This window comes from Ictalurus punctatus, chromosome 8 (genome assembly GCF_001660625.3).
Source record: "Ictalurus punctatus breed USDA103 chromosome 8, Coco_2.0, whole genome shotgun sequence".
NCBI lineage: Eukaryota > Metazoa > Chordata > Actinopteri > Siluriformes > Ictaluridae > Ictalurus > Ictalurus punctatus.
In genome coordinates, this window is record NC_030423.2 from 20,247,515 (window position 1) to 20,391,693 (window position 144,179).

General features: G+C 38.6%; 5 protein-coding genes, 2 long non-coding RNA genes and 2 other non-coding genes across 25 annotated transcripts in view; 3 read left to right on the forward strand and 6 right to left on the reverse strand.

The window, feature by feature from the left end:
- The first annotated feature begins 3,968 nt into the window (after positions 1–3,968).
- Positions 3,969–11,191, forward strand: olfml1 (olfactomedin-like 1). Its single transcript, XM_017475128.3, has 3 exons — positions 3,969–4,237; positions 6,323–6,608; positions 7,141–11,191. Exons 1-3 carry the CDS (start codon positions 4,121–4,123, stop codon positions 7,926–7,928), a joined length of 1,191 nt encoding a protein of 396 aa, XP_017330617.1. The 5' UTR covers positions 3,969–4,120; the 3' UTR covers positions 7,929–11,191.
- A 2,217-nt stretch (positions 11,192–13,408) lies between these two features.
- On the forward strand, positions 13,409–91,009 carry ppfibp2b (PPFIA binding protein 2b). Of its 13 annotated transcripts, XM_053682014.1 has the most exons (27): positions 13,409–13,540; positions 31,619–31,726; positions 41,317–41,519; positions 53,859–53,945; positions 56,953–57,066; positions 63,176–63,313; positions 67,287–67,508; positions 69,704–69,799; positions 73,677–73,788; positions 75,375–75,407; positions 76,669–76,730; positions 76,818–76,893; positions 78,464–78,576; positions 79,892–79,962; positions 80,201–80,254; positions 80,742–80,802; positions 82,679–82,714; positions 82,899–83,040; positions 84,989–85,124; positions 85,837–85,956; positions 86,305–86,458; positions 88,419–88,530; positions 89,179–89,267; positions 89,368–89,490; positions 89,639–89,770; positions 89,920–90,108; positions 90,269–91,009. In XM_053682014.1, exons 2-27 carry the CDS (start codon positions 31,663–31,665, stop codon positions 90,461–90,463), a joined length of 2,934 nt encoding a protein of 977 aa, XP_053537989.1. In that variant the 5' UTR covers positions 13,409–13,540; positions 31,619–31,662; the 3' UTR covers positions 90,464–91,009. The 13 variants fall into 13 exon arrangements, with proteins under 13 accessions (XP_053537989.1, XP_017329937.1, XP_053537985.1 ...); XM_017474448.3 differs by lacking the exons at positions 13,409–13,540; positions 31,619–31,726; positions 41,317–41,519 and adding an exon at positions 42,753–43,040; XM_053682010.1 differs by lacking the exons at positions 13,409–13,540; positions 31,619–31,726; positions 41,317–41,519 and adding an exon at positions 42,753–43,040 and having other exon boundaries at positions 69,707–69,799.
- Positions 81,327–82,266, reverse strand: LOC108268993 (uncharacterized). 2 transcript variants are annotated; one of them, XR_006982957.2, is made up of 3 exons: positions 82,178–82,266; positions 81,570–81,627; positions 81,327–81,484 (listed from the first exon to the last, which is right to left on the reverse strand). It is a non-coding gene; the product is annotated as an uncharacterized LOC108268993 (long non-coding RNA). The 2 variants fall into 2 exon arrangements; XR_008396830.1 differs by lacking the exon at positions 82,178–82,266 and adding an exon at positions 82,044–82,127.
- A 9,720-nt stretch (positions 91,010–100,729) lies between the features above and the next one.
- On the reverse strand, positions 100,730–104,701 carry LOC108268994 (uncharacterized). The gene is made up of 2 exons (XR_001813396.3): positions 102,190–104,701; positions 100,730–101,446 (listed from the first exon to the last, which is right to left on the reverse strand). It is a non-coding gene; the product is annotated as an uncharacterized LOC108268994 (long non-coding RNA).
- Positions 104,702–107,421: 2,720 nt separating this feature from the next.
- Positions 107,422–123,992, reverse strand: LOC108268479 (uncharacterized). 3 transcript variants are annotated; one of them, XM_053682023.1, is made up of 20 exons: positions 123,518–123,992; positions 123,239–123,318; positions 121,246–121,360; positions 120,521–120,640; positions 120,033–120,108; positions 119,700–119,871; positions 118,554–118,848; positions 117,836–117,955; positions 117,348–117,423; positions 117,029–117,200; positions 115,905–116,163; positions 115,180–115,299; positions 114,692–114,767; positions 114,372–114,543; positions 112,147–112,237; positions 111,422–111,541; positions 110,934–111,009; positions 110,618–110,789; positions 110,290–110,356; positions 107,422–109,865 (listed from the first exon to the last, which is right to left on the reverse strand). In XM_053682023.1, the coding sequence occupies exons 2-19, from the start codon at positions 123,239–123,241 to the stop codon at positions 110,294–110,296; spliced, it is 2,298 nt and encodes a 765-aa protein (XP_053537998.1). In that variant the 5' UTR covers positions 123,242–123,318; positions 123,518–123,992; the 3' UTR covers positions 107,422–109,865; positions 110,290–110,293. The 3 variants fall into 3 exon arrangements, with proteins under 3 accessions (XP_053537998.1, XP_053537997.1, XP_053537996.1); XM_053682022.1 differs by having other exon boundaries at positions 123,239–123,992; XM_053682021.1 differs by lacking the exons at positions 123,239–123,318; positions 123,518–123,992 and adding an exon at positions 121,808–122,257.
- A 2,354-nt stretch (positions 123,993–126,346) lies between these two features.
- rep15 (RAB15 effector protein) lies at positions 126,347–132,140 on the forward strand. The gene is given in 3 exon segments (XM_053682375.1): positions 126,347–126,537; positions 129,462–129,480; positions 130,279–132,140. Coding segments are annotated over 3 exon segments (903 nt in total). The 3' UTR covers positions 130,972–132,140.
- On the reverse strand, positions 126,382–126,545 carry LOC124628455 (U1 spliceosomal RNA). Its single transcript, XR_006982992.1, has one exon. It is a non-coding gene; the product is annotated as a U1 spliceosomal RNA (small nuclear RNA).
- On the reverse strand, positions 127,768–127,958 carry LOC124628459 (U2 spliceosomal RNA). The gene has a single exon (XR_006982994.1). It is a non-coding gene; the product is annotated as a U2 spliceosomal RNA (small nuclear RNA).
- A 3,351-nt stretch (positions 132,141–135,491) lies between the features above and the next one.
- LOC108269377 (NADH-cytochrome b5 reductase 2) overlaps positions 135,492–144,179 on the reverse strand; it is a 9,066-nt gene continuing 378 nt past the window's right edge. The window contains exons 2-9 of one of the 2 annotated variants that reach the window (XM_017475221.3): positions 143,119–143,277; positions 139,970–140,042; positions 139,780–139,886; positions 138,595–138,724; positions 137,855–137,938; positions 137,667–137,752; positions 136,439–136,538; positions 135,492–135,779 (exon numbers count right to left, since the gene is read on the reverse strand). In XM_017475221.3, the coding sequence (XP_017330710.1) occupies positions 135,607–135,779; positions 136,439–136,538; positions 137,667–137,752; positions 137,855–137,938; positions 138,595–138,724; positions 139,780–139,886; positions 139,970–140,042; positions 143,119–143,277 (912 nt within the window). In that variant the 3' untranslated portion in view covers positions 135,492–135,606. The remainder of the gene's footprint in view (positions 135,780–136,438; positions 136,539–137,666; positions 137,753–137,854; positions 137,939–138,594; positions 138,725–139,779; positions 139,887–139,969; positions 140,043–143,118; positions 143,278–144,179) is intronic. The other variant, XM_017475222.3, reaches the window with a different exon arrangement.

Below are 144,179 nucleotides of genomic sequence, written 5' to 3' on the forward strand. Positions count from 1 at the left end.
GTAAACTCCTCCTTTCAGAGAGCATACTCTGCTCTGATAGGTCAGATGTCCCAGTCTGTTGTGATTGGTCTACCGCTGTTAGCGTGTGTCTAAAATGAAACGGCCACTATCATAACGTGTTTCAGCTCTGTTTGTAGGGGCTTTTTGTTAAGAACCTACGTAGGTTAGTACAGGAAGTAAGTCTGAAATTACTAATGACTCGTTTCAGCTGCTCCTTTTTTGGGGAGTTAATAGCTCTGTTTGTCATGTGCTTTGATTTTTGAAACTTTGCAGACGTTTTTACATTCACAAACAGCTCTTTAACACACTACATGAAAGGTGATATTTGAAAAACCATAATAAGTGCACTTTAAATGCATGCTGTATCCAAATGTTCAGGCAGAGTCATCAAGAAAATGGCAGTGTTGTCGCTCAGGTGTTAAAGATGGTGAACCTAGAAGGGAAGAGAAACAATGGCTTCAATTTTCAACCACAATGCACCATTTGTAGGCTCACTGGTTCACACACAAAAATCTAGTAGTTTAGTAAATGGCAAAAATTCTTACATATCCTGGAGTTTGATATTGAGAAATATTGAGATCTTCATTGGGATTTGTACCTTTAACTTGGACAACAGAAGCTTGTGGCTTCTTGTGCTTAAAGGCACAGTGCTGTTTTTGGCAACCACGTGTCTGGTTTTCCCAGTAGTATGGGATTTCTCTACAAAGTTTCAATGTGAAACAGTAAAGTGTGTTGTTAGTGATATAATACATGACTCCTTGAAAGATCGAAGTCACTTTTGGAAAATGTTAAGTGCATTATTTGTGCAATCCTTGTTACTGGAGTGGTACCATCAATGATCTTTTGTATCTTTGACCTAGCAAAGTGTAGTGTAGAGCACTACTGCATATCCACACGAAGGATAGAGTAATGAGAGAGTAATGATTTATAATCCCTCTATCCGGTCTCACCCTGCAGAGAATGGGTTGCCTTTTGAGTCTGGTTCCTCTCAAGGTTTCTTCTTCATATTGTTTCAGCGAGTTTTTCCTTGCCACTGTCTAAAAATACATCTAAACCTACATCAGGATTTCAGTAAAGCTGCTTTGTGACAATGTCTATTGGAAATTTTGACTACAGCCCTAGCTGATGCTCGGAAAGTGGCTTTGAGACAATGTAATTCAGTATAATGCTGTCTGAAATATATCTTGAACCAATAGAAATAGACACTTTTTAAAACTTCACACATAAAGCCCTTTGTGTAAGTAGGACCAGAATTACAAACTCTAATCTCTGTAAATTAATTGTTACCGATACTTGCTAGGACTGGTAGGAGGGGTGTTGTAGTAGTTCATATTGAACTTCATATTGAACCTCCTCCACCCCCAACCCCCCGATTTCAGCACAGAAACTTTTCCGGTCAGTGCTTTTTCTGTTAAAAAGAAGGCAGGGATTGCTTTTGGATTAAATGACATGTCTAGGTCATTTAAATGACATCTGTCCCTTAACTTATTTTGTATCCACTGTATATATGTGAATTCATTTGTATTTCCTCATGGCAATGCACCACTGTTATGCTGTTCCACCTCTAAATCGAAGTTTGTGGTAATTGTGTGACAGGAGTGCTGAATTAAGCCCTGGATTTCCTGCACTATTAACAGCTGAGCTGTCGCTTCCTGTCAGCACTGTACTGTGTGTGGAGTGAGCTGTATAAACTCCTCGTCAACTGATCTCTTCAGCCTTGAGTATGAAGCACTTCATTTTCATGCAGCATTTCGGTCGTTGTCTAAACAATCAGTGTTTCAGTAAAGAAAAAACTTTTAAGAACTCCATTCAAGAAACTACCTGATTTTAAAACCAGTGCATTGCAGTTACCCGAATGATCATTTGATTGAGCATAATACATATCAGTACGTAATTTATGTGTGCTGTAAAAATACAGCTGAATCATTTTGTGTTTTTTGAACCACTTTGTAGACTGATAGTCGCCAGAGAACAATGCTAACAGTAGACTGCATCTTTTGGCTCCAGTTCATAGCATACATGGATTTCTTTACTTCAAGTTTTTGTTTTTGCAATATGCTGCCCTCTATGGATGAGAATCTCTAAAATAAATATTCACGTCACCAACTTTATAGAGAATAAACTTCTTGTTGGAAGATTTAAAGATTAAAATCTAAAACATAGTGCTTTAAATTATATATCCCCTCAGGCAAGTATTATCTGATATACAAACTTAATAACTTCAAACTAGTGTGTGTGTGTGTGTGTGTGTGTGTGTGTGTGTGTGTGTGTGCGCGCGCCTGCCAAAGCCAGGGCCGCAGATTGGACCAATTCTCAGGCAGCGTCTGTGTCTGTGCTCATTGCCAGACAAAATTCCTCCTCCTCCTTTGACTTCCTTTCTTCATGTGTTAAAGGAGTTGTTCAGTAAAATCCACCAAATTAAGCTCTGGCATGTTTGGACTCTTTAGTGAAATTTTATTTGTTAGTTTTTCACTTGTTAAACAAATCCACTTAAACTAACATGCAATGGGCAAAAATGTCAACTTTCTCTGTGTAAAACTTCTTCCACTTAAAAGAATTCGTGATGTAGTTTAGGACACAGTGTGACACTGTAATCTATAAACGTGATCAACCTTGTGTCATTATGGTGGAGGCCATCTTGGGTGGCCAAAAATGTTTTACCTTTTCTTCAATTTGGTGTCATTCCTCCTCACAAAGTTTAAAGGCAGAACTTTTACACAATTCCCCTGCTTTATTACACCACGGTTTGTTTAATAATAATAATAATAAGAAGAAGAAGAAGAAGAAGAAGAAGAAGAAGAAGAAAATAAAAAAGATTACAGTGCTTTTAATATAAGACAAACTTTTATTAATCCCTCATGGAGAAATTAAAGCTTAAAGTAAATATGTCAAGTTATGGCGGCTGAGACGGAAGCAAGTAGAGGTATGGCAGTTTAATCAAACAACAAGAAGTCCAAAGGATCAGGCAGAAATCAATGCACATAGGCAGGCAAGGGTCAAACGATCAGGCGAACAGGCTAAACTAGGCATGGCAGAGAATCAAGGTCAACAGAGTAAACAAATTCAAGAACCAGAAAAGCAAACACGATACAAAGCAGCTGAGCTTAATACTTCACAAAGACTGTGTTTGAACAGTCCCTTATATGTGTGATTTGACTATGAGTGTAAATTGGATGCAGGAGTGCGTGATTAGAATGAAGGTGTGTTCTGGGAATTGCAGTCCATGACGATCATGTTTGTAGGCTGCAGTGCAGGATGGGAATTGTAGTCACTGGTTTGATATGATATGACAAAGTATATGAAGATTTGGGGGAATTTATATATAGTGTTGCTGCCTCACAGCTCTATAGAGTCCCCAGTTTCATCCTGAGCTCGGGTTATTGTCTGTGTGGATATTCACATGTTCTCTCCGTGTAAGTTTCCTCCTGGGTCTCTGGTTTCCTCCCACTTCCCAAAATAACATGGTGAATTGCCTTCACCCTAGACATGAATGAGTGTGTGAATGTGTGTGTACGTGTTTGGTGCTTTGTGATGAACTGCTATTTCATCCAGAGTGCATTCCTGCCTCACTCCCAGTTTTCCCAGGATAGATTCCAGATTCACTGTAACCCTGACCAGTTCATACTCCCACTACTTGTTAGCTTCATAGCTGCAGTGCAAAATTTAAAAAAAAAAAAAAAAAAAAAAAAAAATTAGCTGGATACCAATCTCATCAGTTATATTCAGGGTAAGATTGAAATGATGGTAAATGTGAGATAACACTGAATTTTTCTCCTTTGAAATGCACGTCCATGAAATGCCACAAAGTATTCAGGTTTTATAAGACAGCAGATGTGTGATCCTGATGGTATTTACACTAAGCGTTTTTGATCTATTACTGTGTGGGGACGTGTCAGGACATCTGGAGATCATTAAGCCTCCAAATACACTAACAGCCTGTAAGGACCTGCCTTTCCTGACGAATGTTCAAACTGAATCCCAGAATCGCGTGGGATAGCAACCAACAACAGATATTTCAGCCAGACGCCATTTTCACGAGACTGTATTTGGGCAGCAGAGAACTTTTTTTCCCTATTGGCTTACAGAAATTAGTGAGTAAAAGTACAGCTAACAGTGCAGGATGTTTTTGAAACTCTTAGTAATGCTCTTCATGTCCTTGTGTGCTATAAAAGCTCAAAGATCGACTCAGGATGTATTTATGATGGAATATTTTCAGAGGAGAATCCTGGAGATGGAGGTAAGAGTTTTCCACTAACAGAGCACACAGTCTTAAAAAGATTTCTTGGTAAACTTTATAATAATCACAACTTATTTCAAACGACATTATTTAACACTTTAGTTAATATGAACAAATTTCAGCCATAAGCAACACTTGAGTAACTTGACTTGAGTAATTGATGCATTTTGAAATAATAAAACAAATAAGCTATTAATCAGAAAAAAGTAGGTCCACAATGTTGAACCTGAACAATACCTTAATGAGCATTTGTGGTTAACTGTCAAAATTCAGGCTGAGACTGAAAAACAAGTTTTAATATTTACACCTGGAGACCAGAGTTCAGGAAATGATCAACATTTAGGAATATGCTATCATTTAATTTCTGCTAATTTATGTGGATATTTTTAGTCATGGATTGAATAACTATTAGTCAATGCATGTTCTGTGTATTTCATTAACATAAAAAATAGAATTTATGCAGGTGTTACTTTGTTAATGTTACTTATGATTTATGATTCAGTAATGCTGAAGTTTGATAATGTTAATTAATGCAGTAAATAATGATAGTTAATAGCAATAATGCACAATAATACACAATAATCACATAAAAATACAGTGCGCAATCATGAGGAACAGATCGCCTCAAAATGTAGCAGAATATCAAAAAGGAGCCTTAGAAGAAGGGCATTGGTGTGCTTCTGCATCAATAGGCTCTATACAGTAAAATTAATTCCGACTTCAACTTTTACATTGAAATATATCATCTTCACAAAGTACATGTTTTGCTACAGAGTTCGAAGCATGTTGAGAAAAAAAAACAGCCTGGTGAAATTACACAATTACTCCAAACCAGTCTACCAGCCAAGACATGGTTTTGTTGTTCGATGTTTGCACTGGAGATACAAGAGTAATGTAGGTACCAAAATATTTCTTTCCATAAAAAGGAATATTTGCATGCCAAAATCTTCATGTACTTACTTCAAAATACATTGGCTATGTTTGCATACACATTAATATTCTAATTAGAACTGAGTCATGTAAACACTGCCATCCGATTGCCTGATTCAGATTAATATACAGTAGTAATATTCAACAATATTCTGATTCGCCAAATTCCAATTCCCACGTCTGGAATGTTGTTCTTCTGGAATGAGAGTCCCATCGTCACAGTGGATCACTGTTCTGCATAATTGATTTGGCACAGTTTTTACGCTGGATGCCCTTCCATTTGATTCAGGCTTGGGACTGGCATTAAGTGCAACCCCCAGTGGCCGGTGTTCCTTGCGCAGGATACTGAGCCCCAAACCACCTTCCCATCTCTGGAATGTGCCTCTTTTAATCGGAAATTTGTTGCATGTATACATTTTATTCAGAAAATCCACTGAAAGGAGATATATATGTGTGCTCAGTCTGAAAGGAATTGTGGGTATGACAACTCAGGCATACTTACAACAACCAGGTACAGTATACAGAAATATTCCGATGCATGTGCGCTTATAAACATCGTATTTGGAATATGGCTGCAACCCAAATTTAGACCTTAAAAGAAATTTGATGTGCATGTAATCGTAGTAATTGTGAAGTTGTACAATAAATTTTTATTATTCAAAAAGTGGGGTTTATAATGAAGAATGGATAGTATGTATTTACAAACTAAATTTCAAAGTGGAACTAAAGTATCCTCCACATCACTTCTAACTCTATGTAAGTATTTCATGCAATGCGACGTGGGACGTACCGAGCAGTGCTAAGAACAAAAATTATTCTTGTTGTCCAAGATGGCAGCTCTAATAAGATTAGTGTTTTGATTCACAGTAATGTTGTGCTTATATTTATACATTACAGTCTCACTGTGTCCTAAACCACTTCAACAACTCTAACTGACATAACTATAGAACTGGATGTGGTTTGAGGCAGATATTGACAAAAAAAAAAAAAGATACAAATAAATGACTTCCATTATTTGCTTGCATTATTACATTAACCTTGTTTGAGACCTAAAACTAAGGAAGCAAACAGAAGATACAAATTATGTCCTTGGGGTACATTTTTCCCCATCAAATTCTTTTTTTTACATACTGTTTGCATTTTATCTTCACACAGGAACGTCTTATAAGTTGTAATCAAGACCTCCAGAGCATGAACCAGAGGATGTACGACATGTCCGCAGAGATGCGTGGTCAGGTTCGAAGTGTGAATGTGCTAAAGTCAGAGATTGAAGGCTATGTGGACAGCCTAGCCACACGGGTGGACCGAGTGGAAAGAGATGTTGAGTACCTGCACACTAAACTTCCCGACACATCTAGCGTAGAGATCTCAGACTCTCTTCTAGATCAACAAGTGAAAGAAGCCCAAAGCAAAAGGAAAGCTGTAATCATACAGGGAAAAGGTAAACGAAGTTAGACTAATATCCTGCTCTGAGTTGATGCCTTTGGCTCTTCCTGCAAATTTGATGAGGGAGTTTACTGCTGTAATACACAGATCATTCAAAACACCATAAATCAAGAGTAATGTATGTCTGAGAGATGTTTTAGGAGGTTTAACAGTCATAATGTTCTAGTTAACACTACTGAAGGCTTCTGTGGGAATATAGATGACTAGAAAAGTGACTGAACATGATATCAATGTGTTAGATTTGTTTAGAACACAGCACTTTTTAATTCTCAATTCGGATTGGTCAGAAGGATGCTCCACAAAAACATTTTATAGAAGGAGTCTCCTTTGTCAATGCTTTGTAACACACCACACCATTGTTGATTATATTCCTATAATAGCATAATAGCAAGTGTTGTACTCCCTACTTACAGCTTGATATCAGAATTGCATTTAAATTTAAAAAAAAAAAAAAAAGTGCAATACAACAAAATAAATGCCAGTGTTCCATTTTTTAATTAGGCTCTCCTGTTTTCAACTTCATTCAGAGTGTAGCACCAGATTCTCTGGCATCAAATCACAGAAAATAGTCAAGAAAGCAGGCGATGTAGTAGGCTCATGGCTAAAAGACCCAACCGTAGACTCCTCTAAGATCTACTTCTTTAGCGGCTCCAGGAACAACACTCTGCTTCAGTTTGGTTCGCTGAAAAGCTTCACAGACTCCAATTCAACCACCAAACACAAGGTCATCCAACTCCCTCGGCCATGGCAGGGAACAGGCCATGCTGTCTATGATGGTTTTGTCTACTATCACAATGCTGACACTCGAAACGAAGTGCTGAAGGTTAGCCTTGTCAACCGCACCGTGGCCGACCGCATGCTTTTGCCCGCTGCTGGACGCATACCCACCTATGGGCTCGCCCCTCACACTTTCTTGGATTTCGCTGTAGACGAGCTGGGATTATGGGTCATCCATGCAGATCCGGACTTTGGAGGAAATCTTGTGATCACTAAGCTGGACTCCAGAAGTCTGTCGGTGGAGCACACATGGGATACGACCTGCAAGAGCCACAATGCAGAAGGCGCCTTCATAGTCTGCGGCACCATGTATGTCGTCTACAACTCGCACTCTGGAGGGCGCTCCAGCATACAGTGCCTGTTTGATATCCATGACAGCGTCTGGACCGAGGAATTGCCTGTGATGTACTTCCCCAAGCGCTACTCCAGTCACTCGAGCATGCACTATCACCCGCAAGACAAGCAGATCTATGCCTGGGATGATGGGTACCAAACCATGTACCAGTTGGATGTAAAGAAGAAGTTACAGGTCACCTAATTTACAACAACACTGATTAACTCTACCTAGTCAATATGTCTCAATTTAATCATCACATGCTCAGAAAAATGATACTGTACTAAACCTGAGTGATACCATCAAGGAGTGTTCATGTGTACCTTTAGTACGTACGTTTCACCTGGGAAAGTGAATGTTGCGTACCATTATAACCTGTTTAAAGTATATAATATTACATTAATGGCCACAGTTGTTGAAATTAGTTCTAAAGATGCACTATATTCACCTTCCTTTATCTTCCTTTCACTTTCCTCTGAAATATACATACTAAAGGTACAAAAGATGCCCCCTTGATGGTACAATCCCACTGACAACCAATGGTACAATTCAGTGCCTTGTTTTCTAAGACTGCATGGGCTCACAGAAAGTCTACATTTTTGCTTTCTCACACTTTGCCAACACCAATCCTCCAGTAGTATGCAATGAACTGAGAGAGAGCAAAAAATGTGGAGTTTCTGGTACTCCCCAAAGATTGGATTTGGAAACAATATCTAAGTGATATTTGTAACACATAGCCACAATGCAAAACACAAGTTTTTCTGGGGCCCACTAGACAGTATGATGTACCATTCCAGCAATTCTGAATGGAAATTATTAAGGCTATATCAGATGTGTCAAGTGTTCCATGAGTAGAAGTAAATAACGATGGGTTAAATCAGGGGTGTCTAATCTTCTCTGCAAAGGGTCAATGTGTCTAAGGGTTTTCATTCTAACCAAGCAAGATTACACTGAATACAACTCATCAGGCAACTAAACACCAAGACCAGCTGATTGAATAAGTGCAATCAGGTGTGCTCCTGCTTGATTGGACTGAAGACCTGTAGATTGGACTGTAACTCCTGAGTTGTATCACTGTCGGAGATCTACCTACATTTAAGACTTCTTTCTTTGTCATTCTGGGGAATCACTTAAAGGTTATAAGTAGAATGTCCAAGTAGAATATGGGTTTAGCACCCTACTATGTAGCATAGCCACCCATTTAGCCACCCCACGTCACCAATTCCATATGATGATGAACAGAATTATTGGTAAATCTTTGTCACAGGGTAGTTTGAATAATAATAATAGAACTCCCACTTCAATGTCTTTGGGGAATTTGAAAGTTCATTTCATTAACGAAGAGGATTGGCAGTGGAGTGCAGGAAAAATCAAGTTTAGCTAGCGAACACAGAAGCATATTATTCCCTTGCACCACTGACCTTAACAAACAAACAGGTGACCATACATTTTCGAGAGCTCCCTGCCTAAATATCACAAACTCAGCCAGGCATTTTCAGCAGTAGTATCGCTAAATAATGATGAACTTTCCTGTGGTCATTTGGTTTCCTCAACCTCAGGACTCCAACTCCACAGTCACAATCAAAATCTCAAAGCAACAAACATTCACTTCGAGGCGAGTTCAGAGTTGGATGATGACGTCAGCACCGCAGTCCACAACATGATTGGACAATAATTTAACACATGTTGTGTCGGTCACTCGTGTGATTTTTTCTTCTTCTTTTTTCAAATTTTTTTTTTTACCACATTTATTGGATAATTTAACACAACATGTATTGAAATACTAATAACACAAAACGTGTGTAGGATATTAACACATCATTTCTGAGAGTGTAAGAGCCCTTAATTGTCCACTGAACACTTAAATAACATTCAAGGAACCCTTTTTTCTAAGAGCATGCCAAGGGATTTTTACTAAGGGTTGGAACAGTATTGAGCAACATTCACAGTATGATAATTGTTGTGGCTAATTTACATTAACGGGTTTTTCTCTGAGCTTGTTCCTTGTTTTTGTTTCTCATTTGGCAGAGGATTTTATCCAAAGTGGCTTGCATAAAACACAGAATACAATCCAAACATTTGAGCTGAGCAGATGAGGCTTAAGAACTGTGCTCAATGCCCACACAATGAATCTGTGACAGGTTTGGGATTTAAACTCATAATCTGTCCAGCACTAGTGCAGAAATTTAACAGCCGAGCAATCACCGCCCCCGTATATGCCAAAAAGCGCCATATTTAAGCATCATCATACAAGCAAGAGTGCGGTTATACCGAATATCAGCATGGCTGTGCTTCGGCCGTTTGCATGAGGTTGCGGGTAATTACAGATGCGCCGATATTCAGTATAACAGCACGATAGTGCATTACTTTTATACAACAGTTTTATAATTAATTAAATTAATATTGAGTAACCGGCATTTCAGACACAATTTGGCCAAATTTTGTTTATTCTTGCTCTGTGAATGAAAATAAATTCCAAAGAAGCCACACTCAGTGATAGCCCATTGGCTAGCTGGCTAGCTAGCTCACAATGATTTGTAGATTCCTGTTAAAAGTGTGTCTAGTGTAACTTGCTTCGCTTCTTCCTTTTTCTTCATATGACAAGCTTTCATATTTTAATTAAGAAGTTATCATGACAAACGTATAGTTTTCCAAGTCTGATGATGACTCTAGTACTGTAACTGTTTCAATGGGTCTGTTGCTAGAATTGGAATTTTACATAGTGAACACAGACAGTGTTAATACAACATTAAATAAAAAACTTTTTAAAAACACATTAATACAAACAGTGAAACCTGCCAAATATAAACACTATGTGAACGCCACTTATCCAATCAAATTAGTGGACCAGAAATAACTGTTGTTTAAGTAGAGTTTATTGTATTTGCTGCAAATGGAAATGATACCTAATGTCTACTAAAGAAATTTATTTGATGAATCAGTTGAAGCAGATTAGGTCAGGAGAAAGTTCAGAAAATTAGAGCCACATGAGCAGAGTTTGTGACCAGTGGACTCAATAAATGGCTGATAAGGTTGCACTAGGTGTGCCAATGCAAATAAAGCCTATTTAGTCCTCCAGGACTGGATTTCAATACAGGGGACTATACTCTATCTACATTTTAACCTGTTAGAGTGGAGTGGAGATTTTCCTTTACCAAACAATTATTCAGAGCCTGTACTGCCCTCTTCTGTGTAGTCATAGTCATTACAAAAGAGGAAAAATTCCAGACATTAAAGAAACTTTAACTATGTTAAGGCAGCAGTATCATTTGTATTATTTCATATATAGAAAGGGCTCTGATAGTGTGATTATATTGAGACACTAGATTATATAGTATGAATAAACAGCATTTTGAAAAAAAAAAATATATATATATATTGGTTGTTATTATTTGTCTACTGTGATTATTGATGTCATTCTCTCTCATTACTAAACCCATGCTTGAATAAATCTAGCATAAATCAGATATCAGTAGACAAAGGAAATCATTGTTTTCAATATACAGGTTTATCAGATTTGTAAGTAATAAGTAGCTATATGCATTTGTTTTTTATTCTAAATGATGTCCTGATCTTATTAATTACTCCACAGTTACGTCTTTCCTATTTGCTACTACATTGATAGGGTTGAGTCTGAAGGTCTGATCACTGAGTTAATTCAACAACTGTTAACCACTGTGCACAAAACAGGCTAGACAGAATAAACCAGTCTTAGACACAGCGTCTGTGAAACGCCTCTTTAAGCACAACAGGTGCCTGTGGGAAGCCAAAAGGCCCAAAACATATAATGAATGTGCATAAATGGAAAAGTTCTGAGACAGAAGATCTTCTCAATCTGAGGGAACACCCAAAAATCACTATAAAGTGAGGTGTATTCAAGTTTTGCCTTGTCTGTTGGCAGGAGGAAACGTTTGCAGTTGAGGGAGATGTTAAAAAGACAGCAATCGTTGCACAGTGGTGTGTTGCTACCGGCTGCAAATCTGAGGCATACCAGATCTCGTGGAGAGTCATATTTTGTGCCAGTGTGTATGGAGATTAATTCCTAAATAGGTGTGATCTTGGAATAAACAATGGAAAGAATATCAATTGAACAGTCCACCTTTTAATTAATAAGTGTTTTCTTTTACAAGAATAACCTAAAAAGTTTAAAAGCCATCTTTAATGACCATTGTCATATATGATGTGTAATGGTAATAATCACAAATACTACAACTTTGAATAGGTACATTTTAATAATGTAATAATAATAATAATAATAATAATAATAATAATAAGAAGAAGAAGAAGAAGAAGAAGAAGAAGCAGAAGAAGAAGAAGAAGGATCATTGCTGTCATCAACTGAAGACATTGTCCTGGTGAAGCAGTAAGGTATAGTTATTAAAAGTGCTTGAAGTGGGCTTGAAGTGTACTCAATGCTCACAGGTATATACGGGAATGATTCTGCTCTCTTCCGTCCCTGTTCAACAGACACTGAACTTCTTTCTCGTGCTGCTTTAATCACGACACATTTATGATATTGCGGTCCATCGCGATTTATTTATATTTATTATTTATTTATCTATCACAAATTTTTGTACCGGCATTACAAAAAATCATTACATGACAGACAGTGAAATGAAACAATAATAATAATAATAAACCACCTCCATTTTATAGTCCTGATTTTGGAAGGCTTGGGAGTTGGAATCCTCTTATGGCTGTTTTTCAAAGCATTTTCTTTGTATCCCCCTTACAGTTGTTTTGTAATATCCTTCATTCATTTTACAATTGAGGAATTTTCACCACATTGCCTTTATGGGTTTATCTTTTCCCCCCAACTGATTAACAAGTAATCGGTAGTTAAATGTTCACACTGAGATACTGTTAAAAGTTACAAATAAGTATTAAAAATCTGTATTGAAATGAAACGCTTATGCTTCTCCTTAATTGCTGTCAATTGTCATTTAATTACATTTGCACTGTTGTTACATTTAAACAGTTACAAACTATTTCAAAATTTATATTGAGCAGTAATCTTGATGTAATCTGTGAAAAGGATATGATTCTTTGTGCTATATTGTGATGTATCGTAATCTCTAGGGTATATGAGGTAGTCAACAATACCCAGCTGTAATATATATTCTATACATTGCCAGCATCCAAACAAGTGGAGTACTGGCACTTATATTTTTTCCAACTTCAAGCACTGGCAGAGATGAAAAAATGACAAATTGTATCATAAATGATTTTTAAGACATTAGTGATGCATTGTCTTAGTCAGGCTAATGATACTAAATAGACCAAGCAAACACAATGACTTATCTTCTATCATATTTTGGCAGCTTATTTTGGAAAGCTTCTTTAATAAGCTCGAAAAAGGCTTCAGACTGTATTCTTTGTCATACACGCATAATTATGAAGGTAAGACAATAATAGAAATGAACACCCAGGCTAATGTTCACCCAAACAGATGATTGCAAAAAAGATTGCTGTAGTTAACGAAGTGTCTTGCTGTCTTGCTGAATGTGTCAACAGTGCTACCGGAAATGCCAGAACCTCATTATGTTAAGTGCAAGTAGCTCATTCAGAGTGGATAATTACCAGGCAGAAATGCAGAGGAAGAAGAAAATAACTGAACTCTGGATGTTAAATTAAGTATGTTGTGAGCCCTATGGCTTTCCACAGTCGCTCAGCGCGTGTGCTGCGTCCCCGGGTTAAATGCAGGGCGGTGCAGAGATGCGATCCATAAGCGGGGAAGTGCAATAATATCACAAACTCAAAACTCTTTCGAGCTGTCGTTTTTGCACAGGTGGCAAAGTGGAGCTCTGTTCCTGCAGGTAAGATGTTTTATTACTGTTATTATTATTATTTTGCGCAACTTAAACCTATTGGGCGTTTAGTTTAGACGTGCAAAAGAGCATAAAGATGCATACATATGCACAACGAAGTTTATTTATATGTAGATCAACATTAACTAGTGCTTTTTATGCCATTATTTCCTTGTCCTGATTGCTGATTTGGAGATTAATAAACAGGACATTCTTCTTCTAAGTCGTGTATCTGCTCCCCTAACACATTTAAAAAACAACAAAAAAAAAACAACAACAACTGTTGTATGGATCATTTCTCTTCTGCATGTGTGAAGTCATTTCTGAACTTGTAACAGCGTTCCTGCTTCTTTCATTCAAACCCATGACTAAGCCGGCTTTCTCGAAGAGAGGATTAAATCATTAAAATGATGTCCAAGCCTTAATACACTATGATCAAAGAGGGATGATGAGTAAGAGAGGGAAATTAAGCTGTTTGACCCTAAACACTGTAGATTAACATGCCACAATACATGATCTCTAACAGCTTGATAGCATTTCCTACCAATATATTCAGCAATTTGATATGCACTGTGTACAGACAGACATTCTTACTTAAATATGTTGGAAATTAAAGCTGCTGTAAGCAATTTTTTTTTCAACGACATTTCATTTAAGCCGTCTTTAATGTTTCAGCATGATCTGACTTCTTTACTATCAATTATTTTGCACACGTACGGGCAGCCCACAGTGAATAAGTAGTGTTTTAATTCAAAGTCAGTGGAAGTGTTGTTAAATTTCTTTATCTGAGCTGATATCAGTTGTGTAGGAGCTTTCATAAAAGTATGTCCTACATAAGCGCTTTCTTGATGAATCATCGGCATAATGTTGAAAATTACCCTTGGGTGCTAAAAAGGCTGATGCTGATACTGATAATGCTGCATCATGGGACTATTGTACGTGTTTTTGGATGGAAGGATTTTGGAGAAGCATGGGACTGAGGCCAGGATGAAGACTCCTTTGGTGGCTAGATATGGTGGAGATTAGTCAAATTGCTTATAGTGGCTTTAAAGAAAAAAAACACTCTAATGTCAGAGTCGACCTGGGGATTTCATAACGTAACGATATTTCATAACGTAAGATATGATGTGATTTATGATTTTGAAAAGTCAGGTTTTTGGAGGTGTGACTGTTTTTTGCGGACATTTTAAAGCAATGGAAATCCTGGTGTAGGGGGCCAAGAATTTGTAGTGATAATCTTGGATGCAACCCTCAGAGGTTAATTTTTGTCCATTTTTCCTACCCACAGGTTTAATCGTCAATACAAAACTAATAGATATGCAGTGCTTTACATCATTTTGTTGGCACAAATAGTTTTACGGCACACATAAACCTGATTACCAAAGACTGAATAACAAAACATACAGTATGATTGTTCAAACAGTCTGGTTGAAAAAACTGTGGGCCTGCTGTTTATAGTACGAGCACTATAAGAACTAGTTTCACATCAAGCTCTCATGTGTTGATATCCTCTAATACCTCGTACAGGTACGTAAAATGGTTTACGCTTAAATCCATTGATGTTCACACACATTTATCTCTTCTGGGATTTAATAGCATTGGATAATTTGCACAAATAGCCTCCGTGACATTGGTGTAGTCATTTCAAATCACACAATTTCCTTTTTAAAAGCTGGCAAGCACCATGTGACATACTTAACAACTTTGTTGCTTTGTTGCTTAACCAGACTGGAGAACATCATGTGACATGTTTAACTAAACAGTAAACAGCAGCAGCCTTTTCGGACAATACATAGAATTGAAAGTAATGTTAATCACAATATATACAGTAATAAATATTATAAGTGTAAGAGATAATCAAATATAAAATATATTTATATATTAAATACTACTACTACTACTACTACTAATAATAATAATAATTATTATTATTATTATTATAATAAATGCCATACCTTACACTCATAATTCCCAGAAAACTCCAATTTACCTGTATTCAAAAGACAATCGACACACATCAATGGTTAAACATGGTCTAGCCTCAAAAACATCTCAACCATGGTTTGTATACTATAGCAATAAAAACAGCTATGTCCGTGCATAACACCAGGCTATCCGTCATTAATCACTGACTGCTGTTTACAGTACAACTTACTTAGTTCCAGTAGAGTTTTAACTAGGGCTACAACTAGCGAATATTTTCATAGTCGATTAGTTGGCCGATTTGTATTTTTATTTTATTTTATTTTCAATTGCTCGATTAATCGGGGGGGGGGTTTACCATTTTATTGTTTCTTTTTTTACAAAAATTCCACAAACTGATTGTTACAAATATACACTTCAAAGTTAAACTTTACACAACTGTTTGTCCAATTATATGAGACTGAAAAGAACCCAACACACACACACACACACACACACACACACACCTGAATATATATTATTAATTTAGGACTGTAGTTTAATTCAGTGCTTTTTGTGGATCCATAAAAAGAATGCATAAATGCTTATATATATATATATATATATATATATATATATATATATATATATAAAGTAATATATAAGTTAATATTATATAATAGTATTATGCGTTACTTTTTATAAAAGGTAACATTAATATAAAGAAAGTCATTGTCGGTGACTGTGTATCTGCTAAAGCTAGCGGCGTCACATTACGTGCGTATGACGTCATGCTCCATCGACTAGGAAGCCGCTTATACTTCCAGTTAGTGTTCTATTTGAGATGATATTACCTTTCTAAAATTCACACACTAGACGTTAGAGTACATGCTGCATAGTGTAAGTGTACAGTGCATCATTTGGGATGTAATTTTAGTATTTACTCTCTGATGCGTGTTTTCGGAACGTAGTTAGTAAACGTACCCCATGCTGTGCAGACCAACTAATCGATAATGAGGTCCGTTGACAATGATTTTCATAATCGATTATTATCGATTAGTTGTTGCAGCTCTAGTTTTAATGAACTTTGCGAGTGCTGGTTTATAATGTGAACAAAACAACAACAAAAAGTGTTTCTACTGCTTAAGTGTGAAGGGTGGATGAGTGGATTTGTGATCATGATCCCCCCCCACCCCCCCGTTAAGATACAGATTTCTGCATGATGATGCAATTTAAAATAAGTCTCTATGCCAAATAATTCAAGTTCTGAAATCTGAATGATGTAATGTCATAGTGCAGTCATTATTTCAGATGTTTAAGGGTTAACTTTGTCTAAATGATCACAACAAAACTTATTTGTTTGTTACAGTGTTAGTTGCAGTATGTTACAGTTAGTGTGTTATTTGTTAATAAGTGAATAACATGCCTATTGTAGTGTGTTAGAGTAGTAGAATGTATTAGGTACGGTGAGTTACATGTAGTGTGTTATATATTTTGTGTTTTTGTGTTACAGTGAGTAAGATACAGTTCGTGTGTTAGTTACAATGTGTTACAGTTTGCTTGTTAGATATTTAGTTTTACGGTATTACAGGGAGTAAGATACAGTTACTTTGTTAGTTTGTGAGGGGATTTCTTTTTTATTTTTTAATTTTTTTACAAAGTTAGTTAGTTTGTGTTATTTTGTGGGAGTTTTTTGTTGCAAGGAGTAAGATATAGATTGTTTGTTAGTTACTTTGTGTTTGTTAGTGTAACAGTTACAGGGTTGCAGTTAGTGTGTTATATATTTTGTGCTATTATGTGTTACAGTTAGTTTGTGTTTGTCACACTCTATTAGTTTCTGTATGTTACAGTTAGTGTGTTAGTTTTGTTGTTGTTGTGGTTTTATTGTGTTACGGGGGTATGATACAGTTAGTGTGTAAATTTGTGTTTATTACAGTGTAAAAGTTAGTGGTTTGTCACAATGTGCAAGCTACAGAGTTACAGTTAGTGTGTTAGTTATTTTGTGTTATTGTGTTACAGGGGGTATGATACAGTTTGTGTGTTAGTGTTTGTTACAGTGTAACAGTTAATGATTAGTCACTATGTGCCAGCTACAGAGTTACAGTTAATGTGTTAGTTATTTTGTGTTATTGTGTTACAGGGAGTATGATACAGTTCGTGTGTTAATTTGTTTGAATTTGTTGCAAAGTTACACTTAATTTGTGATGCTACTGTTTGATAGAGTTAGTGTAAGAAAGGCCATTCAAGACCCACAGTATGGTCAGGTTAAATTCCTTCTTTGCTATGTCACACTGGATGAAAAATGTTTTCCTTGTTGATAACTTTTAATGTACAATACAATGATTTCTGTAGGATGATTATGATTTAATAATGATTGTAATATTGAGCTACACATAGCAGAGATTTAATCAGTGATGAGGCAACAAGGCCGTCTTTGAAGATCATGCGCCGGGTCGAATGGATAAAGCCGTTTTTATTCATCTTGCTCTGTGCTTTGTGCTGGACGGTGCCTCTGGCCTGACATGTCACCTAGAAAGCCGAGCCAAATTCAAAAGCACACTGCGCTCATTTAACAACTTCTATTTAAACTGGAGGTGAAGGAAGACTCTCATAACTCTAAAGCAACTCTTACGATCACGAGTGATTACATACCCAATTTTATTTCAGGTATCATCTGAATTGAAACTATATCAAAGCTCGGAATATCGGCGGACACCTGCTACCGATCTAATTCTGACATTCTTACAATAACTAAACTCACTCTCTGCAATCTTCTGTTATTATGAATGATGAATTATGTAGAGCACATAAGAGGTACAGTGGCTTTAAGGCAATTGGTGTCTTGCTCCAATGTTCAACATTTGTGTCCTGTGAACAGTACAAACAATTATGCTATAAAATGCATCCTTAGATCACATCGAAAATCTGATACTGATCCAGTGTTTTATCGTTGTAGCCATAGCTTTTAAAAATGAACCATAATTTTATATCTTTATCATGGCAGTGAACAAAATGCAGTTCTGTATTAAAAAACATCAGATCAGACGGCGTTTACTGTCATGCGGGTGCATTCATTTATATTCAGTAACTGCTCTATTCCGGTAAGGGTCACAGTGGTTAAATGACTAATTTATTTGTAGTTTGAGAAATAGAGCCAAATAAGATTAATAAGATTGTACAAAAATATCGCAGGTAGGCGCAAACAGGATCAGGATTGGGACTTAAAAACAGTCCTGTGCATGCCTCTTGCCCAAAGATTTTCTTTAGTTTTAGATATGCCATGCATTAAAGGAATGTATAGATTTTGGCTAAAGCTACATTTTTGATACACCTTTTGAGAGAAACACAACTGTTGTGTCTCCATACAAGAAGTCGTACTTAATATGAATCAAAAAAGGGTTTATATTTAAGGAACAACTAGGAACAACTTAAAATAGACCAATAACATAAAAATACTGTTTTTTTGTATTGGAAAAATGTATGTTTCGCTCAATAATCAGCATCCACAACATGGATGATGTGTCTGGTACTCACGAGGATACTGCTAACACGTAAGGCAAGCTTCTGTCTACCAGTTTAGCATTGTGCAAACTGTATTTCATTTTCTGTTTCTTAAACAAAGGCACTCCTTCATAGACGTCTTATATTTAAAGATGGCACAGCGAGTTACCGAAACTTGGTGACTCTCCAGACAAATAGAGTAGAAGGAATGATCATTGTTTTAATGTAACACGGTAACATGAGCACAGCCTGTCACTGCTCATCAGGCAAAACCCCTTATAACACGGTACCTTATAATCAAGAAAGCATTTCCCTTCGGCTGTGTGTCCCACTTAGTTGTGTGTGTGTGTGTGTGTGTGTGTGTGTGTGTTCATGGCCTGACCGACAAGCTCTTAACCCGCTCTCGTTTGCCCAGCAGTGAAAAAGGCTCAGAACAGTGTGTTTAAAGTTGAGACTCAGCTCTGAGTAAAATACAGTTTCTAGAGCACTCTGAGATTTTAGCTATTTGAGACAGCTGTCCCAGCTTAACGTATACACTGTTAACAGTAGTACTGCACTCTTTCATGTCATTTATTGCGGTTTAGGTTAACTGTATGGAGCTGGTGTGAAGTCTCACTCGCATGTTCAGCCTGTGCGTCGGGGGATTCCTATAAGTACAAGACATGTGCTGTAGGTTGATTGGCATTTCCAAATTGTCCACAGTGTGTGAATGTGTGTGTGATTGAATGTGTGAAAAATCTTTGTTGAATATAGGTGTGCAACAATTATTGGCATCCCTATGAATTAATGTGAGAAAAATATATTTGAAGTATATTCCCACTGATATTTTACATTTTTTAGTACACCTGGGTGACTAGGAACAGGAAATTGTTCAAACATGATATCCTGTTTCACAGAGGTATAAATATGAGGTAACACATAGGCCAAATGCCTTTAGTCATTCAAAACAATGGGTAAGACCAAGGAATATAGCTGTGATGTGCGGCAAAAGGTTGTTGAGCTTCACAAATGGGACGTGGCTATAAGAAAATAGCACAAGCATTGAAAATGCCCATTTCCACCATCAGGGCAATAATTAAGAAGTTCCAGTAAACTGGACATGTTATGAATCAACATGGAATTGGACGTGTGTCTATATTGTCTCAACGCACTGTGAAGAGGGTGGTTCGAGTGGCCAAAAAATCTCCAAGGATCAAAGCTGGAGAATTGCAGAAGTTAGTTGCATCGTGGGGTCAGAAAGTCTCCAAAACTACAATCTGAAGTCACCTACATCACCACAAGTTGTTTGGAAGGGTTTAAAAAAAAGCCTCTACTCTCATCCAAAAACAATCTCAAGCGTCTTTCTTCAATTTGCAAGACACTACTGGTGTCGAACACAGTCGAACCCACTCTGGGTCTCACCCTGCTTTTAGCACTAGTCTTAGGAAATACCATGCTGTCTGGCCTGTGATGTTGCGACACTTGGATGGTCAGGAGGCCTGTCTGGCAGTGATTTTTTTAAAGACAGTGATACAAATGCTTTCAGTGTGATCTGCACAACATTCCTAGAATGTTTTAATGGTGGTGATTGCTTTACAATATAAGGCAGTGCTGAAACCTATGGTTAATGCTTTGCCTGCATTATTTGGACCAAAATGATTTGCATTTGTTGGATCATGTGAATGCACTGATTCATCCAAACACAAAGCAAGCCTCTTCTGGAGAGTTGTAGATCATCCAGGGTGATCACACACACAATGACACATTTAGGAATTGCTTAGAAAGTTTAGAGAGGCCATTGTATTTTGCAGCCTTCTTCAGTGTATCAACACCAAAGGTCAATGTGATAACATTTCATAAATAATATATTCTGCTGGCCTAAGTGTGGTGCAATTTTACGTTGTATTTTGAACTAAAGCTTAATTTCATCATAGCCAAGGCTGTGCAATGTATCATTTGCTGGAACTTTTTTTTTTTCAAATTGTATAATAGTTGAAGTGTGGCAGATACTAGTAGTGTGTATCTTTTCTTTCATGATCTCAACATGTAATAGGCGTGTATAAAGCACACCCCCTTCACTATGACTGACAGACACGGACCTACTGAAGGCACAAAGGCAGTGCCTTCTTCATTAGGACTGCAGATACAGAGTCCATGTCACCTTCAAGGGGACTAACATAAAACAATGCCTCTTTTACTGGTACAGAGGGCAGCTCCTTCTTTAGGACTGACTGGAATAGAGGCCATGCCTTTCACTGGGCCTGGCAGGCTTCACTGGGAATGACAGGCACAGAGGTCACACCTTCTTCACTGGTATTGCCAAGCACAGAGGCCACGGCTTCTTCATTGGGAACGACAAACACAGAGGCCACGGCTTCTTCACTGGGGCTAACAGGCACAGAGGCCACGGCTTCTTCACTGGGACTGATAGGCACAAGGGCCATGGCCTTTTTCACTGGGACTGACAGGCACAGAGACCATGGCTTCTTCACTGGGATTGATAGGCACAGAGGCTGTGCCTTCTTCACTGGGACAGTTAGGCACAGAGGCCATGGCTTCTTCACTGGGACTGGCAGGCACAGAGGCAATGGCTTCTCCACTGGGACTGACAGGCACAGACGCCGTGCCTTCTTCACTGGTGAATGATAGGCACACAGGCCATAGCTTTTTTCACTGTAACTGATAGGCACATAGGCTGTGCCTTCTTCACTGGGACTGACAGGCACAGAGGCTATGGCTTCTTCACTGGCACACACAGGCATTTAGGCCACACCTTTTTCACTGGGAACGACAGGCACAGAGGCCACGCCTCTATGACTGGTCCTAAGAGGCCACACTGGACATATGGTGTTTTTTATAATACCCTGAACAATTAATATTTGATTGGATGTCAAACAGATTTTCAAAGTAAATTACCTCAAGCAAGTCTGAAATTCCTAAACCATAGTGTAAATTCCTAGAAATTAGTCTCTAACATATATAATGTGTTTTAACTGTCACTTCTCTTTTGGTGAATTTTATGCTAGCTTTAAGATAAAGTGGTTTTGGGAAGCTAATGATGTGTGCTTCATGTTCTTTCAAGGAGAAAGTAGTGTGTGTTTCCATTCCCTCAATTGACAGTCAAGTACACGGCACGGCACAGTGCCCACTAGTAGCGTCATGAGGCCTCAGCTGCCAGTAACTGTAACCCAACCCTCCTGTCATTTGAGCTGGGTTTTATATGGTTGACAGGGTTTTCAGGTGAAGGGGCTGATAGAAAGGTTTTACTCACTAGCGCTGTAGTGCAGTTCAAGTCGATGGAGAACATTGTACATATACATTATGTTACATCCTAGATCGAACCCAAGTTGTAACATGTAACTTGTAGCCAAATTATTAGACAATGTGTCCCTGTGTCGGCACAAGACAAAGATGTATCTGATCCGTGTTATGCAATATGTAGATTTTCTATCCTCTTTTCTTCAAATGCTCCTGCATAAAACTGCTTTAGTCTTTTCAGCAATGAGCTTCTCACTATCATGAAGGAGAAAATACTGCGCATCAGCCCTGCACATACGTGCTTCCTCTAACACTCCTTTGTCAAATTCCCCTCATGACTTGGAAGTGAGTACCGCCCCCTGGCACAATACACAGTATGATTGAAATGACCGCATTGTCAATTTTCATATTGTCTGTCATTTATTTAACAAAGTCAAGCAGTGCTATCTTGAGTGCTATCAGTGCAGCTGACTGCAGCCTCACAGACTTGATGTAAAGCCACATGATAGGTGAACGTCAGTTGCTTTGTGTGTGATAAAATGTGTGTATATAAGTGCTACATACACAGAAAATGTACATAAATAAATAAAAATACAGGACAGTATACCTTCTTTTATATTATTTTTTTCCCCAAGTATTCACCTCAGATTAATTTGAGCTACTTCACAAACAGTTCACCTTGAAATTTCGTGTAGTTTATTTTTGCTTTAAAAAATCTTACATTAATGTTAGCCACATCACCAAATTTATTTTGAAATGTCATGCAATTTCTTTTCACCTTCACTTCATGTCACATTACTTTTAGATACTTTATCAAACATTTAGCTTGATAGCTAACTTACATAACTTTAGCTAGCTAACCAACACTAACTGAAATACCAACTTATATAATATATATCTATTTGATTTCAAATTGACTTCTTAAAAAATATGTAATTTATCTAATCAACAAACATTTAAACTTGTTGATGCAAATATTGATTATCACTGCAGGATTTTCATACTTTTGCATTTTGTATTTTTTTCACATTCCCTCGGACCTGCAGTTAGATGTCTCCTGAGTGAAGTAATAAAATGATCTAAAATTATATTAAATTGTATTTTGTCATAATTTCCCCTTGAGACAGTGCTGCAGCTTGCAGCATACTCGGAAAGCCGGAGTGTGCACATGTGCACGAGCCAGGTGCGCGAGCGCTCAGCGAACGCACGCTTTTCGATTGTTGATGACTTTGACTTTGTTTACTATGGACACGTGTCCATAGTAAACAAAGTCAAAGTCATCAACAATCGTTTTGATTATGTTTTGTCTCCTCCCCATTTAGTCATTGGTTGTTGTTCGAAAGTGTGTCTACATTGGTTTCAGCTGTCCATATTTACCCATGATTAGGTTTGTGATATAAACCCCTCGTTCTCTGTGCCCTTTGCGCAGTATTGAGTATAGCTCTTTACCTAGCTCTCGTTTCTCATTTCATGGTTCATGTTTATGACTCTGTTTCTCATTTTGATTCCCGCCTAGCCCAGTTAATGCCTGTTTGCCAATCGCCCGACCCATTGCCTGTTTTTGACTATGTCTCTGTATCATGATTTGGATTTGTCTGCCTGCCTCCTTAAAAAAACATCTTTATCTGCATTGCATCCATCCTAATCTCCATTACGTGAGTAATGTTACATAGTTACATTTAATATTGTTGAACAGCTGCATGACAAGTTATCACTTGCATTATACCAGCTATAAATAGCTGTTCCCTCATTTTAAGTTAATAAGATAAAAACACAGCTTGTCATGTTGCTGAGAAAACATAAAGCACAAGGTCTTCTGATTTTCCCATGGTTGAAAACTTAAATAAACAACTTTACCTTTGACGAACTTTACCTTTTAACTTTGACCTGTTTACGATAGCGCTGACACTGGAGACTCCTTCCATTAAACAGCATGACGTTTTTATCTGTTTATTATTAGGTTTAGATTTTGTGGACCATCCACCATAATAGTCCCTGTGAATTAGCAGTTACTATAGAACCGATAATGTTTTAGAACGTGTGCATTATTATGAACCTGTGATTTGCCTTGCAGTTAGAACAATTATATGGTGTTTTTAAAAGATAATTGTGTCAAATCACAACAATCCCTCCAACACAAGTCATTCCATTCACATCTACTTGATCCTTCAGGTTTTTCGAACACTCATCTAATGAACTTTCATTTGATCCGATGACTTATTGGAACGGACTTTAAGATTGCATACAAGATTCTTCCAAGAGGAAACAGTGAGGCCTACTTGATGCAGAAGGGTTAAAACAGGATTGGAACATAGGACGAGAGAACGATATGCCATACAGATTTTCCTCGGGCAGTGTGATTGCACATACTTTGCAGGATGATGTGGTGTGGGGCGGAAGGTTTTAAGCTGCTCGGAAGGCACTTGTCATTTGGCGATTTCCATATTAAGCTGTGATGACATGCTGGCATTATTAGTCTGACACCTCATGCTGCGCGCTTTCTGTTCCTGCTCAGCCTCAGACCTGCAATCAGGTCTCTTACAAATGCTTATTAATGAGTGCTTTAAATAACCTTGATATGCTGTGTATATGTTATTATTCACAAAAGATTTCTCCAGCTCATTTTTAGCAATTTTTTTTAGCAAAAAACAAACAAACAGAAATTCGGTGTAATTAACAGTAGTTGTTATAGGAGGGGCAGTGGTGGCTTGGTGGTTAAGGTTCTGGGTTTCTGATCAGAAGGCTGGGGGTTTAAGACCCAACAATGCCAAGCTGCCACTGTTGGGCCACTGTTGCTTCAGGTGCACTGTATCATGGCTGACTCTGCTCTCTGACCCCAGCTTCCTAACATGCTGAGGTATGCAAAGAAAAGAATTTCTCTGTAATGTATATGTGATTAATAAAGACTTGTTATCACTATTATGGTTATTATGACAAAATATCATATCACAATACCTGAAGACATTTCCAATAAATTGCCAGAAAAAACATTATTGTTGCATAGAAAAATACTTTTTCAAGTTTAAGAATACTTTCATGTCTACAGAAATAAAGTGACACTGAAATGTTAATCAGCATGTAAGTCTTATTAATAAAATACACAATTTAATCACAGTATCAAAATTATATTGTTGTATTTGCCGAGCTCTAACTGCTAAATGATATGAACATCTACACCATCTCTGCCCAGGGTCTAAACACACCTAAGGTATCTAGGGCTTTAATTAACATTTGTAAAAACCTTTTACAGAAATAACAAAGCACAATATTGAGAGACTTATGGAAGTAGGAAGTACACTCGTTTCTCTGTTTAGTGTGTGTCCTGTGTCCACCTTTGGCATGATGGCTGTTGTGAGTAGATCAACGCCATGTAATCAGCATTGGCAGCATCATTCCACTTCACATGAGTGAAGCTGACGTTTTGGATGACAGACTCAGTGAAGGACCTTCACACAGGATTAAGCAGTAGAGCAGATCAGGTTTCCCACGTTGTGGAGCGTTTAGTCATTCGAAAGCTCATTAATGATTACTCATACCCTGTACAGTAATGATTATACAGGCGTTGTTTGGAGGGAGATGTTTGGGATTAAAAGCTTCAGTGTCAGTTTTGGGAAGTACAGTATATTATTAAAGTGTTGTGCAATATCTAATAAATATATTAGTAAATATACTGAACTGAGTGGCGGGAGATGCAACATTCACCTCAGTTATTTCATATGAGTTAAAATCTCACTATCCAAATACTACTATGCGGTTGTTTATTTTGTGAAAGACAGTAGATTTTTTAATAATGAACTTGTGCTTTGATGTGTATCTGGCATTTAGCTAGGGGCCCAAGGATGTCTGTTTCATTTTACCAGATTTTATTTTTACCATGTTTTCCCAGCGTCTTCTAATTCTAATTTTTTGCATTTATATTGTAAGAAAGAATTAATTCAAAGAATGCTTTGGTGCTGACAATGGCAATGAAACTATTGAGCTGAGGTGACAAAACTTTGATGCTAATTGAACAAGCTGATGTAAAGTAGGCTATGATTTTAACTAAATAAGCTGAGATAACAAAGGCTATGGTGATAATTGAGTAAGCTGAGGTAATGAAGACTATGACACTGACTGAATGAGCTGAGGTAACGGAAGCTTTGATGCTAACTGAATGAGCTGAGGTAACGGAAGGTTTGATGCTAACTGAATGAACTGAGGTAACGGAGGCTTTGATGCTAACTGAACGAGTGGAAGTATTGAAGATTATAATGCTAACTGAATGCTGAGGTAACTAATCTTATTCAAAGTGTTGACCCACCAAGATAATGAAGGCTATAAAAATATTTGGGATTTTGTTGTGCCATGATTTTTTATTTATTTTATTTTTCTTTAGTGGTTTGGACTTGTTGGTGTACAGTACCTAATGATAATCACTTATTATCGCTCATTATTAATTTTAGTTCCATACAGCTAGTCAACCACATGATTCAACTGACATGCTAGAAACTGTACACACACTCTGGCAGAAAGAGGTGTTGGTAAAAAAATGTTGGTAAAAGCACAAATAGCTCAAAAATATTTAATTTGTTTAGAAATTGTAGAATAATCTCCTAATTCTTTGTACAGGTTTCTCTTTCTTAACGAGTTGGGTCAGAGACATACTGGTATATAAATATTTAATTTTTTTAATTTTATTTTTTATCATTATCTTTTATTGTTTTTAATGTGGTGACTGTTTTCCGTTTCCCTGGTAGACAAGCTTTTCTTGTTCACTTTCCAGCTGCTTAGACTTGCCTGTCGTGTGTAAGGAATAAACCACACAGAGGCCTGTAACTGTATCTTCAGCCGGTCTGTGGTGTGCCAGGGTTCAGGATAAAGAGGCCGTCTCTCAAACTGTTGGCACACTGGCAATGGAAGTCTGAAGTTATTATTGGAGGATTGTGAGAATTAGCTTTTTATGGTGCGTCTATCTTTGGGGGGAAAAGGCATGCTGGTATTTATTTATTTATTTAAAAAATCTTTTAAAAAAAATATGTGGAGCAGATACAGTATGTGAGTATTTCCACCTTATAGACTGAGGAGAAACTCTGTAAAAGCTTGGTCTTATTGTGTGGGAAGTAAATTATGAAAGGAGTTCCTCAGGGGTGAATGAAATAAATAGGAATCATAGTGGTTGTGCTGTTAGTAAAAATTCAATAAAATTTTTTTTTTTTTACCCACAACCACCTATGCTGCTTTTCGGGGGACAGTACAGACTTTGTTGGCATTATATTAAAGAACAGTTTTTTCTTTTTTTTCTTTTCTTTTTTTTAAAGCCATTCCTACAAGCGGGAGAGAAAAAAAAGATTTCTTTTTAAATTCAAGAATAAAAAAAGAGAAAAGTGACAAATTTGTACAGGTGCACTCTTTAAGAGTGGAAAATAAAATAAAAGAAAAACAATGGAGAAATAGTCAAAGAAATAAGTAATGGAAAAATTAAAAAGAAAAGCAGAAGAAAACATGTTTAAATCTAAAAGTGGAGCAAAAGGAGAAAAATATATATTTATATTAATATTATATTATGTACATTTCAATCATTTAAACAAAGTTATACATAGGGATTTCACTGTTATTATTTTATTAGAATTTTTTTTTGCAGACAGAGACACAGTCATTGACTCGACACATCATGTGGTCTGTAAAGCTGACAGCAGTTCAAGATAATGTTTTGATTATTTGTTCGGGACTTTGTTTTGGGATTGAAGTTAGTTTAACCTGACATCTTGAGGACAGAGGCTTAGCGTTTGGTTCGGCTCAATCAGTCTTATGTGTGTCCTGAAGATACTGGGCAATTTTGCACGGGCCGCTTCACCTCCTGACTGCCTCCTTTGAGAAGATGAAGTTTGCTATCTGGAGTGTTTTTTTCTTCTGACCTTTAAAAACGCTCTGGATGTTGGAACAGTGAATGATCTATGGGTACGACCCAGCTACTTATCTCTGAGATTTGTCCTCGGTATTGTGTGTTTATTTACACTGCTTATGCTTACGATGATTTAAGTCCATGTCCTTACTGCTAAAGTGGAAAATACCAGACACGGGTGCTGCAGTCGAAGAGGGAATATTCCACCAAAGCGAAATATAAGCCGACCCACAAAAGAGCTTTGCGGGAAATAGTATGGAAAGCGTTTTTCCCAGACCGGAAAGCTATGAAATTAAAATGACTGAGGTCTGTTTAACTGTCATGGCAAATATTATTGTGGGATCAAACACTCTCAGTGTGTATACACCAGTCAGATAAGACGACTTTTTTTTGGTGGAGGGTTGGGAGTGTAGCAGGAAGTGTTTAGTGGGCCCTATTTCATTGTTGACAGCATTTACACTGTCATTTATTTAGTTGCCAAGCAGCTCTAAGGTGATCCTTCTCTTTCGTTTTTCAAGCAGCGATTGCACAAATAACACAAAAAGAGGTGGCCAAACTTGTTTAGTTAGCTCTGAGTGGGAACTTAGACACAAGCCGTGTCTCTTTCCCACGGTATGGCGAAAATGACAATGAAACAGTTAAAATGACAAGTTCAAACCTGTCCAGAATGATTCATTTACAAGACAAAAAAAGGTCAAAAAGACTGAGTCTACTAGCAAAACTGTTTTGATTTCAACAACCACAACAGTATTTAACTATACAGTCATTAAAACGGAGACAAATCCAGTTTAGCTGTTTGGGAAAGCTGTATGGTAGTACTGGCTCAATGAATTTATTAAACCACATAATTATTGACGGCTTCATGAAAATAAGCAACACATAAAACAAGTAGCTTATGCAATTAAATAGTCTGTACATATGAAGAGACTGTATGGACTTACTTGAACACTATTGATCACAAATGTGTATAGCATTTATTTTTTTTTATAGAAAGTAAATACACTGTATGGCTAAACGTATGGAGACATCAAGCCATCACACCCATATGTGGTTCTTCCCCAAACTGTTGCTACAAAGTTGGAAGCACACAATTGTATAGAACATCTTTGTGTGTTGTATAGCGTAACAGTTTTCCCTTCACTGCAACTAAGAAGCCCAAACCTGTTCCAGCATGACAGTGTCCCTGTGCACAAACGAGCTCCATGAACATATGGTTTGCCGAGGTTGGAGTGGAAGAACTCGAATGTCCTGAACATCTTTGGGATGAACTGGAACGCTGACTGCACGCCAGGCCTCCTCAATACTAACGTCAGTACCTGACCTCACTAATGCTCTTGTGGTTGAATGAACACAATTCCCCACAGCCACGCTCCTAAATCTAGTGGAAAGCCTTCCCAGAAGAGTGGAGGTTAATAATAAATCTGGAGTGAGATTTTCAGCAAGCACACATGGGTGTGATGGTCAGGGGTACACAAACTTTTGGCCACAAGTAGAGCCCTTTTGGTAATGTCTCTGGTAATATTTTTGGACTAGAGCTGGGTGATATGATGAAAAAATCATTTTGTGATTCTCAAAGCCATTTCTACAATACATGATATGTTTATGTTTATAGTGCCTCCACTAATATTGGCACCCTTGGTAAATATGAGCAAAGAAGGCTATGAAAAATTGTTTTTATTGTTTAAACTTTTGAAATTTTGTTTAAAAAAAAATTCAAAAAAATACTCTGCTCTCATCGATATCAAACAGCTGCAAACACAACAAACAACAGGGAATTGTGTTTTTTGCATTATCATTATTAATTATAAGTTTTGAAGATTAGTAAATTACATTTTTTTAAAAATCAAATCAGCTGCTTCTGGTCTGTTTGGTCAAAATAAATTATTATTAAAATATTCATGTACTAGGCAAAATTCATCAGCCCCTGGATCACAAGCCACTAAAACATAAATAATCCATGACATAGTGGATTTTGCAATTCTCATTATCGCTAACCATGTCAATGGTGTTCAACACCAAAAATGTATGATTATGGTTAACTTTAGCAAGGCCCTTAACCCTATTAGCTCCAGGGGTACCATATGATGACTAACCCTGCTCTCGGACCCCAGCTCCTTAATAAGCTTGGGATATGCGAAGGAAAGAATGTTGCTGTAATGTATAGGTGACAAATAAAGGTTTCTCCTACTTGGGGAAGTTCTTCCAAACAGCTTGTTACTATAGAGGTTAAGTGTAACTGTTTTCATCTTTGGGAGTCGAATAACTTCATATTTGTGGTTTTTGTGTTCAGATTCTGTTTTTGATCAAAGCATGACGCAAAGTCTACACACGTATTCTTCAGTGTTGTGTGTGTTCATACTGAATAACCTGCTGTCATTGTGGCGTTAACAAACATGTTAAGAGTCTGTTAATGAAGCATGCCATGCTGTACCCATCTCTGGTGCCTTTTATGTTGGTCTTTCAGTTAATAATCCGGCCGGATTATTAACTGAAAGAGCTCTGAGCCTCTTCTTTAAACTCCACACTCATGTGCTGCATCGAATTATGTTCAGGATGTGTAGTGTATTTGATCTGCAGCAGTTCCAAATACATTGTGTCCTCTTTCTCTACAAATCCGTCTACACATCCACCACCACATCATAGGAATAAACACTGCCTGTAGAAAGTGTGTGTGTGTGTGTGTGTGTGTGTGTGTGTGTGTGTGTGTGTGTGTGTGTGTGTGTGTGTGTGTGTGTGTGTGTGTGTGTGTGTGTGTGTGTGTGTGTGTGAGAGAGAGAGAGAGAGACCCATGTGCCATGAGGCAGGATGACAAAGGCTTGAAACTCGACCCTGACAGGCCTAATTAATCTCAGGTTCCTGCACTGCTGAGAGGTATGCAAAGTGAGGGAGAGATGGAGGGATGGAGATGGAGGACACAGAAAGAGACAGAAACATTATGTAGTTAAAAAACGGTTAAATCTTGAGGAAAAGCAGCCTTTAGGAGTTTGTTTGCTCAGATGGGCAGGATATACTCTGCAGGGTTGCTCAATATGGTGATAAGTTAGTTTGACAATACACAACTTGCATGATATGTAGGAAATAAAACAAAAATGATAACAAAAATATGACAGTATTTTTATATAAAGTTATGACGTTTATTTTTATATATAGATATGTGTAACAATGTTCTAAATTATATGCCAACTGCTAAAGGGAACCTGGACCCTATCCCAGGGAATTCGGGACACAAGGTGGGGGACACCCTGGATGGGGTGCCAACCCATCACTGGGCACAATCACACTCACATTCACACACTACAGACAATTTGGAAATGACAATTAGCCTACAACACATGTCTTTGGACTGGGGGAGGAAACTGGAAGCACGGGGAGAACATACAAACTCCATGCACACAGGGCGGAAGCGGGATTCGAGCCCCCAACCCTAGAGGTGCGAGGCAAACGTGCTAACCATGTCAGTTATGTTGAATTAAGTGAGGAAGTTAAACATTATGATTACTTGTAAAATCGTACTGTGTTTAGATTTGAGAAATATGTCTAGTTTTGTTTCTGTTTTCTGTTCTCAGGCTTCAGCTGAACAGCACGGCCCATGCGGTAGATATTGAGCAGCATGGCGTCTGATGCGAGTCACATGTTGGAGGCTGCTTTGGAGCAAATGGACGACATCATTGCAGGTGAGAGTTAGCACACGGAAGTGCCTTATAACCTACGTAGCCCACATGAGGACTGATTTCCGGTGGAGTATGAGCAGGGAATAAAGTTCTGGTAGCTAAAGAGCCACTGCAGAGACCTTGAGCAAGATTTGTACCCCTACTGTGCTTGGGTTGGATTCTGCCTGAATGAATAAATGCAAATGAAAGCTGTCTAGCCTGAGGGTTGTTAATGGGTGAATTGCTTTTTTGGTGTATATAATTCTATTCTGTATAAGACAGTGTGAGATTGTTTTGTTTACATTTTGGTTTTATATTTCTGACAGTATGTATTCTCTTAACCCATGCGATTCTCTCTTAAAGAAATCAGATACATGCTAAGGTCTAATACAAGTATCCATAACTGGAGTGCTAGGTTTTTGTTAGTTTTTTAAAGATGGACCTAGAATACTTTTTGTGCCTCCTTTGCTCATAATTATAGATGACAGTATAGATCCAGAGTCAGAAACCACACAAGCAAGTCTTTTTGAGGATTTTCTTACATCATTTTAATATTTTAAAAACTTAAAAAGCTATCACGATACCAACGATATCACTGAAAACTTTATCGTGACATAATGTATCACGATACCGATATTATATCGTCATATCGTCTAGCTCTGTGTCTGACCCATGACCCTTCCTCTATATTTGTTTGTTTTGCCATCACCCAGTTTCAGTCTATAACAAACAATACTAAACAAAGTGAATTCAAATTCAAATACCTGATACAGAAAACAGCATTAGTAATAAGTTCTGCCATGTTAGGATTGTGGAGATGACATGACAATCACATTAGCATTTTTGAAAAACTGCATTTTCCCATTCCCACACTTTGGACAGCAGATTGGAAAAGATGAGTTTCAGTGATTGAAAGTGGCATTTTAGATTGTGTTTTAAAATTGGCCTGTGTTTGTGTGGACTAGACCTTAAAGTAGTCTCAGCATTTGACTATCCACGCACGGCTCATGGAGAATCTGATGTCTATTTTTTTGTACACCTTTCCTGGACAGAAGTTTCAGAAGCCTGAAGTTTACACTTAGGGATGAGAAGTAGGACAATAATAATGATATTGTGATAAACGATGTCACAATATGCTTTTTTTCTGAGATATAATGTATATCATGATATCTTCTTATGTTTCTTTTCTAATTTTAATTGCAAATTGACTGGAAGCAACTAATTGTGTTGATGTCGAAATTTTGGTATTTCATCTTTAAAATTATAAGGTGTTTACATTTTTACAGATTTTCATCTCCTCTTTAGAGTTAAATATTTGTTTTTTTTGTATGAACATATATATTTTTATATATTTTTGTAGAGGGGCTTAGTGGTTAGCACGTAGCTCTGTGTGTTTGCGGAGTTTGCATGTTCTCCCCGTGCTGCAGGGGTTTCCTCCGGGTTCAACGGTTTCCTCCCCCAGTCCAAAGACATGCATGATAGGCTGATTAGCATGTCCAAAATGTCCATAGTGTATGAATGGGTGTGTGAATGTGTATGTGATTGTGCCCTGTGATGAATTGGCACCCTGTCCAGGGTGTACCCTGCCTTGTGCCTGATGCTCCTTGGGATAGGCTCCAGGTTCCCTGTGACCCTGAAGGATAAGTGGTATAGAATATGGATGAATGGATGGATATTTTTTAGATTCCCTGGGATAGGCTCGAGGATCCCCTGTGGCCCTCTGAAGGATAAGCGGTACAGAAAATTAATGGATGGATGAATGGATGGATGGATATTTTTGTAGACATCAAACTACTGTTTTGCTGTCTATATATCGTGATCATGAGAATCACCGTGTGCTATTTTTGTCATATTGCCCACCCCTAGTTGCAATTTTGTTGTTTCTCAGCACTTTTCCGTTTTGAACATTATGACACGATAAGCTTTCCGAATATTATGTTTATTAAAGAAACATACCAGGCCCTGTTGAAAAAGATAGAGGTCTGGCTCATAAGGCTAGAGATGCCTTCACTTATTGTGATTTGAGGCAAGTGTGTGCTGATTTTTAAAATTTTTTAATCTTTATGAATGTTTTCTCAGAACACCTATACAATTTGACACATTGAACTTTCAGTGCAAATGCAAAAAAACTAACTTCAGTTGCAAAATATTACCCAATTCACTGTGTAAAATTCATTTTGGCTGAAAAGTTTGCCTCGGAAACTAGGGATAAGGCCTGTGAATTAGTGATAAAGCTTTGGGAAATCCTAGTAGATGCCCTTATAGAGTCGACGAGAAAGACGAGACAAGGGTGTGTTCCCTTTTTTCCCCCCTTTTTTCCCTTGCGCTTATCTAACAATAAGGCACACTAATCAGATTCCTTCTCATTTTGAATGGGTTGTACACAGAGTCAAACGATGTGTAGTAAAAACAAAAAAATCACTGTAGAGGTTACAAATGAGCAGAATAAAAGACTTGAGTTGAGGTTTCATGCTAAAGGAAGGAGGTTAATTGGCTGTTGTTTTGGGGGAGGGGGAATGTGCAGCCTGTTTGTGTGTGTGTGTGTGTGTATCCTCTAGCAAACTCAGCAGTTGTCGGCATGATTGAACTAATAGAGGACGAATGTTTAACAAAGGCAGTTGACAAGTGAGGACCGGAAGAGAGAAAGAGAAAGAGAAAGACGAGTGGATGTTACTGTCCATACACACAGAAAGGACACTGGAATCAGCAAGTTTGGAAAGTGTGTGCGAGTGTGCAAATGTGTGTATGGAAGAAATGAAAGCGTATGTAACATGTGCACGAGTTATGTAATTCAAGGTCACCCCACAGCTGTTGTCATGACAAAAGACTGTGTCTGTTTGCTTGTTGTTAAATGTCAAAAGGCATGACTGTGGAACAGCGGACCTGCTGCTGAACACATGACTTAAGACAGGAACACAGCATGGATTTAATGTGAATATACAGTAACCTACGTGCAAGAAGACATCATGTAGGTTATTTATGCAAAATTTAAAGCAAATTAAGAGTTACATGATCATATTGTTATAGTCATATGAGAAAAATATATTTGAAGTATATTCCCATTGATAGTTTACATTTTTTAGTACACCTGGGTGACAAGGAACAGGAAATTGTTCAACCATGCCTTCCTGTTTCACAGGGGTATAAATATGAGGTAACATAGAAGCCAAATTCCCTTACTCATTCATCACAATGGGTAAGACCGAGGAATATAGCTGTGACGTGCGGCAAAAGGTTGTTGAGCTTCACAAAATGGGAAGTGGCAATAATAAAATAGCACAAGTATTGAAAATGCCCATTTCCACCATCAGGGCAATAATTAAGAAGTTCCAGTCAACTGGAAATGTTATGAATCAATCTGGAATTGGACGTGTGTCTATATTGTCTCAACGCACTGTGAAGAGGATGGTTTGAGTGGCCAAAAAATCTCCAAGGATCACAGCTGTAGAATTGCAGAAGTTAGTTGCGTCTTGGGGTCAGAAAGTCTCCAAAACTACAATCTGAAGTCACCTACATCACCACAAGTTGTTTGGAAGGGTTTCAAGAAAAAAGCCTCTACTCTCATCCAAAAACAAACTCAAGTGTCTTCAGTTTGCCAGACCCTACTGGAACTTAAAATGGGATCGGGTTCTATGGTCAGATGAAACCAAAATAGAGTTTTTGGCACTAAACACCAGAGGTGGTTTTGGCGCACACAGAGAGGTAGCCATATGGAAAAGTACCTCATGCCCACGGATAATTATGGTGGTGGCTCTTTAATGTTTATTGGCTGTTTATCTGCCAGAGGACCTGGACATTTTGTTAGGATACCTGTCATCATGGACTCTATCAAATATCAACAGATATTAAATGAAAACCTGACTGCCTCTGCCAGAAAGCTTAAAATATCCCAGCAGGACAATGATCCAAAACATACACAAACTCAACACAAAAATGGCTTACTGACCACAAAATCAAGGTCCTGCCATGGCCATCCCAGTCCCCTGACTTGAATCCCATAGAAAACCTGTATGGGAACTGAAGAGGAGAGTCCACCAGTGTGGACCTCAAAATTTGAAGGATCTGGAGAGATTCTGTATGAAGGAATGGTCTTAGATCCCTTGCCATGTATTCTCCAAGGATTATAGGAGAAGACTCAGAGAAATCATTATAGGAGAAGACTCAGAGCTTTATCTTGGCAAAGGGAGGTAGCACAATGTATTGAATAAAAGGGTGCCAATAATTGTTGCACACCTATATTTAACAAAGATATATTTTTTTGGATAAACCTATGTTTTGTTTGCAATTGTTGATATCCATGAGAGCAGAGTATTTTTGTGAATCTTTTGAACAAAAGATCAATAAAGAACAACGAAGACAATTTTTCACAGCCTACTTTGCTCATATTTACCAAGGGTGCCAATATTAGTGGAGAACACTGTATATAAAAAAAAAAATTCCTTGTAGCGTTTGTACCTGGCCATACCAAGTTCACATTAATACCTAATTTGCACTTTACTGTATTGGTTTCGTACCACCACCTTTATTTAGTATGTTGAATAATTTTTAAATAATATTTACTATTTTCTCTATTCCATGTTGCTATCTTGCACAATGTTGTTATTTTATTTATTATTTACACCCTTATATTTTATTTTATTTTTTTACTGCAACATCCATGAGAACGTGCAAACTAAGAATTTAATTGTACAAGGAAAGCTTATAACAATAAAATTCTTGAATCTTTATCCTTGAAGCACATTTTCATGTCCGTGTTCTAGCCGTCAGTTCAACCCAGGAAAAATGTGAGTTTCTGGGATTTAGAGAAATATTCCTACAACACCAAATATCCCGTTTAGTGTCTCTCTAGTTATGGGACAGTTCATTTTCTTGCATGTTGGTTATAATCTCTGGTTTCGCCCCCAAATATATCAGTGATCTTCTTCAGCCTTACTCCCCCTCAAGAACACTACCCCACAAGTCTGATCAACTTATTTTGAGAGTTACTCGTGCTCGCTTTAAAACCAAAGGTGATTGTGCCCTTTCTGTGGTAGGTGCTATATTCTGGAACAATCTCCATTTCCATGTGAGGTCAGCTTCTTCAAGAACCACTTTTAAATCTTCATTGAAAACATATTTTTATTCGCTACCTTTTGAATAGGTCTTTTAATAGATTGGAATATGTAAATAATTTATGCTGTATTTAAAGGTATCTGTTAATTAATTAATTAATTAATTAATTAATTAATTAATTAATTAATTATTATTTTCACATAACTCTATTATGGCTTATTTTGTTGATTGATTTGTAAAGCTCTTTGGGTCAATTTCTGTTGTTTTACATGTGCTCTAAAAATAAAGGTTGCCTTGACTTCACTTAGAAGTGGCAGTGACATGATCATTAATAGCTTTAATAGCTTTGTTATTTTCAAGTCATCAAATTCCAACACAGTTTAAGGTCCTTGTTCTACTCGCACGGTCGACCTGGGATACATCTGAGTTTCAGGAATTTAAATAATAATAATAATAATAATAATAATTGATTTGGGGCAGTTCTCAATGATTTTGAAATACCACCACCTGGTGGTAGTAGACGAAAATGCGACAATATTGCAGCAATATTATGGTATATTATCACATCATTTCATTTGAGATAATTTCATGACCTAATTTTTATACAATTTTAAAAACAGAGCTGTTGAATTCTCAGTTCTGATTGGTCCGAAGATTTTCGTTCATTTTTCTATAACAACAGCTCTGAAAGTAGTTCCGGCTGTGAATCGAATCACAGGTTCAGCACATATTCATGCACTCATTTTATAATGTTAAAATTTCTACAGTAACAACTTACTCAAGGACTTGACAGACTATGTATAACAAATGCTCCACATAAACAGATTAATGTTTTCTCCCCTTGTTTTTGCAAGCAAAATATTATTTAACAATAAAAAACATATAGGTGTTGCTCTGGTGAAGCTTTCTGTATCGAGACATTTATTTTACATTTATGAAATAAGACACAGCCAACGTCAGTGCTTTGTAAAAGTCAAAGATAAAGCTGTTCTTTTAGGTTTCTTCATGTGGAGAGAGTCTTCAGGCCAGAGGATTTTGGTTTCTTATTTATGTGACAAGCTGGGTTGTTTTCTTTAATCTTATTTTTAACTTTGAGAGAGAGAGAAAGGGAGAGGCTAGGCGACTGTTTATAGCTACTATAACATAAATGTTAACAGGAACTTACTTGTTTTGTGGGCATTCTATAACGTTAAATGCAACTACAAATGGATAAAACATATGGTAAATAAACAATTGTTGGCAAATTACTGTGCTAAAAGGATAATAAAGCACTTTGGGATGTTTTCATGTAGGAAAATGCACATTGCTTTTCGTTAGGTTGCATTAAATGTCTTTGTCATTGATTATTTTCCCGAAAAAGCTCTCCCCAAGTGTTATATTCTTTAAATAGTAATTGTTCTCAGCACTTAAACCTTATAAACTTTTAACATAAGAGTAACCACCTGTGTATTTATATGACTGTATGACTCATATTAATCACTCTAATTTGTTGAGATATTATACTTTATTCTCTGTTTGTCTTACGTCTGTTCCTGAGCACAAGCACTCAATGAAAAGGTTTTTTTTTTTTTAAACGAAGACAAAATGAAATTTTACTGTGAATTTAATTCAATCAGAAATAAAGAGGAACACAAACATGAACCAGACCAGCTAAAAAGTTCATCAGCTCCTTTAACAGCGCTGTGCTTGGACTGTGGATTGTGTTCTCACATAATAATAATAATGATAATAATAATAATAATAATAATAATAATAATAATAATAGTGATTGTGCCCTGCGATGGATTGGCACTCTGTCCAGGGTGTACCCTGCCTTGTGCCCGATGCTCCCTGGGATAGGCTCCAGGTTCCCCCGTGACCCTGAAGGAAGTATAAGCGGTATAGAAAATGGATGGATGGATGGGTAAAAATAATAATAATAATAATTTAAAGTGCAGTTCAGAGTACCCAAGGACAGATGGACAGATGTGTCACAAATAATTAAAAAAGTGTGACTTAATATAAAGAAAAAGAACAACAAATATTTTCCAAAACATGTCCATTTTTTATAATTATGAGATTATAAACCTATAAGAAAACTAAAACATAAAGAGCACAGTAAGTCTAGTCTTTGCACATGGTGTACTGAATTAGCAGCAAACCCACACTGATAACGCACACCGCTTTTTTTCCAACAATGTCTTGCTGTCTTCCTGTTTACGTTTACATAAACTAAACTCTATTCAGCGTAGCCACTGATACGAGGAGATCCGAGAGGCCTCACAGCTCTCATTGTGCTATTGTCTCTGGCTCCTGTAAAGGGAACAATTGAGTCGTGATGACTCTCCTTGCTGTGTTACTGTAGTTTTATGGCGTCCAGATGTTTTAGCGCTGCACTAGCTTCACTCTATAGGATCCAGATGGAGGCAGTTGGAGATGAGGAAAGTGTTCAGGGATGGAGATGAAACGTGGCTGTGTGTGGTGGAGGGGTGATGGATAATACAGTGTAAAGTCAGTAATGTTGGTTGTTAGGAATTATTTTACACCTTATAAACCCATTTTATCATGTGAAAATACCATACTGGTAATTTTATAGGTGGACAATTAGCCCATCAGTTGCTATGTAGAATTTGTGAGTGGTTTTAGGTCTCTCAATAACATTGCTACATAAAACTGACATGGAAAAAGGGACATTAGAGGACAGTCAACAAATAATGTGTGCATAATGTGCTAATAAAGCACTTTTTATTCATCTTCAGTAAGTGCTTTATCCTGGTCAGGTTCACGGTGGATCTGGAGTCTATCCCAGGAACACTGGATGTGAGGCAAGAATCCAACTTAGATGATTCGTTGTTTTCTTTCTTTTTACTATTTCTGTCCTCTCTCTTGCTCTTTCTCTTCTTTTTGCTTTGCTCATTCCTGTCACTTTTATTCTAATGTTCTTCTTACTCACTCTTTCTCATTATTTCAATTTAAATTCTAATGCAAACGCTGTTTATTAGCACTATAAATTAGTAAGTAAATCTTTATTTATATAATACTTTTTAAACATTGTAAATAATGAGTACGTTTACATGGACAACAATAATCCGATATTAACATGATTAAGACAATACTTTGATTAAGAAACTACCATGTAAACAGCAGTTATTGATTACCTTAATCTGACTAAAGTCATACTGGAAGTAAACACAAATCGAATTAAGACATGTGGAGTATTCCTATTTTAGTCGCATTATCGACGTGCAGTACAGACATGTAAACACCTTAAATCACACTATTAACATCCTGTGGGAGTTTTCACTGCATTTTGCGACAGGACACGTACACACACAGCAGTGCTCAACCGTTTGACGGCAAACATGAGAGCACGGCTGCGTCCGAAACTGCATAGTTACCTACTATATTGTAGGTGAATACATGTATCTCGACTACTACATAGTAGGTAAGTACGCGGTTTGGGACGCAGCCCACGGCTTCAAGCAGTCATCTATTAGCACATATAGCATGACAAATAATTAACTGCACTTGAAGCCTTCGTAAAATTAAAAATGAAACACCCAAAACTGTATACGGTTCCATAACGAAGACGAACTGTATGTTAATACGTGAAATTCTGGAGGGAACTTTGGACGGTGTGACGCGGTGACGTAATGATGTGTGCCGTTAATCGAACTATGTTCTATAACATGTAAAACAGGAACATGAAAGGAATATTCTAAAAGCAACTCATGTAAACACCTTAATCACAATATTATCTTAGCTTATTCAGAATAAGGTCAATAATTAGATTATTGCTGTAAATGTAATCAGTGTTTACAAAGTTCTTTACAGAAGACATATACAGTAGATACAAGAAAATTAAATCAGTAGTAAGAATAGATAAGACATAAAAGACAATAAGCAAAAAGAATTAGAAATAAAAAATAATATAGCAATAAAATGATTCAAATAAAATCAAGTTTGGAAATTGAATGGTTTGAGGAATTATAAATATTACCAATTGTATTTCTCAAGTGAAAAAATGTTTTTTTTTATCCCCTTCAGATTCTTGTTGTTGCCTGTCTGGAGTGGAACTCGATGTGGTCTTGTGCTGTTTTAGCCTATCCCCCTAAATGTTTTGACATGTTGTTTGAGATGCTTTCCTGCTTACAACGTTTGTAAAGAATGCTCTTTTGAGTTACTACAGACTTCCTGTCAACTCAAACCACTCTGGCCATTCTCCTTTGATTTCTCTCAACAATGAGGTGTTTATACCTGAGAACTGTGTCTCACTGGTGTTTTTTGTGCCATTCTGTTGTAAACTGTAGACACTGTTGTGTTTGTGAAAATCCCAGGAGCTCCACAGGTTCTGCAATCTTCAAACCAGCTCAAAATCACATGTTTTCCTCAGTCTAGTTTTTGATGTGAACATTAACTAAAGCTCTTGACCTGTATGTGCATGATGTTATGAACATGAGTGGCTGATTATATAAATGATGGACTGAAGCAATGAAATGTTTGAAATAGTATATAAGAATGAATGTATATGTTATCTATCTGACTCTTTCTTTCTTTCTTTCTTTCTTTCTTTCTTTCTGTAGGCTCTAAGGTGATGGTGGAGTTCACTAACGGTATGCCGGATATGGGTTCTCCGGTCAGTGTGGGTCCACTGCAGGTGTTACAGTTAGCAGAGGAGCTACGTTTGGCTCTGGAGCTTCAGGGTGGAGAAGGTCGAGACACTCTGCGCTCACAGATGCCCTGTTCCACCGCACAGACCCTGCTGGAGTGGCTGGACAAAGGCATGGTGAGTCCAAGCTTCCACGTCAGGCTCAGCTTCACACAGGAGGAAATACAGATACAGATAGTTTTAGAGATGCATCAATATCATTTTGTATGAGCACATGTTTGTTTGATACCGAAATAAATAACCTGTTTAGTATTACTCGATCAGGCGTGTAATGGAACATTTTTAGCTTTGTTTATGTTTGTTTTTCCCGTGTGCCGCCAGCAAGGAAATCCTCGTGCTGAGTTTTATGTTTAAGACAGTAGGTTTTTTTTGTCAGGTTTTTGTCAAACAGGTTGAAAACATCGGGCACAAGCAGAGTCGAAAAACAGGCTAGGTTCAGGCACTCAGCATACAGAGTGGGATAGGCAGAACTAGAATGACAAAACTGGAAGACCAGATCAAAGTATAGCAGCAACAATGAAAGGCTTGGCACGTTAGGAGAAAGGTTCATTGGATGATGCTGCTCGGTTCGTTTGGAGTCTGGTTTTATACAGTGGGTGGTGATTGGAGTCAGTTGTGTTCAATCAGAATTCAAGGGGAAGCGTGACAACCAGGAGCTGTACTCCGGAGCGGCCATGTTTCTAAATTGCAGTATGGGAAGTGGCGTCTGTTGCCGATTCCGGTATCAGTTTAATAGACTGCTGAGTATTATGCGCATTAAAAATGCACACAGGGTGGCGTATAGTACCTTGAGATACCTCACCAGAAAAGTGTAGGCGCTGCCAAGTGATGGAAGGAAGCTCACTCTTGCTTCACTGCTCCAGTCTCGCGATTACCTTTCACGAGAACCTTGACTCATTTTAATGACCATGCTCACTGAGACTGCTCTGTGAGCTCTATATTAATTATAGTGTTTAAATGCTGTAGGATGTTTTATCAGGTTACATGTATTGTTGTAAGATGCTGGTGTTCCTCCTGTTGATATTTTCACAGAGCACACTTTGCAGTCTGCTTTGATTCCCATCATTAATCATGAAATATGCCCAGATTGCTGTCATTTCATGTCGTGTGTTCATTAGTGCGACAGCATACAGGCTTATGTCACATCACATCATGTGACATCAGATGTTGGTAATGGAACATTTCTACAAGTATAAATAATTAAGTGTGGTATCAGCCCCCTCTTCTATACTGGTATTTATATAGAAGCATCTCTAGAATTTTTATATTAGAAGAAATTTTGTGGAAAAATATCCTTCGCAGATGGAATACACTTTTTGCTTTTTTTGTTTGTGCTTCATAACAGTGTGGAGAATTGTGCGAGACATGAGCTGTGATAGTAGGATCCTGTGTTTGTTCTTCTCTGGATCGCAGGCTGTTTTTCTGCTGTGTGTATGTTTAATCTGGACGTCTTTAAAAGAGTTTGGATGCTCCTCAGAGATTCGGATAGGGGCTGTGCTTAACTTCCTGCCTCCTTCTTTCTCCTTTTCTCTTCTCGTCTCCTTTCACATTTTTCGCCCCTTAAGTTCTCTGTCATTCTCTCTCCCTCGTGTTCTGTCCTCACTCAGCACCGTCCCCAAGGATTACCAGGTCTCATGGGTAAGTCCATGGATGACATCCTGACTCAGGTTTGCGTACTGTAGAACTGAGGATTCCTCTGGATGAGTTTGCTGTCTGTTTTTTTTTACAGTGTCGTTGTTCCTGTCTTTTTTGCGCCTTCTTATATAGTAAATGGAGGATTTTAGTTGTGGAATTTGGTGTTACTTAGATTTTGAACCCAGCTGTCTATGTTTATGTCTGTAGATTGGCTGTATGGTGGGCGGGGCTAACACAAACCAGTGAGTGGAACCAATGGCCCAATTAGAAAGCCACATTTCTGACAGAGCCAAAAAAGTTTTTTTTACTTACATCAAATATACAGTAATTATACAGCAGTTAGGACATGCTTCTGATGTCTGATGTTTGCTTCTTTAGTTTCATCCAGAGTAAGTTATATTTTGGCTTTGATCGGACATAGCTGTACGTGTTTTTTTGTTTTATAGAGAGGTACTGTGGTGGGCGGGGCTAAGATAATCAACGTGTCAGTGAAAGCAGTGGACCAATAAGTAAGCCTCAGAAGTGCTTTTTTTGGGTGAAAAATCACATTTTTGTGGTTTCCCACTCATGGCGAATATACAGAAACTTGCTCCATCCATCCATCCATCCATCCATCCATCCAACTCCATCCATCACTGATGCAGTTTAGGACAAAATGCTGAATGCTATAACATAATGAGGCAGCCATCTTGGACAATTGGAATTACTTTTGAAAACTGCCACTGCCAAAGCTGTCGTGCCAATTTTGAACCATCATTGATTATTTTCAAATAACAGCATTCCCCCAGTGGTTTATTCCTTACTTAGCTTATTATTGAATTCAGCTTGCAGTACTGTATATAGTCCAGAGTTAAAATAAATGTTGTATGTGTTTATGTTTTTGTTAAAAAACACTAAATTGCCATTGCCATTTGGTGCAATTAATATACTGTCCAAAATTACGTAAACACTTAGTTGTACTTATATTTGTTAGGTAATGAGAGTATAACATCCTCTCTGAAAATTAATCCTCGCTACAACCCTCAACTTAAAGACTGAATTGGTTGATGAGAAAATGATAAGCACAATCACAATGGTGAGATATAACAGTGTTTGAGAGCAACTCTAGATATAAAAGGCAGGAACAGCTGTCCTCTTGATGCTAACACTCCGATACCCACACACTGACACTCACACAGATGCTCACACACACACTCAGTGTCCCCTCACCCAAACAGGAAATGACCCGAGTCAGGGGAGATGAGAGAGGAGAGGAAGACAAGAATAGACCTCAGACTGGCACTCAACCTGATCTCATCTCTTCTCTTCTCTTTTCTTCAGTGATACACTCTTTGGAAATATAGAACCCAAGAGGTTCTCTACAGAAAAAAACAAAAAATTTTCTCCATTGGTGACCCTAATTATCCAATGGGCAAGTAAGAACCTGAAAAAAAGAAAACCCTGCTAAATCTGTTTGTCCCAGTTGCTCGTCCTCCTGATTTCGATTGATCCACCCTTGAAGTATATAAAGTGTTCATCAGTTTAATAAACCATAATCTCCTACCCTAAATATAGCTGTGGTTTTATGGTAGAAGAGTTCATGGGTGAGAAATAAAACCGTTGACTGTTTTTTCTGTATTTATTTTGTAGGATATTTTGTGATAGTGTGGTTTGGGTGTGAAACACAGGAATGGGTATAATTTCTGTTTGTTGATGCAGAGATTGCAAGGCGGGGAGTCTTCCCCAGGAAACAAGAGCTTCACCATAATCACTTCCAGTCTGTAGAGACAGTGGCGCAATGGAGACTTTTAGCATGTTTGTGTGTGTATGAATGTGTTTGTGTGTGTTTTTCTATCTTGTCCTGGAATAAATCCATCGGTCTGTTTCGGTTCAGAATTGCATTGTGATTTTAACATAATTAGTACTGCCTTATGATAATGAGAGGAAACCCGGCGCGGTCAGAGCGAGAGCGTAAAACTATGCAAGCATGAAACTATAAACTCTGTTTTTACAGCTGTAAGAAAGTGTTTTTGCTTGTTAAAACCAGGGACAGTGAGAGACCCAGTGAGCATGTTAGTGTTGTAGCTAACATACACACACACACACACACACACACACACACACACACACACACACACACACACACACAGCAGTATTGCGTGACTGGATTAACAGCAGATGCGGGGTCCAGGGTAGGCAGTGGTCGCTGTAGCGTATCAGGAGCTCAAGGCTCCAGCGGCTGGAATGAAGAGGAGGAGGAGGAGGAGGAGGAAGAAGGGAGGAGGATATGGAGAGGAGGAGGAGAGGGAGGGGTGTGGGGCTCCATAAAGCAGGCAACCATCAGCACTGTGAAGCCCCGTAGTGAGCCCTCCGACCCCAGCCTGCTGCTTCTCCTCTCTCCCACACACACATGTACATACACACAGATGAGCAGACATGGGCCTTCAGCATGGAGCAGGATCTTGACTTCTACAAACATTTCTCATGGCTTAAAAAGGTAAGAGTTTTCTCTTGTGCACTTTCTATTTTTCATTTGAATAATGGACCGGTCACTGTTACATTGGCGTTTAAACATTATTAACGGTTGACTGTAAAAAAGTAACTGGTCGTTCTTGTACGACTGCATGCTTCACGAGATGAAGGAACTCCTTGCTAGTGTCGCTCCAGACATTGTGATCCGGATTAACACTCGGCGTCAAGACTTTGCACACCAGACTTGTTTCCTAGAGGCTCAACCAGGCTCCAAACAGCTGTGATGAAAGGCAACATCTGAAACCTAATTATAGTTCAGTGTGCCGTGTTAGGTGCTGCACTGTTGTGACCTGCGCCTTGCAGTCTTGTGATTATTCCCAAAAACAGTTCTTCGTATCCTAAACATTAATCTAATACTGATTTTATTTAATTTAGCTGAAAATGTAAAGGTACACAACACTCCCATTATCACAGATATACAGTAAGTGATCAACATTTGCTTCTTAAAGTAAAAATTATCATAATTAAAATGTGATTTTCAATTCCATTCAGTATTTAATTTGTTCATTAAGTTCGTTGAGTTTAAAAAAAAAAAATTATTGACATTGATCTATTTTTTTCCTACATTGCTCACAATGGCATTCGACTACCTGTTGCAGTGAGATTTATCCCTCGCCTCAACTCTACCTAAAGAGAATGATGCAGCGGCGCTTTATAACTTTAGCTTGTCCAGCTCTCTCACATCTTCGTCCGTACACACTGCTAAAACAGATCAGCTTCCAAAGCTTCAACTCTCATGCTAATAGCACCATCAACGCCATCATGATTTTGACCTCTCATGTATTCTTGAAATTTGAGCCCAATGTTTACTGTCTCCTATGCTTTCTCATGTCCAGCGACATTAATACATTGATTTGAATGCCTCTGGAGAAGGTTGAGTGAGAATACAAGCTCTTGGTCTTTTTTATTTTTATTTAACAGTGAAACCTGAGCATTATCCCTTATGTATGAGACAAACATTAAAAGATTTCTCATATTAAACATCGTTGTAACTGCGGTAGTAATGTCATCCTGTGTAATGGGCATGGCACACAACCACTAGCTTCTCATTACAAAATAAGGAAAAAGGAGCACCAACTAATACATTTGCACTACAATCACTAAAAACATTGTGCATGAGGAGGAGGTGGAGTTTTATGTTTAAGTTTTCTAGTAGACCAACAAGGCAAATGTATCACAAATGTGTGACTTTTTTGCTACCAGTTTGACACCTAAATAAAATTCAATTCTCACCTGAGATGACTTAGCTTGGCGACATATAACACTATATGGCCAAATGTTTGTAGACACCTGACCATGTCATGCATACTGTATATGGTTCTTTCCCAAACTTTTGCTAAAAAAGTTGGAAGCGCATAATTGTATAGAACGTCTTTGTGTGCTGAAGAATTACCATTTCCTGTCATTGGAACTAAGAGGCCTGAACCTGTTCCAGTATGACAATGCTCCTGTGCATAAAGTCAGCTCCATGAACACATGGTTTACCAAGGTTGGAGTGGAAGAACTTGAGTGACTTGCACAGAACCCTGACATCAGCTGCACTGAACAACTTTGGGATGAACTGGAACACCAACTTCACGTTTTGCCTGAATGAGCACAAATCCCTACAGCCACGCCCCAAAATCTAGTGGAAAGCCTTCTGAGAAGAAAGGAGGTTATAAGGTGGAACAACTCAATATTACTGCCATTTGGGGAAACCACTGGAAGCATTCGTTGTGCTGAACTATTTCAATTGCTTTTGTTTGATTTGTCCATTGCAAACCATTGCTCTCTCTATCTATCTATCTATCTATCTATCTATCTATATATATATATATATATATATATATATATATATATATATATATATATATATATATATATAGATAGGTGTGTGATAGGTGTGGTGTGAGGCAAACGTGCTAACCACTAAGCCACCATGTGCGCAATGTATGTATACATACATATATATACATACATATATACACATACATATATACACATACATATATACACATACATATATACACATACATATATACACATACATATATATACATACATTGCGCACATGGTGGCTTAGTGGTTCGCACGTTTGCCTCACACCACCAGGGTCAGGGGTTTGATCCCCACACTGGCCCTGTGTGCGGAGTTTGCATGTTCTCCCCATGCCGCGGGGGTTTCCTCCGGGTACTCTGGTTTCCTCCCCCAGTCCAGAGACATGCATGGTGGGCTGATTGGCATGTCCAAAGTGTGTGTATGTGATTGTGTCCTGCGATGGATTGGAACCTTGTCCAGGGTGTTGCGCCTTGTGCCCGATGTTCCCTGGGATAGGCTCCAGGTTCTCCCGTGACCCTGATGGAAGGATAAGCGGTATAGAGGATGGATGGATATATATATATTTATATATGTAGGAAATATAGGGTTCTAACACGCATCAAACCAAAATGGCACTGCAACTCAGCTCAGTCCTTTTTACCCATTTCTATATATAATATCAATCCACATAAACATGTCTGATTGAACTTGTCACAACTTGGGATATTAATTTTGCATATGAGCTTCCCTTACTTGCTGCCAAAATTACCCTCATAGCTTCAGGGCTAAACTAAAGCAGCAGACACCCAACTGTTCTAACTGACTGACTGCACATGGGGTAAGAGGAAGCATTGTGAAGATTTAGTTGTTTGCTGAAGAGCTCTGTTTAAAATCACTCTAAATGAAAAATTTTACGAAATGATTACTTAAAAACTTCTAAAGCTTTTTTGAATTTAATCGGAGCTAGCCATTATTTTTGTTTATGTGCACAGAGGAGGAGGTTAAAACCGCTCTGAAACACATTTGAATGTGGCATGCAAATAGGAATATGGTTCCTATTTTATGCGCTCAGGTCGCCTGGTCGTACTTTGTCTGCTGTAAACAGTACTGACAGAGTAAGTCATCTGGACCACTGACCTGAGAGATCATTTCCTGTTGAGTCGCCTCCAGAGAGCAGAAATTGGAGTAAGAGTAGACTTAATTCTGGTTTATTATACTACAGAGAATGTGTGCTTTTATGAGTGCTTTTACATCAGCCAAGACATGTTTGGTGCCCGATATTAGCTTTTTTAATTTTGTATGAGAGAGAGTCTCATGCAAAATTGTCCTGTACATGCTTCAAACATCAGCATCATGCTATACCATCTTATGTAAGGAATAAAACACTTGGTGCCATGCTGTTATATGAAAATATTCAATGATGGGGTGGTATAATGCACCGAGACGCAAAGCAGATATAGAATTACTACACCAAAGTGGATTGTTTTCCCATAACAGCATATCCTTAAGGGTTTTAATCCCTTTATACCACAGCATTTTACCAACAGTTACGTTAATCTATTAATGAATAACATTTCATACTTTTTATCCATTTATAGTTACTTTTAAAGTTGCGGAATGTCCGTAAAACATGTTAGCTCCTGTTATCAGCTTTAAAATAATTGTTCTTTTATCTCTCTCTTTAAGTAAATAAGACAAAAAAGACAACTTGCAGACACCTTCCATGAATATTAAATAAACTTCTCCTTTAAAAAAATCTATCCATGGCAACAGTTTTTTCATTGTTTAATAACATGTTTTCTAATCCATTTCTTGTTAAACTCAGATTATATGGAGCCAGACATGTTCCTGTGAATGAGCTGTTAGTATAGAAACAAAGATGTATTAGAACAAGCACATTAATGTGTTTATGTTACAGATGGATTATGATAATTCAGAGTGAAAATTCTGCTTTTGGGTGCCATTGCACCTTCAAACTTTGCGTGCCGTGGCCTATAAGAAAAAGAGTTATTCCAGTTGTTCAAGATGGCCACAAGTTTTGTTCATGTGTATAGATTACACTTAGTCATACTGTTTTATAGTCCACATCGACATGTCTGTGTGACATGGTGCGTGGTTGCTTAGTGGTTAGCACATTTGCCTCGCACCTCCAGGGTTGGGGGTTTGATTCCCGCCTCTGTTTGCATGTTCTCCCTGTGCTTTGGGGATTTCCTCTGGGTACTCCACTTTCCTCTCCGAGTAATGCGTTGTAGGACATGCATTGTAGGCTGATTGGCATTTCCAAATTGTCCGTAGTGTGTGTGTAAATGTGTGTACGATTGTACCCCTGTGTAGGCTAAGCGGTACATAAAATGGATGGATAGTCTTCCATTACTTGATAGCCATGTTAAAATCCAGTGTAACTCCAGTGCAAAACTAAAGTGCTCCTGTGTGTCAACAAACAGAGCTTTGTTTTGGGAAGCTTTCACATTCTTCGTTATGGTTGATTAAATTTATGAGGTCTTGTGGTTCGAAGGAACAGGGGATCTAATGAGATCTGGCAACAGAGTGCACTGTTACACCCACATGAGCACAACACATAGAACCTAAGCATTACGTTCTTGTGGAAATAGTCAATAATTATATATTGAATTACAGTCACCAGGCTGTAAACCCTGGCTTGTGAGTGGTGTGTAAAGGAGCTACATGGCTGTCATAACAGGGAGGTGTTCATTACAACATACACCATCGGCTCTGTCATGCATTCTTGGACAGTGCCATAATAATAATGTCCTGAATTGGGGTTTTTGGGGGAAATTCCAGGGCCTTTGAGTGATGCTCCCTCAAAGGAAATGTCTTTCCCTCTTATACCCCCACACCCACAATCTCTCCCTCTCTCTTTCTTCCTAAACAAGAAACTATATTCTAACTCTAGTTCTGACTTTGTGCAAGCAACAGTTTCTTCGGTCAAATGTCGACACGGTTTATTATGTCTTAATCGTTCACAAATCTGCATAAAGTATGAAAAACTGAGTTTATATCTCAACTATGTAGCATGTCACATGTTGGGTAAGAAGACTTAAAGGCAATATGTTTTTTTTCCCTATCCTCTGCTACCTCAAAGCACTTTGTGAAACTCACACACTGGTAATATTTTAATTAAGGTTTCTTTAATGAACATTATTTATAGCATGTCACGCCTGGTCCACGAACCAACATAAACTCCATTTCTCAGACTCCTTAGTCAAACATTGAACAACAAACCCAGTCACATGACCTGTCACATGATCAGATAGCTTATTATAGTTGACCCGGACTTCCAGTGACAACCACATGTTCCCAATTAGCACATACCTCATAAATAACCCAGGGTATGTCTCAATCAGCTCCCTAGCTCCATAGGTGGTGAATCAGTATTATTGTGTACAGTTGGGGCACTGGTAAGGACCTTGGCTCCCTACACATTGGGACACTGATAACTGAATTTCTGGCCACATGACTACATACTCGCGTTGTAAAACATCACCATTAATGAAAAACTTTCAAACGTTTACGTTTTATATGCCATATAAAAATTTCTTAGCTTAATCACACGTTTTATGTGATTTCTATTATAATATGTCAAGCAGGATCATAGGCAAGCTAGTGGATTTTTTGTTTAAAAATCATTAAACACTTAGAAGTCTTTAGACTCAAACAAATCATATACAGAACGTTAATTAAAAGTAATAATCGCAAATGTAATTAATCATTTGAAAACTACAGCAACAATAACAAGCTACTTACATTTGTAGGACGTTGGCTGAGAGTTCGTCCCCCTTTTTTTCAAGTTGAGAGGCTTCAGAAAACATGATGTCATTTCCAGTAAGGGAAGATAGTGAGCATCGGTGCTCCTTGGTTTTTGCGGTGCATTGTGGGATTTCTTAGGGAGCAAACGTTCCAATGCACTGGAAGGATTTTGCGATTGAGACAGCCCTTAAAATGTCCGACTCCCTGATCAGTGCCCTGACAGCTGAACTAAGGAGACCCCCAGACTCTCAGCATCTATTTGTCTGCTTCATTAAAAAAAAATGAATAAAAACCATAAGCAGTCTTGAACTTATGATGACTCTTAAACTTAATTAATGCTTGTATTCTTTGTGAGGGTTTTTTGTTTGTTTTGTTTTGGGTTTTTTTGTTAAAGCAAATTAGCCAAATAATTATCACCTGCATTATTATTCCATTCATGAAGAAAAATTTATCCATGACCAATATGTTTAATTTTTAATTATTTAATTATTTAATTATTTAATTATTTAATAATCTTTAATTATTTGCAGTCATTAACTGGTAATAACTATAGCTGAACTTTGGATTTCAATATTTGCAGTTGATACCATAAGTTCAGTTGATAATCAACATTATACCAAAGGTTTATATTAATGCACTCATTCTTATAAGTTATTGTTTCTATAGTCACTACTGAAACAGGCCCTTTCTATGGATTTACCTTTTTTTTTAGTAGCCACCTATTCGGCCATAGACAGTGGCTTTTTAAGCACTGGCTGCATTATGTATATTCCCAAAATATATCAAGTTAGCTACCTATTGTAGATAACATTAGCGGAACACCTGAATGCAAATACTTTATATTTACGACTTCACATAAGAGAAGTAGTAGCATCCAGTGAGTGATTGAAGGAATTATTAGGCTGGGGGTGCATAACGTGTAGTTTGTTAATCATTATCCTAACAAATATATTTACTTTGCGATACTGATATCATTAAGGCTACTAAAGGAGGCGTCTGACCGATTTCAGATGCTCCAGTATTAGATGAATTTAGAAGAAAGACTTTGTCACATATACAGTACTGTACAGTGAAATTCTTTTTCTTTACATATCCCAGCATGTTAGGAAGGTGTCGTCAGAGCACAGGGTTAACCATTATTCAGCCCCCTTTGAGCAGAAAGAGACCCAGCAGTGGCAGCACTTGGACTTGAACCTCCAACCTGCTGATCAGTAACCCAGAGCCTTAACCACTGATTCACCACTGCCCAAGAATCATGTTCAGTGTCTGGGAATTGAACCTGGGCGGTGGCGGATAGAGCACTGAATCCTCACCACTACAGCACCAGGGAGAATAAATCTTGGCATTCACGTGTTTGATAAAGTACAAATCATTTTGCAGACCAGTCTCTAACCATCAAGGCTTTCTCAGTGGAGTTGAATGTGTTCAAATACAATGCAGTCAAAATGAAGAGGAGCATTGTGCAAGCCAAGCTAAGACCAAAGCTGTTGAGTCCAAAATCAGACAGCAGTTCTGCACGAGAATGGAGGTCTGCATTGTAGGCTGAGAGAGACACAGTTAAACCTGGTAAAATCTCTCCCAGCAAAGGTCTAAGTGCTTCTCTTATTCATGCTATTGCAGCAGCAGAAATATAAGGCTTTTCATTTTTAGTGGAGGATGGCAGCCCTAAACTCAAAAGTGCTTAGGATATGTTTTTATAAAGTGTTTTAAATACCCTTTGGGCAAATATATCCGACATCCCTTATGGGGGATTTTGGATTTTTTTTACTTCTGTTCAAGACAGCTGACAGGCCCCAAGGTCAGCAGCATTTTTATAGAGATTATATGTGAATCAAGTGCTAGCTCTGCTCTCATGGTGCTAGCTCTGCTAGCGTAGCGCTGACAGTCACTGATGGTTTGCTAATCTCCTACAACAGCAGCAGTATTTACTGACTAAGCTAATAGGCGTTACAATATGGATGTAACTGTTGACTCAAAAAGTTGCTAATAAGCCATGGTTAGAGCTGGTAAAAGCGAAAGACCTGAAGAAAGCTTTATACTTAACAGCGGTCGATTAGGAGCTATGTTTAAATCAGGTCTTTTTAACCGTATAGTATGTACGAGGGGAAAAAAATCCTTATAAATGGCCAATTCATGTGATAGAAGTTTATAAGTTGTGTTGCAGTGTTGGTTTTTCAACATGGAGGTTCAGTTAATAGTCTATGCTAAGTGTAAACTAACACGTCTGAGTAAAACGTTGACCTTCCTGACATTTTCGACTCATTTACACTGTCACTACGCCTTTAGATTATCTGTATGAAAGACTTGACAAGTAGTGCTAGCTACCTAAAATGTTAGACACAGTCAGTAGCTTCTTCTCTGTGTATGTTTCCCAGGTGCCTAAAAACAGGTACTTGGTGATTTTAGAATACTGTGTGTTTGCCTTCTCAGTCTATATGTGTAAATTTTCATACAAAAAAGCCCCCATAAGTTTTAAAAAATGTGCTTTGTATTGAATGTGATACGCTAAGGAGCTAGTTTTATGTTTATTTTGCATGACCCTGTATTGTACTTCAGATCTTTTAACGTTTCTTTGAATGTCTTTGTGATCTTTGTGACTCTGAATTGAGCCTCTCTTCATTGAATGTACTCATTGGCATCATGCCAGAGATTCTCAGCCTTTATCTGGAACTGGTGGGTTCATTCACCTCAGCTTTTCCCCTGTGTGTGTGTGTGTGTGTGTGTGTGTGTGGGGATGTCTCGCAGGTTAACCGCCAGCCCTGTTCGAACAATGAGACGTATCAAGAGCGCTTGGAAAGATTAGAGGGGGACAAAGAATCTCTGGTTCTCCAGGTGAGTCGCTCCTCCCCAATTGACCTGGGCTCTTCATCGCCACACAATAGAGTCTGTCAGGCTGAGAGTCAGCCATTATACTCCCTTCAGAAGGCAAAGATACTTTCTAAAAGTTATTTTATATTTAATTTGTCAGTGTGATAGCAGAGAATGACCTACTGTATATTTTTTTAGCGACAAATCATATGTGACATTCAAATTAGGTAGTGTGTTCACCATGTTTACAAAAAAGTACCATATACACAACCCACTCAAATGGTAGTTTCAACATCGGTAGTCTGAAGTTCACTAGTTGCACTTCATTTCATTTTAATTCTATTGAGTCTTTTTTTTGCCGATTTACCAAGACATCTGAGGATAAGGCTGATATTCCTGGTGGTATTTTTTTTCAATCTTGCTTTCACTGTCATTGCATTTTAATCTGTCCATATAAAAGAATTCTAAGCTACAGAAGGAATAAAACAAGAAAACAAGAAGGGCATGCTGTTGTAGGAAAATAATCAACAACTTGGTTGTGTGATGTGAAGCGGAGTTACTGTTAGCACTTATATCACAGTGCTTTGCAAATGATTAATGAAAGGAACATCATACTGTTTTTCCATTTATAGTTACGTTTAATGTTGTGGAACGTTCATGAATGAAGTTAGTTATCTCTTACATTGTAGCAGATATAAAGAGTCATTTCTTTCTCTCAAAGTTAACAAATTGTTACAAAGAAAATGTCAAGCGCTACATCTTTGAAGATTCCTGGTGGAAATCCTAAAGTTGCAAGTCTATCAAGTCCCTCCAGGATTTTGCGTTTGCAGAAATTAATGCAAAATCAAGACGCATCATGTGACATCACAACACGCAGTCATCCAAAGATTCATGTGCGTCAAACATGAGTACAGCTAAAGAGATTCATTTACCAACAAATGTCGCTGTGGAAGGGATAAGCAGTATAGAAGATGGATGGATGGATATTACTGTGAAAGGCGGTGAAAAACAATTTCATCGCTTAGCTTCTGTGTTCCCCTGGGGACATCACTCGTCTTCCGGGTTCAGCTGAGGACATCGCTCTGCTCCATGGTCCTGTTACGGTCATTGCACCCCTGCCCTTCCCAGCTGGTGTACTTACTCTGTCACCTACCCCTGTTGGTGGTACAGTGCTGCTCCTCCACCTTGCTCGGCTGGGGACGTCGCTCCTCCCCCTTGCTCGGCTGGGGACGTCGCTCCTCCCCCTGGCTTGGCTAGGGACGTCGCTCCTCCCCCTTGCTCGACTGAGGGGGTCGCTCAGGGTTTTTTTTTTCTGGTTACTAAGTTTCTGATAATGCTGATTCCTAGTGTGGCTTTCCTTGTGTTTGTTTCCCTGAGCCAGTTTCCCTGTGTCTGTCTGCAATAAAAGTTCTGCTTTTGTATCTGCCTCTATGGACTCACTGTATGACAGTTTAACAAGCCACGACCTCTTCTTTGACCTCACAAAGACCTTTCAGGCACTATGGTGGACTTTTAAAAAATGTTGTCTTTCTTGAAGCTATGTCTATCTGACACAGAATGAGCAGGTTTACACACACACAGTGCCTGCAGTCATGCTTCTGCCACATTCCTTAAGCGTCTCCAGGATCTCTTGCTGATTGGTGGAAAGTTTTGTGCTACGAGCCACTGCTAAACCCTATTGGCTCACACAATGCTTTCACTTCCTCCTTTTACCTGTCTGGAAGCAGGTGGGCTGGCTTTGTGGCAAGACGAAACAACAAAGTGAACGAACTCAGCATTTATACAGAGTTTGGAAAGTTGGTTGGATGTATGTGGTCGCTAAGAGTTTCATTTCTGCTTTCAAGTTTGCTGAAGTAGTGTGTTTAAAGTCAGCTAAAGTAACATGAAACTACGAGTGAAAGAGTGTTTGGTTGAACAAATGTGAAGTGTGTTGCAAGAGAAAGACCGAGTGACTGAGGAGAAAGAGAAAGACTGAATGAGTGTTCAACAGTGTGTGAAACCAGGTGAGTGTGTGATTGAAGCTGTTTTTATCTAACTGTGAAAATACATGCAGTAGCTGAGCCAAGATTCAGCTGTGTGCAGAGCTAAGTGAGCATGAGAGAAGGATCTTAGTGAGTGTGTGTGAGTAAAGGTTATTGTTTGGGTGGAGCAGAGTGTGAGTAAAGATTGCTGTTAGTGGATTTAGGTGCGAGTTGGACTCTATGTTGTCTGGGAGTGGAACATGTGTACATTATGACATTTGCAAACTACATTAAAATTTGCATATTGAAATAATAATTAGCTTCTCATTTTAAACTGCCAGTGACTGGGCAGATGTGTTCATATCACATGAACTGCGAAAGGTGAACATTTGCTCAGTAATGTGATTGATTTTTTTTAATTAAGTGATTTATTTATTTTAATGTCTAACATAGCATTAAAGTAACATTTATGCCTTTAAACCAAAGACTTTCTCAGTAACTGAGCAGCACAGACTCAACAGATAAACATGAAGTATTTAAAGAATAAAACAGTCCGTGTCATGCTGTTATGGGAAAATGATAAACGACAGCATGGTGTGATGTGGCCTGATGTGAAGTGGAGCTACTGCTACCACCTGAAAGTTGGTTATTTTCCTATAACGGCATATCCCAAAGTGTTTTATTCCTCTTATGACATCAGCGTAACCTGATAATGAGTATGATTTATATTATTGATCAATAATAATTCATAGTTTTTAATCCATTTATAGTTGCATTTAATGTTGTGGAACATCCCTGGTGTAAAACTTACTCACTGTTACACTGGAGACTCCTTACATAAAGTAAATGTAATGCAAATTATTAAATGTAATGCAAATTATTATTCTTAGATTATTGTGTTGTTTAGTTGAGAAGTTTAAGAAATGTGTTTTTGTAGGAACATTTTAGGTGAATGAAAGTGGGATCTTAAGTGTTTAGATGTGGATTTGTCTTTTTGTTAATGTGTGTGTGTGTGTGTGTGTGTGTGTGTGTGTGTGTGTGTGTGTGTGTGTGTGTGTGTGTGTTTATAGGTGAGTGTTCTGACAGAGCAGGTGGAGGCTCAGGGAGAGAAGATCAGAGATCTGGAAGCCTCTCTGGAGGAACATCACCACAAACTTATCTCCACAGAGGAAATGCTTCAGCAGGTAGGAGCACGCTAACAGCTTGGCCAGAAACTGTGTTGTCATCCGATCTCTTGTGATAAAGCAATAGTTTGGCCATGAAAGGAATGTTCACAACCTTCTCCTTATTCCAAATGTAGTCGACCAGCCAGGACAGGTTTGGTGTGTGAAGTTTGCTTTTATAGTTTTGTAAAGTAAGGGAAGCTTATAGTGTCGCTTGTTAGACATGTCATCACCACACACTCACCTCAGAAGACAGGACGCTGGTCTGGAGTGTCACCAAACTATGTGATTGAAGACCAAACTAGCTCTGTGTTTAGCGCAGCGTCATCCTTTTGTCCATTTTGTTGTAGTTTATATGATAAATAATATGGTCTGGTTCTGTACACATAAGCATCTGTAACTTGTTAGCAACTGTAGCACTGTAGAAAAACTTGACAAACAAATTAAATATATTTGCTTATGTTGACTTATCTTGGCTAATCTCCTACATTTTGCATAAAGCATATGGACACCTGATCATCTCACCCTTATGTGGTTCTTCCCTAAACTGTTGACACAATGTTGGAAGCACACAATTGTATTGAACGTCTTTGCAAGCTGTAGCATTACAGTTTCCCTTCACTGGAACTAAGAGTCCCAAACCTGTTCCAGCATGACATTACTGCTGTGCACAAAGAGAGCTCCATGAACACCTAGTTTGCCAAGTCTGGAGTGGAAGAACACGAGTGTCTTGACCTCAACCCCACTGAACACCTCTGGGACTCCACCCCAGACCTCCTCACCAAACATCAGTGACTGACCTCACTAATGTTCTTGTGGCTGAATGAACCCAAATCCCCACAGCCACGCTAAAAAATCTAGTGGAAAGCCTTCACAGAAGACTGGAGCTTATAATTGCAGCAAAGGATGGTCAGGTGACCACAAACTTTTGGCCCATTTCTTTGCGACCTTAGGCTGAAAATTTACGAGGCTTTTAATGATGAATGTTGGTGGGAGGTAAAATAGATTTTTTTTACCATCTCCAGTCACGATCAAAGTAATTCAGTCATCCATGTTCTATTTGGTTTTGTTAACTGGATTTGTTCAAGATGGTCTCTGATCCTTCTACAAGTGATGACTGGTTGTGATATTAGATGGCAGGCTAAAATCTAATCCATCAGTAGCTTGATGATGAACTATTAAGTTTGAGTAATGCTTTATATTACAAGATCTCATGTGTTTCGAATACATAATGCTCTACTGGGTTCTTGGTGTGTTTCTTCCGAATGCCAAACATGCTAAACAGAAGGGTCGTAATCCCTTCATTCAAACCAAAATAACTACCAAAAAAAAAAACGTACGATTCTGTCATCAGACCTTTTGTGTAATTTGTATTTTGATCTGATCAAATGTGCTTAATCTATATATTTTTAGTTTTTCCAAAGGAGAAAAAAAATAGCTGTACAGACTTATTTGCAGTTTTGAGCCTCTAGTAACTACTGTTCTAATTTTTTTTTTTTAATTAGTCAATAAAATGCTATCTATATGATGCAAGGTACAGTATTATGAGTTAACACCAAAACATTGTAAATCTACATCATGGAAATGCAAATTCTTTTCTAGTATATACTGTATGCATGTTGCCAGAGGATTTGTTTGATTTTTCAGTCAGACACGCACACTATATGAGAATCAGATATAGATGGAATGTCAGGAATCGGAGAGACCAATACGGAGAGATAGACAGATAAATAGTGCATCCTCGTAGCTTCCTCTGCTTGCCTGGACAGGTCCGAGTGCTGCAGTGTTCCTCTTCCAACAGAGTGTCAATTTAATTTAACTAAATATGATTTGATACAACTGTATGTTCATTAGATTGACTGGATTAAGGATAGTGTCAGTGTACATACAGGTCAAATACAGGTTTGTAAAAGAATAGAACTACCAGAGAGCCAGTATTGATCCCTTATCTGGTCAAGTGATTGGCCAGATCACTTGATCCAATTACTATAATGAAGTTTATCATTTTATGATGAAATCTATCACAATTTTTTGGTTAAAAACTATTATTTACATTACAGATCTCTGAAAATGGTGGGCAGAAGTCACGTTTTTAGCTGCTTTAATTTTACAAAGCTAAAGGAAGATGTATGAAATGCTATTATTGGACTAATCCACTTACAAAGCACAGGTAAAACCTCCTCAGCTTAGCTTAAACGTGACTAGCTGCTAACAGTACAGTAATCTGAAGCACTACCGGAAATATTGGCGCCCTACAGTAGAAAACCGTGTATAAATTACAAGCGAATTTAGACTCGATCTTCAACTAATTCTTTTAAATTAACCACTGTGGCAAAACAACATTTTCGAACTCAGACTCTTTCATTATGTACTGTTGGAGTAACAAGTAGCTGATTGGGTGTTCATATCTACAGGCTAACAGAAAAGTCACGAACCAGTTGGAATATGTTGACCAAATATGTTTATTTAAATATGTTTAGCAACGTCTTCAAAACCGTGATACAGTGGCTGAGGAAATGCGTAGAGCATACGGGTGAAAGTATAAAACGTGTTGTAAATAATAAATATGAAATTAAGTATATGTAGTTTTATTCTCATTGGTTCCTGGCCTTTTGGACACCCCATATTTTGGCCCCATTTTATTTTATTTTTCCAATCCTACCAAAAAAGTAGGGTCAGTTAGGATTTCTTGAACTCAATGGCCACAGATGGCTTTGATATTGAGAGGATTTGTACTTGTGATGTCCTGCCAATTCAAAAGACGTATTTATTTGATGGGGTAATTTGACAGAGTTGTGTTTTCCCACAATTTTTTGGTAAAAGAACAACACTTTAAATCACAGATATCTGAAATCAGAATCTAAAAATGGTGAGCAGAAGACTGTTTTAATTTGACGATGTTTACATACAGAAAATACCATTATTGAACGCTTCGTAATCCATCTGATTAGGAAATAGAGAAACGCTTCAATGTTACGGTCCATCGGCTCATTCGGGAGGTTAAACTCGATTAGCTGCTATTATGAGTTACTAGTATTACTAGTTGCTTAAATTTCCAGCACGATTTGTACTTGTGATGTTCTGTAGATATAAAATATTAGCAGATATATTTAAGATCTGACATGTTAAGCCGGATTTGGGTTTCCGCTTTAAATCATACAGGGTTACACTGTTAGATTTCATACAATGATTACTGTAACTGACATTCAGCTGTGTTAGTTTTCCCACACTATACTTACTCCATCCTGAATGTCCGAGACACGAGTCTCACCAGGGCCGATTATGTGGAATTTGTTGAATTGCCTCTTAAGCAGCGAGTCATAAATCTGCACAGCCAAGCCCTGCGTTTAAGGCTTATCGTGCGGGATGGAACGACGTCTGAGAGTGTGTTTACACAGCCGCTGGATGTGTTCTGAGCAAGCCGATAAGCCCAGTCATGATTCACCCCCTGATAAGTTTAAAGCGGTTTCAGTTGTTGCCCTTTGAAGCAACAGCAGTGTCCGATTGCAGACATGTGTCATAATGAATCCCTAGTGCTCTCCGTTAGTCCTCTTAGAATGCTCATATTTAGATTGGATGATGCATTTAGACTAGAATTTGGTTGTGGAGCCTACCTTTGCAATTAAAGACATGATTGTGATTTTTAAATAGTCAATTCCATTTAGTTGAATCTGTGTGACATAAATTAATTTTATTTTTAACAACTATCTAAATGTATAATAACATGGCTAATGTTACTTACTGGAGTGCATGGTAATGTTTAGATTTTGCATGTGCAGTACATGCATATTAATTCGGGCAGCTGTGGTTCAGGTGGTAGAGCGGGTTGTCCACTAATCGTAGGGTTGGTGGTTCGATTCCAGTCCCACATGACTCCACAAGCTGAAGTGACCTTGGGCAAGAACCCCAAGTTACTCCCGATGGCAAGCTAGCGCCATTGGTGTGTGTGTGTGTGAGTGTGTGTGTGAATGGGTGAATGAGAACCAGTGTAAAGTGCTTTGGAACCACTAAGGTTAAAAAAAGCGCTATATAAATGCTGCATGAAAAGTTCATTCATTCATCTTCAGTAAGTGCTTTATCCTGTTAAGGGATTAGTGGATCTGGAGCCTATCCTGGGAATACACCCTGGTCCATTTGCAGGCCACCATGCACACACACACACACACACACACACATTCACACATTCACACTTAGGGGCCATTTAGATTTTCCAGTCCACCTACTGGCATGTTTTTGGGAGTTGGGAGGAAACCGAAGAACCCAGGGGGAAGCCCACATGGCAGGGTGAGAATATGGGAAACTCCACACAGAAGGAATCCCAAGCTCACGAATGAACCAGGGACCCTGAAGCTATGAGACCCACTGCATAAATAATTTAATATACTATAGGTTATTTTTATTGGTTTAAAAAATGCATGTTTAGAAATGCGGGCACATGGTGGTTAGCACGTTCGCCTCACACCTTCAGGGTCGGGGGTTCGATTCCCACTGTGGCCCTGTGTGTGCGGTGTTTGCATGTTCTCCTCGTGTTGCGGGGGTTTCCTCCGGGTACATCGATTTCCTCCCCCAGTCGAAAGACATGCATGGTAGGCTGATTGGCATGTCCAAAGTGTCCGTAGTGTATAAATGGGTGTGTGAATGTGTTTGTGCCCTGCGATGGATTGGCACCCTGTCCAGGGTGTACCCCGCCTTGTGCCCGATGCTCCCTGGGATAGGCTCCAGGTTTCCCCGTGACCCTGAAAAGGATAAAGTGGTATAGAAGATGGATGGATGGATGTTTAGAAATGCTTTTACTGAGCAATTTATCTTTTCTTGTTTTTGTGTTTTCCTCTCAACCTTCTATTGAAACGACTAATAAGTTACCTTTGTAAAAGAATAGAAGCAGGGTTGAAAGGCACTGATGTGTATGTGGAAGTGAAACTCATTTCCACGTTGGAATAGTGTTAAACAAAAATCTAAATTCACGAAACTAAAATCTCTTGTTTTGTTTTAATATTTGAAATTATGTTGTTATTACTGGTTTAAAAACTTTACCTTTAAATGTTATAAGCTACACCTTAAAACATTACAGACTGCATCTTTAAACATTACAGACTGCACCTTTAACCTTTATACACTAAACCTTTAAACATTATGCACTGCACCTTTTAAACCATATATACTGCACCTTTAAATATTATACACTGAAACTTTAAACATTACAGACGTTATAGACTACAACGTAAAACATTATACAATGTGCCTTTAAACAATTTTGACTGCAGCTTTAAACATTATACACTAAACCTTTAAACCTTATGCACTGCACCTTTAAGCATTATATACTGTACCATTAATCATTATACACTGAAACTTTACACAGTACAGACAACACCTTTAAAAATTACACACTGCACCTTTAAATAGTACAGTCAGCACCTGTAGACATCACAGACAGCACGTTCAAACATTATAGATTGCACCTTTATGTTTATTACCATTCAGATTGTTCAGATCAGTTGTTAATCGACTAACTGAAAACAAAGCAGAAGTGTCTTTTCCTTGGAATGGGAATCAGCAGTTGTGAAATGAAAGGCGTGGACCAAGTATTTTCTCATGTGACTAACTTGGCAGCAATGATCTTTATATAGTATAGAATTTATCAGTGTGTGTGTGTGTGAAAGCGTGTGTGGAAAGCAAGCAGTCACCCAGATCCTAATCTACCCAGTGTCTCGGGTCAGTCTCACTGATCCAGCATCAGACTGTTTAATGTAGAAGGTAAAAACCATTGTATGTCAGCTTTGTCGTTCTCCTCTGAGGAGAATCATGGAACATTAGGTCTGTTCTCAGCTGAGACTTCGCTCTGGAGTCCTGGGGTTCTGCTGAAATTAGCTGTTAGACAGAGGAATGCAGAGAAATACACATTAGGGGGGCAAAGAGGAAGTAAAAATAGCGTTGGTTGAGTGTGTATATTTAGCACTGCTTGGCAGGGCCCCAGGATTGGATCTTGGGAAACTTGCTTGTAGAGCAGCAGAAAGTCTCGTTGTGTTGCCTGGATCATGTGTGTGTATGTGTGTGTGGACGTGTGTTCAGATGTGTTTACTTGTGTGTGTGTGTGTGTGTGTGTGTGTGTGTGTGTGTGGGTGTGTAGGAGCTACTGAACCGCACCTCGTTGGAGACTCAGAAGCTGGATTTGATGGATGAGGTTTCATATCTGAAGCTGAAGCTGGTCAGTATGGAGGGCAATCACAACCACACGGAGAGAGACGACAACCAGCACAAAGCTGAGGTACTGTCAGATCTGTCCATCACTCCATCTCTCTTTGACCATCTATCACTCTATCTATCTCTCTATCAACTTTATCCTTCTGTTCATTTCTTGCACTCTCTCTCTGTTGGTTTATCCAGTTATCCTTCTACTAATATTAGTTGATTTCTCTACCGCTAACTTTTATCTCGCTCTCTCTCTATCCCTTTTTTTATTTATATCTCTTTATCTGTCTTTATCCTCTTTGGTTTTATCCATCTATCGGTCTATCAGTCTAACTAGAATCTCTCTCTATCCCCCTTTTGGCTTTGTCAGTCTATCAGTTAATCATTTTATCCCTCTCTCCCTCTAGTTTATCCATCCTTCACTGTATCACTTTTTATGTTAACCTCGTATCACTCTATCATGTTACCAGTTTATCCCTCTCCTGCTCTGTCACTTTATCAGTTTATCCTTACGCTACTTTATCGCTTTATCAGTTTATCCTTATACTTTATCGCTTTATCAGTTTGTCCCTCTCTCACGCTGTCGCTTTATCAGTTTATCCTTGTACTACTCTATCACTCTTAGTTTATCCCTCTAATGTTCTGACTTTATCAATTTATCCATCTATCCCGCTATCATTTTATCCATCTAATACTCAGTCAATGTATAAGTCTTCCATTTCCATCACCTTTTCAGTTTATCTCTCTCCCACTCGTATCATTTTATCAGTTTGTCCATCTTATCTATTTTGTCATCTACCACTCTATCAGTTTATACCTCTGCTACTCTATCACTTTCAGTTTATCCATCTACCACTCATTTTCTGCTCTTTCACTTGTTCTATCAGTTTATCCCCCTCATTTGGATGACTGTGGTTTTTAAGTGCGTTGGTGGTTTTTTGTAGGGTTTGAATCTATCTCTCTCTCTCGCTCTCTCTCTTTCTCTCTCACTCTATCTGTCCATTTAAGGCTCGTCTGGTATGGCTCACCACCAGCTGTGTTTATTTTCTTGCCTTTTTTTCTCGCATGTTATATGCACCCATAATTCTACACTGCTGTGTTCGTGGGTTTATGGAGTACTCAGACTCTTGGATAGTAGAACCGGTGATAGTGCTCAGACTGAACACCTTGCTGAAAATATAAAGTGTTCATAGGAAATGTGCTCACGTGACCAGCTGGATCAGCACACACGCCTTGCTCGTGCTGAAGAATGTGAGCGAGGGTCAGACACTAATTGAAATGTGACCTGTCTGAAGTGACAGCATAGGTTTGGAGTGTTGGGATTCGAGGCATCCGCATTCCTGTTCTTCCCCTGCTGAGTAGAGCTTCAGGCTTCCTGAAAGACGTAGAGTTCTAAAGTGCTCAATAAAAGTCCTTAAAGACGCCTGTCCCAGACTCAGCTGTCCCGTAAACGAGATTCTTGAATGTTTGGAGCTGAGCTCTAGTCTGTAGACCACCTACTAAACCACGTAAAGTACACTTGGTCATATAAAATGTTACAGCTGAATAAACTTGTACTGCATCGACACTGTACTCCTTGGTCCTGTTACAGGTGGGGTTAATGTTAAACCTGCTGATGTAACAGGAAGTTTGCTTACTTTGGTCACTGTTTCCTGTTCACTTCACAAGCAGGACAACTTAGTTCCAGCTAATTACACTGACGGATCAAATGTAAAGTAACAGTCACACAGTTTTACTCCACATTTAGTCAGTCAGCCAAGCTGTTATCTCGAAATATTGACAAAAGGATGTCATAGAATTAAAAACATTCTTCACAGTCAACACATCGCTTACTTTTTAAATATTTTGACTAGCTACTTCGACTTGTACTTGAGTGAGATTTTTAACACAGTACTCAAATACCAATACTAACATTCCTTTATTATGGAATAAATTAAACAATTGCTTTTAGATTTTGCTAATGCCATTAATCCCACAAGCCTACTCCACTCTATAAACCAGTCTGGAGCTAAGTCATGTCGAGATTTAAAGCAGTAGTTAAGCCAGAAATGAAATGTTATCTGACAATTTTCTATTTCTACAGTACTTTTGATTAACTAAGATAATTTAGTTTTGTAGTCGACTTAAATGCTAATGTAGGCAACAAAGAAGTGTTTCTTGGCTAATCCACTTCTTTAGGAGTAAACGCTAAACTACGACTTGCTCGTCTATACAATGCAGTGTTGGCGCCGGGGTAAGCAAGCCCTCCTTGCATCTGTTGCATCAACAAACACTTTCTCTGAGTGTGACAGCTGCGGACACTCGCTTCAGCACCACAGAATGACAGAAATCCTCCAGGAACATGCCACAGACACACGCTTTCCCCACAGACCACTGAGTGCGGTGGCTAAATATAGGTGTGGAACGTGGGCCTTATCATCAGCTTCAAACTGGTCATATCATATGAAACTTCCTCCATCTGGGAGTCCATACATGCCTGTCACTGTTCCTGTCCATGAATCATTCAGACTGCACGGCATGTGAAACGCTAAGTGGGAAAACTGAACCGAACATTAGCATCATATGCACTAAGCTCGGATATTCTAGCGTTCATTTAGAAATGGAGGAGACTTGCTTGGATTGACAGCTGTGAGGGAGTGAAGTGAACAAGATCGGATTTGTGCATATTTTTGTTTAAGATAACAGATATGAAAAAAAAATATGGACAGGACATGCTGTTATAGGAAAAATAAAATCAACAATGGGGTGGTGTGAGCCAGCCTGACGCAAAGCGTCAGTCACTGATACCCCCATATATTTCCTCTTTTACCACAAAAATTTGACAATGCTTACAGTTTTTTATGTATTAATGACTGATCGTTCTTTATAAACATTTATACTTGTATGTAATGTTGTGGAACATAATAATGAGACATAATAACTATTCGTTCCCCCACCAGCCTCTTTTTTTTTTCTCTGTTGTAGTTAATAAGACTTCACATGTCACAAAAAAAAACACTCCTCCATCCTGAAGACTTTCCTGTAGCAGAAAACTTGCTGACCCTTACAATGTACTGACACTGGAGACTCCTTACAATGAGTGTCAACATTCCAGTGATTAGACAATAACTTTTTCTTTGTTAAATAACAACACTTTTTAAAAATGTGCTTAATATAAGCCTTAGATTACGCAGAGCATCCGCCGTAGTCCCTGCGTAAATTTTTACTATAGAAATTATAATGTATTGCAACGAACGAGTGCATTAATATAAGCTTTGGTGCTGGCACTGAGGTCAGAACGGTTGTTAGAGAAGATGAATCAACCTTCTGACCAATCAGGTTTGAGATTTCAAACCTGTTTTGACGTACATTACTGGGCTATTGCCTGAATTCAACTATCTTTGGTCACTGGTCTACTTTGGGCTTCTCCTGGTCGGCCTTGATCCGATAGCCTTAATAGCATCCTATATATGTTGGGGATTTTTACGTTGATGTTAGGGCTGGAGAATATGACAATATATCGATATTGTGACAGTTATGTCAACTACAATCTCTGGAAGCAGATTTCTACTGTTTTCAATCTTTACATTTGTAAAATGTTCATTTATTCTTGTGCATATTAAATAAGTGTTATCAAACTACTTATTTCTAAGGTTGTTTTTTTTAAACGCAACAGTACAATAAGCCTATACAGTATTTTGAATATAAATGTCCTGAAATATCATGATATGATACTTTTTGTCATATTGCCCAGCCCTAGTTGGCACCTAGTAATGCTTGTTCTTTATATATCTTTGACTTCCTCAGCATAGATGCTGTCTCTTTAAAAGTACCAAACATTTCTAATGACAATTAAGTAGACACAATTTATTAAGAGAGACATTTTATTACACAAGACCAGTATTTGTGTTTTTTCATAACAGTAGTCTTTTAGAAAATAAAATATTGGTATTCTATTCTACTCTGTTCTATTCTATTCTATTCCTAGCCCTCATCTTTCTTTTCCTTCTTTTGTTTCCATAACCATTTTCACATTTTCTTCCATTTGGCTTGTTTTTTGTCTGTATCAGTGTGTGGTTAATGTGATCAGCGAGCTCCAGGCGCAGATGCGCAAATTCCAGCAGGAGATCAGCACACGCATCCAGGAGCAGCGGGCTCTCGAGGGCCACCCGGAGAGCACGGCTCGTGATGTCCACGATGCGCATTATGTTCTCGATCGCAGCACAGATGCCGACATGTGCTCATCAGATTCCGAGGACTGCAGACGCCAATGTAGTTCTGTAGAAGACAATGTAGGCGGGCTTTTTGTTGTGCCGTGAAGCTCACTGCACGTCCTTCCCTACCGTCACAGACTCATTTCCATTTCCACTCTAACATTAACAAGCTCTGCTCATGGCGTAAAGGCTACAGAAGGGGGGTTCTTATGGTTACCGGTGTCCGCTGTGCACTCTCAGAGTAGAGTGATTTGGTTTAAGGAATCTGGTGTTCCTGCATGATTGGACCTCTCAACTAACCCAGGGGGTGTTGAGAGGTTTTTTTTTCCTTTTCTTTTTTTTCCCTACGCTGTAGAGATAGTGGGGTTTGTTGATGGGTAACACTTCTAAAAATTCTATCTATCACTCTCAATAAAAGGGTAACTGATCCTTTTCTTGCTACTATTGTGGTATAACTACAGATATATCTATCTTTTGTACCTTTATCATACAACTTGACCTTAAGGATCCCTGTTATACCTTAAATATTAACTTCAGGTTCTCAGCTCCAGTTCTACTGCCCCAAAGTGTTAGATACTTTTTCTAATATGTTTGATCAAACTATCCATCAAGCTCTTTACTTCAAGCTGTTAAGTGCAGCAGGCTGTTTTTTTTTTTTAAACCATTGCATTAAATTCATAAAGTTTAGTCCCTTTTTACTGAGAGTGTAAATTAATTTGTATACTTTGAGTTGCTATGTTATTAGGTGCACTCCTAACTATACATATTGGGCATTTTATCAAGTTCACAGTCCAAGGTTTCTACCTCAGGAACTCCAAAAACATGTATCAGTTGGTATAATCAATCTGGTTTACCCTTTTCATTTTCTCCCCCAGAGTAGGAACTTATCTGGATGAGCTGTGGTGGAGCTTGTCTTACAAAACATTAATGAATGGACAAATGCAAGCTTCAAAGACTGACTAACCCTATAACATCTAACTGAGGGGGAGTATATTTTGTGCATTCCTGCAGCAAAACAAACTCAAAGGCACAAAATGGAGCATTGTTTAAGCAGCTGATTTAAAAAGTTATGTCTTTGTTAGCATCGTATTGGTGAGAACAATACTAGTAAACTTCAATTTTATTCCCTTCAGTGTATACTATGGAAAGTATTCAGAGTTGAGTTTCACCAATGACTTTTGGTTTGATGTAACCACACGTTACGTGACACAATGAAATGTATGCTTTGGGCTGTGAACACACTGGAAAATCTATGGCATGCTATTTGAGGCCGATATTAAATACATAAATATTACACTATTCATTTAGGGACTAATACTATCGTCTCTTTAAAGTCTATTAAAAAAAAGTTGTTTTTTAAACAAGATGATTTCAGAGGAGAAAATATCTTTGTATCTTTAAAACCGAATGTTTGTATGGATAAAATGATCAACTACTCGAAATATTCAACTCCAAACTTAAATATACCCCACATCCTGTAACTATTGGTTTATCTGTTGGACTTAAGTCATCAACTCTGTAAACAGCCCAAAGTTGCTCTACTGTTCCCACACAATTAAATTTCATAACTACCATTTCATCTACATCAGTTAACAGTCACAGTTCCTGCAGTGCTGTGGGAAGCCAAACCAGGAACTCCTCCAGGAAGTGTGTATTTCTGGTTCAGAGGATTCCACATAAAACTACTGATTGTAGACCCACTCTAAATCTATCAGTAGGTAGCTGTGCTCCTTTGGTAGTCTCTTTCCACTGAAGAACAAATTGTGCATAGCTACACATCAGCTACAGTCTGTAATTGTATACCTACATAAATGAGCAAATGTAAAAGTGTAGCTACACATGGTGCACCTGATAACCTGGCAACTTATTATATAAGAATACATCTAGTACATTTATGGTGGAGGAGCCTGAGTTATAACTACAGATGTGGGCTAATGACTGACTGATCAATGAAAAGTTTTGCCTTGTTTCAGGACTTCCATTAACAGCACGGTGTGTGGCGTGGGCTCAGGTACAGGGGCGGTCTGGATATTCTTCACCCCACTCTTTGGACTGGGTTTATTGTGTGTTTTTTTTAGCCAAAAAAAAAACAGGTGAAATGTTCTTTTAACTCTTAGGGTGGTGGCAGTACGATGATGATCAATGCACTGACCTGAATCATGACCTGAGACCTTTTAACATGGTTTAACATCCTTATAGATGTCGATTATCCTTTGCAAAGTTGAACTTGAGTGCACATTTGAGTTTTTGTGTATGTGCGTGTGTGTTTTTAGCAGGCGCTGGTGCACCAGCTGCGTGCGTTGAAGGCCAAAGTGGACGATTTGGAGAATGAGAAATCGCAGTATGAGAGAAAGCTGAAAGCCACAAAGGTAATGTGAATGTTTTTCTCTGTAGAAAATGATTCAACCCTTGTTTGTGGATACTTTTAAATGTTTAACTTCTTAACCTGTTTCCATCGTTGTTACGCTGCCCCTGTCTTCATTCACTGGGATTTGAAGTCAAGAGTGCACTGGCTTTTGTCAGTTGGCTTTTACGCCTCTCTTTCATTTCCTCTACACTCTCTTACTCATAATTATGTTTATCTCTGTACGCTCTGTCTCACTTTCTCTCACTCTTCATCTAGCTTGCTGTCTCATTTTTTTTTACTACTTTAATGGTCAAAGGAGAGTGCCTGAAGTGTATGTGAACTGTAAACAAGCTAAAATTAGCACTAGAGCCTGGCCATTTTCTTAAATAGCATAAAAAAAATCACATTTTCTGTTCAGACCAAATGTAGTCAGTCAGCTAATAATGATCAGCAAGATAGTGGACAGTAGGGACTATAATGTACACAAGTCAGACTGTCAGTAAGCTGTTTAACTGTGGTCCAGCAAACCCAACAAATATTTTAGCAGATAGTACCCCAGTACTACTACAAATAATGTAGCAAAGCCGATAAACGTATGGAGGGGGGGACTACCATCGAAACTATTCCAAGCATGAACTAGTTTATCTCCTGTAGTGGTTTATTCAATCACATACATTTATGTAATTGATTTAGCTAAAGGCAGCCCATAGACTAGATATACAGTGTAAACAAATAATACAAATAATAGGACAAATGAAAATAAAATGGTAGAGAGACGATTGGACAGATAAGTATGCGTTTATTCTTTGTTTCAAATTTAAGACTGTTGTATCTCATTTATTCAGAGTCCACGCTTTTGTCAAACTAGCCTTAAACTATGTCTGTAGCTCTCTCTAGTTTTCTATCCCACTCTATATACAGTAATGCAACACCCCCCCCCACACACACACACACACACCATCCCGCTCTGGCTCGCTCTTACGCTTTCTCTCTTCGTCTCTTTCTCTCCCTCTCTAGCTCTCTATCTCTTATTCTCTTCATGTGTGTTACCAGTCGCTCATGACCAAGCTCTCGAGCCTGAAGCTTACAGTCGAGCACACTCAGGTTGAGAAGCAGCGCTGGGAGGAGCGTTGTCGGGCCGCTCAGGTGCTTACTCGTCTTCGTCATCCCCTAACCTTCATCACGAGGGAGTAGAACATGAAGGACAGGACCACAGAGATGCACAGTGTGAGCTCGAATGCTACATGAAACAAATGTAAAACTTTGAGCTTTACTAAATTCATCAGGAAACAGATCTACTGGCGTCTTCAATGAGTCGTAGTGTTTTATTGGCTGCAAACAGTTTTGCGAATCAGAAAGAATTCATTCCAGTCACAGATTTTTTTTAATGAATTGTTCATTCTGAAACAGAAACGTCATTCAGAAACAGAAATCTTCATTTTCACTTATTTTCCATGCAATTCAAATGAAGTTTAAATCGAAATGCAAGAAGCGTGATGTAATGTCAACGTAACAATTACAGCAATGATGTAGGTCGTGTCACAGTGTAACAACACCGTGTTAACTTACTGTCAATATTAGCTTAAGTTGTTTGTTAAATAGCCATGATTCTTAGGAAGCGTTTACACTTAGTCCATCCATCCATCCATCCATTTTCTATACCACTTATCCTACTGGGTCACTGGGAACCTGGAGACTATCCCAGGGAGCATGGGGCACATGGCAGGATACACCCTGGACTGGGTGTCAATCCATCACAGGCACAATCACATACAGATTCACACAACCATTCATACACTACGGACACTTTGGACATGCCAATCAACCTACCACGCATGTCTTTGGACTGGGGGAGGAAACCGGAGAACCCGGAGGAAACTCCCGCAGCATGGGGAGAACACGCAGACTCCACACACATAGGGCAGTGGTGGGAATCGAACCCCCGACCCTGGAGGTGTGAGGAAAAACGTGCTAAACGTGCTAATGATTTGGTTTGCAAACCAAAAACGCAAATAGGAAAACATTGTCTTATTTGGAGGCAAATAGGGATAAAATGTCAACGTAAAACTTTTGTGTATCAGTCATAAATACACCAATAAATGAATTCAGAAATGTAAACAAATCTTTGACAAGTGTGCATAGAAATGACAAAAATCACCCAAACACAAAAAACACTCAGTTGGTGCTAAATAAATGATTCAATAATTCTATAAATAACTAGTTTAAAATATTTGTGTTTCATATCCCCTGTTTATTTTCTCTTAAAACAAGTCTCAGCAAAATGTAATCAAAAGGTCCTTACTAAACAAAAGTTAAGAAAAAGATTGCTTGCCCCCATCTCCCGTCTGATATCCCAGTTGTTTTTACAATCTTGCAAATCATTTAACGTCTTTGTTTCCTCAGCGTTTTGAGACTTCTACAGAATGTGCCAATACGCTAAAGGCAATGCAAAAGACAAAGCAAAATATATCCACCCATCCATCCATCTTCTGTACCGCTTATCCTTTTCAGGGTCACGGGGAACCTGGAGCCTATCCCAGGGAGCATCGGGCACAAGGCGGGGTACACCCTGGACAGGGTCCCAATCCATCGCAGGGCACAATCACATATACACTCACACACCCATTCATACACTACGGACACTTTAGACTCGCCAATCAGCCTACCATGCATGTCTTTGGACTGTGGAGTAAACCGGAGTACCCGGAGGAAACCCCCGCAGCACAGGGAGAACATGCAAACTCCGCACACACAGGGCCAAGGTGGGTATCGAACCCCCAACCCTGGACGTGTGAGGCGAACGTGCTAACCACTAAACCACCGTGAATATAACACAACTTTGAATATACCTTAAAAAGTTCACACAATTCTGACTGAATTCCAGTTTAGTGATGAAGAAGGTCCTCTCCTACAGTTCTGATGCTCCTCTAACGTTCTTCAACTTTGTGCTCCTCTTGTTTTTCTTTGTGTCGTACCTCCATGTATTGTCCAAGCCCAGCAGTTGTTGTATAAGGTGGTTTTCAGGTCTATTTTTTTTGTCCTCATCATCATGTGTGAGGTGTTTAGTGTTACTTTAATGATTGGTAAACGTGTCAGGCTTGAGAATTGAGGAAAAAAGGTTGAGTTTCATGGTGGTCAGTTTCTTGAAATAGATTACTGATTTCTCGGGAATGTGGGTGCATGCGTGTGTGTGTGTGTGTTTGTGTGTGTGTGTGTGTGTGTGTGTGTGTGTGTGTGTGTGTGTGTTGAGAGAGGGAGGTAGAGCAGCACTCTTGATGTTGACTGGAGGAGACAGTGCACAATTATCCTGTGCTTTTTGCTGAGCAGGATCTAATGATAGAAGATCTGTGATCTCCACGAACTCTGTCTTATTTAAAGCCTCATTGCGGCATAGACGAGTAACATGGTGACATCAAAGAGGCCAGATCTTCCTTTTTCTTTATAAGTGTCAGTTTATAAGTGTCAGTAGCTGGATCGTTAATGGCACCCGAAGCCCTGAGGTCCTCCTTCAAACCTGCGTTTTGATGAACATTGGTGAACATCAACAAAGTGCTGAGCCGTGATGCAGTAGTTCTCAGGTCCTCATGAGTGCATGGGTGTAAAAGCCAAAAATCTGGAACAAGTGCATCCTTCCTCTCTCCTGAATCTCTTATCATCCAATCTGTCCATCCATTGTGTAGCCTGTCCTCTGTGTAGATGTTACTGTTCATGTCCCATGTCCCTCCTAGACTAGTCAGATGTACCACATTAAAGTGTTGATGTCTCCTGTGTTTAAACCACAACATCGACTCCAGTGTATGGTCCCTCATGTGGGATTGATGTTCCACGGTGTACAGTATACTGCAGATCACACGGGACGATGATGAACAGCAAGCAATAATCTAATTTCGTTTTTGCAGACAGAGATCACCGAGCTTCAGCAGCTTTTGTCCTCCAAAGATGCAGAGATCGATTGTCTACAGAATCAACTCCTGTCCAGAGGAAATATGAACAGTGACGGTGTGGAAAGAGGTAAGCTAGTCGTGTCTGCTGAAAATGCCATGTAGCTGACCCAGCACTGCTGTTTGTTAGTCCAAATTAATGGAGCTATTTTTCATTTCTTATTGTTCCTTGTCCTGCGATTTTTACTGTATTACTGAGCAGCCACATGGTCCAGCGTTTAGGATTTTGGTCCTGCAAGATGCCTGTCGCTATGTGCACCTCTAACTCTTACAACCATTAATAGTTGAATCACAATGGCATTCATTTCATTTTAAAACAAACACACAAACCTGTTTTTCCTTGTGTTTGCTTTAGTAGACACCATGCATGCCACATGCAATGTTATTATTGCTATTTTTTAATATAATAAGTCATTTAGCAGTCCGAGTTATTTTTTTTGTGATTGTTGTGGCCAAAAATGCTTGATTTTGTTGTTGTTTTTTTTCTTCAAAACCTTTGAACAAACTTTTTTTGCAGAAAATTACGTGAATTGGCGAAATTGCAACTAGTTTTTCGCAGCGGTGTTTGTTGGATAATGAAATACAGTGCTTAGATTCATTTAATACATATAAATGTAAGATAACTATAAAATATTAAAGGATTGATTTTGTATTAAAAGGTATTAAAAATGAGCATAAGATATGGTCATAAAGTGAAAACGTATTCAGTGTTATAAAATCGAAAATTAAAGTAATTCCTTTTTACACATTTCACACTGTTGTGAAGTATTATTTTAAAAGCTGATATGTAGTAACTGAGACTCTTGTAGGTATTGCGTAATAAATACGATGTATTAAATGTGGTCCGGTTGTATTTTTAATTCCTGACATGCTAGTACAATTTATTATTATTATTATTATTATTATTATTATTATTATTATTATTATTATTATTAAATGATAAAGTGCATTTTAAGGCTGGATGGACAGATAGGTTTAGTGAGCAGCTATATTTTCACTCACTGGACAAAAAAACACAACAAAATTAAAATTGTGATAATTTCATTCCATAGATCTTATGTTTGTTTTAGTGTATTAAAATATTTGGAATATATGCTGTTAAAGTTTTAATAATGTCAATCGATGATAATAATCATCATCATCATCATAATGGCAATAATTATTATAATAATTAATTTGTATCTTTCATAAATTTAAAATGCAGCTTAAAGTACTTTACAATGTAAAATAAAAACAAAAATAAAGAAACAAAACAAGATATTCAACAATAAAATAGTAAATAAAATAGGCAAATAATAATAATGAAATAAGTATACAACATTTGCGTGCCTTATTTACATAGTTTATTTACTCATATATTTCCTATATACAGATAAGTTTCCTTTCTGTCTAAATATTTTTTGTAGTGTGCTAATTTTATATAAATGTACCATATTAGTTTATTATCTGAAAATACATCTATCTATCTATCTATCTATCTATCTGTCTAAAAATAATGATAAGGCGATATGTACTGTATATGTCATTACTGGTGGTCTGGAAAATGGCTACGTAAGGTATTCGAAATGTTGCACCAGTTCAAATCTGTCTTAGAGCAGGTGATTAACCCGTGTCTCTCTCTTCTTGTGGCGTCTCTTCCTCTGCTCTGTGTTGTAGAGGAAGTGTTCAAGAGGAAATTAAAAGACAAACGTAAGCAAATGTGTGACCAAATGTCGTCACTTTGCCACTTTGCACCTCACTGCTGAATTTCCTATTTCACACCGGCATGCAGTCACTCTTATTCCATCGAGAGCTCTGTGTGTGTGTGTGTGTGTGTGTGTGTGTGTGTGTGTGTGTGTGTGTGTGTGTGCGTGTGTGTGTGCGTGCGTGTGGGAGATCTGATTCATCTGTAGAGTCACACCCTGTAAAACACACACACACATGTTTTCTCAGTTTAGTCTCTGTGTGTTATTTGTGTATTTGGCAAGTTACGAATTACAAATTAGCATTCATCATTGGTGACTGAATTTATTTCTGTACTATTATACAAAAGTTTTTAGAACTCGGCATTTTGCAAAGAAATTACATATAAAGTGTACAAAAAGATATATAGGACAAAGAAAAGTATAATAATAATTTAATTACAAGTAATACTTTAATTATAAGTAATACTACAGCATTTGGCTGGTGCCCTTATCTAGAACGACTTACAATGATCTCATTCATACAACTGAGCAGTTGAGGGATCAGGGCCTTGCTCAGAGATAGTGCTGAGATTTGAGTTTGTTTTTTGAGCTTGTAAAATTTAGATGGATGTTTATGGCTGTTTTCACATTAAGGGTTATTTTTTTTTAATCAATGAAAAGGTTTATATGTATAATCTTATGGGGAGCAGGGGCAGGACAGAAGGAATGCAACGGCTTTTAAAAAGCACCACCGTCTGTAACGGCTTTTAAAAAGCACCACCGTCTGTAACGGCTTTTAAAAAGCACCACCGTCTGTAACGGCTTTTAAAAAGCACCACCGTCTGTAACGGCTTTTAAAAAGTACCACCGTCTGTAACGGCTTTTAAAAAGTACCACCGTCTGTAACGGCTTTTAAAAAGTACCACCGTCTGCAGACGTCGTCAGCAGAGATTCCAAAGTTGCAAAGCATTTTTTGACGTCTCAACACGTTACGTTGCAAACTGGGAGCAATCGAGAAAAACAAAAATGGAGGAAAAAAATTTAAATGATGAAAATTTGTTATTTTAGTGAGCGTATATGAGGAGATGCAAATAACAACATTTGAAATATTTAGTTTCTAATATTCTAAAGTTGCAATATAAATGAAACAATAATAGCACAACACACAGGGTCTAGATTATCTTAGAGTGTAAACCACCAGTGATTTACCATGCTGTTTTTTTGTGTGTCTGTGTGTGTGTGTGTGTGTGTGTGTGTGTGTGTGTGTGTGTGTGTGTGTGTTCCAGATCTAGAGATGCAGAGGCTGAAAATTGGGATGGAGTCACTTTTAGCTGCAAACGACGAAAAGGTTAAGCCTTGCTATACAAATTATAGAGTGTATTGCTTAGTGTGTGCGTGTGTTACTGATCTAAGATCTGGGTTTTGTCATACACAGGATCGTCACATAGAGGAGCTCACAGCGCTGCTCAGCCAATACAGGAAATGCAAGGACATGATGGTGCTTTCTCAAGGTAACACACTCAAATGTAAACACATTTAGTGATCGTAAGATGTACTTGTAGATGTACTAATTTGTTTGGTGGCCTGGAAAACCCCTTCATATGGTCAGATTGTGATGTATACTGTACTTGTCCAGATTTTTTTCTCAACCAAAATATGTATCAAAACCACAAATACTAGTTTTGCATTTTATTTACCAACTTGATCAAAGCGTAATATTTACTGTCTGATGAAATCGCATTTAGCTATCAAGGTTTGGTTAAACTGGCTCTTTACACAGCGTGATCTTTGCATAAATACAGTATATCCTAGAATACACATGTAAATAAACATGTCTATGTCATGAAATATAAGATAAGATAAGATAAGGTAACTCTTTATAAATCACAGGTCCGAAATTCCAGTATTAAACGAGACATAAGATAATATTGCAGCAGAAGGGTGTTAAAATGTGAATTGGAAAAAATAAACAACTATACAAACATGTATAAAACTGTACAGATGTATATTAATGAATGGATCTGTACAAGTATCATCTATAACTGTAGGTATACATAAAATAAGATAAGAATATAACCAGATGTACAGTTATGTGCATGTTACAGTATAATAGTGTGAAATATATTTATGGCTGCTTAAAGTTAAGGTGTCGGAGTATATTATTGGCAGAAGAAAAAAACAATTTAGTTAAAAAACCTGATATTTTTAGCGTTTTTTTTTTTTTTTTGTTACAGTGATATCACAGTGATGGGTTTTTCCCCTGACCACCACACATACGAATTTCTTCCTGTCTTTGTTATTTTAGCTCATAAAGTCTAAATTTAAAACAAAAGGATATACCAAAGTAAAGAAGTGTAATGACTTTCACTTGGCAGTATGGGATTATTTTGGATTAAACTCACACAGAAAAGTAAGAGAATTATGTGATGTGTGTATTAATACATTTTATTTTTATTACTTTTTAAAGGTGCAATAGTCAATTTTTTTTTATTATTCTTTACTTGTACAAATAACCAAGAAGATATGTAGAACATGATTTAAAAACAAATAAACAGTGGCTTAAGCCATGTATTAAGACATGGACTTAGCAAAAATTTATTGAGTCACTGAGAAAAAAAAGCTTTCTAAAACTGGCTTTGGGTCCGGAAAGCTTGTCTGTATTTGGATGCACCTCCTTTCAGTCGTTTCATAGGCACTGTACCCTATGGGCCACCATCGATCCAGGGGGTGGAGCTTTGTGAACATGGACGGGAATCATTAAAAAATTTAACCCACCTAACTAAGGCCTAATTTTGCAAGAAAAAAAAAAGACTAGTCTTACCCAGTGCACCTTTAAATATCAGACACAAACAGCAACTGCCCCATTTTATTTCAGTTAATTTCAGTATATATGTGGATCTATAGTGCAGTTTATACACCATTTTACACTCTCTCTCTCTCTCTCTCTCTCTCTCTCTCTCTCTCTCTCTCTCTGTCTCTCTCTCTCTCCCTCTCTCTCTTTCTCTCTCTGTCTCTCTCTCTTTCTCTCTGTCTCTCTCTCTCTCTCATTCTGTCTCTCTCTCCGTGTGTTTGTGTAAACAGTGTGTGGTGATCGGTTGCTCTGTGGCAGCAGTGAGGAGGATCTGAGTGGGTCTCTGAGGATGCGTGCGCTGCCCCAGAAGGCTCACTCAGACATCGTCAGGTCCAGCCTGCAGGTTCGATTGTAAACTCGCCTCTAAACACACAGGACTAACTTTTATAGAATAGCATGAAAAAATGTTTTTTAAATAAAGCTTTTCTGTGTGTAGTTTGGTGTCACGTGCATAAGATATGAATATATATGAAGACCATAATGAAAAAACGATCAGAGTCACAAAACTGTATTTTTGGAGTTGTGCATCCACGGCTGTTGATTGAGCATTGAAGAATGATCTCATAAATGTACTTGGATGATAGAAAGATCAGGGTCAAAGAATTTTCCATTTAAAATAAAGTCATGCTATGGAAAAATGATCACAGTCCAGTCACATGACCGAAATCGGCCAATAGGCTTTGAGTAATGGCGGACACCCAGCTGAGTGAATTTCATTGTTAACTTACTGTCGAATTTCTTCAACATGTCTCATTAGTAATTGCTGAAATATTAATATAATAATCTAATAATATGTATATTCTGTGAGTTTTCAGTATTTAAGTGATGTCGATGATGCTCAGTTGAATAAATTAGTATAAGTTCATCACTGTATTACTGTGAATACCCATGAAAGAAAGATCAGAGTATTTTTGAAGCATTTTTTCATGCTTCAATTAACACAATGTAAACAATAATGGCGCATAACTTTTGGAGTCTTCATAAAGACTATGAATGGGTCTAGTGAACATATCATCAAGATTTTCTCTGTTCTCAACTATTATGAAATAAGAAGGTTCTGAACTTTTAAATTCAAATTCTGGAATTCAAGCACAATGTGACTGATCGTTTTATCATTGGTGCCTTCATATGTAATCTCATACATACAAAAGCAAATTTTGAACTAAACTGAGAAATTAATGTTGAAGTGGGGAAAGTTCTGTATATTCAGAGATGGGTTGCACAGTGTAACAGGTAATCAGCTACATTAAGCTCATAGCCTCCAGTTTAGCTTTGTGCAAAGTACATGTCCAAATCATCACACATTTTTTAATTAATAAAAAATGATATTCAAGATATTTTCTATATGCTGAATATCATTTTTTATTTACTGTATATACTAAGATATTATTGATTGTATTTCAATCATTCTTTTACTGAAAGAAGAGGAATTATCTGCAATTAAACCTAGAAAGCTATTGTTGGCTTGAAATTATATGAAATTATATGTTTTTTTAGGACATTAAATAGGCCAAATTAAACAAACACTGCTTTTAGTAAAAAGAAGCTTTTCTACACTGAGAGAGAGAGAGAGAGAGAGAGAGAAATAAAAGAAGGATGAAAGAAAGAAACAAAGAAATTTCAGATTTTCAGGTTCAAATTTGATGTGTTTTGATTAGATGTCATCATCTCGAGGGACACCTCAAATCTTACTGCCGTCAATGTGTCTACAAAATGAGTTTGATTCCAGGTGAGGAACACACACACACACACACACACACACACACACACACACACAAACAAACACACACACACACACACACACACACACACAGGTGGCAGTATGTGTCTTGAGGGCTGAAATTTGAGTTACACTGAGTTAAAATCACACTTTCTTCCTGTTTCCTTTTGTCTTTTTCTTCTCCTTTCCTTTGATTCTCCACTTCATCCTTTTTGTCTTTCTTTCTGTTTCTGAATCTGTATCGCAGCTGTCGCAGTCTGCAGTCCCCCATGGACTGCCACAGCTTGCACTGCAGACAATGGCAAGTATGGGTGCATGTGGGTGCAGTGTGTGTGTGTGTGTGTGTGTGTGTGTGTGTGTGTGTGTGTGTGCGCGCGAATGCGCATGTGTTCAAACCAGTTCCAGTTGAGTCCTGTCAAGGGTTCTTACTCATGCCCTCTCAGGGAGTTTTTCCTTTCCAATCTCACATCTGGCTTTTTCATTAGGTATAGATCATCTGGATTTCTGCAAATCTGCTTTATGACAATGTCTACTATTAAAACCGCTATATAAATCAAATTTTGAAGATTGAATAGTCAGTACTGAGTAACTCAATGTCTATACTCGGCTATTATTAAAGCTACCGTAGCATTAAGGACTTTAAGGAGCCAATGGCATTTGATGTGTGATAATGTGATAATAATGTTATAATAAGTTAGAATTACATTATTATAGGATTTGAAACAATAAAAAAAATAAAAACATCTTTCCTGAATGCTGGGTTTGATGATCCCTTCCTCTGGTTGCAGGTCGACGTTGAGGATGCTGTCTTCCAGTCTAGAGGAGTTACAGAGTGGATCCAAACCGAGGGTTTGTATCATTTAATGCTTGCAGAGTTTTGTCTTGATTTAGCAGAATCTTTAAACTTTTCTGATACAATTTTGAAGAAAAATATTCATGTTAATCAGATGTGTTGAAGATTTTATTATTATATTCAAAAACTCACTGTACTATGAAATTCTCAGTTTGCTCATTCTCACAAATGCTACAGTAGAAAAATAAGAGATAAATAATAAACGTGCTTTTTGCTCATACAGTACACGGTTGAGTCAAATGAGAAACCTAAAAACGTGTGGCAATTTAAAACTGAATCGAACTGAAATGATCCAGTTGAAGTGAATCCAGGGATCCATGCACCAGTTAAGCGTTGTAACACTTAACATGAAGAAAATGGAGATGTAGATATTAGGGATGGGCGATATGTCTTAAATATGACTTAAAACAATACCATGATATTTTCTGGTATTTATTGCGATAACGATATCGGTGACGATATAAATATAGTACCATTTACCAATGTTTTGGGCTACAAGTGATAGCTGTGATCTTGAGACCCTCATAAACATAAACACATGATCCAAAAATAAAACTGATTTTCTGTAACCAATCCAGTTCCAGATTGTAGAGGTACAGTAGCTCCTCGTTTAGCGATGAAATCCTCCTCAGCTTCATGTCCGCCTTCCACCGTACTTATTTTCGCTCTGCACATAAGCTGCGAATGGGTCACACACAGAAATACGTCATCAACTAGGCTTTATCGTTATTATCATAATTCTTATTGTGAAGATAATTCCTACCGGTAAATCGCAAACGATAAGATATCGCCCATCCCTAGTAGATATGGTTTCGTGACACCTATTGGCAATAAACATTTCAAAATAAAAAAAATTATGGTTTTCATTCGACTCACCCTCTTAATAGTATTATGACATTAATTAATGTGATGAACAGCTAAGATGACTCATCTAAATGTAATTCAACAACATTTACTCAAAACAATCACATACTGGATAACATCACTGACATGGGGCTTTCAGAGGATTTTTTTTTCTTTTTTTACATATTCATTTTAACATGACATTATTTATTATGTAAGAGCTAACACCTGAGACATGTGAAGCATTATGTTAAGTCTGTTACTTCAGTGAAGACTCTCTTCATTATACCATGGCCCTGACGTTGTTTCCTTTCCTATACCAACACACCCAAACGTCATACCATTTATCTGTTCACAGTTACATTTAATGTTACATTTTCCTGTTGTCACTTACATTACAGCAGCTATAAGCAGTCGTTCCCACACCAGACTTTCTTTTCTTTCTCTCTTGAAGGTAATAAGCTTGTCACGTTACCAAGAAAGTCCTCTTTCCCGAAGAAAACAGAAAACTTAAATTTACAGCTTTACCTCTGATTGTTACAAAGTGCTGACACTGAAGACTCCTTCCATAAGTGCTCGAGAAACGTTTCCTGACTGAATATTTCACCATATCAACAAAAGCACACGCTTTTAACCTGTTTATGTGGAACTTCCGTCATACAAGTCCCTGTTTACGATGTTACTATAGAGACGATGACATATTAGAATGTGTGCATTAATATGTTTAAACATGTATAATATGTATAAACCTGTGATTTGCAGCTACACTACTGTCCGAGCTTCTGACACCTTCTGACCAATCAGAATCCAGAAACAAATTTAACAGAATTAAATAATCAATTATGAGTAATTTCTGTGGCCATGGTATAACTATTTATTGCTTATCGTCTATAGTTAATGGTAATTATAATTTGCCTATTAACAGAACCCAACTAATTGTGTGTGTGTGTGTGTGTGTGTGTGTGTGTGTGTCCTCCTCCCACCCTTTTTCCCTTTATTACCCTTATTCTCCTTTTTTGCTTACCCAAGCATGTAATGGGGCAGCCTGTAGAGCCTATTCTAGAGGTACTATTATCAAACACATTTACCGCTAACACACACACACAGAGCTAAACAAATAAACCACTCAAGTCTTCAACGCAACCAGATTTCACATGTTAAGCCATATAGAAGATGAATATAAGACGGTAATAGATATGTAGAAAGAGAGAGTTGTTAACCGTTAATTTCACTCTTGTACTCCAAACAGAACCGGCTTGTATCAGACAGCAGTAAGTACCAGACTCTTCCGGGGAAGTTGTCCAGACCAGAGCAGAACGGAGAGAGGGAGCGGCGCTCTTCTCCACTCCAGCTGTCACCTGATGAGAGTGAAGAGAGCGAGATCAACTTGAGTAAGTGGACGTCTAAACACCACCTAAACACTAGCTTTTTCTGCTTCAATACATGTGATCAGCTTGTCTACATGCTAGTAAAGCTCTGGCTGGATCGACTACTCTGATTGATCGACTACTTTTGGTGTTATGAGAGATTTGCGTATATTACATTCTTTTTGCTAAATGAATGTTTCTTTCTTTATTCACTATACAAAATGACACTCTTTCAGCCTTGCACACTTCTTGCTGTAATCCTCCAGCTCTAATCACAACCCAGCTTCTTTTCCTCTCACTGTTTCTAACGCTGTGGTGTTTCTGCATGGACTGCTCTTCCTCTTTAAACCCTCACTCCGTCACTGTGGCCGTCTCTGCTCTCGTATCCTCGTTGCTGTGTTTTGCGCTCTGGTGTGAAGACCGCTGCAGGAGTGCCAGCGCCCCAGCGTTAGGTACCGTTCTCTCTCCGTCGCTTTCCGACTCAGTTTCAGCATGACACATTAAAGCAAGACAAACCCTCTGGAAAAGGCAGAACTATAGATGATACGAGAGAAATAGGCCTGGAGTGTTTTCCCGGCTTGTGACGGACCATGGACGAGGGTTAGCGGAAATGCGTTCCAGCTTAAATAATTCAAACAAGTAAATGCTTTCAAACTAGTAACTCAGAAAACTGTTACTTAAATATATGCTTTCATGCTTTTTTACCACTACTAAAAAGTTTAAAAGACAATATTTTTTGTATATTTATATATGTTATAAAATCATTTGCGTGACAGTTTTACTTAAAATGGCATTTAAAAAGTAACACCCTTACACTTTGTAAACATGCAATTCAGTGCAATGCCCTCAACTCTTAACATGCCCCACCCCTTTCCTGTTTTAAATTTGCATAGTGAAACATGATAGGCTCTTTTATATTATGATGCAATAACCCAAATCTGTCAAATGTTGAATACTAACTTACACATGTTCCAATGAAATTTTAAGCTCCTCCCTCCCTTCAAGATGTGTTCTTTCTATCATGTTGGAAATTCTGTTTAGATACGGTTAAGTGCAAAAGTTTGAATGCCCTCAGGACAAAGGGAAAAAGACAAGAGTGCTTTCATTATCACATAACAAAAATAACAAATTGATATCATAGTTAAAACAAATTCATGTCCGTTCTTTAGTTTTCATCTCCCTTTCTAAATTTGTTAGAAATATTCTCAAATAACTTTTACCTTTATAACCGCCTTTATCCATCCTATCAACTTTTGGAAACACAAATGCAAAACACTTAGAGACCATCGCTGCGTGATACGGAGAGGCGAGAAAGGTCTGTACTTGAGGATGTAACTCTGCCTAATGAGACAGACAAAATGATAAATGATCATCAAAATAATTATAGAGAATCATATATGCAATGAGACAACAGTCCCTAAAAGGTTTTCATGTTTAATCAGCAAAATCAATCTATATATACTTATAAAACTAAATTATTAGTAACCCTGAAAACAATTACTTTAGTGAAATTGAATGTATTCAGCATTTTTGGGCAGTTTTGATTTACTTGATTCAGAACTAATTGAGATTTACAAAAGTTCAAAATGTAAGACATGACGCATACATGACATAATCAACACTCCAGCAACATGCATTCTCCTAACAGAATAAAGCAAGAGTTATTAAATAGCTCCAGCACTATAACACACTGTGTTTTCTCTCCATCCTCTCATGCATGCCTCAGCACCACGCTGGAAGCTTGAGCTTTTCACAGCCGGTGGGTAAACATCAGATCGCTGAGATGAGCAATGTAAAACCCCAGAGCTGTTCACAGTTTGGTGTCTTTCCTGCTTTAATGCAAATCATTTAGCTCGTGGGTTATTCCGAGAGCCCTTCATGAGAACAGGAAAAACATCAAACTGCAGGCTTTGGAATTTCCTGACTGAAATATATCTTCAGGGCGTAAAATGAGCGCCTCCTTTATTCTCAGCAAAGTCAGAGAAGACGGATGAGTCCACACTATCGGATGTGTCGCCCATGTCATCGGGCATGGATTCGGGCCAGCAGTCGCCTGTTTCTCCTGAGAATAGGAAGAATCAGAAAGGCATCAGGAAACTGTGGGGAAAGTAAGTCATCCTCTTAGTTCACCTGTAATATGTGTTCTATAATATATTGGCCATATGTGTTTATCCCTTGTTGCAGTTTTGGTTTCATGCCATTGCCATAAATTAGACCACTGAAATTTAAGTGCATGATTCCATTGATTTATGTAAGAAATAAAATATGTTGTACTGTTATGGGAAAATAATCAACTACAGGGTGGTGTGACAGAGACAGTTAATGTTGTAGAACGCCTGTGAAAATTAGTTACTGTTACCATTTACTCAGTTTATAGCAATATACAGTCCTTCCCTCGCCAGGCTCGCTTTCTCTCTTGAAGTTTTTAAGACCAAAAAAACTCAGCTTGTCATGTTACTGAGAAACCGTAACACAAAAAAACCCTCTTTTCTGTTCCTGAAAACTTATGACTTTGGTCAAAAATTTGAAATGAAAAACTTAATTAAGTCTGAAAACTTAATCTTTTCAACAATTATACTCATTTTCTAAAACTCTATTTACATAAAGAAACCTCCATACAAGTCAATGTGTAAGTACTTACTATAGAAAGGATGACTTATTATAATGAGTACGCTTATATAAAACTGCGATTGGACTTGCACCTCCTAACCAATCAGATTCAAGAATTCCACAGTGTTGTGGTATAAATGCAAGTGATTTACAGTTATGTTCTGCAGTTAAATGATAGAGGATAATATGTGGGCATATCTGTTGTGTCAGGATCAGAAGGACGCAGTCGGGTGGTCTACCTGCAGACGGTGTGGATGATTTGAAGAGGGGAGGAGTCCGTGCAACAGCGGGCCCTCGGTTGGCAGGCATGGGCAACAGAGATTCAGGACGGTATGATTGACACGCTGAAGGCAGACAGTTTAGATACAGTGACAATAATAATTAAAAACAATCAGTACACATTGCACCTGCAACCAACGGTCATTGTTCCATTCATGAAGAATACCAACCATATTGTTCAATTTGTAGATGTATAGTTGTAGCCCACTGTAGTTAACAAAGCGACTTATATGGTAGGCGAACATGATAAATTGGCTGCTGAGCATATATAGAAAGTTAAAAATCCTGTGATCTATGGAAAATCAATGGAAATGCAAAGCTGAGTGATTACATAGCAGTACTAATATACAAACTAATGACTACTTATAAGAAAAATTTGCTGTGGTTTTTTTTTTTCAGAGACATGAACAACACTCCCTTCTCAAAGTGGTCATGTGATCAGGTGTGTGTGTGGTTGGAGGATTATGGGCTGGGACAGTACATCCACATGGCCAGTCAGTGGGTGAGCAGTGGACAGACTCTCCTCTCTGCCTCCGCGCATGACTTTGAAAAGGTACACTTATAAAAAAACACATGGATACACACACAGAAGAAAAGGCCATTCTAGACCTACACAGAGGCAATAAGGATTTCTGGCAAAAAAAAAAAAAAAAAAAGTGCGAATGACATTTGCAGGACTGAGTGGGATTGGTCAAGAATGTCTGGTGGAGCAGGCAGGATTGGTCATTGGTGTCTGGAGGACTGGGCATGATTAGTCTAAAGTGTCTGCAGGGGTTGGTGGGATTGGCCAAGAGTGTGTGCATGAGTGGACAGGATTGGCCAATAGTGTCTGCAAGTGTGGGCAAGATTGATCATGATTGTCTGGAGCAGTCGGTAGGATTGGACAAGAGTGTCTGTAATTGATGCCAGGATTGACCAGATGTGTGTGCAGGAGTTGACCGGATTGGCCAAGTGTGTCTGCAGGAGTTGGTAGGATTGGTCCGGTGTGACTGCAGCAGTGGGCTGGACTGATCAAGAGCAAGTGTGTCTATAGGAGCATTCAAGATTGGTCAAGAGTGTCTGCAAGAGTGGGCAGGATTGGTCAAGAGGGTCTGGAGGAATGGACAGGATTGGTCTAGAGTGTCCGCAGGAATTGGCAGGATTGGTTGAGTATCTGCCAGAGTAAGTGGGATTGGTCAAGAGTATCTGTAGGAATTAGCAGGATTGTTCAAGAGAGTCTGCAGGACTTGATGGTATTGGCCAAGAGTGTCTGCAGCACTGGATTTTATTGGCCAAGAGTGTCTGCAGGACTGGATGCTATTGGTCAAGAGTATTTGCAGGGGTGGGCAGGATTCGTCAAGTGGAGGCATGGGCAGGATTGGTTAAGAGTGTCTTGAGGCGTGAGTGAGATTCCATCAAAATTCCTTCAGGAGCAGGCAGGAGTTTAATAAAAAAAATAATCCCACACGCAGTCCCACACATAGCTTTAGTGCTGAGTTGATCTCATGCTCCCTTTCTGTCAAATGTGTGTCACTGCATCTCAAATCCTCATTCTGATCCACTCATACCTCACAGACCTGATCATCATCAGGCTTTCCTGCAGCTCCACATGTCACTTCAGATCGACCTTCAGTTTCACCTGCCATTGGTGCTGCCTGAGGGCTAATTTACACTGACGACTGTGTCAAATATAGTTACAGTTCTCAAACCACACTTGTCATCATACCTGTAATTTCGTGTCTAAATTCTCCTACTAGTAACAAACAGTGCTAGATTATTAACTTAAATATTAAAATAACCAGTAGATTAAATAATCATTTTGTGACTAATATATTCAATAGCCAGAGCGCTAATAGATTTTATTCATGAGGCAGTGTAGATGTAGATGACATAAAACTGATGTCATATCATGATAAATAATGTTAGAGCATAATATGATAATAATATGATATTTTGTTAGTATTTATTACACAATGTGCAATTCATTAACACTATTATGATGTTAATTATTATACAGTATGTAAAATACTGAATATCAAAGAAGTATGCAGTAGTAATATAATATTGTATGGATATATTTTCTATAATAGCAGCTCTAACAGTCGTGCAGCTACAAATGACAAGTTTATATTAATGCAGTTGTTTGAATATATTATTGTTTCTATAGCAACACCCCATCATTGATTATTTTCTTATAACAGCACAACTCCCAGTGATTTATTTATTAAATAATATGTAAGTAATATGTATATAATATCTAGTAATATGTACTAAGTGTGAATAGTTTTAACACACTATGCACTGTAGTAGAAATATGATCATCTATTAAACATTACTATGGTATACTGCAGGATTTAATATTTCTACCATACATACTATTATTATTATTATTATTATTATTATTATTATTATTATTATTATTATTATTATACACAATACCTAGCCTTTTTTGAGAGTCATTATGAAGTTTAAGATTTTTTGTAACTCTTAGTTATTAATAATTTTTGAAAACTCCACGTATGTTGTTTTATTAGGAGCTGGGGATGAAACACCCGCTGCATAGAAAGAAGCTGCAGCTCGCCCTGCACTCATTCACCACGCGGCAAAGTGAGAAATCTGCAGAGCTCGACTACATCTGGGTCACACGTGAGTGAATCCATACTCATAATTCTGTGATGAAAATAAGCTGTAGTTATATCGCAGACCATATGCTTGTGTATAATTTAGATCATGTTTAAAAATTCATAACTCATAACTAGCATGTTCACACTGAGAAACGTAATGCAGGTTAGTCTTCCATGAGTCTTCTCTAATGTTTTATCTTAGTGTTTTAAATAAAAACAGAACATTTAGATATTTTCAAAGAGAAACAGAAAGTTTCGGAAATAAATCTCGGACATTCACCATGTCTTGTTTTAATGAAACATAGGGAAAATCATTCTTAAATGCAAGATTAACTGTTGAAAGTGTTTTCTTTATTTTTTTTTACATGGAATAATATCAATAGTACCAATCATTTCTGAGGAAAAATGTGCATTCATATACAATTAAAAATCTATATTTTTTTTAAAGGATGAAGTGGTCATATCATAAAAAAAACATAATACAGGTTATAAATTTAGAAATGTAGATGTATTAAGATGAATAAAGAAATTGTTTTATTGCATTGCAGCACACAATCAGTTTCAAATCAAATTCTGATATGGAATTAAAACCACTGTTGCTTGAGGACAGAGTTTTGAACCACACAGTAAATTTGATGATATAATTTACTTTGGTTGGTGTATCCCACAGGATGGCTGGACGATATCGGTTTACCACAGTATAAAGATCAGTTCCATGAAGGCCGTGTAGATGGGAGGATGCTGCAGTACCTCACTGTGGTAAACACCTCAATATGGATTAGTGCCTTTATCAGGCTGCTCTTGTGTTGTTGTTATTTTCGCATGCAGCATCGTATTGATGTGGTTTCACTTCCCTCAGAACGATCTGCTGATTCTTAAAGTGAGCAGCCAGTTGCACCACCTCAGCATTAAATGTGCCATCCATGTGCTGTATGTAAACAAGTTCAACCCTAACTGCTTGAAGAGGAGACCGGGGGACGAGGTGAGGCAAAGCAAGGCTCATGTTTTGTTTTTTTTAATTGTCTGTGTGTGAGTTATATGTGTGAGAGAAGATAGAAGACAGGAAAGTAGATAAATCGCAAGACTGGCAAAAATGTGATAGAGGGATTTTTTTTTTCACTTTCCCACAGTCACAGATGCTGACATCACCCTCAGAAGTGATGCAGTGGTCCAACCACCGCGTGATGGAGTGGCTTCGCTCAGTGGATCTAGCCGAATACGCTCCCAACCTGAGAGGCAGCGGCGTGCATGGGGGTCTTATTGTGAGTAACACACACACACACACACACACACACTTACTGTGACTTTAAGACTGTAACCAGAGCAAGTTAAAGCAGCAAACATGAAGCTTTATGTCTTGTGCTTCCTCATGCCAGAATGCTAAACTGCTTCAATCCCATATATTTTCTAGATCCTAGAGCCACGCTTTAACTCGGACACATTAGCGATGCTGCTGAATATCCCACCCCAGAAGACCCTGCTGAGGAGACACCTCAACACCAACTTCAACTCTCTAGTGGGAGATCAGGCTCAACTGGAGAAACAGGAATACATGGAGTCTCAGAGCTACACACCGCTCTCCACTACAGCTAAAATCCGGGTACTGCATCTGTCACGAGTTCACTCTGCAGTTCACTTCCTGCCCTGATTAAACACATCTTATCCAGATCACCAATCCACTTCAAATTTGTTGAATCAAGCGTGCTAGTGTATGATCAGCTTTATAACCAATGTTGCCTCTCACATTCTTTTTCCTACAGCCAAAGAAAATTGGTTTCTCCAATTTCGGACAGTTCCGAAAGAAGCACCCTGACGACCCTAGTGACTACATCTGCCCTCTGGAGTCTCCAAAGGCTCTGGCGCATCTCAGCGATTCCCACCGACCCAACTCCGGCGTACAGGAGCGGGACACTGAGAGGAGGGAACAGGTGGGGTCTCTGCTGGGCTCGAACTAAACTAACCACCCATCTCCCACTCAGCTCACCACCAACTACCCCTCCGTCCACTCATCCCCTGATCACCTGGGCCAAACCCCCCCCCCCCCCCCCCTTTCAGTGCCATCACCTAATCCCCATCATCCCACACTCACCATCATGACATGTTACTGAGTGACAATTACAGACTGTGTGCTTTGCTAATTGTATGATTTTTTATGACGCGAATCATCTTCCATTTTATAACCAATTTTATAATTTTGTGCTGTTTGGGGGAAAACAGGATTAATGACCTTGTGCAATATTTGTACATGTATTTAATATTTATAATGAGAAATTTTAACAGGAATCAATTTTACGGATGATTTTTATACCATCTGCCAGCAGTGCATATCTGGAATATGTTTCGTATGTTATAATATTCAAGGTAATATTTTTATTTTAAAAAAATTTTTAAAATGCATATAGTGCTTCATATTACAAAGCACTTTGTATATATTTATAAATACATAAAAGACATGAAATCTATGAAATACAATGATCAATAAAACTCATCAATCACTGTAATATCGTGTTTTCTTCAATATGAAAAAAATAATACTTTACAGGGGAAAACTTGTCTGTAGGACTATATAAATAAATTTTTTGGTTGAGTTTATTTTCTTAGATACCGTGCCCTCCACTAATATTGGCACCCACTAATATTGATAATATTACACCTATATTTAACAAAGATTTTTTTTTTGATAAATCTGTATTATTTGCAATCGTTTGTTATCCATGAGAGCAGAGTTCTTCCCGTGCTGCAGTGGGTTTCCTCCGGGTACTCCGGTTTCCTCCCCCAGTCCAAAGACATGCATGGTAGGTTGATTGGCATGTCCAAAGTGTCCGTAGTGTATGAATGTGTGTGATTGTGTGCCCTGCGATGGATTGGCACCCTGTCCAGGTTTGTGCCTTGTGCCCAATGCTCCCTGGGATAGGCTCCAGGTTCCCTGTGACCCTGAAAAGGATAAGCGGTATAGAAAATGGATGGGTGGATGGATGGTCTTTGCTCATATTTACCAAGGGTGCTCATATTAGTGGCGGGCACTCTAAGTCATAACTTTGTGAAATTTTTTTGCTAATTTAAAAAAAAGTTGTTTACTTTTTCTCAGTGCTTTTGTTTTGTCCATATTAATGACGTAAAGCACAATCCAGGCACAAGCAATGAAGGCGGGCCTCCTCAGATGAGGAAGAAGGCGGCAGATGAAAAGCTAGTAAATCCACCAGTTTGCAGGCGAGCGCTGACTCGCTCACAATAGGCACAAATGCTGGATTGGTCTTGAGAGTTACTCTCGAGAATTCCAAAGCAAAGCACATGCACTAGTCATGTACAGACAAAGCATGAAGTTTGCTAACTCACTTCACTCTCGGTCTCACGGTCGTAAGAGCGAATAACAAAGCAGCCTTCAGTGAAAGGAGCTATAAAATCAATATTCTCTAATGGTTCAAAAGGGGGCTGCAAAAGTGTGCTCAGGACCAAAAACAGATCCAATGGCAGTATCAATGGTTTAGAAACTCTGTTTAAGCACCATGTACCTTCATAAATCTGCATATAAGTTGTCCAAGTCCATTGTATTAGTATTAACCCCTACATGACATGCAGATATTGCAGCAAGATAAACCTTAACAGTAGATAAGGCTCTGCCTTTATCCAAAAGTTCCTGCAGAAAACATAACATCTGTGACAGAACAAAGGAAAGGTACAATGCATCTTTCTGCACGCCATTGTTCAAATATTCTCCATTTCTGATCGTATGCAGAGAACCTTGAAACCGCTCTTGTGCTCTGGATCATTTCAATCACCCTCGATGGTGAGTGTGAAATGCTTAAGTTCAGCCTCTCGCGGGCAGGGCCCAGAGAGCTACTTTGTCTAGGGTGGGGTGAATAATCTCCCCTAGCGCTTGTGACAGAAGATCCCTGAACAATGGGAGAGGCCAGGGCTGGTTATACAAGATCTGAATTATCTCCATTAACCATACCTTCCCTGGCCAATTTGAGGTGATCGTTATTACTGAGTGACCGCTTTCCCTTACTCTTCGTAGAGTTGGTACGATCAGACTCAGTGGAGGAAATGCGTAAAGCAGTGCGTTTGGCAACAGATATGCCAGAGCATCCACATCCCCAGGCACATTGTCTCTCGCTAGAGAGAAGAAAATAAGGCAATGAGTGTTTTCGTGCAATGTGAAGAGCTCTATGGCAGCTCGGCTGAACATCTCCCACAACTGGCTCACTACCTGAGGGTGGAGAGTTCATTCTTCATACAAAGGATTCCCTCTGGACAGAAGGTCTGCTCCCATATTCATCATGCCAGGGCCTTGGTCACCCACAATGAATGAATGAATGAATGAATGAAAATGCCTCATGCTCCACACAATCAGTTTCTGTGCCCGTTGTGGAGCTGAGGAGAGCGTGTGCCCCCCCTGACAATTTATATAAGCCACTGCCATTGGGTTGTCTGATCTGATCAAAATGTGGTGGTTCCGCATGAACTGCACAAAATGTTTCAATGCCAGAAACATTGTTAACAGTTCTAGGAAGTTTATGTGTGTGTACTGTAGTGAGATGGGACATTTTCCTTTCACTATTCTGCCCTCACACACTGCGCACCATCCTGTGAGTGATGCATCTTTTGTCACCACCTTTCGCAGAGAAACTGCCCCCAGCAGAGTCCATGATTCAAGAAATGAGCGATCTCTCCAGTAACAGAGAGCATGCATGCAGAGTAATGATCCATTACTTCTGTTGTGGGATTTTGGAAACAAGCAATGCATTTCAGTCCAGCGCTGAAACTCTCATTCACAACAGTCCCAATGGAATGACCGAGACTGTCAAGGCCATCAGAACCAGAAGACGTAAGCATAGTCTGAATGGGACCTTCCTCCCTTTCTGAAAAAGGGACAAGCAGCTGAGAAATGACCTGATGTGCTCCTCCAATGGAAATGCTTGGTACAGATCTGAGTTCAGTCTGAACTCATTTATTTTGAATGAGACACCACAAGGGGCATTAGTGTTTAGCACGTTCGCCTCCCACCTCCAGGGTCCGGGGTTCGATTCCCGCCGGGGCCATGTGTGTGCGGAGTTTGCACATTCTCCCCGTGCTGTGGGGGTTTCCTCCCCCAGTCCAAAGACATGCATGGTAGGCTGATTGGCCTGTCTAAAGTGTATGAATGTGTGTGATTGTGCACTGCGATGGATCGACACCCTCTCCAGGGTGTACCCCGCCTTGTGCCCGATGCTCCCTGGGATAGGCTCCAGGTTCCATGACCCTGAAGAAGGAGTAAGCAGATGGATGGATGGATGGAGACACCACAACTTTTGTATCTATCTCTGCCTGTTGCTGTTATGGAGCACAGATGAGCAGATTGTCCAAATAATCTGACACTGTGAGACCCGTTATTCTCAGTGGTGTTAGAGTCGCTTTGACACATTTACTGAACACTCTCGAGGCTAATGAGAGCCCAAAAGGAACCATCAAAAATGTGGGGAATTTTCTGTGTGCCGGGTAAATGCCTATGGGGAAATATGCGTCCTTCAGTTCGACTGATGTTGAGGTTCCGCAAATCCAGAATGGAATGGAGACCTCCCCCTCTCTTGGGAATGACAAAGTACTGGGATTAAAAACTCTGATGGCTATCCAAATTGCTCTTTTGTTCAATAAAGAGGTTATTTCAGCAAATTGCAGACAATAACCCAGTCTTATTGTGGAGAAAACCCACGGGTGTACTGCTCATGATTGCCAACTCTCTGTCTTGAGCACCAAGCAAACCGCTGCAGCTCTCGCTCACTGACAGCGCAGTGGTTGAGCTGGGGATTGCAGCTCGGCTTGGTTAATGTTGTTTTTTGAGTGTTTTTATCTTCAAACCTTGCTGTGCCCTCGGACCACTGCCTGGATGCACAGGGAATGATTTTATTATTTTTACACCACACATGCTTCCTTGAAAACTATCCCTTTCCCTCTGTTGCAACCCCAAGGGTGGAGCGGGGAGAATTTCTCTGCCGGGCATTGGAGGAATTGGTGCAAACACCGCAACAAAACTGGTCAGAAGAGAACATTCTGACATTTTCCAGAATGATTACCCTGTCCAATTCCTTCTTTTGACTGGAGGAGAAGCCCTAGCAGTGGATTTATAGTGGAGCAGTGGAGTCAAGTCTGGAGACTCTCTTGTCTCCTCAGATCACATTGTTGCCACATGGTTGTGGCTGAAGCCCCAAAAAAGGCTTTGGGTTCCAATGGAGCATCTAAGAATTCCACCTTCGCTCCGTCCGACAGCCCCAGCCACAGAGCCCACTCACCCACCACTGCCAGGCCCATACTGCGACCACAGCTCTGGACCGTGCTGTGGATGTTCTCAGGTTGAGATCTGCAATGACGCAGATCGCTTCCCAGAGAGCCGGGTTTGGTGTCCCGGCATCCATTTTCCTCTGCATCTCCTCCATGATCTCTGCTTGATAAGTGGTGAGGAGAGAGATGGAATTAAGAGCCCTCACCTCATCAGTAGATCTGGAAAACTGAGGCTGTTAAACGCTCAGTATGCCCTAACAGCGAAGCTGAGGGGGAAGAAAATGCTGCACTGCAGTTAGGGTGGAGATGATGAGCCACTGACAGCTCAACCAGAGGAATATTTGACATCCCTGAGTCCTCCATATTGTGGATGTCCAGCCTGGAAAACCCTTTAAAAGTGTGAAAAGGGTTTATCCCAGAAACGTCTCATCTCTAAAATGCATGTGAGGACTGCAGAAATAGGATGCTTGACAGCTGGGGCATGCAGTGGCACTCTGTTGCCATCATAAAGATCTCTCTCCACTCCCTGGCCAGGCTTTTGTGATGGCCAATCAATAGAGAGTCTTTCCGCTGCCCTCCAGCACATTTCAATAAGGTTGAGATCCGCCTGAACTGGGGAGGGGGACCTGTAGCTGAACATGCTGCATGGTCGAGAGATATTTGGCAGGAGGATCTGGGGGACTGTTTTGTCTCCTTCTCCATGGAGAAAGGCAGGGGTCTCCCTTATTAGTGGCCACAAATCACGCTCTTCTTTCCAACACCCTTGATGGGAAGAGAGTACAGTGGGGACAACATTCTGGGTTCGCCCCCAGGCATGTGATGCACAGTGGATGGGATTCCATGTCTGAAATCATAGAGCCACATGTGCATGGACACGAGACTTTTTTCACCTTTGCTAAGCTGCCTAAAGAACTAACAGTCGCCATAATGTAAGAGTCAACCTAAACTCACCACAACGTGCCATTTAGGAAGAAACAGATAGTTTTACAAGCTATGGCAGAGAATTTGCCATAACATGTTAACTCTCTTAAAATATCCCAAGCAAATAAAAAGGCTATTCATGGTAACAGTGAATAAACCTGCTCACAAAAAACGTATTCAGCGACGTACCTTGACGGCTCGTCTATGAACTGTTAAACAACTATTTTATCGGGTCTTGCTGAGGATAGCTTCCAGTATGATCTTCATGTGGAGGGGAACAAAAATAAGGAAGGGACCTTCAGCAGCATTTTATATATTAGGGAGGTGGGACTCCCTCATCACGGCTGTGATTGGTCTGTCAACTTATAGACGTGGTATTATTGGTGCTTCCAGGGCCGGCCACGCTCGAGGCATTTCCCATAGTGAAATACCAAACGAATGTTTGAAAGAGAATATTTGACAGTATTTATGCTGCCATTCTCATTTCTCATCATTTCACAATTCAACTCATTTTTATGAATATTTAATTTAATTGTTTTATGGGTTTTTCTTTACTTTTCTTTTGTCTGTTTATTCCCGTAAATGCCTTCCCATCGTAGTAGAATTTAAAAATTAACAAATGAATCATTTAATTATTAAGTTATAAAGTTATTTTAATTTTTCAGTTGTTTTTTTTTCTTCATCATGCTACTCTGCATACTTCCCTCATAGATATTCCTGCATGGTAGTCAAATTTACAGCAAATTGTATAATTTAACTTATTGTAAATTATGTATTGTATTGTAAATAGTGCTTGCACCAAAAGGGCATTACCATTTACTTTATTTTATTAACATTTTATACCAAAAGATGTCATGTTTCAAAGGTAGATACAGAAGCAAGCGCAGATCTTCAAACATTTAATAAACAAACAGACAAAAACTACAAAGACACAATAACACAAGGCAAAATACTGTAGCAAAACCAAACATAGAGTGTGGACAAAAGCATAGAAAGACAATTACATAAGACGAGGAAGCAGTACAAAAAAGTGGCTGTATATAGGAGTGCTTGTTAAACAGAAACGTGATACAGGTGCAGGTGGTCATGTGACAATGATGTAGTATGGTGCAGTGGCTGCTGGGAAATGAAGACCAGAGTTACCTCATTGATATATGACAAAATACACCTAAATTGGTGTTTAAAGTACCACATGTTAATGGAACAAAATGAAACAATCAAAAATATATTTCAGAATATGATATACTGTAAATCAGGACTTAATTCACTTGTATATAAGGATCTTTGCTTATCATTCTGTTGTTTTTCTGCTTCTTTTTTATTAAATCCAAGATTTTTGTTCTGTTCAGAGCAAACTGTTAGAAAGTATGAGTCTATCCAAACCTTTTATGCCTTTAATAAGACTTAACATAAACATTAGCCTGTTTTTTTTGTCAGTGGAGGCACAGACCTTTGAGCTTCCTTTGATCTAAAACTCAGCTGCTGTAATAATTTGGCTGTAATGTAAACACCATTAAATTAAAAAGTCTGTTTTGTAAATAAACTCTAAAATAAACTCTTTTACCCCTTACAAACCAAGGGGGATGCAATATTTTTTCACTCAGACCAGGAGATCATTTTTTTCTCATGCAGTTAATTTATCATCCATTGTTTGTGCTTAAGTGTTCATTAATTGCACAATCCAAATGGGTTTTAAATGTTTTCTTCGTTGTTGTTTGATGAATGGCTCAACATTTCAGTTGCAGATAACGAAAGGAGCAGTGATGCAGATTGAAGCATTATCAGAAGGCATTAACCACCTCACAGTGAGTGTTTCGCATCCGTCTGCTCTCTGCTGTAATTATGCCTCTGTAACTGGCTCATTAACGCCCTAATAGAGTCCTATATTGTATTTTGAATTTTGTATGTTTACTCAATTAATCTCCTCAGAAGAAGGAGCCTAAAAGTGAAAAATGTGGCCACAGTGATGTACATATTCAGTGTTTATTCTCTCCTTACCAGCTTATATAAAGCCACTGATGTGACCATGTAGTCCTAAAAGTGATGTAATGTTAAAATACAGTGTAATTCAGAATTTCTGGCTCCTTTATAGGGTTCTGGCTGGAATTCTTTATTATTAAAAGCTTTGAACAATGGTAAAAAGGAATATTACAATTTGAAGTCTAATTCAGAAATAAATTGGGGGGGGGGGGGGTTTTCAATTAAAAACTCAGATTGTTATGTCTGACAGAATGGAAAAAATCAGATGTGGCCATGGCTCTGTTCTGGGAAACAGACAAAAACAACAAAATAATTGCCAATGATACACTTTGGATTTAAGAAAACATAAATATATTTCACCAAAACAAGGTTGAAGTGTTTTTATTTAGTCTACTTTCTTTCCTTGCCCTGGTGTCTGCCATCATCTTGTCTAAGGAGTCAGTTAAATGATAATGAGTCTTTATTGATCACATATACATATGCACAGTGTAATTATTTTCTACACATACCCCAGCATGCCAGGAAGTTAGGGTCAGCGTGCAGGGTCAGCTATGATATGGTGCCCCTGGAGCAGGGAGGGTTAAGGGCCTTGCTCAAGGGCCCAACAGTGGCAGCTTGGCAGCGCCTGGGCTTGAACCCACGACCTTCCGATCAGTAATCCAGAGCCTGTTTAAATAATCCAGAGCACTGTTTAAATAAATGTCACAGTTGGATTATGTTTTTTGGATGCCATAATGAAATGGATATAAGCCTGACCAATTTGGTTTCTAATCAGATCATGGCACCTTCAGTGCAGTATCACATCATCATCAAAACAGAGAAGAGTACTTACATACTCAGCAGAAAAAGCTTTACAATGTTTAGGTAACACAATGACAGTACAAGAATAATCATGCACTAATACCTGAATTAATACTTACTTAAATATAAACTAATGATGATTTAAGGCATGTACCAATCACGAGCTAATCAAGAGCTAACCTTAACTACGACGTGAGTCTTATGAATTCATGCGTGAATAAGGACCACCTTAAGTATGTTAGTACATGTTTGTTATTTAATGTATTAATTAACGTGGGAGTAAATTAAATCAAATTTCACCCTTGTGGCCAAAGGAGCAGTGCACCAGGCCCTAGCCACCCAGATCACATACTAGTACTACAGTGGGATTTGAAGAGAAATGAATGGAGAATGATGTAAAATGGGTTAAGATGAAATTATTAGTGTTTATTATTAGTGCATCTTTCTACATTCGATAAAGAGGATCAATGTAAATTATGAAAGTAATCCAGCGCCATCCAATGATGTTTATGTATACCGCTACAATACATGGTAAATTATATCAACAATTTGAAATTATGCACGTTTAAATTCATATTCTTTCATAGAGATCATGTTTGATTTAGTTTACCATTATGTGTTAATTAATACATGAACTAACAAACATGTACTAATATGTACTGTAGGTGGACGTTATTCAGGTATGAATTCATAAGACTCACGTAATAGTTAAAGTTAGCTCTTCATTAGTTTGTGATTAGTATACAGCCTTAACTCATCATTAGTTCATATTATTAATTACCAATGTTTAAAAGACCTAATAAAAAGAAATTCAGCCAACAGAACAGGTCTGTCCGAATTATCAATCAGTCGAGTGAATAGATGGTGATGAGACTCATGTTTAAACACTGCGAGTGACTTTTAGCTCAGGTGATGAGCGAAAGATTGATGTGGATTATGCGGATAAACAAAGTGATAGCTAATATCATATTGTAAACATTTATTTCTTTACAATTTGGCAGTAATGTTGTTTTTCTATGAGTAGATTAGGTTATACATGTAAAGGTAAGCAAAGTGTCTTTCAGTGGATTTGGAATAAAATCTATAAAAGCAGATTTTTCTGTACACTTTTAATTAGCCTTTTTATTTATTTATTTATTTAAAAAAAGCTAGAAATTCTACCCTCTTCCACATACATGGGCTCACAGATAGTCACAATTGGAACTTTCTTGGGATTAAGATACATACAAAAGAGAAACATGTTCCAGGTCAGGAAAATTTGCCGTTTTCAGAACTAGAAAATTATCCAATAAGCAAATTTGACCAGTTTAAGGATTTTCCCAGGCCTCCACACATATAAGCTAGAAACAATTCAAATATGGATGCCTACCTAGAATCAGACTTTACCTTTATGTGTTGCTGAATAAAGTTATAGGAATGAATTACAAACAAATTGATTTTAGATCAGCAATGACGCTCCAGATCTAATCGTGGCTTATGCAAGGAGATATATTTGCTTTGCGCTCTAACTCCAGCCATTGCTTCACCTCTCGCTTCCAGCACTTACTCAGCCGAGACGTCCTTCTGAGGGGAATGAGACGCAGCCATACAGCCATGGTGTGACCATACACTGCTCAGCTAACACCACTACCTCCCTGACTCGCATCAGACCCCCATCCTCGGCACCCACAACCGCCCTGACCCGATCCAGCCTTCATCACATCCCTCAGCCTAACATACCACGTTCCCAGCGGAAGCTTCCAGAAACAGCACTTATGAAAACAGACTTTGAATCGGGTGGCACTTGAAACACTTTGTCTACAAAGTACACACTCTCTGCTCTGAGCTTCAGTCACATTGCCACTTTTATAGTCATCCTTAGTAAATTGTATCAGTAGTACTTTTCTGTGTTAGGCTGATTTAGGATGTATAATACCATGTACACCTCAGAAGCAAAGGTAAGCACAATGTTCTATAGGTTTAATGCATATTTAAATGTATATTTTCATAAGCATGATGTATTTTTGGATTAGGCTGAACAATTTTAATGAGCCCACCATGATAAAATAATCTTGATAAATACCTCATTTACCTTTGTATACTTACATACACACCTATAGTAGATCCTATACTTCTTGTGGTTTTTTGTTTGTTTGGTTTTGGTTTTTCTATTTTAGATTTTTATGGACTGGCGCCTTATACAACTCATACATGTAGCTGAAAGTAATCTGTATTTAAATAAATGTACTGTTACATCAAAAAACCAGCTTCGTACACTTAAATAGAGGTAGACAGAGACAGAGAGTACTTTATTGATCCCCAATGGGCAATTTGGTGTCACTACAGCCACAACACAAGCACAACAGGGAGGACTAAGACTTAACAGTTCACAAGACTTGCACCATAAACTCACAATATACACCATAAATAAGAGAATTAAAAATACACATATAAATAGCTCTCTAAGTTACTTACAGACTAAGATTCCTGTACAGATAAACTGTATGAAATATATTACAGGTTGGCACGTTTAAAACTTACATTGGACTTACATGTGTGAAGAGCAGTTTCATTAATGTGTGTATAAATGTACAGTAGTCATCAGTAAGTCATAAGTAAAGTGGAAGTGCATGTGTAAGAATATGCAGTGACCCTATGTAAAAATTGTTGTGCAATATGTAGTGTAATAGCTGAGTATGCAAACTCAGTAGACATGTCCATCATCTCCAATGTCCACATAGCTCCCCAACGTCGTTGTTGACTCATTGTACAGTCGGACAGCAGTGGGCAAGAATGACTTCTTGTACCTTTCTTTGTTACAGTGAAGCTGCCATAATCTACTGGAGAAGGAGCACCGCTGTTTGGCCAGTGTGGCATGGAGGGGGTGTTTGCTATTGTCCATGATCCTCTTAATTTTGTCCACCACCACCTTCAGGGTGTCCAGTTTGCAGCCTAGGACGAAATATTCCAGTGTTCCCCAAACCCAAAATGTAGTTGATCTGAAAGATTTGCATGGACATTATGAAGTTACTGTAGCTAACAAATAAGAGAAGATTATGATCACCAGTTTAGCATCATTAAAACTAATGTTATGTTAATGACATCTGGGATTTTAGAATTTTAAAACTTACAACATTTACACAGTGACGCAAAACTGTGTAAGGTTAGGAAAAAATGTATCATCACAGTAGATTAGCACTTGTTTCACTTTTCCAAGTCTCTTAAATACAGTGCCTTTTCAGAAAGCTAAAAAAAAAAAAAAAAAAAAAAAAAAAAAAAAAAAAAGGTTTTTCGGGGGGTTTTTTCACTGTTGAATTCCCAAATCTGATGTTCAGAAGCTGGTGATTAATTTTCTAGCAGTAGCTTTCATAAGTAGATTTTATAATTATAATTAACTATTTATAGGCCTGCAATTAAGCGTGTAGTGTGACATAAATATGGCATCTGTGCCATCAGCCTTATTATCTTCAGCGAAAGACCGCATGCCGGTTGTTTGTGTAAATAAACAAAAAGATGCTTCATTTCCTCTCTATCTTTTCTCGAAATCTCTGGACTTTTCTATCCCCTTTAAAAAAGAGAGAGAAGGTGAGCGAGAGAGAAAAATATGAGTGAGAGAATTCAGGAAGTGTGTTACGGCTGGCTCCCGTTTCACCACGGGAATAGAGCACACTTTCTGGGTGAGGTGTCTAAGGTTTGGAGCATGCGATGGCGGCCTCGAGAGGCTGCGCATAGTAATGCTTACATCAGACAGCTCCGTTCGCGACTCGCGCTCTTCTCGGAACCTGAAGCGAGTTGGGTTTCAGAACCTCGCTGCCAAGGCAGCTAGCCGTCTCAGGTTCGTGGGATCGCTTATGGATCCAGAAGAGGAGCCGGAGACTAGCGCTGCTCTATCTCTTGCTCTGTCTTCCGGGTCCGGCTCTCCGCTGGATTTTGGAGCCACTTCGGACTCCTCCTTCCGCTATGGAAAGCCAAAAGGGGGGAAAAAGAGAGCGAGAAAACACACACGCGCGCGCGCGCGCGCGCACACACACACACAAATACTACTACTACTACTACTACTACTACTACTAATAATAATAATAATAATAATAATAATAATAATTCCTCTCTGACTCCGAGGAGCCAGAAGGATGTGCTAAAAACTGAGAGCAGCATATAAAGAGCTGTTTGAAGTCATTACTAAGGCTGGATGAGCCTTTTTCTCCCCAGTGAAAGTAAATCCCTCACACTGCAGAAAACTCCCCTTTCTTCCATAAGTGCATGACAAAATATCAGGCTTCTCGGGGAAAACCATGCATAAGCCGTATTTATAACCCCACGATTATTCTGCTATTGTGGGGAATGAATGGCATGGCTATTTAGCTATGCTGAAGGAGGAGGAGGCGGTTGTGAGCTACCTCTCTCCATCAGGTAATTAGGGGGGCCGGCTTTGCCATCCAAGCCACCGTGTAAGGCCACCGTGGCATTGGTGGGCAAGGCCTATGCAGTAGTAGTCTTGCTTGTGAGTCACTGCAGAAAATGACAGTGTTGCAGGCCTACCAAGCAGACCTGCTGAGTGAGCTCGACCTAAGGCGGCATTCAGCCAGTTCCTTCCCTGTTGTGTCGAGTTCACTCAGGCATCCACGAGTGGAGGCCGGGCCAGCACTAGTGCGAGGGAAACACAGAAGGCAAGTATGGCAGCCCGCCAACCCCCGCAGACAGCCAGGGGAACCGGGCGGCCACAGCCGCAGCCTGCTACTAGGCTTGATCTGTGAATGGTCATAAAGGCCAAGCAGGCAAAGAAGAGCGGTTCTGAGGGGTCGTGGAGGGATGTATCAGGGGACAGGAGGTTGTGAGAGCATTTAGCTCCCAGCACTACTGTAGGGCTTCCACTAGCCAAGGCTGTCCAAAGTTTTCAATGTTCTCTGGTCAGCGAGCTGTCACAGGGCAACAAAAATCTGATGCTTTCCCTCCAATAGAATGTGGAATAGTTAACATCACTAAAAGACCATCTGACAGCGTGGAAACTACTGTCAAATGTGTCTCCATGAGTTCTGTCTACCATAGAAAAGGGTTACCAGGTCCAGTTTAGAGCTCGACCCCCCCAATTCAGAGGTGTGGTCACCACAGTAGTCAGTACAGACCAGAGCCCGACGTTAGTGCAGGAAGTAAGATCCCTCTTGGACAAACTGGCCATAGAACATATACCCCGTTCCCTGAGGGAGGGAGGTTTTTACAGCCGTTATTTCCTGGTCCGCAAAAAATAGAGGAGTATGCAGACAACTTTAGATCTGTGTCATCTGAACTGTACTCTTCGGACATACAGGTTCAAGATGCTGACGCCCAAACTTATCGTTCCACCGATTCAGTTTGAGGACTGGTTTGTGACGATAGATCTAAAAGATGTATATTTCCACATAGAAATATCGCTAGCTTTATCCCCTCGCACCTTCACAAAGTGCATGGATGTCACTCTGGCTCCATTGTGGCTCTAGGGCATCCGTGTACTAAACTACCTGGACGACTGGTTAATTCTAGCACGATCCAGGGAATTGGCGGTTCAACATTGAGATGTTGTTCTCGCCCACATGAAGAGCTTGGGGCTCAGGTTGAACCTCCGAAAAGTATGCTTTCCCCAGTGCAGTGGACAACTTTTCTAGGGGTTATAAGGATTCTACTACGATGAGGGCATTTCTATCCCCAACATGCGTAGGGTCAATCCTATCAACACTGAGCAAGATAAAGCTGGATCTTGAGAGACTATTGGAGCTTATGGGCCTATTGCACAGGAGATCGTTCAGTGGTGGCTGAGACTTTGGGGTTTTCGTCCAAGGCCGAAACCCGTGAGAGTATTCAGTGTCAGATGCCTACATGCTCTGAGAATTTGAGTGCCCCCGGTTTCTAGTCTTGGGTCACACTCTAGGGGTGTGGGGCAACATCCTCTAACTTCGAGATTCATGAGTGGTGTCAGGCAGCTGAGGCCCATCTGCATGCTGCGCTTAACTTCCTGGAACCTTCTGTGGTCCTGGAAGGTCTGTCATGTGCATCATTTGAGCCCTTAGAGTCAGCCTCTGAAAAGCTTCTGACTCTAAAGGTAGCTCTTTTGCTGGACCTGACATCTCTCAGGCGAGTAGGAGATCTAAAAGCTCTCTCTGTTGCCCCTTCCTGTCTTGACTTTGCCCCTAGATTAGCCAAGGCCATTCTGTATCCTATGCCGGATTATATTCCTAAAGTGCCTACATCGTCTGCCCACCCTGTGGTGTTGCAGGCTTTCTGCCCTCCTCCATTCCCACCAGAACAAGAGAGTATGCACCTGCTGTGTCCAGTAAATGGTAAATGGTCTGCACTTATATAGCGCTTTTATCCAAAGCGCTTTACATTGTGTCTCATTAACCCATTCACACTCACACTCACACACCAATGGTAGCAGAGCTGCCATGCCAGGCACTAACTTGCCATCGGGAGCAACTTCTGGTTCAGTGTGTTGCCCAAGGACACTTCGACATGTGGAGTCATGTGGGCCGAGAATCAAACCTACGATTAGTGGACAACCTGCTCTACCACCTGATCCACAGCCACCCCTGTGGCCCACCGCTCCGGCCAGTGGTGTAAGTCGGAGCAGCTGCTGGTCTGCTTTGGTGGCGACAGTAGAGGTGATGCTGTGTCAAAGCAGCGCATCTCTAATTGGATAGTGGAAGCAATCTCTATTGCTTATGAGGCGTGCGGTCTCGCTATGCCTCTGGGCATAAGGGCTCATTCCACTAGGACGGTCACCTCCGCGAAGGCTTTGTCCAAAGGGGTATCCTTATAGGATGTGTGTGCTGCTGCAGGGTGGTCTACGCCACACACATTCATTTGTTATTACAGCCTGGATATTCATTCCGTCCCAGGCTCGAGTGTCTTGCAGTGACCCGAGGGCTTGGGTCTTTTTGAACAGGCCATACTCTCGGTATGACAGAGTGGGTATTCTCGTTCCCATACTGTTATGCTAAACACAACATTGAGTTCCCTTTGAAAGGGAACGTCTGGGTTACACATATAACCCTGTTCCCTGAGAAGGGAACGAGCTGTTGCTTAGCTTTGTCATACCAGGGCAGGCCTGTGAATTGCGTCTTCACTTCAGATAATAGAGGCCGATGGCGTGGTTCACAGGTGCCATATTTATATCACGCGACACATTTAATTGCCACATCACCTGATCATGGCAGGCCTATAAATAGGCATGAATTTACACAAGCTTCAGGTGCCGGTCGCACAAACACAATGCTAAACACAACATCTCGTTCCCTTCTCAGGGAACAGGGTTACGTGCATAACCCAGACGTTTACTTGCACAGTGGTTAAGTAAAGTTCTATAATCATTAACGTGCAATGTTACTTGAAACAGGCAAGGCCCATGTTTGTCCTTTTTGTTATAAACCCCTCTAAACATGACTGAAAATTTGGATAGGCAGCTTTAAGACAAAAAGGATAATCCAAAAATAAACTCTCCAACTTGTCTGATGTGACAACTCCCACTGATGGACAGCAGAGCTACTGGGAGGGTCCAAGTTTGTTATTCTGCCTTAAACTAGTTTTTGATAGGACTCCAGAGAGAAGAAGAGAGAGCTGGACAGAGTTTCTCTTTCCCCAAACAACAAAGAAAGACTGATACTGGTGAGTATTTCACTGTTCATCATTATCCAGTACACTTAAAAAGAACCTTCACTGTGCTTTCTAGCTAAAATGGCTAAAACTATTATTTTGCATACTGTCAGTAAGGCAAGACCTAAAAGACTATTGTTGCTAACAAATGAAAATTTCATTCTTTCATAATTATGTACCTCACTTATGTGGTTATGGATATGCATGTCACGCCCATACAATTGTTGTTGCGTTTTTTGTTTTGTTTTTTTGTTTTTAAATTACGGTTAAAGGAATTTGAGTTTTACCATATTAATTTCGTTTGGTATTTTAAATTTTTTGGTAACAATTGTTTTATTGCTTTTATACAAGAGCAACTGTATGACATTAATTGCACAAAACAGTGAATCTTTTGAGGGAGCCATTTTGGACAACTCGCGTTCTTTCATCCGCCTTCTTTCCTCCTTCTTTCACCTGCCTCCCAAAGTTTCAAGGTGAAATTGTACAAGAATATATTTCCATAATATAGTACCACTTTCAACTTAAATTTGTTATGACTGCTATTTCTTATGATTATTTATTTAAAATGAGATTGTGTATGAGATTGTGTAGCAAAACCAACTAAATTTATTAGAAAAGTTTGCGAGAAGGTATAAGCAAAAATAATGACATTGTGAGAAGGCTTAAAAAACACAGTCCCACACATATCTCAAGCAATATAGTTGAGATTGAGGAAATGTCAGACCCAGAATTCACAGACCTAAAATCGCAGTGCCATCCACCTGTAGGCTAAACTGAGACATTGACATTTCCGTATTGGTGGTGATGGATGTTTATAATAATCTGTCAGTACAGTTATTTGCATGTTGTAGCCTTTTTAACTAAAGGTGTGAATGAAACATACAAACACAATGTTCCTGATATGTGTCGAATGAAAATTAATACTATTTTTAAGGGGTCTGTATTAGAGATGCTCCAATGAATTGGCCAATAATCGGTATCGGCGGATAAAGGCTATTTTTCATGCTGTAGGCCGATAGTTTAAAAACAACCGAGAATCAGGGCCGATTATATCCTGTCAATCAAAAGAGGACGGGAAAACATACATTTTGTGCTGTGTGTAAAGATGATGTCTCTTGTGTGGAAACTGCAGTTTGTAAGCTCTGTACTCTGCACTGCTAAAATCTTACACCAGAAGTGAGCAGCAGTGAAGTGGGAGTTTCAGCGTCAATTCTAATGTTTTTTTGTGGCGCTGCTCACGCTGAATTAAAGCACCAGTACACCGTTGAAAGATTTAAATGAAGATGAGTTAACAAAAAAGTATATATCGCACAGAAAAATATATTTGTAGAATAGTATATTTCATATCCAGTTAAGTTAATATATAAAAAAGTTTATATTATTTACTACCAGTTTGATGTTCAGTGATGAAGTAGAAATGCTTTTGTTTGTGGAGAGTGAATGTGAGACTAACAGGAGGTTTTTTAGAATTTAGTCAATTAATTGTTAATATGAATTAATAACATTTCAATAAGTTAAGAAATCTTACTTTAATCTTCAGAATTTAGTTCATGTGTTAATGTTAATTTGAGTAATGTGTTTTCTGTTTATGAGACCAGTTACTGTGAAACAACTTGTTGAAATGGAGGGAATAAAGTTTTTATTTGCATTTCCTTCAGAATTGTGGAATTAATTGTTATTAATTTAAAAGAAGTCATAAAAGGCAGAGCTATCGGATCTACAAGCTCTCTCTGTTGCCCCTTCCTGCCTTGACTTTGCCCCTGGATTAGCCAAGGCCTTCCTGTATCCTAGGCCGGATTATATTCCTAAAGTGCCTAGATCGGCTGCCCACCCTGTACTGTTGCAGGCTTTCTGTCTTCCGTTCCTCACACCGGAACAAGAGAGAATGCACCTGCTGTGTCCAGTAAGGGCTCTCTGTACTTATGTCCACCGCTCCGGCCAGTGGCGTAATTTGGAGCAGCTGCTGGTCTGCTTTGGCTGCGACAGTAGAGGTGATGCTGTGTCAAATCAGTGCATCTCTAATTGGATAGTGGAAGCAATCTCTATTGCTTATGAGGCGCGCGGTCTTGCTACGCCTCTGGGCATAAGGGCTCATTCCACTAGGACGGTCACCTCCTCAAAGGCTTTGTCCAAAGCCTGTCTACATTCGTTATTACAGTCTGGATATTCATTCTGCCCCAGGCTCGAGTGTCTTGCAGTGACCCGAGGGCTTGGGTCTTTTTGAACAGGCCATACTCTCGGTATGACAGTGGGTATTCTCATTCCCATACTGTTATGCTAAACGCAACATTGAGTTCCCTTTGAAAGGGAACGTCTGGGGTAACCCTGTTCCCTGAGAAGGGAACGAGCTGTTGCATAGCTTTGTCATACCAGGGCAGGCCTGTGAATTGTGTCTTCGCTTCAGATAATAGAGGCAGTGTTTTCCTTTCTCCAAATATAACACTTCTCATTTAGACCAAAAAATGTATTTTTGTCACATCAATCCACAAAATATTGTTCTACTAGCCTTCTGGCTTGTCCACATGATCTTTAGCAAACTACAGACGGGCAGCAATGTTCTTTTTGGAGAGCAGTGGTTTTCTCTTTTCAACCCTGCCATGCACACTATTGTTGTTCAATGTTCTCTTTATGGTAGACTCATGAACATTAACATTAGCTAATGTGAGAGAGGGCTTTAGTTGCTTAGAAGTTACCCTGGCTCCTTTGTGAACTCGCGGACTATTATAGGTCTTGCACTTGGAGTGATCTTTGTTGGTCTTCACTCCTAGGGAAGGTAACAGTGGTCTAAAATTTCCTCCATTTGTACACAATCTGTCTGATTGTGGATTGGTGGAGTCCAAACACTTTCGAGATGGTTTTGTAACCTTTTCCAGCCTGATGAACATCAACAACTCTTTTTCTGAGGTCCTCAGAAATCTCCTTGCCATGACACACTTCTACAAACATGTTGTGAAGATTAGATTTTGATAGATCCTCGTTCTTGAAATAAAACAGTGCGCTCACTCACAGCTGATTATTATCCCATTGATTGAAAACACCCTGACTCTGATTTCACCTTCAAATGAACTGCTAATATTAGAGGTCCACATACTTTTGCCACTCACAGATATGTAATATTGGATCGTTTTCCTCAATAAATAAATGTACAAGTATGATCATTTTTATCTCATTTGTTTAATTGGGTTCTCTTTGTCTGCTTTTAGGATTTATGTGAAAGTTTTATGACGTTTTAGGTAATATTTATGCAGATATATAGAAAAATTCGAAAGGGTTCACAAACTTTCAAGCGCCACTGTATATATCACGTGATGCGCTTAATTGCCACGTCATCTGATCATGGCAGGTCTTGAATAGAGGCATGATTTTACACCAGCTTCAGATACCGGTTGCGCGCAAGGACACTCCCATACTGTTATGCTAAACACAACGTCTTGTACTTGCGTAACCCAGACGATTTCAGAAAGAATAACAACTTTAAGGCGTGCTTTGTTAGCTCAAAGATGCCATCTATCGGTAAGAAGACCATCCTCTGCCATTTCTTAAGTCTGCCTGTGAAAGTCTGGAGGAATTTTTCTTTATGTAATTTTGTCAGCCATTAGAAGCTCTGGTGTTGTATGTGTGTACTTCTCTGCAAATAGACTGGCTGTCCTGATGTGATTAGGCCAAAGAATGTGCAGTTATTCTCATACTCATACATCCATGGAGAATTGGGCAGCAAAAGTAAAAAGTGGAATACTGACGTTGTGGTCCCGAACAAGCTTCATGAATTTTTTACATTTGCCACCTGGATACCTGCTGTGGAGAAGAAATAGAATAATCAAGCAGAAGTTCAAGCAGAAGTTTCTCTATGATATGCAATGTATAAATATTTTACATCCTACATCTGGGGATAAGGTGTAAAAAAATAACTCAGGGTTTTTAAGTTCCAATAATCAATGATCAAACTGAAAATATGGTGAGATGCTAACTGTTTGTGTATATTATGCTGTGCTTTGTAATTTGTGTAGTGATAGAGCACTAGACAAATGCTACGAGAAAAACCACAGCAAGTTGTGTTAAAGTGTAAGCTTCTAGCAATTTTACGTTTATAATTGTGCTGGGATACGATGTTATAAAGGTTGTGATGTCATGCTTTGTAAACTGTTATGAAAACCCTCAATGAAGTTGGCACCTATAGTAATGTGCTGTTATACTATTGTTATGTGTTCTGATTAAATACCTTTTTAAAGTGTTCCTTTGAGCTGTCGGTATAGAGCAAGGCTGAAATGTGCGGTGCGGTGCGGTATCTGTTAAAAAGAGATTTAAGTTACAGAGTGATGAAAAAATAACTACAAGTATTTATATTACTATTTCACTATTACTATTTATAGATAGAGAAGGTAATTAAGCCATTTGGCCCTCTTCATGGGACCCAATATTCTGCACAGTTTCATTTGCAAGAAAAAAACTAATGGTAGGATAGTTGTGGTAAGAACAGAGAGAGTCAGCATTAAACACAGCGGCTGGAGTAACTGCCCTTTCATAATTAATACAGCGTTTTATACTACCTTAGGACTGTAGAGGTCCTGATACTCGGAGCGTCGATACTTGTCTGCAAAATGAGGGTTAGGCATGCTCCGAAAGGTTGAGGCCAAACGGCATGCAGTTTTCTCCGGAGGTATGCGGACAACGTGTGGCGAACCAAAGTTTTCCGAATACTCAGTCACCCATCGAGACCCGCTATAGCAATGAGAGAGAGAGTGAGAGTTAGAGAAATCAGGTTCATCTGGGCATAAGGTGCACAAACAATAACTCAAGGTTGACTACAGATAAATTAATTATGACAACTTAAAGATGTCTCAGTTAGTTTTTTTTAATAGTTACCATGGTGTGTTGATGTTGGGCTGATGAACATTTATACGCTTTAGTCTCTCCTGCGGGGCTGGCAGCAACCTTCGTCCTTCAAGAAAACAACCAAATAAACATATAATATGTATTTGAAACACAACAAATGTGATTAAACTGTCCAACAGAACAAAGTTTAAGCACTTGTAGTGCCACATACATTTGATAGCTTGCCAGCTGGCAGTGTCTTGCATAAGTATTTGGCCCATTTGAAAGTTTCCACATTTTATAGTGTTACAGCCTGGAATGAAAATTGACCTAAGTGGGATTATATGTAATGAAAATAAAACATTCCATAATATTCAAGTAAAAAACATGGAAAAGGGGGTGAATGCTTATGCAAGGCACTGTAGTTTATTTAACAGTGCTGTATTGTTTCAGAAATAGTTTTAGATGATGACTGCAATTGCTTCAGTATGTTTAGTGGATGATGAACTGTTTAAAATGAGCAGTGATGTGAGAGGTACCACTTCTCGGGACAGTGGGTGGAGCAGGAGCCCAGAGCATGGGGAGTTGCTCCACCTGAGCATTTCCAAAAGTGTTACTCTTCTGTACTTTAAGCTGCTGTAGGAGCTTCGTTCTTTTTCCTGTAAAACCACAGAAAAATACACATCAGGCAAGATTTTTTATATTCCTTCCTACCGCTATTCCATTTCTCTTTACTATTCGTTACTCAGAGATTTTTTCAAGGGAATTGCACACATTGTGTTCTTCAGCCCTGAACCTGAGTTCAGCATGATAAACGTTGATGAACTTGTCCTGAATGGCAAGATAAGCAAACAATAGAATTTATTTTGATTTCGTTCAAATATATTTAAATCTTTAAGACTATTTAAACAGTCTAAACACAACCAAGACTGGAAACTTCTTCCAAATTAATCAGCACACTATGAAAGGGTCAGTAAATTTCCTTATTGTAGTATCAGAGAATTACACCAGATGTCTGTATCATTCATTATTATTCACAACAACCTAACTTCTCTCTTAAAGTGACTCGTGTTTATTATCTGCATTGTTTTCTAATCAAAATTAGATTAATTTATCAACCTTTGTAGAGTCTAACATGTCATGTGACTTTACCTAATAGGTGCCTGATGGAGTTTCTATTAAAATGTTTTTAATTGACAGGTCAGAATAACAGTTTTGATAGTGTTAAATACCAGCATTTCTGTTAAAATTTGTATTTACACACCAGGTAGAGCTTTTCTGGAAGCTGTAGGAGGAACCTTTGGACGGCGGAGTGCGGTGGCTTTCACCAGAGGTGGCGGTAAGCACTGATCTGTCTGTGAGGGAAGAAAACACAAGAAGCATTATTTATCCTGCTTAATTTGATCAGATTAATCAACACACAGTAACATGGCTGTATAAGTGGTCATTTACAGCCCCTGCATCAGCTGGAGTACTCATTATTTTAAAGATAGATCAGTAAAAAATTGCATTTTACTAATACTTGGCGAAGGTTTTATGAACTAGGCAGTCACAGGAGGTTCTTTTTGGTTTAAAAAATTGTATGCACACTGCAATTTACAACACAAACTAGATAACTAATGTAACTAATGTCAGAAGGTCACAAAGAAGTTGTAATCATGAAGAGTTCATACATGTCTAGATCATATCTAAATAGTCTACAGTTCTACCTTCTACTGTATAGTGGCTAAACTCTGGTATTGCAATCTGCACTGCTTTTATATTTGATTATACACAAACTGTCATATTTAACTATATTCAACCTGTGGTTTCTAGTCTTTACATGTTTAAAGACCACATTAAAATACCGCTAAGTAAGAATAGGATTTCTTGACAGTACTTTGTTCTGGTGTTTGTGTGATTATTAAAGTAAAGTGACCAGTTATGATGCCTTTATTTTACAATCAGCATCAGCAAACCCATAAGATTTGTAATATTTGTTCAGACTGCAATAAGAACACTGTTATTTTCTTCATCAGATAAAGTGTACATAGCTCATTGACTGCAGGCCTGGCTGGTGTGAGAGGAGGCAGTGGCGTGCACTTGTTCATCAGCAATTATAAATGCCCAGTCAAACGTATGCATGTAAATCATCGCAAATACAACCAAGCTGCATTTTCATTTTAATTGTATTGCACTGTAAATTAAATCATGGGCATTTCCAGATATTAATTTTGCTACTTGTCATGTTCCACTAGGGTTGCCAACTTCAATGAATGGAAGAGAGGGAAAAAAAAGAACACCCACACTAGAAATTTTTATGCCTATCTCACTAGTTGGTGGAGGAATTATGTTTTTGAGTAGTCCATGTATTCGTCCATGGTTTGCCAAGCTTGGTCTCAAACCCACTGAAAACCTTTGGGATGAACTGGAACACTGAGTACACCTCAGGCCTCCTCACCTGACATCAGTCCCTGGCCTCATTAATGCTCTTGTGGTTGAATAAACACAACTCCCCCACAACCAAAATCTACTGGAAAGTCTTCCCAGAAGCACACATGGGTGTGACAGTCAGGTGTCCACAAACTTTTGGCCATGTAGTTTAATTGTTAGTCTGATGTTAGATAACTTGTTAGCATACTTGGTTACTGGTTTACACTACATTATATTTAGCCTAATATTATATAACTTGACAGTGCCTCTGTTATTACTTTGCCTAAAGCAGTGGTCACCAACCCTCTTCCTTGAGATGTACCTTCCCGCGGGTTTCGTCTCCAACCAAATTCTAACACACCTGTTTTATCTGACCAAGAAAGGCAATGATTAAATGGTCAGGTGGGCACGATTATGCTTGGAGCTAAAGTCTTCAGGGAGGTAGATCTCCAGGAACAGTGTTGGTGACCACTGGCCTAAAGCATGATTATTTTATGGCTTTTTTTCCTATCAGTTGTATTCATTGTTAGATACAGGTAACCCATCTCACATTAAGACCTGTACCTGTGTACAAAAATATGGGACAAATCGCAGCATTATATTTTTCAATACAGCACAACAGGCGTGGCAACCCTATGTCAGGTTTGGAAACATTTGCTCAACACTGTTGTATTTAAAAGTCAAAATGTAAAACTTTACAGAGTCTGTACAGAGCAAGGCTGAAAAGTGTGGTGCGGATCTGTTGAAAACAGATTTAAGGTACAGAGTGATGAAAGAATAACTACAAGTATTTACACTACTATTTCATATATATATATATATATATATATATATATATATATATATATATATAGAGAGAGAGAGAGAGAGAGAGAGAGAGAGAGAGAGAGAGAGAGAGAGAGAGAGAGGGTAATTAAGCCATTTGGCCCTCTTCATGGGACCCAATATTCTGCACAGTTTCATTTGCAAGAAAAAAACTAATGGTAGGATAGTTGTGGTAAGAACAGAGAGAGTCAGCATTAAACACAGCAGCTGGAGTAACTGCCCTTTCATAATTAGTACAGAGTTTTATACTACCTCAAGACTGTAGAGGGCCTGGCATTCAGAACATCCACACTTGTCTGCAGAATGACGGTTAGGCATGCTGTGCAAGATCGAGGCCTTACAGTTTGTAGTTTTCTCCGGAGGTAAGCAGACAGGTTGCGTCAAACCTAAGTTCTCCACATACTCAATCGCCAGCAGAGACCCGCTATAGCAATGAGAGAGAGAGTGAGAGTTAGAGAAATCAGATTCATCTGGGCATAAAGTATATAAACAATAACCCAAGGTTGACTACAGATAAATTAATAATGACAACTTAAAGATGTCTCAGTTAGTGTTTTTTTTTTTATAGTTACCATGGTGTGTTGATGTCGGGCTGATGAGCATTTATAAGCATTAGTCTCTCCTGCAGGGCTGGCAACAACCTTTGTTCTTCAAGAAAACAACCAAATCAACATATAGTATGTATTAGAAACACAACAAATGTGATTAGACTGGCCAACAGAACAAAGTTTAAGCACTTGTAGTGCCACATACATTTGATAGCTTGCCAGCTGGCAGTGTCTTGCATAAGTATTTGGCCCATTTGAAAGTTTCCACATTTTATAGTGTTACAGCCTGGAATGAAAATTGACCTAAGTGGGATTATATGTAATGAAAATAAAACATTCCATAATATTCAAGTAAAAAACATGGAAAAGGGGGTGAATGCTTATGCAAGGCACTGTAGTTTATTTAACAGTGCTGTATTGTTTCAGAAATAGTTTTAGATGATGACTGCAATTGCTTCGGTATGTTTAGTGGATGATGAACTGTTTAAAATGAGCAGTGATGTGAGAGGTACCACTTCTGGGGACAGTGGGTGGAGCAGGAGCCCAGACCATGGGGAGTTGCTCCACCTGAGCATTTCCAGAAGTGTTACTGTTCTGTACTTCAAGCTGCTCTAGGAGCTCCTTTCCTTTTTCTGTAAAACCACAGAAAAATACACATCAGGCAAGATTTTTTATATTCCTTCCTACTGCTATTCCATTTTTCTTTACTATTCATTACTCAGAGATTTTTTCAAGGGAATTGCACACATTGTGTTCTTCAGCCCTGAACCTGAGTTCAGCATGATAAACGTTGATGAACTTGTCCTGAATGGCAAGATAAGCAAACAATAGAATTTATTTTGATTTCGTTCAAATATATTTAAATCTTTAAGACTATTTAAACAGTCTAAACACAACCAAGACTGGAAACTTCTTCCAAATTAATCAGCACACTATGAAAGGGTCAGTAAATTTCCTTATTGTAGTATCAGAGAATTACACCAGATGTCTGTATCATTCATTATTATTCACAACAACCTAACTTCTCTCTTAAAGTGACTCGTGTTTATTATCTGCATTGTTTTCTAATCAAAATTAGATTAATTCATCAACCTTTGTAGAGTCTAACATGTCATGTGACTTTACCTAATAGGTGCCTGATGGAGTTTCTATTAAAATGTTTTTAATTGACAGGTCAGAATAACAGTTTTGATAGTGTTAAATACCAGCTTTTCTGTTAAAATTTGTATTTACACACCAGGGAGAGCTGTTATGGAAGTTGTAGGAGGAGCTTCTGGACAGTGGTAGTGGTGTGCGGTAGCTTTCACCAGAGGTGGCGGTAACCACTGATCTGTCTGTGTGCACTGATCCGTCTGTGTGCACTGATCCGTCTGTGTGCACTGATCCGTCTGTGTGCACTGATCTGTCTGTAAGCACTGATCTGTCTGTGTGCACTGATCTGTCTGTAAGCACTGATCTGTTTGTAAGCACTGATCTGTCTGTAAGCACTGATCTGTCTGTGAGGGAAAAAAACACAAAAAGTATTAAGCAGGATGAATAATTTGATCGGTTTAATTAACAAAAGGTTATGTGGCTGTATAAGTGGTTGTTTACAGCCCCTGGACCAGCTGGGGCACCCATTATTGAAGACTATTTCAGTAAAGTGATCACTTATGGTGCCTTAAATGGTCAGGTGGGCACGATTATGCTTGGAGCTAAAGTCTTCAGGAAGGTAGATCTCCAGGAACAGTGTTGGTGACCACTGGCCTAAAGCATGATTATTTTATGGCGATTTTTTTTTTCTATCAGTTGTATTCATTGTTAGATACAGGTAACCCATCTCACATTAAGACCTGTACCTGTGTACAAAAATATGGGACAAATCGCAGCATTATATTTTTCAATACAGCACAACAGGTGTGGCAACCCTATGTCAGGTTTGGAAACATTTGCTCAACACTGTTGTATTTAAAAGTCAAAATGTAAAACTTTACAGAGTCTGTACAGAGCAAGGCTGAAATGTGTGGTGCGGATCTGTTGAAAACAGATTTAAGGTACAGAGTGATGAAAGAATAATTACAAGTATTTAAACTACTATTTCATATATATATATATATATATATATATATATATATATATATATATATATATAGAGAGAGAGAGAGAGAGAGAGAGAGAGAGAGAGAGAGAGAGAGAGAGAGAGAGAGAGAGAAGGTAATTAAGCCATTTGGCCCTCTTCATGGGACCCAATATTCTGCACAGTTTCATTTGCAAGAAAAAAACTAATGGTAGGATAGTTGTGGTAAGAACAGAGAGAGTCAGCATTAAACACAGCAGCTGGAGTAACTGCCCTTTCATAATTAGTACAGAGTTTTATACTACCTCAAGACTGTAGAGGGCCTGGCATTCAGAGCATCCACACTCGTCTGCAGAATGACGGTTAGGCATGCTGTGCAAGATCGAGGCCTTACAGTTTGTAGTTTTCTCCGGAGGTAAGCAGACAGGTTGCGTCAAACCTAAGTTCTCCACATACTCAATCGCCAGCAGAGACCCGCTATAGCAATGAGAGAGAGAGTGAGAGTTAGAGAAATCAGATTCATCTGGGCATAAAGTATATAAACAATAACCCAAGGTTGACTACAGATAAATTAATAATGACAACTTAAAGATGTCTCAGTTAGTGTTTTTTTTTTATAGTTACCATGGTGTGTTGATGTCGGGCTGATGAGCATTTATAAGCATTAGTCTCTCCTGCAGGGCTGGCAGCAACCTTTGTTCTTCAAGAAAACAACCAAATCAACATATAGTATGTATTAGAAACACAACAAATGTGATTAAACTGGCCAACAGAACAAAGTTTAAGCACTTGTAGTGCCACATACATTTGATAGCTTGCCAGCTGGCAGTGTCTTGCATAAGTATTTGGCCCATTTGAAAGTTTCCACATTTTATAGTGTTACAGCCTGGAATGAAAATTGACCTAAGTGGGATTACATGTAATGAAAATAAAACATTCCATAATATTCAAGTAAAAAACATGGAAAAGGGGGTGAATGCTTATGCAAGGCACTGTAGTTTATTTAACAGTGCTGTATTGTTTCAGAAATAGTTTTAGATGATGACTGCAATTGCTTCGGTATGTTTAGTGGATGATGAACTGTTTAAAATGAGCAGTGATGTGAGAGGTACCACTTCTGGGGACAGTGGGTGGAGCAGGAGCCCAGAGCATGGGGAGTTGCTCCACCTGAGCATTTCCAGAAGTGTTACTGTTCTGTACTTCAAGCTGCTCTAGGAGCTCCTTTCCTTTTTCTATAAAACCACAGAAAAATACACATCAGGCAAGATTTTTTATATTCCTTCCAACTGCTATTCCATTTCTCTTTACTATTCATTACTCAGAGATTTTTTCAAGGGAATTGCACACATTGTGTTCTTCAGCCCTGAACCTGAGTTCAGCATGATAAACGTTGATGAACTTGTCCTGAATGGCAAAATAAGCAAACAATAGAATTTATTTTGATTTCGTTCAAATATATTTAAGACTATTTAAACAGTCTAAACACAACCAAGACTGGAAACTTCTTCCAAATTAATCAGCACAAGAAATAAAGGATCAGTAAATTTCCTTATTGTAGTATCAGAGAATTATACCAGATGTCTGTATCATTCATTATTATTCACAACAACCTAACATCTCTCTTAAAGTGACTCGTGTTTATTATCTGCATTGTTTTCTAATCAAAATTAGATTAATTCATCAACCTTTGTAGAGTCTAACATGTCATGTGACTTTACCTAATAGGTGCCTGATGGAGTTTCTATTAAAATGTTTTTAATTGACAGGTCAGAATAACAGTTTTGATAGTGTTAAATACCAGCTTTTCTGTTAAAATTTGTATTTACACACCAGGGAGAGCTGTTATGGAAGTTGTAGGAGGAGCTTCTGGACAGTGGTAGTGGTGTGCGGTAGCTTTCACCAGAGGTGGCGGTAACCACTGATCTGTCTGTGTGCACTGATCCGTCTGTGTGCACTGATCTGTCTGTGTGCACTGATCCGTCTCTGTGCACTGATCCGTCTGTGTGCACTGATCCGTCTGTGTGCACTGATCTGTCTGTAAGCACTGATCTGTCTGTGTGCACTGATCTGTCTGTAAGCACTGATCTGTCTGTAAGCACTGATCTGTCTGTAAGCACTGATCTGTCTGTGAGGGAAGAAAACACAAAAAGTATTAAGCAGGATGAATAATTTGATCGGTTTAATTAACACAAGGTAATGTGGCTGTATAAGTGGTTGTTTACAGCCCCTGGACCAGCTGGGGCACCCATTATTGAAGACTATTTCAGTAAAGTGATAAGTTATGATGCCTTAAATGGTCAGGTGGGCACGATTATGCTTGGAGCTAAAGTCTTCAGGAAGGTAGATCTCCAGGAACAGTGTTGGTGACCACTGGCCTAAAGCATGATTATTTTATGGCTTTTTTTCCTATCAGTTGTATTCATTGTTAGATACAGGTAACCCATCTCACATTAAGACCTGTACCTGTGTACAAAAATATGGGACAAATCGCAGCATTATATTTTTCAATATAGCACAACAGGCGTGGCAACCCTATGTCAGGTTTGGAAACATTTGCTCAACACTGTTGTATTTAAAAGTCAAAATGTAAAACTTTACAGAGTCTGTACAGAGCAAGGCTGAAAAGTGTGGTGCGGATCTGTTGAAAACAGATTTAAGGTACAGAGTGATGAAAGAATAACTACAAGTATTTAAACTACTATTTCATATATATATATATATATATATATATATATATATATATATATATATATATATAGAGAGAGAGAGAGAGAGAGAGAGAGAGAGAGAGAGAGAGAGAGAGAGAAGGTAATTAAGCCATTTGGCCCTCTTCATGGGACCCAATATTCTGCACAGTTTCATTTGCAAGAAAAAAACTAATGGTAGGATAGTTGTGGTAAGAACAGAGAGAGTCAGCATTAAACACAGCAGCTGGAGTAACTGCCCTTTCATAATTAATACAGAGTTTTATACTACCTCAGGACTGTAGAGGGCCTGGCATTCAGAACATCCACACTTGTCTGCAGAATGACGGTTAGGCATGCTGTCCAAGATCGAGGCCTTACAGTTTGTAGTTTTCTCCGGAGGTAAGCAGACAGGTTGCGTCAAACCTAAGTTCTCCACATACTCAATCGCCAGCAGAGACCCGCTATAGCAATGAGAGAGAGAGTGAGAGTTAGAGAAATCAGATTCATCTGGGCATAAAGTATATAAACAATAACCCAAGGTTGACTACAGATAAATTAATAATGACAACTTAAAGATGTCTCAGTTAGTGTTTTTTTTTTTATTTTATTTTTTTATAGTTACCATGGTGTGTTGATGTCGGGCTGATGAGCATTTATAAGCATTAGTCTCTCCTGCAGGGCTGGCAGCAACCTTTGTTCTTCAAGAAAACATCCAAATCAACATATAGTATGTATTAGAAACACAACAAATGTGATTAGACTGGCCAACAGAACAAAGTTTAAGCACTTGTAGTGCCACATACATTTGATAGCTTGCCAGCTGGCAGTGTCTTGCATAAGTATTTGGCCCATTTGAAAGTTTCCACATTTTATAGTGTTACAGCCTGGAATGAAAATTGACCTAAGTGGGATTACATGTAATGAAAATAAAACATTCCATAATATTCAAGAAAAAAACATGGAAAAGGGAGTGAATGCTTATGCAAGGCACTGTAGTTTATTTAACAGTGCTGTATTGTTTCAGAAATAGTTTTAGATGATGACTGCAATTGCTTCAGTATGTTTAGTGGATGATGAACTGTTTAAAATGAGCAGTGATGTGAGAGGTACCACTTCTGGGGACAGTGGGTGGAGCAGGAGACCAGAGCATGGGGAGTTGCTCCACCTGAGCATTTCCAGAAGTGTTACTGTTCTGTACTTCAAGCTGCTCTAGGAGCTCCTTTCCTTTTTCTGTAAAACCACAGAAAAATACACATCAGGCAAGATTTTTTATATTCCTTCCTACTGCTATTCCATTTCTCTTTACTATTCGTTACTCAGAGATTTTTTCAAGGGAATTGCACACATTGTGTTCTTCAGCCCTGAACCTGAGTTCAGCATGATAAACGTTGATGAACTTGTCCTGAATGGCAAAATAAGCAAACAATAGAATTTATTTTGATTTCGTTCAAATATATTTAAATCTTTAAGACTATTTAAACAGTCTAAACACAACCAAGACTGGAAACTTCTTCCAAATTAATCAGCACACTATGAAAGGGTCAGTAAATTTCCTTATTGTAGTATCAGAGAATTACACCAGATGTCTGTATCATTCATTATTATTCACAACAACCTAACTTCTCTCTTAAAGTGACTCGTGTTTATTATCTGCATTGTTTTCTAATCAAAATTAGATTAATTCATCAACCTTTGTAGAGTCTAACATGTCATGTGACTTTATCTAATAGGTGCCTGATGGAGTTTCTATTAAAATGTTTTTAATTGACAGGTCAGAATAACAGTTTTGATAGTGTTAAATACCAGCTTTTCTGTTAAAATTTGTATTTACACACCAGGGAGAGTTGTTATGGAAGTTGTAGGAGGAGCTTCTGGACAGTGGTAGTGGTGTGCGGTAGCTTTCACCAGAGGTGGCGGTAACCACTGGTCTGTCTGGGTGCACTGATCTACCTGTGAGGGAAGAAAACACAAAAAGTATTAAGCAGGATGAATAATTTGATCAGTTTAATCAATACAAGGTTATATCGCTGTATAAGTGGTTGTTTACAGCCCCTGGACCAGCTGGGGCACCCATTATTGTCTGATTATTTCAGTAAAGTGATCATTTATGATGCCTTAAATGGTCAGGTGGGCACGATTATGCTTGGAGCTAAAGTCTTCAGGAAGGTAGATCTCCAGGAACAGTGGAAAATGAAAAGTCAAAATGCAAAACTTTACAGAGTCTGTACAGAGCAAGGCTGAAATGTGTGGTGCGGATCTGTTGAAAACAGATTTAAGAAGGTACAGAGTGATGAAAGAATAACTACAAGTATTTAAACTACTATTTCATATATATAATATATATATGTATATATATATATATATATATATATATATATATATATATATATACTTTACCATAGCTGTCTTCAAGCCAGAAGTCCATTCGTTTGTTAATATGTTCTCACAAAACATATCTTCTGCACAACACAGTTTAAGTAAAGACTGCATGTCTGCACGTTAGAGTTTAACATCTTCTTTAACGTCTGAGTAAATCTGAGTAGTTGTCCTGGCTGCACGATGACATACACACACCATTCCAATTCCCATTCTAAATTCTAATTTCAAAATAAAATGCCAGTCTTTTGTGAGATGTTAAGATTCTGAACACTCAGTGCTGAGTGTTGGCTAAATAATTAGGGTCCTGTGTAACATTGTCTATAGATTAAAGCTTTTTAACTGACAAATTATGTATAAGTTATAAATAAACATGAGCACAGGCCACTGTCTTCCTGCATACCGGCTACATATATTCCTTCAATAAATACAAATACTTTACTATGTGTAACAAGTCACTACCTAAACTCAACATTTGTTGTGCTGTTACATGGTCCGTGCACATTCCGTCTAAAGCATTTTCATTTTCTAAAGAAATGTTGGGAAAACAAAAACGAGACAAATGACTCAGTCCACGTTTATGTGACAGTGCAGTAAAGTTAGCTTATATTTAACATTCAGGAAAATGCCCATTATATTCTCTGGGCCTATCACATCCTCAAACCAAACCAACTTGGAAATGCATGAATAGGTTTTCATTACACTGCACAAAGCTGAATATTAAAAATGGAGAATTTTTTCACATCAATTTTATTATCCCTATCAATCAATTAAACAATTGAACCATTTGTCATTATGACATCACACCAAATGTGAAATGTTGCTGAAAAAATATCCTTTTCATGACACAAGACTCAGTTTGTGGAATGTACATACTATATGTTTTAAAATAAATATTGTATAGTAGTGTAAATGTATGTAATATTCTAATTCAATTAAACTCAATGACTGTTTGAACTAGAGGCCTCAAACCAACTGTAAAACACTCAGAATATTATTCCTTATATAGCACAAGGCTTTTTTTGGGGAGTAAATGTTCAGTACTTTTTTATACAGACTGAATTATCCGTATAAATTTATTAAACTCAAAACCAATGGCAAAGCAGTATTATTACAAGAAGGTACAAGATAGTGAAGAGGGCTGTCAAAAAAGGAAACATCATAGTTAAATGTTGAAATTCAACATGACTGTTTTCAGTACTTCTGCTAAATAAATAAGAAAATAATGAAAGAACATCTGAAAGTACTATATATGTATTTTTTAAATAAAAGTAAATAGAAAATAGAAATAACTAGAAAAAGATAACAATAAAAAAAAAAGCAAAACTCCAATAAATACATTTTAGGAGGAAAAAAATGTCAGCACCTTTTTTCATATTCACAATTACTTGATTATTTTTAATGTCCTGTTCTATGTTTTGTTTCCTATGCTAATACACAAGACAAAAATACCATGGAGATTGTTTGTCTGGGATATTATAGGAATTCAGGCAACAGTCATGAAACCAGTGTTCACAGCTTTCACACTGAATCTGAAACAAACAAAACACATAGAAAAACAAAAGACAATGGTTAATACATGCAAAATCAGAATATGGTGCACAGTTCAATTGAAAGTCTAAGAATTTAAAAACTACAATTGTACTTTAAAAATGATTAAAACAGTATCACAACAAATGTTTACTCCATAACAAGTGATGCCAAGAGCTCATTAACATTTACGGTAAGTACTTTTTTAAAGTAATCAAAAGCAGATGCAGATAACACCGAAGCAGGTGTTATCAAACACCTATGTTATCTATGTAATAAATATAGCTGCAGACAGCAGTAAAGGAATCCAAGCAATAGCCCAAAAGAAGTGTCCAATACTCAAAGTGTCATGTAATCAGAGAAGGAACTCTGAACTACAGTTCCCAGCAGCCACTGCATCACAGTCACATGACCACCTGCGTCTGAATCACGTTCCTGTTAATTGAGCACTCCTGTATATAGCCACAGTTTGCACTGCACTCTTGGTCTCACGGTTGTCTTTCTTTGCTTTTGTCTCTGTTGCCGTGTTTTGTTATTTGGTTTATGTTTAGTCTTTGCCGCAGTATTTTGCCCCAAAGTCATAGTGTCTTTTTGTATTTTGTTTAGTCCTTTATTACACTTGAAAAATCCGCACTTGCATCCGTCTCAACCTCCATTTCCTGACACAAAGCAGGTACCTTCGAGTATTTTTGTGAAAAGAAAATATTAAACAGTTGCAAAAAAAATAATAATAATAAATTAGGTTTATCAAAAAAATATTTGTTACATATAGGTGTGCAACAATTATTGGCACCCTTATGAATTCATATGAGAAAATGTATATTTGAAGTATATTCCCATTGAAATTTTAGCACACCTGGGTGACTAGGAACAGGAAATTGTTCAACCATGACGGGGTATAAATATGATTAGGGCTGATAATAAATAAAAATCTATAATAATCAATAATTAGACAACAAAATTCATTATGGATTAGTTGGGTCTGTGATGTCACTGTGGATATGCCCCCCCGTCAGTGACGTCACTGTGGATACCCCCCCCCCGTCAGTGACGTCACTTCACAATGGTGAAAAATGCATTTCTATTAATAAAACACATTTATAAAACAGCAGAAGTCACAGAGTGAACTTATACCCTGGGAAAAGTGATCCATGATCCAGGTTGTCCAATGCATGAGAAAGTTTTATATTAAGCGCTTCAAACAAACTTGTAAGTGTATTAACATGGCTTGTCATATCAGATGCTGTGACATATGCATGTGCTTTTTAATGTGCTCCAGACATGTTTTGTTCAGCACAGAAATCACATTTTTACCTTTATATCCTTATCTGTAAATGTTAGAAATTCACGCCAGTATTTCCATTTTACATAAAGGCTCGTCCTGACAACAAGTGAGTCTCCATTAAACTTCACTGAATGAGCGCAAATCCACGCATGCGCGTCAATCAAACAGCGCACAATAGAAAGCAAGCGCAATAACTGACTAAAATATTCATTCTGATCAAATATGTTGTTTGATGCTATATTTAGCTATATTTAGAAACTAAAGTAATTGTGTTTCTGAGAACAGTAACTGTAATGGGGTTATAACATGTAATTGTATATAAATGTAAAAAATGTCATACATTTACAGAATAAAGGAACATGTTACTGTGTTTAAATGAGTGAATGTGTGTGTTACTGCGGAACATTCAACCTCTTACCAGTTAGCACTTAGTTTGTGCTTTTGTTTTTCTTTTTTTAAGCATTTTTAATAAAGTGATGAAAGACATCACATCATAATCTGACTGAAGACGATCAATCGTATCATAATCTTACTGTAGACAACCAATCACAGGCCAGCAACACTGACAAATTAAGTGCACTATAATTTTGACCGTTTATTGACACTTGCTTCCTGATATGTAATGAGATCTATAATGTTCAGCAGAACTACTTTTTTTTTATTTATCCTAGCATGTATTCTAAAATCACAGTAGTGAATAAAAATGTTTAACAATTTTATGAAGATTGTTTGAAAGCCTTGACACAGTTGAAGTTATCAGTTAAACTGATAAGAACACATTGTCACTGTGGCATTATTATTTATTTATTTGTTTATTTATTTATTTTACATCCACACATCTTTGTCTTCAAGACTCATAATAATGTACTAAAAATATATGTTTGCATAATAACGCACAAAAACACAAAGTTTACAAATAAAATAAATCGGTTCAAATAAAATGCATTAAAATGTACTAGATATAAGTGCAAGAGTCCATGTGTGTGAAGTTTTGTCAAAATGCTTATGCACCATGTTGAACGATTATCGTAGCTGATCCGTAAGTACTCTCGGGTGATACGCATCACACCTGAATGTGAGGTCTGGTAGAAAATTCGAAGCTTGGGAACAAGCCTGTGGCTGTTTCGAGCGCAACATACCCAAAACAGGACACTACAAACTTAAAATGTTGATTTTATCTTAAGATTAAAGTTCTAGTAACCTTCCTGTTTTTTTTATACCATAAATTAATTGTGCTTTACTGACTGACAAAGAAATATTGTTGTTACTAATGGAAACCTGTTTTTTATTAAACCAGTTTAAAGGTAACCCATGCACACACCAACATTGGGAAATTACTTTTAAAATGACCTCGCACCCAAAACAGTCTGTGACCCTGAACAACCATTCCCACAGACATATATTAAGTATTAAGCTTCTGTACTAATACAGGAAGACTTTTATTACAGGAAAGAGTAGCAATGAAGGAAAAATATATGATTTTATTAGGTAAGGAATATCACAGTTTCCAACACTAATTAATTTAGAAAGACATTATTTTTACAGTAATTAGGAACAGGAGGACACTGAAATGATTTTATGTATATCTCAAGGTGCAACAACTAACATTAATCACGATATTTAAAAATATTCGCAACAATGTTATATTTTTTTGCTAATGATTTGTAAACATTTGAATAAGTGCTGTTTTTATAGAATGACCTTACACTTCATATACTTTATTTAATTCCCATGTTTATACGAATATGAATAGAAACTCTGACTTTAGTACAGTGAAGATCAGGGGAGAGCGCGAACGCAGTCCCCCACTACCACAAATTATGCAGTCGAGATTCCCACATTTGGGGAATTCGCAGGGGTCAGCACAACCGGAGTGCAATGGCCGAGCCTCGCCCTGGGTGAACCACCTTCATGATCATGGTATCTCCCCTGCCAGGTAAGTATGAATTACACTCCCATCGGCTACCGACTGCACCACAGCACACAACGTTCACTATCATGGTGAAGAATATAGCATTAAACATTACATAAACATCCAAGTGTAAAATACTAAAGCCTAAATGTACTGAAAAAATATCATGTTTTTATTACACCTAAAGTCGTGCGGTCGTCTATTTTCTTAGCAACAAAACAGTATAATACTTCCCATGATGCACTGCTTCTGAATATGTAAATGAGATCCGCTATGTTCAAGAAACGGCTTTTGTAATTGTAGCATGTACACTAAAATCACAACAGTCAGTCCAGCGTATTCCTACACGGTAAGCAATGAGAGTCAGTAAAAAATATTTTTCAACAATTTTATGAAGGTTGTTTGAAAGCCGCTACAGTTAGCCCCGCCCCCTCGGTGTGCAGGTCAGGCAGCGAGTTACAGCCAAAATAAAACGACGTCTCTACAAGAAATCTCACTTCGATTCATTTAATTGCCAAATAAATAAGGAACTGAGGTAGAAAAGCAGCTTTATACAAGTGACTATATAATCACAGTCTATGAACAAAGAGCTGAACAAAACTCGCGTGAAAGCAGAAGTTTCTGTCCGACCGGCAATGAGATTCCGGATATATAGTTCCGGATAGATAGTTCCGTCTACCACAAATTATGATTGATGTGGTTAATAGATTATGAACAATAAATTGATACATTTGTAGTTTATATTAATATTACGACAAATTTGCGCAATTGGATAAATTAAGTTACGCCACATAAAGCGCAATAAATAAATCTTTTCGTTATAGAACTACAATGCGTGTTTTAATTCACTTAAAAATACAATAATTTAGCTTTTAAACATGATTTTGACACACTATAAGTCAGGCTTCAAATAAAGACACTTGTCTTCCTATGATTTTTTAAAACAGAAAATAAATGACTTTACTGTGCAGTAGTCAGGTACAGTTTGGTTTAAAACTGCAGCCAAAAGTCGTAAAAGCGAGTTTGGTTTTCATGGCAGAGAAATTAAGATGCATGTAAAAGTACAGACTTCTACCCTGGTCCTGTATGAACAATTAAAAATCCTTTTCTGTAGCGAACTGTGAATTCAATGAGATCATAAACAGCGTAAATGCGGAAACTCCACAAACAAAGTACAAATATTGCGTCTACTTCCATATAATTAATTAACACCACATCCAAATCCACAACCATTATCTTTTTTTAACATCAAAAAGGGGGTGCACCGTTCCCGGAAGTACTGCAATACCGGGTCGATGCGTGGAGTGGACGGAGCAAGCCCCTATTCCATCTCCCTGTTCCAAAAATCAATTTAATATATGGTCCCCGGGTAGGGGACGTATCAGATATTAAACTGATAAGAACAGATACTACACTTGATCTTAGCCAAAAGGCCGAGAAGCGATACCAACTACAGCACACAACAAACGGGGTCATTCTACAGGACGGTAAACCCAAGGGCGGCAAAAGCTTATTACTCTTAATATTGTATAATAAACCAGTATAAAACATGACAAATATATGGTTTACTCTAATATTAGCAGAGCAAAAGGCGATTTAAGTGTTCGTTAACACAAAAACAAAAGGGAAAAGATAATGAATGCAAAAAACTGACCAATCAGAGACGAGAACACAAAATCTTCCGCACTACAAACTCACACTGGTTTAGAAAGTAGTTTTCCAAACAAACATTTAAACTGGTTATATATCCTTCCATTTTAACAATCAACACAAGACAGACCAAACGTGTGGACTATAAAAAGATGTTAAACTTGACTTGACTTATATAACATTGCCTCTCAGTGGCCAAATGTAGTATTGCAGGAGAAAATAAATCGGGGGGGAAATGTCTACAAGCGTATGACCTATAACTGTGTAAAACTTTTCACGAGGATTTCTTGGAGAAAATATTCTAAATTGTGGGAAGTAATATTAATAAATGTAATCTAAACACAAAGTAAGAGGCCAGAATTACCAAACACGTACTGAATGCAAATTTGTGTGAAGCGAGAGTCGTGTCACAGCAGCTTCTTTTCTAGAAACTTCAAATGACGTAATTGAGTGGTCTGGAAGAAAATCATGTCTAAAAAGTTTGAGCAAAAAATATAAGTATATCTAAACAGCTTGATAAATGACAAATGTCTGGGATGTCTTGCAAGAGTCTCACCATTTGTATGAAGAGAGTGTGAGTAAAACCTAAGTGTTTTGTAACTGTATATGCTAGTCCAATATTGTTATTGGCTAGTCTTTAATGTTCAGTTCTACAACTATCAATGTTAAAAACACTAGATGTTACAATGAACATTAATATTGATACAATCTTGATAAACAGACTCAAAATGCAGATACATTCAAATATTTCCAATTTAAGGCTCAGGCACTGGGACACCAAGCGATGACCTCAGCTATGCCCTCTAGCCTAGGTCTGAAGGACGTGAGACCTAAGAAGGACATCAGACCTCATCCCAAATCCTGTAAGATTTTAATCTACTCTGTGCTCTTACTCTTGAATCCTCTCCAGTCGGTTTTAGTCCATAATACGTTCTCTGATTTAAATTGCCCCAATAGTGAATTTAAGCTGAAAATCTGATTTGATTTACTACCACTAATAATATACTTCTGTAGTGATTTGTTGTCTACCTAAAGCACATTAAAAGTTAAAAAATTATTACATATTTTCCATTTTAGCTGTATATAATGACTGACAATTGTTTCTTAGTTTTTCTTCCACCTATAGATCCTACACTCACAAGACATTTGATAAAAACAGATCCTGATGCAAAGTAAGATTTTTGGACAAACACCATCAGTATGCTCATGTCTGTAAGTGTTTTGACCATATAGTGGTCATATGCTTGTTTTTTTTGTTGTTGTTGTTTTTTTTTTTTTATCCTTTTCCTCTGACTCAGGTATTTCCAGTACAAGAAGGTATGAGAGATGTTTAAGGCCCCTGGAAAGAACCCCCGGAAAGAACCCCGACATGCCACCATCTAGGTATCATTACTCTTCTTTTTCTTTTCTTCTTCTTTTATTTTTACATATTCAGCACCACCATGTAATATAAACACATCTTTAAATAGCCGTGTATTTGCAGTATGTATAAAAATAAATGTAGACCATCATGTGACTAACACATTTGTTTTTTCAATCTTCAGAAACAACTCGCATAACAGCCTCCGCCTGTAAGTTACATCCAGATGATTCATATTTGTATGAAGGAATGTTTTTTTTAATCGCATGCGTTTTATAAAAATTACTTTTTTGTGAGTGTAATTTAATTATTTACAGCCAAAGCCTCCGAGAAAATACGTCCCAAACATTACTGCCCTCTCTTGGTTTAAATCTGAATAGAGGTACAGATTCAGAGGTTTGGAGCACTAAACCGATACAGATGGATAGTGGCATTGGGTTACACCCCTAATTTATAGCAATGATTTAGGGTGATATTGTCATTACTTGTTTAACCACATGAAGCTCATAGCTACATTAACCTCAGGAAAAATAGCAAGCAACAAACAAGCATACAATGACTGACTGACAACATTTGGAGGAAATTGAAAATTGTGTATATAATTTTTGCCAATTCCTTTAAAACTGAAGCATATTAGAAAAGGTACTGACAATTTTTTTTATCATGATCAAATCTAATTGCATCTAAGTGCATTAGAGAAACTACTCTTTGACCCAGGATCAACCAAGATGACCCTAACAAAGAACTAAACCAAGACCAAACCTAGGATATTGAATCACTATGGTCCACTTCCCAATAAACCCTCAGTTGAATCATACTGCTCCTTCTTTAGTGACTGTGTTCATGTGGTTACATCCAGGACCTGCAAGTACCTTCACTTCACAGACCCGGATGAGAAGTTCCGGCCAAGTGGCACAGCCTTGCGTGAGATCTTCCTAATGTCTTACATCCAGTGCAGCTTCCAGCTGAACCTTGCCAATATCTTCAGCTGCACAGTGATGACTCAAAGACAGAGGTTCCTTCTGGGGACTGACTGGGTCTGGGCTGTGCTGGATCCACCCAGTAAAAACCCCAGAATCCAGATTGCTGTGCAGGTCCTGTATCTTGCAGAGAACTCTCAGGAGAATTTTGAAGAATATTCCAGCATGTGGATGGAGCCATTTCAGGGAACTAGAGCTGAGAGACTGGTGGAGTGCTGTGCTGGTATTGGGAGGAGCTGCTTTGTTTTGTTCCTCTTCTTTAGACATTAGAATGATCCTGGGAACATCTGCGGTCTGCTGAGCAACAACCTGTAACAGTCACTTGGGAAGTGCATTAGAATTGATCAGGCATTTATTGAGGGGTTTTTCAAAGGGGCCAGGGGTTTTGTTACTGCCACTGAGATGCTGCAAGAGGTGATTGGTAAGAAGGATACTGACCCTCTCATCATGCTTGTCAAGTTCAGGTAACATTATCAGAATTATGATCACCATCATCAGCTGCTTTTGCTAATTACACCTGGCAAAGTCGATGGACAATTGGAGCAAACGGCCTTGATGTGGTGTGTTTTGTGTCTAATGTGGCATGCGGTACCTGGCTCTGATATTTCTGTCCAGAGTCTGTCTTGTAACATCTATCTAGATGTATATTTTCACAGAATTATTTCATGATGCTTTATGTATAATTGTAGCACACACACCAGCAACAGTTCTTTGTCAGCCTTTGTTTGTAGACACATAATCCAACACTGTGACTCACTGCTAATGAATAGATATTTAAAGGAATATTTCAGCCATACATTAAGTTTAATATAATTTGCACTCTGCAAACCTGGAAACCAAGCTTCAATGGCTTGGTATTGGCTTCATAACTTACCAACTGACCAAAGAGGCAAAGTTAAGAGACCAAATACGTATACATTTAGGAAAGATGGGAAAAAATTGGTGTAATTTCTTTTTCTGTATGAAATACACCTTTAAACTAACTAAAAAAAAATCCATCTTTATCTCACTGCTTGAGAGTGCATGTTGAGGTAATGAATACATTTTAACACATTTATATACAGTATGTAATTATAAAATAACCCATTATGTAAGGAAAGAAACACGGAGACATGCTGTTACATGAAATGAAGCAGAATTAATATTGCCATCAGGAACTGGATTATTTTCTTATAACATGTCCTGAAGTTTTTTTCCCCCACTTATGCCACAGCAATTTGCCAACGATTATTCATTGAAATGTTTAATTATTTACGAACGTCATTCTTTAGTTCCTGTTATCACTTGCATTATAGCAGCTATAAACTCAAAGTACAAAGTCGTTTCCTCACCAGCCTCTCTTGAAGTTAAGACAAAAAAATTGTAACTTGTTACTGAAAAGCCACAAAACGTAAACTCCTCTGTCTCAAAAGCATTAAAGTGGTGGGAAACTGTAGGTTACAGCTTTAGTTCTGAAACTGGAGACTCCTTCCATAAATGTTAATTGGAAAAAATAAACATCTCACAGAAAACTTTGCCATATCAGTGTTTGTTTCTCTTTGTTCAATAAGACGTACATGTGCAGCATCTATTCATGCCCCTATGGATTAGCCATTAGTACAGAAATTGTTACGTGACGCTGACAGAGACAAACGCGGGCAGGCGAGGAGATGACGTGTGACAGACACCAGGCGGAACACGGTGAGAGTCGGGATTATGCAGGTAAAACAGGTTAACAGGGTTGCCTACGCCTAAGCGTAGTCAAAAGACAAGTGAAAATCGAGAACCGGGAAGACACTTCTAATGATAATCAGGCTTGGTTAACCAACAGAGACGAGGCTACTGAGCGGTTACTTCGCAAGCGGCTGATGCTAACGAGGCCCTTATATAACTTTAGATGTCTGCAGGTGTTCGTAATCAGAACTCCGGCGAACTCGAGCGCGGGTATGGCTGGGAAGTGTAGTCCTCTTCCGCCATGTCCCTGGGCAGCACTACTTGTTGTGAACTGCAGCGCCGATTTCGCCGTGTCGTAACAGAGCCCCCCAAAAGGGCTCACTCCGGGAGCCGAAGTCCTCCAAGGCCCCCCCGGGGACCCGGTTTGTCTGGATAAGCCGCGTGGAAGTCTTTACGCAGGCCTGCATCCAGAATGTCTTGGGCTGGAACCCAGCACTGCTCCTCTGGTCCATACCCCTCCCAGTCTACCAGATACTGAAGTCCTCCCCTCCTCCGTCTGGAGTCTAGAATGTTGTGGACACGGTAGGCTGGGCGGCCTTCTATCTCCAGCAGTTCCGGTGGGGAGTCCTCCGGGGCCAAGGGCCCCGAGATCACTGGTTTGAGAAGTGAGACGTGGAAAGACATGCTGGACATGCTCCTCCAAGGAGGTCGAATACACCAAAATATCGTCGATGTAGGCGATAACGTACCGTCCCAGCATGTCCCTTAGGGCATCATCGATCAGGTTCTGGAACACGGAGGGGGCATTAGCGAGCCCATACGGCATGACCATGTACTCAATGTCCAGAAGTGGTGCTGAAGGCCGTTTTCCACTCATCCCCCTCCCTAATATGGATCAAGTTATAAGCGCTGCATAGGTCCAGCTTAGTGAAGATGGTGGCGGACCGTAACTGTTCCAAGGCTGAGGGGACGAGAAGCAGAGGGTATTGGTACTTTACGGTCACTTGGTTGAGGGCCCGATAATCAATGCCTGGCCCGAGGCCCCCCTCCTTTCTTCCCTACAAAGAAGAACCCGGCAGATGCAGGGGACGTGGAGGGTCGAATGTACCCCTGCCGGATGGCTTCCTGGATGTACTCCTCCATGGCCCACTGCTCCACTTAGGAGAGCGGGTACACGCGGCCCCGAGGTGGGCTGGCGTCGGGTAGGAGATCAATGGCACATTCGTAGGGTCTGTGAGGTGGGAGACAACTGACCTTCTCCTTGCTGAACACCTCATGGAGGTTGCGGTACTCTGTGGGGATCTTGACTGGGATAAGCGAGAGGGGACTCTCCACAGTCGTGGTGGCCAAAGGGACCGTGGGACCCCTCAAACAATTCTGCACGCAATACGAGGACCATTGGGTGAGTTGCTTGTCTGTCCAGGAGATTTGGGGGTTGTGCCGTTCTAGCCAGGGTAGTCCGAGTACGATGGGGTGTCTGGTGGAGACCGTGAGGTAAAGGACCAGAGTTTCGTGGTGGAGGGCGCTAACTTGAAGGCAGACTGGGTGTGTGCTGTGAGATATTATGCCTCCGCCTATAGGCGACCCGTCTATGGACTGGAGCTCGCGAGGACGGAGTAGGGGACGTATTGTGAGGCCGAGCTCCTGCGCAGTCTTCTCATCTATGAATTTCTCCGCTGCTCCGGAGTCGACGAGCACTGAAAGAACAAAAGAACGGCCTGAGTGTTCTATCATGACTGGTAACGCAAATATGTGGGATACATGTAACTGTTTTAGACTCACCTGGGCACGACGCGGTGGGTTGTCCGTGCTCCTCTCGGTCCCGTGAGGGCATTGATGGATGACGTGGGTGCCCTCACCGCAATAGAAGCACCGGGACTCGTTACGTCTTCTCTCCCTCTCCTCCTTGCGGGTCCGTGCCCTTCCGAGCTGCATGGTTCGCTCGGTGCGCCCGGCTCTGGTGGCAATAAACCGTGTGGTACGGGGCGGTTGGTACGGCGCAGGCGATCCAGTCTTATGGTCAGGTCCACAAGGTGATCAAAAGTTAGCTGTTCTCCCCGACAGGCCAACTCTTGCAGTAACTCCGGACCTAGGCCGCGACGGAATGCGGTCTTGAGGGCTGATTCGTTCCGGCCGCTCTGGGCCGCAACAGTGCGAAATTCTAGCGCGTATTCCCTTGCGGTATGTGAGCCTTGTCTAAGTTGCATGAGCTCGTCACCAGTCTCCCAGACATCAGGAGAATGGTCAAAGGCGCGCTGGAAACGGGCAAGGAAGTCGGCTAATGAGGGTCTGATGCCGCCTCCTCACTCCCACTCCACCGTAGCCCAAGCCAGGACTGTTCCCGAGAGTAGTTCCATGAAATGGGTCAATTTACGGACCTCTGGCATATCCGGGTGGCTTTCGAAGAATAGCGCATTGTAACATGAAGCCCTTGCATCGCTCCGGCTCCCCAGTGTATCTCTCTGGTGTAGGCAGAGGCGGGTTGTGCGCCGTCGGCGCTGGAGTGTGCGCAGCCGGCGTGGGCTGAACATACGCTGGGGCGGGCAGAGGTGGTGTAGAGAGCCGAGGGCGTGGCGTTGGTAGATGCGGAAACGCTCAATCGCGAGACTTCTGCACGCAACGCGGCTAACTCTTCCCGATACACCGCTAGCGCGCGGTTTTGCTCAAGGACGTAACGTTCCCAATCCGGGGTGCCTGTTGCCACCATTGTACGGCGAAGTAATCGGTTACGTGAGGCTGACGGAGACAAACGCGGACAGGCGAGGAGATGACGTGTGACGGACACCAGGCGGAACACGGAACGAGACGAGAGTCGGGATTATGCAGGTAAAACAGGTTAACAGGGGCGTAGTCAAAAGATGAGCGGAAATCGAGAACCGGGAAGACACTTCTAATGATAATCAGGCTTGGCTAACCAACAGAGACGAGGCTGCTGAGCGGTTACTTTGCAAGCGGTTGATGCTAACGAGGACCTTATATAACTTTAGATGTCTGCAGGTGTTCGTAATCAGAACTCCGGCGAACTCGAGCGCGGGTATGGCTGGGAAGTGTAGTCCTCTTCCGCCATGTCCCTGGGCGGCACTACCTGTTGTGAACTGCAGCGCCGATTTCACTGTATCGTAACAGAAATTATAACTTATTAGAACGAATTCATTAATATAAACCTGTGATTTGTAGCTGCACAACTGACAGAGCTGTTGTTATATAAAGTTAATAAACACATGCTCACAAGTTAGATTCGAGAACTCAACAGCGCAATGGCATATGTTCTAATTAAGTACTTAAAGTAATTACATTTAGATTAATCCTGGGAAACCAAGCACACAAAAAAAACATTTTATTTATGTATTATTTATTTTTGTATGTACAGTACAAGAAGTTCTTGAATATTATATCCAACACAATGGCTTTATATATTTAATATTTATTTTACAAACACATCTGATGGCGTTAGTATGTGAAAGTGTTTTGTGGGTCGTAGCCGAGTTTGGTGAGGTTTGGCAGGCATGCGTTCTGGATCATCGGGGGCGGGCCACACATCACTATCAGCACGTCATTGGCTGGAGGAGGAAGGTGCGCTTTCATCATTGAAGCATCCACAAATCCTGTGCCATACTCCCAACCTGGGGCATCAACAGATACAAAAACACTGAGATATAAAAACACATTTTTTAACCTTGCCAAGTTCACTAAATGTTCTAATGTCAGTGGGAACTTAATATCACCTGTCATGGTGTATTCAAAACTCTTTTTTTCACTAAATAATTACAGTGTAAACAATGTAAACAGCCAAAAAGACATTTTATATGGTAGTTGTGTAAATATTATAAGTGAAAATGGTAAGGACATAATATATAAAGGGTTCCCATGCAAAGCTTATGAGATACAGTTAGAAACTATAACTTGTATTTTCCCCTGTAATAATCATCCTCTAGTATCATCCATATCACTTTCCAACTGGGGATTTTTAGTTAATGGTCTGTTTCTCAACTTGGAAGTGATAACGAGGTGTTTGAAACCCATACAATGCTGCTGAACCCCCCTTTGCTGTTATAATAATCTCCACTCTTCTGGGAAGGCTTACCACAAAATTTTTTTTAGCATGGTTGCATGGCAACAGTTTGGGGAAAGCCGTCATATGGGTATGAAGGGAGCTGACACATTGTCCACATCAACAGATGGGCTACAGTCAGTAATTGTACACCTACAACCTGACCTGTATGGTAGGTGAACCTGATCAACTGGCCAGCTACAGAATTCATTTGTGATGTTTGTGTTTTACCTTGTTGAGGTCGGTCTAGTGTGTACCATACGTGCAGTTTCTCAGGGTGATTCTTCATGACTTCTTCCAGTTCCTTCTTTAACAGAATATCCTTCTCTGTCTGTGCATAGAGTTACAGTGTAGATAAATATAAAACATTCTTCTGCAATAAGCAATAAAAAAAGACAAGTGAGAACACCCTGATATAGAGAGTCTTCATGTCAGCCTACAACGCATGTCGTTGGACTTGGGGAGGAAACCGGAGTACCCTGAGGAAACCCCCGAAGCACAGAGAAAACATGAATGCTATGCGCACACAGCGTGGAGGCGGGATTCAAACCCCCAACCCCAAAGGTGCGAAGCAAATATGCTAGCGTCATGCCCCTTGATGTAAGCTGATAATTGCTGAAAATGTGTACATTATATATATATATATATATATATATATATATATATATATATATATATATATATATATATATATATATACACACATATATATAATCTAACACAGAACAAGTGAGCCTTAGTTATCTGATTCAGTTATCTGATACTCCTCCTGTACTGTATTTAGTGATCTTAAAGTATGTCAGCTGAAAAGGGATATATATTTGGTTTTTAAAAAATCTAAATGAATCAAAATTACAAACTGAAAACAACAACACCCCTCGGTTAAGCGATGGTTACTTTGCTATGTCTGTTTCACTATACTTTAACACTTAACTTACAGAAAGTTTCACATGCAAATTCTCATTCGCTACCGATTACATGTTACGGATGTCTGTGAAGCATGCTTAAATAAATTTAACCTAGTCTAGGGGGTGTTTCACTCAGTGTAATCATCAGACATGACTGTCACTGATAGGACGCATGAATCTATAGTCTGGGCTAGACAGAAATTAGCTCTAATCTCACTTCTTAATACCATATTTTCATATAGTAAACAAAAACCCACTTCAAGTCATTTCTTCGCAGCAAATAAGACAATGTGGATGCCAAAAATTTACCCTTTTTTTATTATTCCCTATTAGCCCATTGTATACAAGTCGGCTCGGGTATCATGGTTTATCATATGTATATATGTATATTTGCTATAGTGTATTAAAGTAACACAATAATAAACTATTGTGATGTTCATTGAATGAAGTGATATTAATCTTTGCGTATGACTTGGTCCATCATTACGAATTACCAAGACCATCCAACATGTAGCAATGCTAAATTTGAAAAGTTAATAAGTGTGATTTACCTGGTTGGCAAAAATAAGGGAGCACTTGGTTTGGTCTTCAGGATCCCCTGTGATACTGCGGATAAGCTGCAGCATTGGAGTGACGCCTGTATACACATGACCACCACCATGTACAACAATTAGATACAGTATATCTATCCTGAGTCTTTATGCATTAATAGTCTCATGTGATGTATATATATATTGACCTGTGCCACCAGCGATCATTCCTACATGTTTAAACTTCCTCAGCTTGGCATCAGACTTTTTATCAGGTCTAATAGCAAACTGACCTTAAACAGAGAAAATATGTAAACTCACAAAATATACTCATTTTGCAATAGAAATTAAATAGTTTTAGAAGCCTTAAGTGATGCTGCCCTCTGTTGGTTACATGTAACACTTACACATTTTTTATACAACTTTTGTTCCAGGAATTCTCAATACCTATGTTTCCATCCAAGTTGCGAATTTAATTTATGCGAAAAATTGGAATATCACATAAAACATTTGCAAATAAAGCATTGTTTCCATCCACTGTTTCCATGTTCAAGAGAACAAAATCATCACTTCCGGGGAAACTGGAGCATCTCACTCTCCACCATGTTTACCTTTGTTAGCCTATTATCCAATCACAGAATTTGTTGAGACAAAGTCACATGACTTTTTTGATGTGCATCAAGGAATTTATCTGGTAAATGTGTTTCCATCGTAGTTTATGCACATGTCTGCTTATCAAACAAAAAAATGTATCCGCCTCAATTGAGTGCATATGTATTTTTATGCTTTTTTGAGATTTTTTTTTGCATTTTGTTTTCATCCAGTATTTTTTAAATGATATCCCAAAATTCCCATAACAATACGTGGATGGAAACATAGCTACTGTGAATCAGTTCAGTTCATTGACCATTTTTATCATTTTCTAGATCTTTATTCTGAGTTTCCTTACCATTGCCGTTATACACCAGCAGGCCGTTTGGCCCCCGGAAGTCGATTGTGTCTCCAATCTTCATATCGTTCAGGTGCTGAGACATTTTGCCCCCTTCAGGGTAGTTTGCGTGTGCGTTTTTGTAATATATCTAGTTGACAGAACACATGCTTTAATATTAAAGGGGTTAGTCAGCTGTATTCAGACATTTTCAGAGTCTAATAAAAATGATTAGGGGTCAGAGAATATAATCAGGGTTAATACAGGTCAAAACACCAATTTCTTCCTCTGATTAAATATTAATGCCAAACTTAACTTTAACAATATTTTAAATAACTATTATTCGACTATTTATATTAAAAAAAAATCTCACGCATAGTTAGCATAATTTAGGAATAGAATTCCTTAGACGTATTTGCCTGAATTATGATTTTGAACTAAGCAAGGAAAGCATTTTTTTTTGTTAATAGGGTTTAAGAATAAGCATGCACTAATACCTGAATTAATACTTACTTAAATATGAACTAATGATGAGTTAAGTCTATGTACTAATCACAAACTAATGAAGAGCTAACTTTATCTATGACGTGAGTCTTATGACTTCATGCGTGAATCATGACCACCTTAAGTTCATGTTAGTACATGTTTGTTAGTTAATGCATTAATTAACACATAGGGGTAAACTAAAATTAAATAAAACACTGGAAAAAATCTTATAGAACACTGGTTTTAAATGTTAATGGATAATATCGTCTTCTAAAGCGTTACCAAATTATGCATTATTTCTAGAGATTTTGTTTCTTTTAAAGTAAAAAAATAAATAAATAAAATTCTGGGGAAAAAATGCCACCTCATATAAAGGGAAATAAACTTTATTTAATTGTATGTTCACTGGTTGGATAGCATCAGTGTTACTGAATAGAAATTGATTAGCATTACTACTCAGAACAAGATTTTTTTTAGCACGTTAGCAAGAGAAATACATCTCTACAAGGAAGAGAAGACAAATCTACAAGGTCCCTTACTGGAAACATTTGAACTCAATTTTATACATAGTTCACTATAACTCTAATGAGTGAGAGATCATTTCTTAGAATTAAATGATAAGAAAAGCTACAATGGATAACTCTGTCTCTATTCTTTAACTACATACTGTATATTGTTATCCTTTCGGGCACGATGCTTTACTTGTGGTTTATTTCCTACCTTTATGACAAGATCGACATGTCCCTGGTCCTCGTCACTGGAGACAGGAGTGTAAGCTCGGATCACCAGATTCCCATTGACTTTAGCAGACAGGTACACATGCTGACCTTTTAGGGTGCAGGAGACAGCAGAACGTCAATATCAATACAGAACACAGGTGAAACATGTGAGATAAGGTGAGGATTCATACCGACTGGAAGCCCGAGCACATGATGAGAAGAGGGAAGACCGAAGCGGAATCTCTTCGTGTCGTGTGTAATGTCCTGTCACGATTAGCAAACCCCGAAAAAAGACAACTGAATTAAACCTAGATACTGAATCAGTCATGTGACATAAATGTTTAATTGGGTAAATTGTTCACTTAAAATCAAGCGTCATTAAAAAATAAGTGTTTCATAAAGGCTACACTGCAAATATAGATACAGTGTCCTCCAATAATGTTGGCACCCTGGGTAAATATGAGCAAAGAAGGCTGTGAAAAATTCTCTTTATTGTTTAACCTTTGGACGTTTTGCTTAAAAAAAAATCACAAAAATACTCTGCTCTCATGGATATCAAACAATTGCAAACACAACAGAGGTTTATATATAAAAAAAAATCTTTGTTAAATATGTGTGCAAAAATTATTGGCACCCCTATGAATTCATATGAGAAAATGATATTTGATATTTATATAATTTATAATAGATAATTTGTATAGTATATTCCCACTGATATTTTACATTTTTAGTACACCTGGGTGACTAGGAACAGGAAATTGTTCAACCATGACTTCCTGTTTCACAGGGGTATAAATGTGAGGTTTAAAAAAAAAAAAAAAGGCCAAATTCCCTTAGTCATTCATAACAATGGGTAATACCAAGGAATATAGCTGTGATGTGCGGCAAAAGGTTGTTGGGCTTCACAAAATGGGAAGTGGCTATAAATAGCACAAGCATTGAAACTGCCCCATTTCCTCCATCAGGGCAATAATTAAGGGTTAGGTTTCAGTCAAGAGTGTTACAAAACGGATTCGAAACGGAAGCAAGTGCAGGTTCAAGTATTTATTCACAACCAAAGTCAATGTACATGAAACCGGAAAACAAGGTCTAAACGAGAAACGAGGTCTAAACATAAAACTAGAACCGAGGCATGAAACCTGAAACTAGAACAGGACATGGAAACACTGCCGCTTAGTATTTAGGTAGCTAGCACATACATGGAATTTATGCATTTATTTCTCGGACTAAGGTCAAACACAAACGATGGTCTAAACATATAACTGGAATCGTGGCATGAAATGAGAACAGGACATGGAAACTTAACCATATCGACACCTATACACTCCGTTACCACTTTACCCATTAGCACATTTAATACTGCGCTATGTGCGCAGCAACACGAGGGGTTTAAATAACGAATGTAATTTACCCTGAACGCTGACCGCTGGTAACAATTAATACACACCCTCGAAAAACAACCAATGACTAAACAAGGAGGAGACAGAACAGAAACAAACGCACGTGTCCATTGTAAACAAAGTCTCCATAGTTCATACGCAATCCACGAGCGTGTGCCACCGCAACGCCATCTGCAGGCGAGATCGTGACAAAGAGGAAGTGTTATGAATCAACCTGGAACTGGATGTGTGTCTATATTGTCTCAACGCACTGTGAAGAGGATGGTTCGAGTTGCCAAAAAATCTCCACGGATCACAGCTGGAGAATTGCAGAAGTTAGTTGTGTCTTGGGGTCAGAAAGTCTCCAAAACTACAATCTGAAATCACCTACATCACCACAAGTTATTTGGAACAGTTTCAAGAAAAAACTTTGCCAGACACTACTGGAACTTCAAATGGGATTGGGTTCTATGGTCAGAGGAAACCAATATAGAGCTTTTTGCATCAAACACCAGAGGTGGTTTGGGCGCACACAGAGAGATAGCCATATGGTGGTGGCTCTTTAATGTTTTGGGGCTGTTTTTCTGCCAAAGGACCTGTTCATTTTGTGAGGATACATGGCATCATGGACTCTATCAAATAACAGCAGATATTAAATGCTTAAAATGGGCCGTGGTTGGATCTTCCAGCAGGACAATGATCCAAACATACATCAAAATCAACACAAAAAGGGTTTACTGACAACAAAATCAAGGTCCTGCCATGGCCATCCCACACATATATTTAACAAAGTTTTTTTTTTTTTATTAACTTGTGTTTTGTGTGCAACTTTTTAACATCCATGAGAGCAGAGATTTTTGTGAATGTTTTGAACAAAAGATCAAAAGCATAAACAATAAAGACAATTTTTCACTGGCTTCTTTGCTCATATTTACCAAGGGTGCCAATATTGGAGGACACTGTATATATGTATACATGCATATATATATATATACCGTACTGTGCAATACTCTTAGGCACCCTATTTTTTTTTAGTACTAACTTTGTTATAGATTTTTTATTTTATGACGTCTAGTACAAAAAAAGTTTGATTTTTTAGCACAAAGTTAGTTTAGTTTTCCAGCACAAAATTAAATGTTTCAGAAAAATATTTGTATGTCAGTAAAGAAAGCAGCATATTACGTAAGAGACACTTTTCAGACAAAAAACACAATGAAGGCCACTGGGTTTTGCTGCAAAAATAAGAAGCGAGTGCGACAGTTAAAGTCTCCAGAAGAACAGTGTCTGTTTCTGCAAGATGCTCAATAAAACTTACAGCTCATTTCCTTATAAAACTGCACTAATTGTACCTGAACCTACTTTTTTTTAAAAAAAAAAAAAGCAAATGGTCATCACACCAAATATCAACATTGTTTAATTAATTTCTGTTTACTGCTCCATATAGTATTTTTTTAATGTAGAAATATTTAATTTCATTATGTTTGAAGCCATCTTTGCTGTACAGCATTTCTTTGCCTAAGACTTTTGCACAGTACTATATATATATATATATATATGTGTGTGTGTGTGTGTGTGTGTGTGTGTGTGTGTGTGTGTGTGTGTGTGTATGTATGTATGTATGTATGTATATATATATATATATATCGTATTTGCATGTATGCGACTTTCAGTTCCTACATGGAGTAAAGTGGTTAGTTATTAGCTTTAGCTAATGTTTTCCTGCTTTCCTTGCTTCCTTGGTACTAATTTACTATCACTAAAATAATCAGTGTGTGACTTGAAATTGAAGTGTCTTTAACCTATTCGATTCTTTCTCATAACTTTACTTTCATATTTTAAGTAACTTTTACATTTATACTTAAGAAAGACATGTATGTCATAAGTTTCATTCTGTAGTGGTCAGCAGCATGATTATTTCAGCCATTTCATTTAGAATGTTAATAGTTTTCTTCATGACTGACCTCCTTCTCTATGAGGGGTAGCGGGTATTTAACGCTGGGATCCTGTAGAGTTTTGGGGAGCTTGCTTGTTTTCTTTCTACTTTCAGAGTTTCCTGTTTTCATGAAGAGGAAGAGGACTGTGGCTAACACTGCTACAAGTCCAATCAGAACAGGAAACATCTGTGACACACTCATTTATTTCATTATATCATACAAATTATAATGCATTCTACAGTGGCAGAAAAAACAATGTAAAAACAGATTAGTATTTTCGTCATGGTCTAGGATTTATATTATATAGCCTATATAAAAGCACTACAATCTGTAAGATTTATCAAATTTAAGCATGATAAAATTACAGTAGGGTCCTGGACTCCACATCTGAGAACATGTAATTTTGTTAAATTATATTTAATATTTTTTAAGATTGTGTCTTTCTTCAATAAAAGAATGGTTATAACATGCTTATATAACACATAGAGGACAATATTAATATCATCAGTTAACACTGTACAATGGGAGTGTACTGTGTTAAAATTGGATGAAATATTTAAAAAAAAAATTAAATGCTAAATAAATAAATAAAGCAAGTGGTGTGCAAAGAGAATATTTAAATATCAGTAAATCTCACACCTGGCTTTCTGAAACAAATGGAGGTTTGTTTGTTTTTTTTGTTGTTATTTGTCTTAAATTACCTCCAAAAGTATTGGCAGCCTTCAAAAGAATGGGCCAAGATGTCAGGAAAAAATACAAATTATGCACAACAATTTAACATTTTCACTGAAGAAAAAAATGTACAAGTATTTTTCTCAGACTAGCTACACGTAGCAAAATTGTTGACATTTACAGTATTTATCCTAAAAAATTAAATAAATGCCACTCTTTGCTTAAGTTATTAACTTTTTTGTAAAGAATCACAATAACTCTGAAGTTAACTGCATTCTCTAAGAATTCAAATCAACTTCGGATTAATGATGAAATCAAATGTAATTAATTGTGCATACTGTACACTTACCTGTACAGCAGTATATTTATGAATATAAAGTATAGACTTAATACAACTGATATAGGAATATCAGAAT

Coding starts and splice junctions, on each gene's coding strand:
- olfml1 (XM_017475128.3), top strand. CDS start 4,121: ATGTTTTTGAAACTCTTAGTAATGCTCTTCATGTCCTTGTGTGCTATA. Junction 4,238..6,322: donor GGAGAATCCTGGAGATGGAG/GTAAGAGTTTTC, acceptor ATCTTCACACAG/GAACGTCTTATAAGTTGTAA. Junction 6,609..7,140: donor TGTAATCATACAGGGAAAAG/GTAAACGAAGTT, acceptor AACTTCATTCAG/AGTGTAGCACCAGATTCTCT.
- ppfibp2b (XM_017474448.3), top strand. CDS start 42,768: ATGAGCTGTGATAGTAGGATCCTGTGTTTGTTCTTCTCTGGATCGCAG. Junction 63,314..67,286: donor ACAACCAGCACAAAGCTGAG/GTACTGTCAGAT, acceptor TGTCTGTATCAG/TGTGTGGTTAATGTGATCAG. Junction 83,041..84,988: donor AGAGAGCGAGATCAACTTGA/GTAAGTGGACGT, acceptor CTTTATTCTCAG/CAAAGTCAGAGAAGACGGAT.
- LOC108268479 (XM_053682021.1), bottom strand. CDS start 121,900: ATGCAGTCTTTACTTAAACTGTGTTGTGCAGAAGATATGTTTTGTGAG. Junction 121,361..121,807: donor CTGGCTTGAAGACAGCTATG/GTAAAGTATATA, acceptor CTTCCCTCACAG/GTAGATCAGTGCACCCAGAC. Junction 116,164..117,028: donor AGGCCCTCTACAGTCTTGAG/GTAGTATAAAAC, acceptor TTTCCCTCACAG/ACAGATCAGTGCTTACAGAC.